Source organism: Cygnus atratus, chromosome 1 (genome assembly GCF_013377495.2).
Source record: "Cygnus atratus isolate AKBS03 ecotype Queensland, Australia chromosome 1, CAtr_DNAZoo_HiC_assembly, whole genome shotgun sequence".
In the NCBI taxonomy this organism is placed as follows: Eukaryota; Metazoa; Chordata; class Aves; order Anseriformes; family Anatidae; genus Cygnus; species Cygnus atratus.
In genome coordinates, this window is record NC_066362.1 from 180,931,384 (window position 1) to 181,074,130 (window position 142,747).

General features: G+C 43.5%; 3 protein-coding genes and 1 long non-coding RNA gene across 8 annotated transcripts in view; 1 reads left to right on the plus strand and 3 right to left on the minus strand.

The window, feature by feature from the left end:
* Positions 1 to 1,426: 1,426 nt before the first annotated feature.
* On the minus strand, positions 1,427 to 15,164 carry LOC118246046 (uncharacterized). 3 transcript variants are annotated; one of them, XR_007707754.1, is made up of 5 exons: positions 14,988 to 15,164; positions 10,652 to 10,814; positions 9,912 to 10,040; positions 4,831 to 5,060; positions 1,427 to 2,682 (listed from the first exon to the last, which is right to left on the minus strand). It is a non-coding gene; the product is annotated as an uncharacterized LOC118246046 (long non-coding RNA). The 3 variants fall into 3 exon arrangements; XR_004778062.2 differs by having other exon boundaries at positions 1,584 to 5,060; positions 14,988 to 15,162; XR_004778063.2 differs by lacking the exon at positions 4,831 to 5,060 and having other exon boundaries at positions 1,584 to 2,682; positions 14,988 to 15,156.
* Positions 15,165 to 15,182: 18 nt separating this feature from the next.
* On the plus strand, positions 15,183 to 92,382 carry WDFY2 (WD repeat and FYVE domain containing 2). Of its 3 annotated transcripts, none has more exons than XR_007707753.1 (16): positions 15,217 to 15,493; positions 56,875 to 56,942; positions 62,013 to 62,086; positions 68,145 to 68,199; positions 70,610 to 70,760; positions 72,594 to 72,706; positions 73,650 to 73,776; positions 76,504 to 76,609; positions 79,831 to 79,932; positions 81,450 to 81,580; positions 81,879 to 81,987; positions 82,679 to 82,917; positions 85,031 to 85,068; positions 86,995 to 87,161; positions 87,264 to 87,402; positions 89,931 to 92,382. XR_007707753.1 is itself a non-coding variant. In XM_035542814.2 (12 exons), exons 1-12 carry the CDS (start codon positions 15,357 to 15,359, stop codon positions 82,706 to 82,708), a joined length of 1,203 nt encoding a protein of 400 aa, XP_035398707.1. In that variant the 5' UTR covers positions 15,183 to 15,356; the 3' UTR covers positions 82,709 to 84,738. The 3 variants fall into 3 exon arrangements, 1 of the variants encoding a protein (XP_035398707.1); XR_007707752.1 differs by having other exon boundaries at positions 86,995 to 87,091; XM_035542814.2 differs by lacking the exons at positions 85,031 to 85,068; positions 86,995 to 87,161; positions 87,264 to 87,402; positions 89,931 to 92,382 and having other exon boundaries at positions 15,183 to 15,493; positions 82,679 to 84,738.
* A 145-nt stretch (positions 92,383 to 92,527) lies between these two features.
* On the minus strand, positions 92,528 to 118,132 carry DHRS12 (dehydrogenase/reductase 12). The gene is made up of 10 exons (XM_035542815.1): positions 117,779 to 118,132; positions 117,133 to 117,266; positions 113,221 to 113,303; positions 108,720 to 108,812; positions 108,260 to 108,341; positions 98,400 to 98,461; positions 97,583 to 97,687; positions 96,932 to 97,022; positions 95,486 to 95,623; positions 92,528 to 92,927 (listed from the first exon to the last, which is right to left on the minus strand). The coding sequence occupies exons 1-10, from the start codon at positions 117,832 to 117,834 to the stop codon at positions 92,800 to 92,802; spliced, it is 972 nt and encodes a 323-aa protein (XP_035398708.1). The 5' UTR covers positions 117,835 to 118,132; the 3' UTR covers positions 92,528 to 92,799.
* A 10,361-nt stretch (positions 118,133 to 128,493) lies between these two features.
* The window catches only part of TMEM272 (transmembrane protein 272), a 15,559-nt gene continuing 1,305 nt past the window's right edge, over positions 128,494 to 142,747 (minus strand). Inside the window, exons 3-5 of the mRNA XM_035542816.2 lie at positions 137,906 to 137,965; positions 131,519 to 131,601; positions 128,494 to 129,165 (exon numbers count right to left, since the gene is read on the minus strand). Coding sequence (XP_035398709.1) covers positions 128,803 to 129,165; positions 131,519 to 131,601; positions 137,906 to 137,965 — 506 coding nt within the window. The 3' untranslated portion in view covers positions 128,494 to 128,802. The remainder of the gene's footprint in view (positions 129,166 to 131,518; positions 131,602 to 137,905; positions 137,966 to 142,747) is intronic.

Sequence of the window (142,747 nt, forward strand, 5' to 3'; positions counted from 1 at the left end):
AAAAAAAAAAAGGCATTTTAGAGCACTTGCCGTACTAGGAAAATGTTGTGAAAGGCAGCCTGGGACATGGAGACTTCACGTAAATCCTGGAAGGTCATTTGGAATTTTTAATTTTTCTGTTTGTTGCCAGTAGGGGGGGCGGGAAGAGAGGGAGGAAGGCATTAACTCTTTGTGGTAGAATCAGTCATAAACCAACTTGAATTCTGGAGTGACCTTGAAAAGTGGATGCAGTAGGCACACCGTGTTTTTCTCACCAACGTGAGAGGAAGGTGGGACCGAAGCAGCTGGGCCTATCCTACTCCTAGTCCCCTCAGTCCAGGGATCATCACTGATAAAGGAATCCCACCGACAAAACTTATATGCAGCTCCAATGGGATTTATACAAGCAAAAACACTTTATGAATTCTGTACGTACTCTCTTTTTGCTATTATCTTTGAAGCCATTTGGAACATTCAGTTCTTCCTGCTCCTGTGCATGTTATATTAGATCCATATTAGATCCCCTATAGGGCAGAATCAAGGCTGGTTTTGTGTCATCTGTGGTAGGCATTAGTACTTTTCTGCTGGGAGCTGGCCAATTTGATTAATATTGAGAAAGATTCTTTCAAAGAAAGATAATCAACCCAAGCCTAAGTCTGTATCAGCCTCTTAATGCGAGAGTCATAATGGCTAGTGCTGCCATCAGAGCCACATTTATAAATCTGTACAAGGGATTTGCTATGAAGGAACAAAACCCAGTGATATTAGTGTTTATGCTCATTACTGGGAGAGCTGATGCAGCTGAGCAGGGAGAGAGCTTGAGACTATCACTGAAAACAGATGCGGTTTTGGTTTCAGCCCTTTTACATGGTGGGCAAAATTATACCCCTTGTACAGGCTAAATGAGGCAGTTCTATCTTTTCTCCTAAATCTAGATGAATTATTTCAGCATGGTTCTGTCTGAAGGAATACCTCTGCTGTATTGATAATGCAAAGGATAATTACAAAGGATTCCTGCATATATCCTGCAAAGGATTCTTTCATACACAATTTTTGTTTGTTATTTTTCATGCATCCATGAGGGAACTTGAACATAAATCTGTATCTAAGAACACCCATTTTCTGATCTTCAGAGTGGTCATTGTCCATTTGAGGACAAATAAGACAGTATTAAAAGTGCAAATTTCACTTAAAATTTAATTCTAACTCAATAAAGCAAAATATGAGGATAAAAATATGCCTGAAAAAACATCATTTTAAAAAACAACTTTGGTGTCATTTACTGTTATTATCATATTTTTTTTGTCTTGAAGATAAACAACAGCTTCTCCCAGTTGACAGCCATGAAATTATTGTTATATTATCAGATAGTGTTAGGCTTATTTTGTCCTGAACCACAGGCCTGAACTAGAATTGGCAGTTTAGCTTTGATTATTTATTTTTTTTTAATTGGCTTTCTCCTTCAGACAAAATTGTTTCACAAAGATACAAAGATCTTGGTCAGCCCAGGTTCTAGTGACACAGGTAAATTTTTCAGAGCCCCCATGAGAATGCCATTCCATAGCCTTGTAGATTGTCACCATTAAACATTTTTTTATTTTTTTCCATGCTTAAAAGTCTTAAATTTTCCATTGGTTAATTTTATTATACTGTTCATCACTAGTGTATATACATATATATACATAGCATTCTGAGTATTACTTATTATTTTTTAATACCTGTATCCTATTCCTTTTAGCCTTCCTTTAGCCAAGTTCTGTGCATTCAAGTTATTTCCTTTCTCCATAAATAAAATATTATTTTCCACTTGTTTTGGACTTGAATAAATGAGAGCTTAAATTGTGGTTTGGGGTTGTTTTTCATGAGTTTCTCTTCAGTGATTTTGACCCTACCTTTTTTTGCTCTCCCTGAAATTGTTACCAAAGGTAAACCGCTTTCATCCTGTAATTCAGGTAGCTTAGATAAATGTGTAGAACTCTTCCTAGATGAGTAATTACTGAGAAGACAGGGATCACGTAAGATGTAACCCTCAAAATTTTTCAGAAAAGTGACATTGAGAAAACTGGATCTCAAATTTTTATGTGTATTCTAGGACTTTGCCCATTTTTTCTTCTAAAATTTGCAGAGGCAGCTGTCTGCCTTTGAAACTGTCTAGCACCTTTTAGAAGTCTGTACTTTGGCTTTCCCAGCACCAGAACACAGTGAAACTACACCGCTTTGCAGAACGATGACCCCTAAAAGAAGCTGCTTTCTGGCTTCTGTTGGCCCGTCTTCAAAGACAGCCTCATTTTCATTGCCTGGAGATCGGGAAACCCAGAGGATAGCCTTTGAAGCTTCCCAGGGATTTTTGTATTCCCCACCACTGCTTCAGCCATCCAAATCCCTTGCTGTTTTCTGGCTCAGTAGTTGGAAGCACAGCGAACAGCAGTGTGCCATCCAGGGGCAGCATAGCTAATGTGGGCTTGCAAGGAAACCGGGATTATAGTAGTTTGAAGTAGTTTGTTTTCTAAATGTCCGGGCTGAATGTGGGCACTGAGAGATGAAGTTCATGAATATTTGTGAAGTACTTAAGCTCTTGGAAAGTACGTTATGATAGAAGTGCATGGTAAGACTATTTTCAGAGGAAAAACTAATCTCTTTGAGGACCATCTGTGCTGTGACAGTAGAAGTCAGTCAGTTAATGATTAAGAGATTGGAAGGCACCTGAATAGAAGAGAAAGAGAAAGATAAAAATCAAATTAAACTGTATATTTGATACACGCTTTTCCTTTGGTATTACTGGCCTTAGATTGAAAGGTCTTCTAGGCAGTGTGTTGTCTTCATATGTATTTAGGTGTTTAACAGAGCAGGACCTTTTCTACTTGGTACTGCGAGGGAATATTAAATTTAATGTGGAGATAACTGCTTAAAACAAACATTGCAAAATTACAGTTTTAATAAGGTAGTGCATATGAGAATTCAAATAGAGTTACAGTCATCATATATCCTTCCTGATGTTTTACATTGCTCCTTTCACTTAAGGTAGGATCTTGGTCAAGAACAAAAACCTGTCTCAGCTCTGAGCCTTTAAATTTATTCTGTCTCTTGAGTATTTCAGCTGGCAGTGTCAAGACCCAAAGAGAACAGAAAACGCTCTCTAGCATATAAAAGCTAATGTATTTTTACCTTTTTTTTTCCCTCCTTTCTTCTTAAACTTATTTTCCATCCCTGAGATGCTGGTAGCAGCAGGCAGCAGCAGTCCACTTGATTCCTGCTAATACCAGAGTGTCCAGGGAAATGTACAGACTTCTCATCTTCCCTCTTCTCCCCAGGCCATGAAAACAGGAGGAGGCTTCTGCATTCGCTAGAACAACAGGTCTGAGGAGACCTTTGCTTATTATGCCAGGGAAGTAAAAATCCTGTCATCAGTGTGGCCAGAGATAATAGTTACATCAGTCAGGCAGTTTGAGGGAGATTGCTTGTAGCAGTCCATCCTGGTTGTGTTTGGTTTTCTCGTCTCACTTTTGCAGTCCGGGCTGAAGGCTCCTCTGTGTATCCTAACGGGTTAATTCAGCCCTTCGCACAAATACATGCAACACACGGTGTTGCCATGTAGGCTCTCCTCAGGATGTCAGGAACAGAACTAGGATAATCTTCCCCCACAACACCATTTTTAAACAATTTTTCAGAGAGCTGTTAAATCTTCCTGGAGGAAACTTTCCCTGGGAGGTTAGTGCCCTGCCCGTACCCACCGATCTGCGTGATCCCACTTGTCACCGTTCCAGAGATTTCTTTTGTTTGTTCCTTTAAGCATTCTTTCTTGCCTTCATTGCAAAGTTTCAGTAGCCCCGGAAATCATATCCTTTCTGAAGGGTTGGACCCTCCTGCACATTTCATAGCATAGCAACGTAACTCTATTACCATGGATCCCAGACACAGGCGTGCAGAATTTATCTAACTAATCGAGTGGTTAAGGGACACCAATTCCAGCTACAGGCAGCTTGTAGCATAAAGTGGTTACAGCTAAAAGATATTCTACAAGCACTTCCCAGAGAGGCAAAACATGTATTTTTCTTATTATTATTTATTTTTAATGGCCAATGTAATGGGTATAGTCTTAGTAAACAAGAGGGCAGAGTTACTCATTCATCCCTAAAATGTTTCCCACTGAGGTAGCACACCTGCATGTGGTATTTGAGAGCTGGGAGCTCTTTCTCTAAAATATTGCCATGCTGTAGAAGTTTATTATCCAGTCTTTACTCTAAATGCGATTATTATGCCTTGCCATCTTTTGCCCAAAATCACAAAGAAAGATGTAAAAGATGCACTTGGTTGCTCTCCGCAAGGCAGCTGGCATGACTGGTGTCAAATGGAATATATACCTCTTGGTCTGTCTTTTGCCATTTAGCAATTAATGAAAGCGTATCAAATCCCAACAAGCAGATAATTGGAAGTCTGAACAAAAGCCCTCTATAAAGCACAGACATAGGTCTTCTACAGTAAAACAAACCTGATAAAAATATAAAAAGCTTCTCATCCAAGGAAGAAATCTGTTCATCTGCGTTCTCTGACTTCTAGCACCTTTGGCTAGACATTTGGGACTATGTGCTGAGCATGTTATTCAAAAGGTACAGTTGAAATGAAAGGAGAGGGGTTTTATTTCTGTTTTTACATGCATGTTGAAGCCCTGATATAAGACCTACTTGTTTAAAAGGTCCAGAGTCTTGCACAAGGAAGTCAAATGGACGCCACGGTGGGCAAATCTGCTTTGTACTGACTTGCAGAAAAAGAAGTGTCTTGTAGAAATATTTCAAATGGGAAGGAAAGACACTTAAAGCATTGCTTTGAAAAGTACAAAAGGATAATTCTTACCGAGTTGAAATCACAAACGCATTTCTCATGAGGAAAATTTTAGAACAGAGTTGAGACCAGCTTATAATGAACCTTGAATTGTAAGTGTAACCCTTCTTCATAGTAACAGTCTGCATCCAGCAGTGCTGTTTGGTCAGCAATGGGTTCTTTTGTTGTTGGAGATGGCTTTGAATTTCACGATGTTGCAATCGGAAAGCCTTGACCGTTTCAGGATCAGCTCTAATATTTTCCTGTTGGTAAGCCATTTTAAAGTCAATATACGGTTTATGGTTATTTTCCAAACACGGTTCCAAAACAAAAAGCCCAAGAAAGCCCATCCCATAATTCAGGCTGACGCTAAGCGTACCCTTCGCCAGTTTTGGCAAAGTATATTGTGTACACTGGTTGTGTGATGAATTAACGTTTCCTCTGAGATTCTTCTGTGCCTTCCCTCCCCTGAGGTATTTCTATTTTCTGCTGTTGCTCTTTTGTGCGGGCCTCGATACTGTTACAGTCATTCATGTTTGACTGGGTTATGTGAGTTGTGAACGCACAGCTAACACTGGTCAATATAACTGTGGTCTTGAAGGAACATGGAGGTTAATAATGCAATGGAGGCAAATCCAGGCTTTTAACTATTATATCCATTGCATCTATTTTCAAGGTATTGTGATTTGATTTATTTTGTTTTCCTTGATCTTTTTTTTCTTCATGTTTTCCATTTCAGATCCTCTCTATCTTACCTTTTGCTTCAGAAAAAGTTACAGTATTTTTTCTTGGTGTTTCAGCTTAGATATTCAGTATGCCTCTCCTCAGCTGGCTGAGGGAAAAAAGCCAAAACTACTAATTTGCCCTGACAAATCTTCACTCTCCTTGTTTTTGATGATTGGTTGTGCTCTGTGCTTGACTTCAACAGCAGCTAATAAGTAACTCCTGATCCAGCAAAAGCTTCCAAAGGTTGACAGATATCACTTGAGCTCTCATTTCAGAGGTAAGTGACAGCCCTTTAACCCAATTACAGTACAGTGCAGCAGAACTGGGCTCACTTGTGATCTTCTCCCAAGCAGCTGCTGCAGTTAAGTTACAGGGAAAGGGGCACTATTCCTTTCTCAAGGGGAGTTAAGATCTGTTGTGCTTTAATTATCTATCATTTGGAATGCTCCAAATTCCACCATAGTGCCATTTTTTTCTCCATTGCTGCATCTGCTTGTCATTTCCTAAGTCCATTTTTTATATTGAAATCTATTACCCGTGTACTAACGTGTTTAACAGCAGTGTTCACTAAGACATTTGCAAATTTTACTTTTGTCCAGCTAGCTTTATCACAGTGTTCCTCTAATTACTATGACCGATTTTGCCATAACATCAGTTACTTTGCTGAGAATGTAGCTGTAACTGTGACCATCATCTAAAGCTGTTCCTTATCACGGTGGTAGCAATCCAGCAGACCTCTGTCACTAGCACCAAACTTTCCTGTAATTCTGACATCATCGTGAATTCCTCCCCAACTGGCAATAAGAGGGTCTTGTATGGCTTTTTCTCCGCTTGAATTCTCTGTTTTCTGGATTGTGAAATTGCCCTCTGCATAATTCAAGAATCATTTCATGATCTATGTTTAGCAGAATTTGTTACCCAACAGATGTCTGGACAGTTAATGACCTCTGTAAATACAGCCCTGTGATTTCTTGCTATTGATGGCCCAAGAATTTTTAATCTCTTCTGCTACAAGTCAGCACTAAGGGCAGCATGTCACCTCTTACTTAAAAAAAAAAAAAAAAAGGCACAAAAAGTGTATAATTTCCCCTTCAGAATAATTATGCCTGGTCAGAAGTGGTATTTCTTCCTTATTCTCTTTTGAATTTTTATGTTCATCTATGTGTACATACAGAAATGTGCACACTTACATTTTTTTCCAGTCAAAAAAGGACATGGATAAAAAAAACCTGAAATGAATCAAAATATAATTCACAGAAAAAGTGCTGCTATAAATACAAGCCAGAACTGACACTGTCAGCCCTCAAGCTGGGGAAGGGGTAAATGCCTAGAAAAGTCCACGTCAGGAAAATCTTTGACTGTCACCTTTATGTGTCTGGCAAATGTGTTACAAGAGGATTTTGAGGCGCTGGTGCCAGATCATTAGCCCCGGGTAGTGATGTGTACACACTGTAATATTGCACTGCAGCTGCACAACCACCCCCTCTGTCCTCCTCGCCATTCGGATCAGGAGCTAGCTGTGCACAGGGAAGTTGTCCTAGCTTGTTTTTATTCTCTCCTCAATTGCCGGCACTAGGGAGCAGAAAAGTGTCAGGCAGGACCGTATCAAAGAGGAGGTAAGAGTCCCTAACATCTGGCATTCGTCTCGCAGGGGAGGGAACAGAGGAATTGAATGCTGACTGGTCAGGCATCTCTACAGAGGGACTCTGCAAGCCAGATGCTGAAGTTCCTAGAACATGAATACGCACAGCAAAGTGCTTGAGAGGACAGCCCATGCTTTGCTGTGTGCCACAGAGAAGGAGCTAACTCAAGACTACCCACAGAAGTGCTCCTGGAGCACTCAGGCTCCTGAGCAGCTGCCTAGGATTGCAAAAAAGTTTGCTAGATGTCTTGCTGGTACCCCCTCCTATGGTGGATGGGTATCTGTGGCCAAACTGCTGGGCTGGGAGGGACCAAAACTATGGAGAATTTCATCATCTAGATCTATGCTGGTAAACTGCAGAGGCCAATGCTCAAGCAGTGCTATGCAGAGCTCTTAAAATTGAACTGTGGGCACATTACCTGGCAGTTCTGGCACGTGACTTTTGGCACTCTCTCAAAAGGTATCTGGATATGGCCTGGAGAAAAACATGGGGGGCTGGAACTAGATGATCTCTGAGGTCCCTTCCAACCCAAGCCATCCTATGATTCCATGATGGAATAGGGACCATTCCCCACAGGCAGTTTTACATCATCACACTGTCTTGGGGGAAGACAAAAATTTAGTTCTGTGATGTTAGCTGGGCCACGCTGGCACAAAACCAAAAGAGCAAGGTTTGGGGGGAAAAATAAAAATAAAAAAAAAAAGGGAAAAAAAAAAGGTCTGGTTTATGAACCAATAGAACTGGACCCATCCTGGAGCAAAACTTATTGCTGCAGTTATGGCCTCAGGCTCTCTGGCCTCTGGGAAAGGTTTCTTCATTTCAATGTGTTTAGGTATGTGCATACATACATACATATGCATGGGGCTTTTCAAATGAAGAAACCTGTTTCCAAGACTGGCTCATTACAACTTGAGGGTCTTTACATGTTTGTAATTACTCTGTCCCTTATCCAAGGTCTTCGCATTTGAACACTTCAGCACTAGCATGGCCAATTTTTAGTGTTTCTTGCCATGGTTCAGTAAAAAATAACTATTGCCTTGTTCCCTCCTATTACTGCAAGCTGACCTAACACAGCAGATGAGTTCTTTTCACCTCAGAGCATCAGTTGCCCTCACATGGAATCTTTTGAGCACCTTCTTGTTGACGCTGATATCTCATTTAGAGCCTCTGTGTGTGAAAATTTTCTTGTTCTGATATTACATATGGAGGCTATTCCGGTGCCAGTTAGCCTGAACATCAGGGGCTAAACTTCTGAGAGTGTCATACTTTTTTTTCAGTTGGTACCAAATGGGCCGACTTTTTTTTTCCCCTCCATTTGGACTTTCCTTATCCACTTTCAGAGGTACAAGATGCACATGAACCACAGTCTTCACAGAGATAATTCTACTCAGTCTTCATTGAGGTAACTGTTAGATGGTATTTTTACACAAGGAAGTCACCAAGTTACAGATGAGGACATGACTGAATAATTGGTTTTCCTCTCCAAACATGTGTGGCCTCTTGTCTCTAAAGCATTTGCTATTTTAAAAATAAAAAGTATTGCTCCCACTTTCACAGATTTTCTCATTAGGTGTCTGCCCTGGAGCGGGCCAGTGCTTCCGCATCCACTCTTCTCCAAAGGACATCTCCCCAAAGCAGCTAAATTTGAGTTAGATATGGTTATCATTTCAAAATCAAAGTGCACTCTGTAGATTCTGACTACAGACATATGGGCCTACTACTGTGCAAGATGTCCAAGGCAATCAGATATTCCGGCTGTAATCTATCTAGAATAAAAAAGACGCTGATCAGGAATGGCCATGAGGTAATCAGAACCAAATGCTCCACAACACCATCTGCAACAGTGCCATCTGAAGCTAGCATCACTGGGATGTACGTACATGCTCACAGACTGAAAAACTCCTTGCTTCAGTGAGGGCCACAAATGCTGGCTTACCTGCTAGAGTGGAGGTGACTCATAACATTTACACAGAATTACACATGAAAGAGTTTGATTAGATGATCTGGGATGCTTTTTTAACTCCACAAACAGCCCTATCATACTGAGTCATACGCTGCCTCTCAGGACGTTTTTGCAGGAATCCTTTTCCACTTCAAGGATGACTTTACCCAGCCTGGTTCAGAAACCACAAGCTTTTAAATAAATCTTTTGTTACAGGTTTGAGTTGAAAAAAATTGACAGCTTTAGAGAAGGTCTACCTTTTTTTTTAAAAGACTCAGATGCTGGTTTTGTACAATTTGAAGCTTTCCATGTAACTGCAGTAAGAGGTAATCTACAAAGTGGTTCAACTTCAAGAAAACTGCTCAGCTTTATAAAACTTCCTATCAAAAACACAATAGCACTGTTGGGACCTTTTTGTACCAGAGTTCTTTGCCGTTTTTTTTGTTTTGTGGTTGTTTGGTTTTGGTTGGTCGGTTGGTGTTTTGTTTTGTTTTTGTTTTGTAAAATATTCCACCATTCTACTTCTAACTTTCAATATTAGCAATCAAAAAAAAAAAAAGTTGGTTTTCTCAAACCAGACTTTTATATGCTCAGCATCTTGCCATCTACTGTTGGGCCACATGACTGGTAGCAGAGGTAAGAAACTTGAAGAAAATAATTAAAAGACACAAGTTGTAAGAAAACGTTCTTTGATATTCCCTAGACACATTCTTAATTGTACACTTCAGGGAAAAAAAAAAGAAAAAGGAAATACTTCAAAGCTTTCATATAGTTAGTGTATTATGTAAGAGAAATTTATTTACCTTTCAAGCAAGTTACATAATTTAATCCATTTTCCAAATAGAAAATATATTTACTGATGCTATTCCATGATTCTTCAATATCACAAAGGAAAGGAAGATTTAGAAAAGCAAGTTCTGAAGTCCCGAAGCCTAGAAAAATACAAGAATAATGATCTTAGAATTAGTGATCAGAGAGTTCCACTAAAAAGACAGTGAATAAAATTAGTGAGATTTTTGACAGCAAGTTGGAAGCCCAAAATGTGAGTAATACTATAGCTGGATCAGTGAGGACAAAGGAAACAGCAATAAGACTGCATACAATGCCAGAACTGCTTATGGGGCAAAATGCATGAGCCAGGAGTTCTCATTTGCAGCCCACACACTGACACAGCATCACTTTTTTGTTCTCACATGTTCACAGTCAGTTACAAAGCCAACAGCACTTGCACAGCAGCTAGAAATTAGTGTACTTCTCAATAAGGTTCTACAGAGTGCCATGCACGGTGCCTTGCCCATATTTTAAAGCTAATCAATTTTTTTCAGAACTTCGACATACAGCAGATTGAATCTGTGCATCAGTTTTTGATAGGTCCTCATTTTCTGAATGCCAACATGAAACAAAAACTAAAGGTCCTCATTTTCTGAAGGCCACCATGAAACAAAACTAATGAAATACAGAAGAAAACTGTCATAATGAGCATGTAGGGTTTATTATCAGAAATGTGATGGGCCGTGTTATTTGTTGTGTGAATGATAAATACCTGGAGCAAAATAAGGGTGCATTTTCATAAGGTTTCGTATTTTTAAGCAAGATGGACAAGTGTATTTTCCACAGAATGCTTTGGTACTCTGTGAAGTTTGCCGTTCTATATGAAGAATGGATCTATATTTGTTTTCCACATGCTTCTAGGAATGATGTAGCATCTGAAATTAAAAATATTTTTTAGTAACTATCTCATGAAGGCTATCACTACTGACAAAACAAGGGAACTGCAAAGGAGAGTGTTTTAAGCACAAAGCTTTGCAGTTGCATAGCTCATCGAGTTTTGAAGAAATAGTAAATCCCATATACTGCAAAGTGGGAAAACATTTAATTTACCAACAAGCAGAGAAGAAAAGCACGGGAGAGGGTAAACCGCTGCTGCATTCGATGGCTATTGAGAGGTGGCTCTATTTGTTGCCAAGTGTTTTTACCTTTTTTATGTGGTTATCCTTTGTGTGTACAGGCCTTTTGGTTTTGCATGGGTAATTGAGGAAGAGGCCTCAGAAGCTGAAATCTGGCTCACTGTCAATGGAGCACTTCTGAATCTAAGCACCGACTCGGGCAATGTGCAGTTTCTCTCCCACACTGGTCCCCCTCTTGCAGAGGGAGAGCAATTGCAATCAGTTTATGTAATAGCTCAAAGGGGCACAAGTTAAATACTTCTTAAATTTTAATCACCATAAAATAGCTTTTTCTTTATGAAAGGCTTGTTCTTGGGAATATAAATATTACTCTAATTATTGTTGAGCACTTTAGAAAAGGACAGTTTTTGTTAGTACCCGCAAAGATGCCAACATATTTATTAAATTGTCCCACTCCTACTGGGTGGCCCCAGTGCTTGCCAGTTTTAGCTGAAAGGTTTGCGAGATGTCACGATGTTGCCAGATCATGTCACAATCATTGTTTTGCAGAACAGTTACCTTTATGCCAAAACAGTACCTATTGCTGTGCTTTTGGGGCTAGGGATTTCTCCTCTTGTTCTAACAAGAAGTAACAACCTTGAAGATACAAGTATCCAAAAATAGGGCTGACAGAAGAGCTGGGAGAGGTCCAGGTCCCTCCTCCCTGGGCTCCCTGCTCACCTGCATGTCCAAATCCTCTCCATGTTGCTGCAACTGTCATGTGAGAAGTGATTACCTACTTTTTAAGAGAAATTTAGTTCCTAAAACTCAGAAAAATTTCATTCTGATATACCGAAATGAGAAAACAAAACGAAAAGTCAGCAAACAAGACAAAACGGAAGATGGAGCCAGAGAGCAACTTTTAAAGCAAAGCGCCAAAGATCGGGAATTGAATTTGCTCCAGTTCACAGGACTGCAGACGAGGAACCGGAGAAAGCAACCAAGACTCTGGTGTGGTACGAGGGCATTGAAATTGGCTCCGCTGTGTGTGAACACAGTGGTCCAAAGCACCACCCCTTCCCAGAGCTATTCTGTCCTCACCCAATTCAAGAAGACATGGACCAGTCTTATTGCTAGCAGGCAGGCAGGCTCAATCCACTCCATCCAAATCAAAGGAGTGAAAGTCAACCCACACCAAGAAAAGGCTGAGGAGAATGCTTCATTTACCGTGTGGCATGCCAAAAATGCAGAGCAGGAGAAAGGACACTAAGAAACAAAGATGAGGCGATATTAATTTGATATAAAGCTGCCTTTTTCAGTGTTTTTTTTTTTTCAGCCCATGCTAATGGCAGATGTATTCTTACAAGAAAGTTCAAATAATCCAAGCATACCACAGCAGTACCTGAAAAAAAAAAAAAAAAAAAAAAAAAAAGCATAATTTTTAATCCTATGCTTTTTATGGAAGTTGAAAAAGAACTGAGTATGCTTCCTTTGCTTGGCTTCTAGTTCAGTTACAAGGAATCATCCTAGAAATATTTTCAACCCATGCAATTTTACCATAAAGCTATGATAGAAAACGAAAAAAAATATATCTGCTAATAAGTACTGGTAAGATTTATTTTCTTGATTTTTTCCCATTATATGGGGAAACACTTTTCTAAACTACCCTAATTTTGTTTCTGCAGGTAGTCATTAAAATTGATGACTACAGCTATTCTAGCTTGAAGTCTTTTTGTCCATTAGTTTATGTGGTTATAAGAAAATTGTTTCTAAAAAGTGAATCATTTTTGATTGGATTGTGTGTGAGAATAGTAGATCTGGGAAAACACTCAGATCTTGTTGGTAATTTCAATGCCTTTTCCACCATTATGACCACATTCTTTTAGCCTGTCGGGTACAATGCAGGAGTAAGCTCCAGGTTTCTGGCTTACTCTAAAATCTTATTTCTTCTCTGCTTTCCTTTCTCCTTTCCCCAGCTTTTCAAGCAATGCTCTTCTTCTCTCAGTCACAGCAAGACAATTATTTGTGTGCAATAATTTCCCAAGCATATTTCTCTACCTTATAAGGGAGATAAGAGCACTGACCCCAGATTTAGACACCTGGTAAAGTGATGTACCAGAGCTCAGGATTTCGTTTTCTATTATTTAAGTACCTTCCTGGTCTTGCTGAGGAAGTAACCATTAAAGATAAGCTTTAAAATAAGCCCTTAAGATTTTTATCTTGACTGACTATAAGCCCACTGGAGCATCTCTTGCATTGTGGGCTTTTCTTTTTTTTAAACAGGTAAATCATTACCAAAGATTAGACCTTTATGTAAAGCATAGATTTCATTTCAGAGTGTCATTATTTGGCTTTGATCCAAATGCATGCCCCTGGCAGCCGGGCTGGTTCTGCCTGTGAAACCTGCATTCAATGGGTGCACCTGAACAACCATGTCATAGCCACCAAGTGGAGTATCTTCTGCACCTTTTTAGAAACAGGAAAGTAAAATAGAATGTCCATTTAGGACTGTTTTTAGTGTTTTCCTCCAGAAGGGCAGTGTATTAGATCTTGAAGGAGTAGTGTTGTGTCCGAGAATGTTTAAAGATAAAGGAGAGGCAAGGGAAATAGAATTTCTCAATAGGCAATTGATGAAAAAAACAAACAAACAAAAACCAGCTAATTTGAGGGATGCATAGGACCAACTCTGGGTCCTGTGAACCATACCTTGTTAAGATACTCATTTCCCCCTTACTCACTTCCTTGAAGGTCTGTTGGGCAAAAAATATTCTACGTCTCCCTAGAGCCTGCAGCGTGTTGCCTCCAGCATACTTTCAGACCATGTTTATCTATGAATAGCGCATAGTGCCAAATCCTGAATGCAAACAAACTGCAAAGACAGCAGCCCTTGCCAGATTTCTTCAGACTTTAGTTTTCACAGACATTTTAAGGTATACATCCATTCTGAAAATTGTCAAGTATATCAGCATCTTCAAAGAATATTTCATACATCATGTAGCAATGCAAGCTTGTCTAGCTGTAGGTCTAGCCTAGGACTGCAAGGTCATCTGTAGCAGTAAGAGGGCTGGTTTCCATCTTTGGTTCTCTAGTAGCAGTTCCCTTCTAAGGAATGTGAGAAAGGGATGTTATCTAATGTGATCATACATCCCCTGGGAAACAGCTTGAGATTGCAGATGCATTTCCTACAAGCCATTATCTGTTGCTGACCAGACATTTCCCTCCACAGTACACTTGTGAACTTCAAATAGTTCAGTCAAGTAGAGCTTAAATGCCTTGCTGTGGTCCTGCAGGCCTCCAGACCCTGTTTGTCTAGCATAATATGTTCAGTTTACTAAACACTATCTGGAATTTAGTTTTCACTTCTATATGTGACAGTCTTGTCACAAGTTGCACAACAAATATACGCCTATCTGCTAAACTCATAAGCCTCCTCAATTTCTCTGCTGATGGGAAGGACTTTTTTTTTTTTCAGAGAACTGCTGCTCTTCATCTTACCATGGGTAAGTTTAAAGTTATACTTGAAGTAATGCTTTCCAGCCTGCAAATCACTTCTGCAATGTAGCACAACTGTTCAGATACCTAGAATTGTTTTCCAGAGTTCTCCAGATGGATTATGAAAGATTGTCTACGGCATACACTTCAAGAGAAAGCGTGTGTTAGTTTTTTGTTTGTTTGTTTTGCTGACATTAGCACAGAGCTTCGGGCAAGTTCCCTGACCTTCTTGGACCTCAATGAATCCAACAGGAAAAGTGAGCAAAAAGCAGAATCTCGCTGAAAAGCAGTTGCTGGAGCCCTATTGCATTTCCCTTAGAAATTCACCATGAGAGAGTTCGTAATCTAAATACAGACAAGCCTTGGTATTGCGAACGAGAAGCTTTACAACCAGCCGGCCACCGTGTGGCGACCAGGCAGGGAGGGCTGCCCTCAGGCACCCGGACCCACACCCCTGTTCGGGAAAGCAGCCATTTACACCCAGTTTTTAACCACCATTACCTGCTCAAGGCCTCCCTTTACCAGCCCGGCTCCTGACAGCCGCCTGCAAGACCCGACGTTAATCCTCCCCGCAGCGCTCAGGCAGGCTGGCCGCCGGGACACCCCTGGGGGCGCTGCGAGATGGCGACGCCGCCCGCCGCCATTTCCCCCCTCAGCCCCCCGCACCGCCCGGCCCGGCCCAGGGGGGCGGCCCGGCCCGGCTTGGGGGCGGTGCCGCCGCTTTCTCGGTTCCTGCTTCCCGGGGAGCCCGGGGGATGAGCGACAGAGCCCGGCACCGTGCACCGAGTCCCTCCTTCTCCTTCTCCTCCTCCTCCTCGGTGCGGCCGCCTCCCGTCGCCGCAGCCTCCCGTCGCCGCAGCGGCGGTGCCCATGGCGGCAGAGCCGCAGCCCAAGGCGCTGACCCGCAAGCCCCTCCTGCTCAACAAAGTGGAGGGCTCGCAGGAGGTGGTGAACATGGCAGCGATCGTGCCCAAGGAGGACGGGGTCATCAGCGTCTCCGAGGACAGGTACCGGGAACGGGCAGCCGGGCGCTGGCTCCCTCGGAGCAGCCGGGGTTGCAGGGCGGCGGTGGTGGTCCCACCCTGGTGGTGGTCCTGGTGGTCGTGATCCTGATGGTCCTGGTGATGGTGGTGGTCCTGGTGGTCCTGGTCCTGCTGGTGGTGGTGGAGGTGGTGGTCCAGGTCCTGTGGTGAGGGTGCTGGGGGTGCCGCGGGGATCCTTGCTGACCTTGCCTGAAGGTTTGCGGTGCTGCTGGCGAAGGCAGTTCTCGTTCCCCTTTCCCCTCTCCCAAGTGTTTCTCGGTGGTTGTTTAAAAATGCCCTATCGCGGTGATAAGATCTTGGAGTTCAGTCCCGTGTTGTAAAGCTGCCAAGGAGCAGAAGGTTTTCGGGCCCTTCAGCTGCGCAGCGTGGGGTGAACGCGTGGCTGACGCTGCTCGGAGGCGATCCGCTCTCCCCTGCAAGAGCCTGAGCTTCATGCAGCCTTCCAGCTGAAGTTTCACACTGAATTCTGAAGGTGCCTTCCTTTAAAGTCAGAGCTCAGTTTTCATGCACAATCCATACGTAATCATTTTAAACAGAATTTCTTTATAACTCAGGTGCACCTAACCTGTGTCCCCAGCTGTCTGCTTGAATGGCAAACGCGTGAATATGTCGCGATTCTCAAGGGTTTTTGGGGGGACTATTTCTCTTGGACACCCGTTATCCTGTTCAGTGTCTGTTTTTATTTCTCTGTCAGCTTTCCTGAAAACTGTATTTCTTTCATCCTGTCATTGTCCTCACTGTGCGTTAGTTTCCAGCTAGTTGTCAGACATGTGAACCGAGTAAATCCAAGGTGATTTAAGTTCATCTAAGCCATGGTCTCCAAGTGAGCTGTCATGGCTCACAGCGAGAAGAAAAGAGCTGCTTCAAACAAGTACACTGTAGAAGCGTCTTTAAACAGAGTTTTAAAGTGCTACATGGCCATGATTTAATTTTCTTTATGTTTTTTACTTACTTGTTGTGAAACTGAATAGCGCTTACTCAGCTAATTCTTTTTATCAGTAAAGACGTATTCCTGAAATTAATTTGCTCTCATATAGGTCTCTCTCAACTTCTGTTGTTCCCCCCCCCCACAGAAAACAATTAGTATCTAGCTTCTGCTATTTTAGCAGGTATGAGTAGGTGAGAATAGGTGGGTGCTGCAAGTCAGTATTTCTTGGTAGAGAAAGGAATTGGTGACATGTGTTTGCTTCACTAATAATTGAGATGTTAGGTTCAAGAAAACAGCGGTGAAGTGGAGCCCAGGGGTTTGTCACTCAGCAACTTACTAGTTTGACAGCAGCACCCTCTCTCTCCTGTCCCAGCACTAGCCCATAATGTAGGACCCTAATTTATGTCCTGCTTGCTGCTGCAGCTGGAGAAAGAAATCTGCTGCTAGGTGTCTAAAGGTGATACAGGATAGCTCAAAGGAAACAAGTAGTACTGTGTTAAGCCTGGGGGCTCCCAGGTCATTTTCTGTATACAGGCACTAACGAGGTAACCTACTTGCTCACGGGCCAGTTTGTGGTGTATTTGAGGTGCTATAAGCTATGATCTTGCCTTTTATTTCTTTAGGCATGAAGATATTGATTGATCCTTTTTCCTTTCATTTTCCATCTGCATTGGCATTTTTACTGTAATTAGAAGATTCAGAGACTAAAACTTATTTGGAAGGAATAGCAGTTTGGAATTCAAACTTGGAGGCTTCCAGATACCTGGAGTTGGAGAAAAGTTTACCAGACTCTCAATACCTGTGCCTTATGATCAGGCTTCTGCAGATCCTTCCTGTTTGGACCTGCCTCCTGGTGTTAGTGTTGAGGTTGTTGTTTAATGGCCTTGGAATGTGGAGGGCTTTTAGAGATTCCTGGAAACTGCAAAGCATGGTTATGGAGATGTTATCTGTCTCTTTACTTGGGGAAATTAAGTGAGTTTTGGCTGAGTTTACCAGCCTGTGATATGTTGGTCATATGAGAGAGATGCTCTGAAACTTTTGCAGAGGACTTTAGCTGGAAGGACTTGCTGTTCCCAGCATGTGCTTTGGACTGGGGAGGTCATCTGGAAAGAGAAGGCAATTCTCTGTTGGCTCGCTAGTTAATAGCTGAGCGTGTCGAAGTTGAAGTTGCTGGTAGTCTTTTAACATATGCAACAAGTAAGGCATCGCTTTGCAGTTTTCTTTAGTGCATTATATGGATCTATAGCTGTAAATCCTTCAAAGCAGGAGTTTGGCCTCCAGTCTGTATTTTGTGTGACACCAGTGGTTTTATCTGGTTTTAAAAGACTGCGGAAGTGGTTCCAGCTATAGCTTGCAGACATAGCCACGCATTATATAGCCCTGAATTGTTTGTGTTTATAGCACATACACGCACATATTTTCAGGAATAAAATGAAAACTAAGTAATACACCAGAGTATGGTTGTTCCTCATGAAGAAGGGCATAGATGGGAAAAGAAGGAACCTCAGGAGGGTTTATGTGTTTAATTAAGACTATCTAAATTATACATAACCTGAAGGGTTAGAGTTTGTTTTCAGCGTGCATCATCCGTATCCTCTACATATTTTTTCTTCTGAGCCCTACTCAGAATCACAGTAGTTAAACAGTATGCATCGTCTCCTAATCTTAATTGTTTTAGCTGATTCCTTGTTAGGGCAAAGTAGATTGAGCCAGTATCTCTTTGCAGGACAGCGGGCGTACATTGGGAAGGATAAGATGTAATTTTATTTTGTGTTTTCCTTCTAAGGAAAAGGGATGCAACTGTCTAGGCAGGTGAAGGTTAAAGGAGTGGCAGCATTTGTTGTCCAAGAATGTATGTATCTGATGCAGTATGGCTATAAGAAAGAGATTATTAGCTTTCATGCATGCTCTTTTCCTTGGCAGTGAATGGGTGGAATTAGCAGGCACATACATCAAACATGTAGAGTCTTGAGGGATCCATAGCTCTGAACACACTAGATTCTACATGGCGAGCTAAAATGGGATTTTCCTAATATGCACAGGTGGCCCTAGGCTATCGTTGGCTTCCTATGTTAAAAGCATGCACCACCATTTCAAAATTGCTGAGTGGACTCATCTTTTGTTGACTTCAGAGGGAGATGTGGGTGTTGGGCACTTCTGAAAAGTAGGTCACCGGCATGTCATGTTCAGGCACATCCACTCGGTGCTCCGGAGAAGATTTAGTATCACTAATCTCACCTGAGCATGGGGATACGGTGGGAGAAGTGTACTGACTCACTCAGCTTTCAGCGCAAACAAGTCTGCTTGGCGTTGACACGCTTCTGTATTTCCCACGAGCCTGCTGGTGATGCGAGTGCTGTTTCAGCTGGGTGCCCGATGTGCTGATCCAGTGACACCATGAAGAACTGGCAGGAGGCGGCTAGGTGTCACAGTGGTAATCCTGCGTTTGCCTTCTTTTTGTGGTACCACTAGCTATATTGTAGGAGAGGAAATCTTAGATATATACTGGTGTAGACAGCTTCCCTGTAAATTGCTAACTCTGGTCTGTGCCCTCCTTTAGGTGGGACGTTTGTGCTAGCTCCCATGCTACAGACCTCTAAAATGTCGGTGTTACGGTCAAGAATTGTTTCCCGTAAAGTATTCATGGCAGGCAAAAACCTTCATAGTCTGCAACTGAAAGTTGTCAAAATTCTTCTGGATTCTTTTTTTAAAAAAAAAACAAACACAAAAACCAGGCACTCTTGTCTCCTAGAAGGAGACAAAATCCAGGAGTAAATTTTATGCCCCAGGAAATAGTTCTGTATTTTTAAAAAAGGGAAGAGAAACCTTTGCCTTCTGCACTACCCTTTATCATCTGAAGTTCCTTGTGTGCTGGGATGTCTTGGCTTCTTTGTGTGGATCACTGTATAAACACAAGTGGCAGTGAGCCCAGGCTGTTTGTCATGTGCATTCATATTAGTGTCTTTGTCTCGCATGGAGAAAACGGTACAGAACTTGTATTGCTAGGTTTGTTTTACAGTTTGTGGCTTCTAAATGCAGATGCACACTTAAGCTGTTCTTCTGGACAAGCTGACCAGCATTGTTTTTAGGGTTAATAAACATGAACGACAGCTTGGAGTTACAGTTCATGCCCGGGTGAGGTGGGATTCATCACACTGTCCTGCATCCAGGCAGGAATTAAGGAACAGCAGGCTCCTGGTAAACTCTCTGGATTTCTCTTCTCCTGCACGGGAGCAATGCAGAGCAATTGCTTTGCAGAGCAGTGGTTGCAGAATGGGTTTATTGTGCTCATCTAAGCACAGGGTTATGCCACCGACAGCAGTTCTGCTTTTCTTGTGGCTGTTGGCTCACAGCAGAAGTACAGGTGGTGTGAGAAGGGATTCTGATGGGGGCTGTTTGTGTGTCTGTCAGTCCAAGCCTGTAGGTTTCACACACAGTTTATTGCAGTATGAACAGCAGTACTCAGGTTTAGATGTTCTTCACAGGTGTAAAAAGACTTGTCCCTGCTGGAGGTTCTTTAAATTTTGATTAAAATCGTCAGTCGCAAATAAAATTGTTGGGAGGAAATGGAGGAACTCTACAAAAACGGTGTCAAAGTTTGAGGCCTGTTGTTGCAGATGCAAACTTGTTTGCTCAGACATTTTTTTTCAGCTAATTGGATGCGTTGCAACTGGACGGCTGCATTTGGACTAAAGCTCAGGGTGGAGGTTAGTGCTGGCTGCTCGAGTGGATGTTGGCAAGGCGCTTAAGAGAAGACAGGAGGCCCAAAAGCTCATGGAATCCAAACTGGTTCCAGATGTTGAAGAGCGTCTGTTCCTGATTTGACTAACATGTGTCCTGTGGAGATGCCAAAACCCTGGGACTAGAACATAAAACGTTTCGCTGAGCACTTGCTGGGGATGATGAACTCTGCTTAGGAACATGTAGGGTACTGGGTGACCTTGCAACGCACTTTGTGCCACCGGCAGATAACTTGTTGGAGGTTGGCAAAGCTCGTGTATACCTTGCCTTATGATGCTCTCCACTGGGTATCATTTAGAGATTTAAAGCACAAGGATTCCGTCTTGTTTTTCTGACATGAGCTCTCCTGCTACTGCAAGCTCATGTAGGTCAGTGCACAAATTGATGCAGCTCCTGCAGCTGTATTAAGTTCATGCCTTAACTGCGAGGTGGCAGCTGCAAAAATGTGATGTGAAAGCATGGCTTGGACCACAACTCATACAAACCCAGCTTCAGCGCAGTGGTTGAGCATCAAAATACAGTGGGAGATTAGGCTCTTGAGCATTTAGAGTCGGAGATGCGGTGGTTTTTAATCCCCTTTCTGATTTAAAGATTATCCTTTATACAAAAAGTGTAGATGTGTGTTTCATATCTGAAAAGCTCTGTTTGAAATAGAGAGCTGCCTAATACACCTTCCATTTGCCTGACAGCAGCCTAATTTTCTGCCACTTGCTGCACAGTGCTCTTGAGTTGCAGCAAGTTCTGGGATGGCACATCCATCTCCCACGTTAACTGGGTTTTGTTTTTCTTTTTGTCTTCCCTGACCCCAGCTTAATTTCACTGGCATCTCTTTACACAGATCTCTCATCACCGTGTCTTGCATCCGTCAGGCTTCGCTGTGTGGCTCGGTGACCTTCCCCTGCACTTACTCCAGCTCTGCAGCCGAACAATGCCCCTTGCAGAGAGGGGACAACACAATGCCACCTCTGTGCGCCCTGAGCCCTTGGCAGAAAAACAAATGGGCGTTACGGAGTGGCTATGCAGCACAGGGCTGGCATGTAACTCCAGAAGAGATTGTTTCAGGAAACCTGTTGGTTTTTCTCCTAAAGCTGAAGATGTCTAGAGGAGACAGCAATGCCGCAGTGTTAAACAACTGCAATATCATAACATAAATGAATTGCAATGTTTTTGAAGCTACCAGGCTAGTTCGGTAAGGTTGGCTTTTCATTGAAGGTCAGTTAGCGGATAGAAGCTCTCAAATAGCATATGAAGCTGTGGCGCCGAAAAAAATATGTCAAAAGCCTGTCTGACCTGCCCTGAAGGATTTGGGTTGTTGAGGCAGACTCCTCTTTTCTTTCCCTCTCTCCAGCTGCACTGGTTTCTACAAGCTGTGTATTGCCTGTGATCTGTGCACAGCAGCTGCCATGTACATGATAATATATGCAGGAAAACTGCTGAAAAGTAGTGCAGGAGTGCTTCCAAAAACCTGCTGTCCCTTGTTTTGCAGAATGCCATTCGTAACGGTCTTAAGTCAGAATATGTTTGGTGTCTCAGAGAGCAAATGGGGAGGAGAATATGGGACAGAGTAATGCGCTGCTCCTGTGCTAGGAAGCTTTGAAAGCTTCGTACAATGGACAGTGCCCCAAGGAGAGAAGCTGGCTTTTGCACGCATACCCTCTGTACATCACTGCATTCTGTGCACCGTAGCCTCTCGGACATTGAAGGGCCATTCACATAAAAACTCTCCAGAAGCTGTGTTTAATTGCCTTGCCCATGGTTGTTCCATCACACACCTGCCAAATACGGGTGGCTTTATGTAAAACTCTGCAGCTATCTACATGATCACACAGTAATCCCTACCGTAAGCTCTTGCAAAACAGGAGTGAGGAAAAAAACAGCTGTTTCCCTTCTGCATGTGGTTCAGGGGAGTGATGGATGCAGCCCCGGTGCTGTAGGATGCAGCAGGCTGGGATGGTGGTGGGCATAGCCTTGTGTGGTGGCAGGCAGCCTGCTCAGCTGAGCTTCATCCCACGTCAGTCACTTTAGCAAAGAGAAAATACAATGACCTTCTTTATACTTTCGTGAGGTGAGGTATCAAATGCAGTAAATGTTATCCAAAGTTGGGTGAGTGGCTGGAGCAAGCCTGGAGAATGGGAAGAACAATTATGTGAAAGGAGAAGCAGGCAAGGGTGAGTTTGCCAGGCAGCCCTCCAGGGAGGGCGCTTTGCATAATCACAAAACCATATGCATCTCCTAGGACTCTTGTGTGTCATAGCCTGTGTGCCTAACGACTTGAAACTGCAAATAAATAATGGTCAAAATGAATATCTGTGCATCAGAAAGTACACAATAAGCTTTGAACGTTAGACTGTGCTGAAATTTTGTATAGTCAAAATACAGCCTTTATCCTCATTAAAGGGAGAACAGTTGTGGGGGCTGGGTTTAAAAAAAAAAGTGCTGTTTTAATTTTTCTCTTAGTCAGGCTGCAGGAAATAGTGTTGTGTAACTAACCTTGGCCAGACTTTGAACATATGGGCTTTGCTCATCATACCATGTGTATTCTCCATCTAAGTCAAGTTTTTCAGGGAACTCTTAAGGTTTTGAGCACTGAATCTAAGGCGATGCCAAAGCACAGTCCTGGGTAGAAAAGCATGGCTGTTCTGCTGCCAAGTTAACTTTAGATCAAACTTCTCGGTAGTCTTTTATTCTTCAAATCCTGCATCGTTACGTCTAACTGTGAGGTGAAAGGTCAATGATCCTAGCAGGTTTTTGAAATAACAGTAGTGGTCGATCAACCCCGCAAGGCAATGCTTTTGACCTTTACCAGCCTGTAGCAGCAGTTTCCTTCATGCCGAGTCCTGCAGAGAGAAATCTGAGAAAAGGCTGTCCTAATGTGAATTGGCCTATTTTGCCACCAGGTTGGATTCTCTGGATTCAGATGATAGAGCAAATGCGTTGCGCTGTCTCGAAGGGGCACAGAAGGAAGATCCATCCCTGTGTTTAAAATGTGATAGATAATGAGATTTTGCACCTCCAGCAGTGAGTACAAGTTTGATGAATTTACCTTCAGCTTCAAATTCACTTAAAATAGCAAATAAAGGCTTAATTGTATTTTTAAGCAGGCAGTGCATCTGCCTTGTGGAGTACTTTAGGGTCTTAAAGTAAACAGCTTTTCTGCTTTTGAAGGTCTAGTGAGGTCTCATCATGAGTTGGTGCTAAAGCTTTTACTTAGCTTTAAAGGTAATAAGGTAGAGCAAACACATAATTACATTTAGGCTAACTAATGTATGCCAGCAGATGAGTGATTAGAGAAGGCTCTGGTATGGCTTCAGAACACCAACAGCGGGGCATATCCTCTGTATGCAACGATTTCAAGATTTGGAGATATAGGTACCAACGGGCTCCTACTTCGACACTACTTAGCTTATCCATGGTTTGTAGGGTTTTTTGTTTACCAAAAAAAAAAAAAAAAGATTTGGGCAGTGATTAAGAGAAGAAATTGGTATGTTTATTGTGATACACGATAAGATGAAGCAGGAGAGCACTGAAAATTCATTTGCTATGATGCTTTCGTTTGGGTTGCTGCTCAGCCTTTCTGAAGCAGCACAGCAAAGCTTATCTTCCAGATGTCCTCTGATTTACTTGCATCTCTGAGAACGTACGCATTGACGTTTCTTTCTTTACAGATTCTGGCTGAATATATTGTCAGACTCAATAATCTGTAAGGTATTTGCCTATATGTGTTCTTTCTAGGCCTGTTTATTATTCAAGGATCTAGAAGGGATTGCCTGGTTATATCATCCAGTTGCCTCTTATCTCAGAAAACCACGTAGTCTCCTCTAATAGATGGCTCCTTATTAAGTATTTTGCCCCCTTTATGTGTGTTGGAAACCTGAGGAATTTCAGTGCTGTGAAACTGGAAATGATGGTTTACATTTCGTTTGTAACTAGTTTGCACCCATTTATTTATATGCTGAATTAACTTTAAATATTTCTTCTTGGTCCTTAGTGTTATTAAGCAGTGTCTTCTCATTTTTTTAACTCCATCCCTGCTTCTGTGTTTGACACAGGGTCAGTTTGGTTCCCCCTTCATGTTGCTAGAGCAGGTGTAGGCTACAGTGGCATCCAAAGAGTGGTTCAAATTGACATTGTGAAAGCCTCTTGTTCTACAGCAGCACATGCACAGTGTAGTTTTGCACGCACAACATAGTAAAAATCACCCGCAACATTTTGGTGGTGGTGGGGTTTCTCCTCATGGTGTCTCGGTTGGCATTACGAATCATGTTGTTCTTTCCCCAGCTATTTCAGCAGCTCCAGCACCAATAACCTCCTGTCAAAGGCTGACCGCACTTCTACAATTGCCAGATGACCAGTAGGAAATCTTGTGCTTGGACATGTAGTCTCTGGGGCCACTTTTGTCCCTCAGGTCCTGTCACTTCAGGATCCCCTCAGCAGCCAGCGGCCCCCCCGAGGCCTACTTTTGCAGGCCGGCAGCTGAGGGGGAGGTGGAAGGGCCTTTGCTGAAGAGCCCTGTGTTTGGCTTTCAGAGCCAAATGACTGCTTTTAATAAGCTGTTATGACAGTTGTTGTTTGTTTGTTTGTTTTGTTAGTTTGTTTGGTTTTAATCAGTTTCTGCTTGTGCTAAAAGCCTGGGGGAAGAGGAATAAACTGGCTCTATATTAATCGTTCTGAGGGAGAGGGATGAAAAAATAATGTATCTGTCAAGTCAGAATGGACACCTTTGGCTTTATTGTATCCTAAGCTTGGGCTGAAGTTATTTAATGACTGGAACTAAAAAGTTGATACTTTTTGCTTCCGGGAAATGATGCGTTTTATTCTCTGCCACAGAGCCCTATTTTATGTTCCATTCAGTCAGACTGTCTGAATTATAAAGCTCCAAAAGTGTGTGTTAGGTCCACCAGAGCCTTGCCCCACCTGTGCTGTGTGCTGCCTTAACAGTTAAGGCTTTTAGCGCTGTCTGAAGGGCAAAAGTCTGTCTAGTGGTACATCATTTTTCTAGGTTGCATTGCATCCGAACTCGGGAGTAATAGGGGTTTTGAAATTGTATTAGCTGCCATTACCAGCTAAGAATAGACATATGCTGGATTTCTTCAGGCAGGAGGGAGCAGGGGAAGCAGTTAGCTTCAGCATATCAGCTCTGATGCGTGGTAGACCACTATAATTGGCCCAGTATGTTATGTAGAAGGGGCTGGTTACACAACATATAGACACTAATCCATTTCCTAAGAAGAGCGCAGGCTCTTCCCTTCAGGAAATGAATCAGACTTCATAAACAAATCTCTTCTCGCTGACTTCTGCAACTGCCAGTAAATGAACGGGAATAGTTGAATCTGTTATCATGCTTCCAAAATACCAGCTAGCAAATGGTTCTGCCAGACTTCAGCAGGGACATCGACTTGGTCTCATAGAAAAACTTACTGAACTACATCCTTCAGGTTCATATTCATGTTGTCGTTACATTTATTTGTAGCCAAAAAGCAAAAGCACTGAAAAATGTGGAGAACTTGTGGTGCTTGGAGTCCTGCAGCAGCTGAAGCTGTAAAGCATGGGCAAATGAGGAGCCCTGTTGAGTGCAATGAGCCATTGCAGGCATGGTTTCTCCAGGCTGCACAGATGGGCATGTTGCTTTGGGAGGCATCAGTGGGGCTCTGACACTGATGTTTGGCACCTTATCTTTCCCTTTCTGTGCTCTTTCCTCCCTGTAGTTGCTTTTATGATGAGGGAGCACAAGACCAGCAGGAAGGTAGGAAATCCCACAGTAGCTTGTACCACTGCTTCTGTTCCAAAATCTTCATTTTGAAGTAGAGGGTTAAAAGTAAAGATAGGGGGTTTTGTTTTAACCAGAAATTCTGTGAGTACTGGTTGACCTGGTACTTCAGTTTCCAGTCATTAATTTTTTTCTCAAATGCTGTGGCTAACCCATATTAGATACCAGAGAAAGCAGTAGGGAAGGAGTAATGAATGTGCTGATTGTTTAAAAAAATACGTGCTGTAATGCTTGGAAATGCATCAACTTTATCTGAATTCTGAAAGGTCCTCTATTATTTAGGATGCTTTGACACCTCCTTTCTTTCTTTCCCAATAGGTTCTTTGGTAGATAAAAAGGCAAGCGTGGTGAGGATTTCCCTACTAAGTTTTTATTAACAGAAAATCTAAGAAGTCTCCATCCCCAACTAGTTTCACCCACAGCATCCTTTTGGTCACTGCTTGTATTTGTCCTTCTAAAGCTCTGAAGACTTGAAACCTGTTTCTGAATAATCAGGGATGAACATAGCTTTCTGCTTTTTACAGGGTGTAAACAAGTCTGAATGAATGGCCCAAGTCCTGCAAACTTGGAGATGATCAGCAGAAAGTTTGGGTAAAGCTAACAAATGGCCTGGGGTACCTAGGTCAGTGTCTCCCATCGTCTTTCTTTTGGTTTGCTCTAACGCCGAGCTTGTGTTCACGTGCGCTTTTTTACGTGAACAGACACTTTTACATGGCTTATAGAGTCAGATTCACTTAGAAACAAGTATAATTGTTATTCATCGCTTAATTACAAAAATGTGCCCATTAATATGTAGGCAAGCGTTTTTCTATAGTGGGTGTTATGGAAGAAGCAGGTAAATGACCATTTTGACCAATTAAAAAAAAATTGGATGTGGGAAAACAAATGACGTGGTTTTTTTGTGCTTAGGAGTTTTACATGCAGATTAAAAAGTGCAAAGTGTGGTTTCAAAAAGTGGTGTGTGTGCATGAATTGACACCTCAGATTCAATGGTATTCTTCCAGAAACAAGAGACATTGTCTCTGTCTGCTGGCAGGCTCCTGATTTGCAAGCCAGCTGTTGATACTCTGAAGCATTATCCTGGCAATGGTCTGCCCTTCTTTTGTTGTTGTTCTTGTCTGATTTTTCCCTTTATGGCTGCGAGTCATGACTCTTTTTAATCCGGAAATTGCTGCTTATTCAGTTGCTGGCTTATACCTTTACAGTGACCTCAGGCTAATAAAAATGAAGGAGGAAAAATGGGAAAATATGGACCACCTTGGTGTATTACTGTGGTACAATGTAACCAGAAAAGGAGGGCTGTTGTGGGTAGAGACAGTAAACCGCAGGTTGTTCCAACTTTCTAATTCTTGTAGATGAGCACAAAATTGCAAATAGTGGTATGCTTAGGAGAGGGTTCAACAAGATCAATATTGCTCCATCTTTCCAGTAACTACATGAACTAGCTGGGAGAAACAGGCAGCTGAACCCAGAGCCAGTAGCTCTAATGGCTCTATTGCTAATAAGTTTAACAGCGCCAGTGTGTTTTCAGGCAGGGGAATCTGGCTGTCCGTCCTGCATAACTGTTGGTACCAGGCAATGTTCGTGCTGTGAGCCAATTCACTTGGTCACAAACCATCCAACCATGGAAATTAGGTTGGGCCAGGGACCATTCCCAGTCCACAGCTTGGATGCAGCCACTGTTTTCTGTGTCAGATGGCCTTGCTGCCAGAGCCTTGTCCCAGGCCTTTATCATTAATTAATCTAGATGTATTTCACGCGTCCAGGGCACCCACCTCATGTGGCTGCCCCCGTTGTTGAAGTGTCAATTTGCCTATGAGATATTGGTTCTGTGATTAAAAAATAAAATAAAATTGCTGGTTTAAACAAGGCCTGGGCCTTAAAAATGGTCAATCTTTAAGCATTTCTGCTGTTTTGAGATCTGTAACCATAAGTTTGAAATGCCTGAATCTGAGACCAAAAGTAGCTTGAGATTCTTAAGATTAACTTTAACCAGATGTCTGGGGGAGGGCAGACCTTTGGAGGCTGCAGCACTGAGCAGGAGTGCAGGCACTGCCAAATTCCTGCCTGTGACATCAGCCAGTAAAGGGAATATCTCTCTGTGAGCCCTTTCCTCTGATGCAGTACCCAGAGAAGTACGTTTGACTGGTCTGAGCAGAGCATTTCTTCATTGTGTCCTGTAGATAAGGGAGAAGAGATGTGAACTCATCTTTACATACCAGCTCATGCCCTGCTTACATCATCCTCTGGTGGCATCTTCATGGCAGTGGGGCTGCTCTGAGGGCTGCCAGTAGAAGAGCCCAAGCCTCGTTTACAGCTAGGGTAACAGCCCCTCCAGCGTTTCAGACCAGATGAAAGTTTTGGTTGTGTGTTTTCAGGGCAGCTAACAGAACAGTGCCAAGCTGTAGTACAGACAAATTTTTGGAATAAAAGCCACTACTCATCCACTCCTTTGAAACAAACGTTCAGTTTGGGGTTAGGTGCTGAAGGAAGAATTCTTCTTCAGGGTGATCCAGCTGTAGAGCAAAGCTTGGAGAAGATCTAGGATGTCAGGAAACCCTATACGGGGAGGCTTTACCTGAACTTTTTGTCTTTGAAAAGACCTCTGGCCCTTAAATTGATACTTCTGCTCCTTCCAGTCCCTAAAATTTTTGAAATATGTTGGGCATGGAGTATCCACAGGCCTGACTCCAAGCATTGTTTTCACCTCAAGCATCTCTTACTGTAACTCAAAGCTTCAGTAAGATCTTTGGTTTTGCTGCCAAGTGACTGTAGAGAACTCTCCTACATAGGCTGTCCTAAAACTTCAAGATGGACAGAAGATAAAAAAACTTTCATTTCCTAGTAAAAGCCGGTAATGCCACATAGGAACCACGAAAAGGAAGCGTGCAACTTCCATGCCTTGTGAGCTTCTCTACCTGCGAAAAGCACAGGAAATTTTGAGTACAGAATTTAAATGAAGTATTTGAGAATGTGTTTGCAGTAGAAAGCACTGTCTAGGTAGAGACACGTGTTCTGTAGGTTTTTCTGCCTTGTCCAGTTTGCCTGCCACTGATAAAATTGTGAGGATAAATTCTCTTTTCTGTAGTCTTCCATAGCTTATTTTTGTACAGGCTGCTTTCCTACCCCCACACCACTCTATTTTGCTTGTTTGAATTTTGTACTATTAGAAAAGAGTCTGGGAGTTGGGGAAGACGCTATCCTGAACTGAAGCGTGCTTTACCCACCTCCCATCCCAATAACCCTGATATGTCTGCTGCTAGGAAGAACAACTAATTTGCTTTGCTTCCATATGTAAACAAACACGAGAAGTACCACGGTTGGTTTCGCCCCGCTCCGATGTCATTTGAGAGTTTTGCTGCCGACCTCGTGAGCAGGATCAGGTGAGTGCTGCTGAAGCACGGCCGGTACCTGCCTGACCGGGGGAGTGCGGCTACAGCTGCTGCACGAGGCAGTGATGGTAGGGGGTCCGTACCTGCCACTGCCACGGTGGGGTGTTCTGCTCTAGGAGCCTTTTGTGTTGATTCCTCTTCTATGGAAAGTTTCTTCGTTATTTTTTAGTATCATTTTAACTGTTCGCAGGACGGCTGATCTGAAACTATCCTCTGGTCTGGGTCTTCTAGTACCAAGGAGATTGTGTGAGATTATTTTAGCTCAGCCAGCTACAAGACTGATTGCCTTTTTAATGTCCAAGATCAGAGGATCAAGAAAACAAAAAGACTTCCTTAGAATCGTGTGTACCTTGAACACCCAGGTGATGGTGGTTTTACAGTAGTTTTTATAGCATTTGTCTACAAAATCTACCTCTTTTGCTGTACCACAAAATGGCACTTTCTCCCTCCAGATACAAATAGAAGTTCTGCTGAGGACCCATTGCATCACATCTTATGGAAACAATTTTAACCAGCTAGTAAGGGAGAGAGGAGAAGGTTTGGAGTCAAATATGCTTAACTGGTAGCTACTCATAATTTATGCATAAGTAACATGAAAATAAACAGAACAAGATGTCTAACTTGGCTCCCCTTCCTCCTATGCAACTAAACCGATATGATTTCTAGAAATCACAGATCAGAGTGACACTGGTGTTGCTGTTTGGCAAGGTTATCTACTACCTGAAAAAAAAAAAAAGCAGCTTGGGTGAAGAGGGGTGGAATCAATTGCTGAAACTGAGAGTAGAAAGTTTCTTTGCAGAGGGAGGAAAAAAGGGCAAATACATGGTTATCCCTCCTGCCCAGGAGATAAATTTAATTCTTGTTTAATGGGAGCATATCCAGTCTTGATGTTAGGCTTTTACCTGCTGTTGGTGGTAACTGCAGCAACCTTGATGAGTTTGTGTAGTGGCTAGTTGTTGTCATAAAAACTTCGCTGGCACAGGTGACCTCTGGGTCTCCTGGGCTAATGGCCATCCTGCCAGGTGACTTCGTATCAATTATTCATTTCATCTATTTTTACTCCCCCAGATTGTTTGAGCCTTGATTCCGGGGAGTGTGGTGTCAGTGCCTGCACGATGAGGAGATCTTACAGCCCTCCTGGTCCTCCCCACTAGGTGTTCTTACAGCTAAGCTGTTGTGGAGTAAAGGTGTCACGACTGTCAAGAGGAGGCAGGTTGGGATCCCTGTGCTTATGCAGTCCAAGCTACAGTTGTAGGATGTGTCAGGATCTGGGGAAAACTGTGGGATTTCACGTCTTTTAGGCATTTTGCATTGGTTGGCTTGAACTGCCCTGTTTATTGAGCCCCGTTTTTGAGAGCCTGCCTCTTTTGTTGGGACAGCGCTACCAGATCTGTGCACTTGGTTAGACCTGCTCGTGTTTGGTGTCACTGTGCTTAAGTTCTCTTGTGGAGCAGAATCCTAGTGTTCTTTTCTCTACCCACCCGGGATTGATTTAGAAGAATCTCAAATATCTATGCTTTTATTTTTTGTTTATTTTTTAAACTAATATTCATGTTTTGTAAATGTTTCCTAAACAGGACCAAGTCTGATTCCATGGTGTGTGTTTCCTTATTGTTAGCTAAGCTCTTTTGAACAACAACAAAAGTTTTTATTCTTGAGTCTCAATAGCAACTTGACTGAATCTGGGAGGGCACAAGAGGAGGAACTTCCTAACAGCCAGTGCTGAAACTCGAAACTTTCCGTGAGCCCTGCAGAGGAAGCCATTTAAACTGAAGCTTTTTCTCTCCCTGAAAAAATGCACAGTGAAAATGTTTTCTTTCAAGTACAAATTCACTGTTGGGGCAGGGGGGAACAAACCTTGAATTTGAATTTGGGTAAATAGTCTTCGTTAGACTCCCTTTTTTAAACTTTAAACTATTGCTTAATTTTCTACATGCTTATTTCACAATGGTGGATAGTGAACCTTTGTTTGCCTTAAATCCCATTCCCCCCTTCTCCCTCCCCTAAAAAAAAAATATTCTGTTAACCTGTTAACCAAAAGCTAATACAGCCTAATGTGTTTCCTGTCCCAGGTAGCAGTGTCAGAACCTCCCATTTGTGAATTACTGAGGTAAGTGCCAGTGCACCATGCGGAGAAGCCCTAGTGGAGGAAATACTTTCCATGTTACATATTTGGAGATTACATGCAGGGAAATATTCAGTTGTCGAGTGCAGCTGGAAGGGTTTTCGTTACCACGTCTGTCACCACCGGACTGCTTCATAAACACAAGTTGAGTCCTCCCTTCCTTCTGGTGTTGGGTTGACCTCACACAAAATACTTTCTTGATGCCCCAGCAATCTCAGTAACTGGGGTGCAGGGAGAGTTTTGGGTGTCTTGAAGTGTTTTGTCTGCAGCCTGTTGCCTCAGTTGGATAGGTCTGTTATTATCAGAATACTGTGCTGTTTTAGTTTCCTTGCCTAGGGGTTGCTAAATCCAATGCTCACTGCCATCCTTACTGCAGGCTGTGTGTCACTTGTAGTTTATAACCTGTTCCCTACTGCTTATTCTTCCCATTCATGTTCTATCAATAATACATCTCCTCTCACCTCGCTCTCTCCTTTTCCTCACCTTCCTGTTTATTCATTCTTTCCATGGCTCTGTCCTACCAATTTGAAATTCAGAAGAGGCAGGCTGAAAAAAAGACTTCCTGCATGAAGTCTTGGAGCAGTTGCACATCCTTGGTATTTAACAGCATTCAGCATTAGCAATATTCAGCAGTCATCTGACACGAAAGTGAGATGGGACAGCTTGGATTGGAAAAACACTGGCACCAGAAATCTGGTTTGAAAACAACACAAAAAAGCCTTGTGCATTGGTGATGTGAAAGGTATTTGGCATATTTAGCTGTTTTTATCTGCCAGATGTCGCCTTCTGAAAACCTGAAGTACTGTTGCATCTTTGTGTTCCAGCATCTCTTTTCCCACCAGCAGCCCGTAGTAATTCCCAGTTTAGCAATGGACTTTATTCAACCTATTTATTATTGAAATGCATTCAGTTGTTTTGAGTAACTGAGAGACAGCAAACGCGTGGTGCCTCTCGGGCAGTGGGGAGTGGGCTGGGATGCTGACCTGTGTTTTTCTACTGCTTTTAGATGGGAAGAGATTTTCCTTTGCAGTAAGATGAAGGGGATGGCAATATTTGCCTTTGCCTCGTAGCTTCCAAGCCATGTTTGACTTGGTGAGGAAGGGGACAGTAGCTGCTGGAGCAGGTATGGGGGCTACTGCTGCGGTTGTTTGGGGATGCACAAACGCTGAAACCTCGCTGCTGCCAAGGAGAGGGGTGACCTTGGTCGTCTGGTAGCTGCTGGTTAATGGGCGCTGCTGAACACCGGAAGGCTGGGATGCAGAGGCAGTGGTCTGCGCCTTTCCCCCACGTACACACACATCTGAAATCTACGTTCTTGCCAATAGCGTGAGTGTTTTTAAATGGCCAAGCCTAGCAGGACGTGTAAATCACTGTCAGCCCTCGCATAACCAGAGTGCTGGAGCCAAAGCTCTGGGGAGAGGAACAGCATGGCTGAAATGTGCGTGAGCATGAGGGGTGCCAGAGGAGCAGGCAGCGTGGGATGACTGGGAGAACTGATGGGAGTCCAGAAAAATGTCTCTAAGCTTTTAAGTGATTGGTTTGGAAGGGAAGGAGACTAATGGACTGTCTTTGGTGCCTATGTCTTAAATACAAGCACTGGGGAAGTCAGGATGTAAATCCCTAACAGTCAGTGCCTTCTGATTAGCATGGAGCTGCCATACCATGAGCTCCATGCTTCTTTACACTGAAGTATTTTCCTTTAAACACTTGATCAAAATAAACTTAAACTATCAAGCCAAAACAAATTTAAAAAGTGAGTGGGAAAAGCAAAGACAAACCTTGATCTTTCAGACTTACGTGAGCGAAGTAAGTATTTAAAGGTGCAGTGCGAGGAAGGGAAAGATGTGTTTGTGAAATCATCTGGTTGCTGCATTTCTAAGAGCCTTTGTTAGCTTGCATTTAATTATACTGTGCAGTGCAGATGACGAAAATCTGTGTGTATTTCCAAAACAACCCATTTGTTCACTTCAGTGTTCAAGGTCATAACTGTTTTGGGTCTTCCTTGTAAACTTGCAGTTGCTGTTTGTTGGTATAATTTAGAGCAAACTGTCCAGCTGATCTGTTTTAGGGGCCAGATCCTACCCACGGGACAAACAAAAATGTTTAGCTCCCAATGGCCTCAGAGTAAATTATAAAATACTTCCACCACCCCATGCATTCCCTCCCTCCAGATGCTGTAGTTGGGACATCGCTGAATTAAGTAAACTGCTTAATCTGCTGAAGACTGTTAATGATTTACATCTTTGATAACTGCTCATGGGTTACATGTATTCCTCCAAAGCTCTGTGTGCTCTTGATGAGACAGAATTCACTCATGTTAGTTATGAAATGTGGAAGAGGCTGACCGGACCGTCAGGTTGTTTCACCTGGATGTCTTCGGCATGACTCAAATGCCAGAGCAGAAGAGAGGGAGGAGGGACTGCTCGGTACAGCAGAACGTGCATGGATTTTGAAACCAAAAGGGTGTTGTTTAAGCTTGTGGGAAGCACATCTCCTGGCTTGAGATAACTGGCTGTATCCTCTCAGTATTTTTGCACGGTAGCTTAGCTGTCTGCAGGGAAAGCTGTTCCTCTCCCCCGTGCCCTCCACTTAAGAAGCAATCCTGTCTGATCTGTGAAGAGCTGAGCCAGAATTACAAACCTGACTTAGTTTTTCAGGCAGTGCTGAACCTGCAAGGCAGCAGAATCGTAAAGTACCCTTCCCATATTCACTGCCTTTACCTCCTCTCAGCTCATTTTTCCCCCAGCAGATGCTGTGAGCTGATTTTGTGCTTTAACTAACACCAGGATTGACTCGCCCACTGGGTGGTCTCTAGCTGGCTTCTACCTTGCATTACCACTTAAAATCTGGTGTCCTCTGGCAAGGTCAGTGATGGATCAGGTCCGCTTCAATGTGCTGCTATCCCCTGGTTTTGATGGCTCTCAAATAGCCCGTGTCATTACTTCGGGCACTTTTCTTTGCATTTCCGTGCTAACTAGCAGTCTTCTGCTGGAAGGCAACATCTCTGAGTAAAGTGGTGTGGAACAAGCTGTGTTCATCTGCATGCAACATCTCTTCATGTAATTCCAGCCACCATGAAAATATTTCTTAACCCAAAGATCTGTGTTGTGTATTTGTCTTGTTTTACGCCACGTTGCCCTTTCCTAAAAAGAAATCATACCAGTCATCCTCCAGTTGCTAGTAAAATAGCTCAGTGTCTTCAATCTCTACTTTTCTTTCAAGAGGACTGCCTAGTTTGTTAATAGCAGTAACAGGCATGGCACCACGCTGACCATGCTATGGATGATGTGCGCTGCCTCTTACAGCGTTGCACAGCTGATGATGTGCTGTGCTGCTGTTATAGGCCAGCTCCATGCCATGTGTTTTGAAGTAGTTTGCATTTGTTGTAAACTGTGTATCTGTTAGCTCTCAGTGTTTTTGTGTGAGTTCAAGAATCCTTATCTGTCTGAATTTGGACATGTTGGGAAGGGAGCTTACTGAAAGTAAGCTTTCTGGTGAGGAACCTTGTCTTTATTCAGGATGGGAAAAGTGGATCAGATTTCCCATGAAAATGTGTAATTGCTCAGGAGCTAAATCAGCAATGAAGCTGAAAGTCCTTGCTTTGAAGTGCTCTGCCTCAAATACCTGATTCCTTGCAATATATAAATATTAACACCTTTATTGTTATCCCCCCACACCCAGTAGCATGCCCTTGTAAGAACTTTTTACTTTTGAACTTCAAGATGTTGCCTTTTTTATTAGCTTGGAATAAGATTTAAATGTGAAGGGCTGCAAAACAAAGAGGAAGATTTTCAGAGCTGATTTTATCTTGAGACCTCAAATCTGTTTCTTCCAAGATAAGACCAGTACTTCCCCAGTGAATGGCAGCAATCAAGACCTGGAGAATACAAGCAGAGACAGCATCTGGACAGGAACTGCAGAGGAGTCTTCTTGTAACCCTCTAGAGAAAAACAAATCAGGAGAGTACAGTAGTAACACAGTGCAGATTACAAGGTGTAGTGATTCAAAGATCGATAGTCCAATTTCTTTAAGTGGTATATTCTTTATTGCAGCGCTGGATGCACGGGGGATCTCTCCGCCTATCGTGCATACCTGAAGTGAAAAGCCATCCCAAATTTATACAGCAGAGTGATGAATATTTTATTAACGCCTATACATATTCATTATCTAACCCCACCTACTCTCGCTTCTCATGCTAATTAGTTTTTTGTGTCCTGCGTCTGTGCAGATCCTCTCATCAATTCTGGGCAGTGGTCGTCGGGCTGTGGGTGGTGGTCTCAGAGAGGAAGGCCATAAGTCTTCCTCACAGTGTACTTTTCACCCTTGGTCAGGATTCTGCTGAGTTTGCTTTCTTCCTAACCGCAAGGACTGGTTTTTGCTAATTATTTCTTTATCTTGTGTTCCAATGTCCAGTTTGAGATATATTGTCCTCCAATGTCCTGTTTGAAATATATTGTCCATACATCTGTTTCCTGTCCTGTACATAATGGTCTGTTTTCATTTTATTCCTCCTTTATCTCAACTTCTCTAATCAATCCCCCCTTTTCTTGCCCCATGCAAATTCTTTTGCATTAAATGCCTTTATCATTAGCGGTAACGTAGTAAAGCAGGTGTCTGAATAACATACATAATAGCTTGAGATATTTTCTGTACTAGGGACAGATTAAGTTCTCATCCCAGGCCGCCCAACCTGAACCCGAGAAACATATTCCCACAATTATTAGGATCTGGAGAACTGCAACTTGACTGGCCCAGTTGGAGTAGCGGTCCGTATTTTCCCAGGTGCCTTCTTCACCCTTGAATAGTGGATCCAAGCTGCTTGCTCCTTGATCTTGATAGCAGTATGCGTTGTCAGCAGCACTCGGTAAGGTCCCGTCCACTTTTCCTCCAAAGGGTGACCTGTAAATACTTTTACATACACATAATCCCCAGGTTTAAAGGGGTGGATTGGTTGGTCCAGCCCTCTAGCCCTGGTTCCTGAGACAACTTTAGATATTTGATTCAACTGTTTTTGGAGTCCTATTAAATAATTATACAAGTATCCTGACCCCAATTGCGTCAGATCCTCCCCGCTGAACAGAAACTGATAGGGCCTTCCGTATAATATTTCAAAAGGGCTTAGATTCTCCTTTGTCCGTGGTTTCGCTCTAATTCTGAGCAAAGCTAAGGGAAGAGACTGAGGCCATGGCAAGTTAGTTTCTTGTCCAGTTTTGGCCATTTGTTGTTTAATTAAGTGATTCATTTTCTTCACTTGTCCGCTTGCCTGTGGTCTGTAAGGGGTATGGAGTTGCCAATCTACCCCTAGGACCTTACTTACTTGTTGGACTATTTGCGCACAAAAATGGGAGCCCCTGTCTGAGGACATTGCCGCCGGAATTCCAAACCGCGGTATTATCTCATTTAATAAAACCTTGACCACCTCCCTTGCCTTGTTAGTTCGACAGGGAAAAGCCTCTGGCCACCCTGAGAAAGTATCTGTTAAAACTAACAAATATCGATACCCCCGTTTTCTAGGCAGTTCTGAAAAATCAATTTGCCATTGTTGTCCGGGATAGTTTCCTTTACCAATTATTCCGAACTTTACCCTATTTTCTGTGTTAGGGTTATGATGCAAACAAATACTGCATTGTTGGGTTACTTGTTTTACCGTAGTATACAGATTTCTTCCCACTAAGACTCGACTCAGATTTTTATACAAGGTGTCTGCTCCCCAATGAGTCTTATCATGTTCCGCCATGACCGTAGGCCATATTAAATTAGAGGGTATCACAATTCTATTATCTTTCAAATATACCCATCCATCTAATCTTGCTTTCCCTTTCAAGTCCTCAATTAGCTTTTGATATTCCCATGTGTACCTAGGTTCCTGTCCTTCACCTAAAGTTTGTATTTTACCGTCTGGTATTAAAGTAAGCGCCTCCACCTCAGCCACCTCGGCCACCCTTTTCGCTTCCTGATCAGCCAATCGATTCCCTACCTCGAAGTCGGCGGTTCCTCTTTGGTGTCCCCGGCAGTGCATAACAGCCACTTTCTCCGGTTGCTTTACTGCTTCTAATAACTTCAAAATTTCTTCAGCATGCTTTATTTGTTTTCCTTGGGCAGTCAATAATCCCCGTTCCTTCCAAATAGCCCCATGCGCATGCACCACACCAAATGCATACTTAGAGTCTGTCCAGATATTTACTTTCTTTCCTGCTGCTAGTTCCAATGCTTGTGTGAGAGCGATTATTTCTGCTTTTTGAGCAGACGTCCCAAGGGGTAATGGTTTCGACTCAATTACCTGTTGAGTGGTCGTCACCGCATACCCTGCTTTGCGTTGTCCTTGTTTCACAAAGCTGCTTCCATCAGTATACCATGATTCGTCTGCATCTTCCAAGGGCTCCTCTTTGAGATCTGGTCGGCTAGAATACACAGTTTCCACAGTTTCGACACAATCGTGGACCACTGGCTCATCAGGAGCGTTGCTAAGGAAAGAAGCTGGGTTCACAATGTTAGTAACCACAATTTCTATGTCATCTTGCTCCACCAGTATCGCTTGGTATTTTAAAAATCTTTGAGGGGATAACCAGTGTGCCCCTTTCTGTTCCAAGACTGCCGAGACAGTGTGTGATACCAGCACGGTTATCTTCTGTCCCATAGTGAACTTCCGAACCTCCTGTACATTCATGATAACAGCGGCCACTGCTCGAAGACAACCGGCCAACCTTTACTTACTTCATCCAATTGTTTAGAAAAGTAGGCCACAGCTCTCCTGTAGGGGCCCAACTTCTGTGCCAGCACCCCCAGGGCCATCCCTTGTCTCTCATAGGAGTACAACCAAAAGGGTTTAGACAAGTCCGGTAAACCCAAAGCTGGTGCTCGCATTAGCTCCAATTTAAGCTTCTTAAAGGCAGCCCGTGCTTCCCCTGTCCAGACCAATTTTGACTGGTTATTCTTGATGAGGTCATATAGGGGTTTTACAATTAGTCCATAATTATTAATCCATAGACGGCACCAACCTGTCATCCCTAGAAAAGTTCATAATTCGTTGATGGTCTGTGGTTCTGGGGTACAGCAGATAGCTTCTTTCCGTTCTGTTCCTAACTCCCTTTGTCCCCCTGAAATCTCAAACCCCAAGTAAGTTACACGTGGCTGAATCAGCTGAGCCTTCTGTTGAGAGACTCGATATCCATTCAAACCCAGAAAATTAAGGAGACTTATCGTCCATTGCATGCAGCTGCTCCTATTCTCAGTGGCTATCAAAAGGTCATCAACGTATTGCAGCAGAACTCCTTCAGTGTCTGGGGCCTCCCAACCCTCAAGCTGTTTTGCTAGCTGATTCCCGAAAATCGTGGGGCTGTTTTTGAATCCCTGCGGCAATACAGTCCAGGTCAATTGAGCCCTTCGTCCCGAGTTTGGATTTTCCCACTCAAAAGCGAAAAGCTTCTGACTTTCTGGGGCTAAAGTCAGACAGAAGAAGGCATCCTTTAAATCCAGCACGGTAAACCAAACTAGATTATCCTTTAATTTAGTTAGCAGTGTATAGGGATTCGCTACCACGGGGTGTATATCTTCAGTGATCTTATTTATAGCTCTTAAATCCTGCACCAATCTATAGTTCCTCCCATCTGGCTTCTTAATTGGCAGTATAGGAGTATTATATTCAGATTCACACTCAACCAACAACCCATATTGTAAAAACTTATCTACTGTCCCTTTAATTCCTTTCCTATCTTCTATTCTTAGGGGATATTGCTTACTCTTAACTGGCTTTTCTCCTGGCTTTAGTCTAACCACTATCGGGGCCGCATTTTTGGCCCGTCCGGGAACGTCAGTGGCCCAGACTCCCGGGTAAACTTGGTCTAGAATTTCTGAAGTCACCCCACCGATAGGGTCTGCTTGTATTAGTGTTAAGCTTAGCGCGGTTATCAGCTGTTCTTCTCCCACTTTTAACCCAACCTTTCCTTTTTCAAAAACAATTTCTGCCTCCAGCTGTTCCAGCAGATCCCGCCCTAATAAAGATTTTGGAGATCCTGGTAAATATAGAAACCTATGTATTCCCATCTGTTTTCCTAATTTATATTTTAAAGGCCTCAGGAAAAAGGCTCTTTTGTGCTGGCCCGTAGCTCCTATTACAGTTACAAAATCCTTATTCTCCGGTATCAATTTCTGGTTTAACACAGAGTAGGTCGCTCCTGTGTCAATTAAAAACTCCACCTCCTGTCCTAACTTCCCTAGCTCAATTTTAACCAGTGGATCTGCTAGGGTAGAATCCCCCGGTCTACTTCATTGATCGGGAGATACACTAGCTATCCTTAGTCTGTTCTCCTCCCGTTGCTTCGGACATTCCCTCTTCCAATGACCCACTTCCCTACAATATGCACACTGATTCGGTCTCAGGGGAGGCCTTGCTGACCTTCCCCCTCCTCCATTCCCCCTTCCTTTACTTCGAAAAGGCTCTTCTTGCTTCTGTAAAGCCGCAACAGTTGCCGCGGCAATAGTCTTACCCAGCCTTTGTCTCTCATTCCCTTCTCGATTCCTAAATACCCTCCATGCCTCCTCCACTAACCTCTCTAAATCCCTCACATCTGGTTCCTTCATCTTTTGAAGTTTCCGTCTTATATCCTCTGCCGATTGTCCCAGAAATAGCGATACCAGCTGAAGCCTACCTCCTTCCGAGGAAGGATCTAACGTTGTAAATTTTTGCATTGCTGTTCTCAAACGTTCAAGAAATTCTGACGGAGTCTCTGTTTGGCTTTTTTTTTACAATATACAATCTGGACCAATTTACAGACTTAGGTATCGCATTTTCTAGAGCAATCCTTATCCATTCCTGATACCTTTTCAACAATCTATAGTCATTCTCATCATTATAATCCCAGTTCGGGTCCACCCTAGGTACATATGTTTCTACTGTCCCAGGCAGAACTCCTGACGTTACTTGTGTCTGCACCTGGGTCCGAGCAGTTTTTACTACCAGCTGTTTTTCTGTCTCCGACAGAGCTGCTAGCATTATTTCTATATCTTTCCAATCTGGGTCTAAATTTTTCACAATTAGTTCAAATCTTCGAGCCACGGCTTCCGGATCATCCCGGTATCCTTTTACAGCCTCTTTCCAAGAATCTAGTTCAGTGGTTGTAAAAGGTACTTTTATCCGGGCAGGGCCATTAGTTCCCATGGCCTGCCGTAATGGAGCCTGAATAACAGGTCCAACTTTACTTCGGGTTCGGGCCGTGATCGGGGTAAAATTCTCATTCCCCCAACTCTCATCATCCTTATCTATTTTGCCGTTTCCTGGACTTGCCTCCACACCTCGTTCTACTGTCTGGGGCGGGAGGACATAATCCTCTATTCTCTCCTCTGGTTCACTTAATTTCAAACATCTCTGCGCGATACTGCACACCGAACAACATCTCTTCATCTTTTCTGCCCCTTCCTTTCTCATGTCCTTTTCTATTGCCAGGATCAAAGGATCCTGTGGGGCTAAGTTAATTCCACACTCCCTCTGCCATTCCGGGTGGTTTCTTAAGGTGAAAAACATATCTGCATAGGACACCTCATCCCATTTTCCCTCTCTCCTTAAAAACAACATTAACTGCAGTAACATATTATAATTTATAGTTCCATTAGACGGCCACTTTTCCTCACATTCCAGCTTATAGAGTGGCCACCACTGATTACAATATTTTATTAATGTTTTCCTGTTTTCAGTCCCTCCAGGGGATCCTCCTATATCCTTCCAATGATTTAATATACAACCTAACGGGCTTTTCTTGGGGATTTCACCACTTTGCTGCCCTCCCATAGTATGAAAGAATGTCACAGAATACACACAAGTATATCCTTACAACAACACCAGAAACCCACCAAAATTCCTAACAACACTGCCGTAGCACTTATCCCGATAATCAACGTCAAATTCCACATATAACAGATTCGTTAACCCGAAATAAACAGTTCCAATTCCAAATGGACCTCAAGAACGAGCTCTTTCCTTGAGGTCCTCCCAACATATACTTATGATATTAATCACAAAAGTATATACCAAATACTGTCTTGCAGAAGATCACCTTCCGACTTACAGACAGTTCCAAATGACCGGTCTACCAAACAAACAAACCAAAATAAAGAATATACTCACTTACAATGATGGGGTCCTTGTCTGCCTCCGCAGTGATCCGGTGAGTCGAGGAGTCCCTCCGGGAAATCCCGGGGGTACCCTAGGGAGTCCTGTTCCCAGCGGGTCCTGCGGTCCGACAGAGGAGAAGTCCCATCTGGGGTGCCAGATTGATTCAAAGATCAATAGTCCAATTTCTTTAAGTGGTATATTCTTCATTGCAGCGCTGGATGCACGGGGGATCTCTCCGCCTATCGTGCATACCTGAAGTGAAAAGCCATCCCAAATTTATACAGCAGAGTGATGAATATTTTATTAACGCCTGTACATATTCATTATCTAACCCCACCTACTCTCGCTTCTCATGCTAATTAGTTTTTTGTGTCCTGCGTCTGCGCAGATCCTCTCATCAATTCTGGGCAGTGGTCGTCGGGTTGTGGGTGGTGGTCTCAGAGAGGAAGGCCATAAGTCTTCCTCACAGTGTACTTTTCACCCTTGGTCAGGATTCTGCTGTGTTTGCTTTCTTCCTAACCGCAAGGACTGGTTTTTGCTAATTATTTCTTTATCTTGTGTTCCAATGTCCAGTTTGAGATATATTGTCCTCCAATGTCCTGTTTGAAATATATTGTCCATACATCTGTTTCCTGTCCTGTACATAATGGTCTGTTTTCATTTTATTCCTCCTTTATCTCAACTTCTCTAATCAGTAGTAAGTAGTAAAAAAAAGTAACGAGGTGCAGGGAGGCTTTAATAATGTTTAATGGTTTTGCCATGAACAGGAAGCTGTCTCAGTGCAAAGCTGTAGTTACCTGTAAGGTAGCAATCGGATAAACGAACTGGAGCTGCTGCAGGCGTTATTGGTTTGGTGGAGGGGTAACAGCCGCCCAAGCAGTGGCCTCCTGTCAATAGACAGTTCCTCCAGACATCTTTACAAAGCTGCACTGTAATGCATCGCACCATTTCACATGTTTAAATGATGTATGTTTCCAGACCTGATGGTGGAGTTGGTCTTGTGTCCTCCTTATGCTTATGCAACAGACTTTGCTTTCTGGGCTCATCTTTACAAGGAGAAAACATGATGTATACCGTCAAGGTTTTCCCTGGTATGTGATTGCCTCTGCCTGTTGCTCTCATTTCTTATTTTCTTTCCACCTTTCTTGCAAGGAACATGTGGCTCTGGGATTGCCCCTTGGGGCTGTAGCTGGTGAATCCTCTGTTTCTTGCCAGCCTAATGCAGTCCGGACCAGTCATCTACCCCAAATTAGCAGATAAGCTGATTGGGACCGGGGAGTTGGGAAGAACTATGGGAGAACATAGCGAGTGGATGACAGTGTATTGCAGAGAGAATCTAATGTTGGTAAATATATCTTTCTTTTTCTTTCGTCCATATGTTGTAAGTTTTTAAATTATTCAGGTCTGAATAAAAAAACATGCGCAGCTGCTGTCAAATAAGCAAACACTGCTGGGGTACATAAGGGAGGGGGGAGATGGATAAAGAGAAGAAAGATAAAGTTCTTAAAATTCAGCAGGTTTGTCTGTGTCTGGATTGCTGTGTCTGATACAGAAGATGCCAGTTCAGACTGGATATTGCCCTGGTAGAGGGATTGGAAGACAGGTGAGGAGAACGGGACACAAGAACAGCCTTCCCAAGAGACTGGAAAGATCAATTACATTAAAGAGAAAGCATATAAGAAATTATAGGACTATACGTAGCAACTAACATATGGAGATAGTGGGGACAACAAACTTCCAATCTTGTAACCCAAGAGCAGGAGGATGTTCCGTGAACTTAGCAGTTAACTAACTTCAAAGGTGATAAAATAAAATTAGCTCACTATGAAATGGAAGACTGCAGGGTGGGAAAGCTGCAGTGTGGCTATATGAAAGAGGTGTCTGGATGTGAAGAGGCATTGCATGTTTGAAATTGATTTATTTTTTTTAAATAGTAACATCTAAAGTTTAAGGTGGGGTGTTCAGTCTTGCAGTACAGGTTTAAAAAGTTTCTGTTTACTTGTGTTGTTTTCCATTCCTGCACACAGCCCTCGTGGGAATGCTGAGGTGACAAGCTGTGACTGCCTGCTAAACCCTCAGTGTCAGATCACCTCTGAATTACGCACGCAGAGGTCTGGGCTTTGCTCACACCTCACAAGGCACTTTTCAGTCTGTATGCAAAGGAGAAATCTGAGAACACCTGGCATGGCACTTGAGGGCTGCAGTTCCTTTGCAGCTGAAGAGCAAACCCTTTAGGACTGGGTTGGGTTTGTATTGCTTCGCCTGGCTTTCTCTGTTCCTTTTTGCTGGCACTGAAGCTGCTGGGCTTGTTTCTTTCGTTCCCAGATGATCACTTGAGTCCCCAGCCAAAGCTGTGCTGCTGATCGGAGCTTCTTGCCTCCTCTGGCAGACCAAAGCAGGTAGGAGCTGGGTTTGTGCAAGGACAGTGAAAACATCTCTGAGTCAGGCTGCCCTGAGAATGAAGCAGCAACGAGCAGAAAAGCTGAGGGAACATTTTATCACCTGTGAATCATGGTTCAAGTTCAATGGTAAACTGGACAAACTGGAAATGGGGGGACTGCAGAAAGTCCTTGATGCCCCAAGGACAACATTTCCAGAGGCATCTTGGTGTGGTGCAGAGCAGGCAAACGCATTCCAAGAAGATGTGTTGGCTGTCTCTGGAAAAACAGTGCCATGATTGTTCATCACTATGTGAAAAACAGAGCCCAGCTGTTCTTACAGAGGGCATTTCAGTAAGCCTTCAGCATCTACAGCCACATAGGACAATCAGCTGATCGCATTTGTTGACTAAGGAACTTACCTGTATAGTATAGGTATAGGGGTGTTCTTTTTTGCACAGAGAACAAAACCAGAAAAAATGGTTAATTAAAGTGAAAGTTCATAAAGTGACAGAAATACATGTGTAAATTGGGAGATAACTTTAATGGGAGCTATGTGGGTGTTAGGACTAAAAGCTCCTGGATTGAAAAGGAGTTTGTTTGCGCCAGGATATGATTGATGCTGTTCTTGAAGTCTAAGAAACTCATGGAAACAGGTTTTCCCCTACAACTTCGTTGTGCTCTCCTCTTTTAGAGGCCAGACCCCTATTTCTGGTACGCTTACACTAGTATTCTCAACTGTCTGCAATAAATGGTCATACTCTGTTTAATACATAAAATATCCTTCAAGAAGTGGTGAAGTAGTTCTCAACTTAATTTACTCTTTTGCAACAGATGATGGAGATGACTTACACCCAGAAATTAAAATGCTGAGAGAGCATCATCCTGTGGAAGTGGAACTGTGGGTTCCTTCCCCCGCAGTAAATACATAATTCACCATGTGCTGCACTGTATAGTTAACCAAGGGAAACATTTATATGAAAAATAAATTGAGGCCTAAGGGTATGGCTGTTTGAGCCAGGATCTCTTGTCTTCCTCCATATCCCTTTATTACCTGCAAGCTTTGTTCTTCAGCGCTCATCTCTCCTCGCAGGTGCTGTGCTGTTTTCTCACTGATGCCGTGGTATCATTTCAGAGCAGAATGGGAATGAAGAGTAAAACTGAGGCAATTCTTTCTGCCCCATCTGTCAGTCATTTTTGTTATAAATTTCAACTAGGGACTTCACTGAGTCCTTGCGATCAAATATCAATCTTCTCCCTGTAGCCCATACACAAATACTATTTCTTAGAAACATAATGCTGATGGTGTGTATATTGAAGTGGGTATATCCAACTTTCTCTGTAAAGATTTAAAAGCATCTTATTTTAAATTTGTTGTGTAATGAATTTGTTTTTTCAGAGTGAAGCATACATAGATGACGAACTTAAAATTGATCATTAACTCAGTTGACAGCTCGTAGAAGCTCTGAAGGAAAAAAAAACCTGCTGGAGAGGTGTTCCTGCAGGGCAGTGTAGAAGCAGGCTGATCACCTGGTAGATTCTTATTCTTCACCTCTTGCTTCATGGGGAATGTAGAGGAGAGTTGGAAGCTTGCTTTCTTGCAAATCACTGATCCTCCAGGTATTTTTAGCGCGGTTCCACTGAGTCTCTTATTGCATAGCAGGCCTCTGTTCTAATGTAATGAGGATCTTTCTAATAACTTCCATTACTTAGACGTTTGAATGTGGGAAGGAGGTGAAAGTAATTGGGTTGAAATAATTAAATTATCCAATGTGATTACCTTCAAAAGGTTGTGTGTTTATGCTTCCCAAATGCAAACAGGAATCGATCAGAGCAAGAAGCACCAAAACTGCATCTGATCTGGAAGAAAATCGTTCAGTGGGATGCGGAGGGGGGAGATCTGTAGGTGAGTGAGTGATGAAATTCATTTTGTTTCCCCCAAAGACCTGTAAGGAAGATTGATGCACAGGCCTTAATGAGGGAGTTAATTCTGAAACTTTGCTGGAAAAGAATTCAAGCATGATATAAAACTTTGTGTTGAATGGTTTCCCAAGCTGTAGGCTGATGCTTACTGAGAACTTCAGCCCTGCATTTACCTGCATTAGCAGATAAAATCAGTTTCCGTACAGCATTTATGCAGGAATGTGGTGTAGTCACTGCACTGCTTCATGTGATATGTGATTTACAGTGCTTCTGTGGAGCTGCTGAAGACCTGAGGCAGCTCTGCATCCTGAACTTTGCGCTGATAACCTCAACATAACATATTACTTCTCTGTGGTTGTGACTTTGAGTCCATTTTGGTCAGTCTTTACTTGCCCATATTCTCTGCAGTGGAAACCGGTCAGAATCTGATTTTGGTCCAGTGCCTGAACAGCAGAACACACACAGCTTCCAGGCATACATGCTCCAGTAACTGGAAAAATCACTGAACTGCGCTGCTCGTTGTCCAGAAAGCTGAAAAATGGCTGGAAACACTTTCACAGCTGAGTAGAAAAACTGTCATGTTGCTATCATTTTTTTCCTGAGTAATAAAAATCCACTTCTCCTGAGATTGACTAGAAAATGAAGGAGACACTTTCCACAAAATAACAACGACAACAAAAAAAAGAACCAACAAACTTCTTTGTAAACTGAATTGTGTAAAATAAAGAGGTGTCTCTTTCTCTTAGGTCTAAGTACCGCTGATAGTCTTAATTTTTTCTGTGATACGTAATTCCATGGTTGCATATAACCTACCAAAACTCTGAAATTTTCCCTATTATGCAATATGCATTTGCATTTGGTTTACAGCAGCATGAATTAAATGGGGAAATATCTTGAAAAGCAAGCTTTGAGTTAGAATATTGTGTCATCTGAGTGTGAGTTGCAGCTGTTCTTGAAAATGGCTCGAATCCCTTCAAACAGAACATTGTGTGAAAAAATCCCACCTTTTGATACATCTGCCTGCTTGCTTGGCACGCTGTTTTGTGCAGTGTGTTTTTTCTGAAGATAGGTGGTGGATGTACAGTACTTAAAGTCTGCAGTTTTCTTCCAAGTGCACTTCAGCACAGAGCTTCATTCCAGGACTCTTCTGTTGCTTCCCTCCTGAGGGGAGAGGAACTAGCAAAGTGCTTTGCAAGGTCAATAACCTCTGAGCTTACTTTGCACAACTCTTGAGTAGTTCATTCCCCGTCTTCTCAGCAGTTGTTGGCTCAAAATGAGATTATTCATGACCAAAAGTTTCATAAAACATATGTTGTCTGATTTTTGTGGGATCCAGGGTCTTGCTGTGGTCCATGGCAAGAAATTATGCTAGTTACTCGGAATGCATGAAGCAGGAGACATTCACAGCAGGGAAAACAAAGATTTAATAATGCTATTTATATTTCATAAGGAGAATCATCAAAGGTAGAAAAAATCACATTCATTGCCACCAGCTGGTAGTCAAACCGAGTCCTTGACTAAATCCCCTCGGCCATTTCTACCCAACCCTACTCTTTGCACCAGGCTGTAGGGCTGTAGTGATGAGCCTCACCTAAAAATCACAGAATTGTAGGGGTTGGAAGGGACCTCAAGAAATCATCGGGTCCAACCCCCCTGCCAAAGCAGGTTCCCTAGAGCAGGCTGCTCAGGTAGGTGTCCAGACGGGCCTTGAATATCTCCAGAGAAGGAGACTCCACAACCTCCCTGGGCAGCCTGTTCCAGGGCTCCGTCACCCTCACCGTGAAGAAGTTCTTTCGCATCTTGGTGCGGAACTTCCTGTGCTCCATTTTGTGGCCACTGCCCCTTGTCCTGTCCCCACAGACCACTGAAAAGAGGTTGGCCAAATTCCTCTGTCTCCCACACTTCAGGTATTTGTAAACATTAATAAGATCCCCTCTCAGTCTTCTTTTCTCCAGGCTGAACAGACCCAGGTCTCTCAGCCTTTCCTCACAGGGAAGATGCTCCAGGCCCTGTATCATCATTGTGGCCCTAACAATTTCTCTGCTAGCCTGGGTATGGACAAAAATTGCGGCAGTGGGGTTTTATATCACTGCATGGGGTTCACTGTGTGCTTGAACATTGAAGGAGTCATCAGAGTCCTTTCCCTGGCAGAGCTGATCCCTGTGCTACTTCTAACAGATCCAGCTCTTCACCTCTAGGACTGTGCACAGCATTTCTTTGCTTCGGCTCCCCAGCAGTGGTTGCATTTCTTTGGTGCTGAGAACAGTTCTGTGCACAAGGATGACTGGACTGGTGGCCATGGTGGTGGGAGTTTGGATACACCAGGAGGATGTTCAAGGTGCTGGCTGTGGGGAGTTGGCCCAGGTTTTACCACTCCTACAGCTTTGTTGCGGGGTAGGAGGCACACAGAGTAATGAGTGCAATTATTGCTGCTCGAAAGTCTTTTGTTTAATAGGAAGCCTGATGACTGAGTTACAGATGGAGTTTGCAACAAAGATACTGTATCTTCTCAAAATGCATTTCTGTAGTCAGGTCTGAGAGAACCTCTCTCTAAAACCAGACCTGAAATAAAGCCAGCTTTCCAAAACTTTTATCTTTCTCCCACCCACTGTCTCCTTTTCCTGAACCAGTGTTTCTTGCACTACATTTTAGAAACCAAACCTGCCCTTTTATTATGAAAGGACCTATAACAGATCTATAGGGATGAATAGCTGTACACCATAACATACTCTTAGAAAGAGTCCAGTTAGTAAACCTTGATGAGTTCAGTTTAAATCACGTTTGTTTAACAAAACCAGTGAAAATGAATCTGAACATGAAATGTGCCCCAGTGTTGTATGGTTCCTGCAGAACCATCCATCAGAGTTGTGTGATGGTCTTCATGAGGACCAAAATGGGTGAGCCTGCGAGGGACAGTCGTGTGCTTCACTGGGATGGTGGTGGAAGTGTTGGGGGGGTTTCGTGGGGTTTGTTTTCCTTCCAGAAAGACAAGAGGATTGAGGGTCTATAAGATATACTCCTCCTGGTGCCTGAGGTTTTGGCTCTCAGCTATTGAAATTCTTTCTGTTTTCCCTGAAACACAGGCTGCTTTGGAAATCAGTTCTGGTTTTGGCTTTTGCTTTCACATCTTACAAAATCTATCAGAAATGAAACTCTCTGTTACTGGTCCCGGCAACTGGCATTGGTCCATGAGCTGCCACTAAACATGAAAGGTCTTTTTATTGTTTCAGAAAACCCCAGTAGTGGCTCGTATCATTAACTGACAGGAGCCAGAAGCTCTTCACATCTCACGCCCACAAAAGCCCCTGGAGAAGTCAGGGGGGAGGAGAGGGTTATAATGCTGCAATATCTTTAGTGCAGTGGTTAAATATTTTTCTTTATCTTGCTTCTAATGACAATGTCTGTCTGTTAAAGGCAGTAAAACTGTCAGTGCTGTGCTTGGATTTTTGAATACTACTATTATCATGTTTATTTAATGACAGCAGATAAAGTTTTGCTGTTTCCAGTCCAGATATTTTTTTTCCAGAGGTGTGGCTTTTGAATACTCCTAAATTGTCTATTATTAGATATCTAGGAACAGGTAGTATTTTTAGGTTTTTGTTTCAACACTAAAGAAAACTTAAAATACTGATGGTGGGAATATGTGCTGATACTCTACTAGGCGCACAGAAAACTTCACAGATAGCACTAACCCTGGATATAATATTATGCTAAACTCTTCTCCTGTGTTCTGCCAGTTAAATATCTAGCTACAAGTTTTAAAGAAATTTCCAGAAATTTCCAGAATAGATCCTTTCCCTGTTTGCAAACTTGTCTGTAAGTGGGTTAAATCAGCTCTGTGGTTAGGACAGCCGGCAGAAGGGGATGCCTTTATTTTTAACCATGTAATGTCATTAACACCGATGACCTTCCTCCCTTTCCAAAGAGCAGCAACAGGGCAGGCTTTGATCTCTGGATGAGCCTGACGCCTTAGAAGGTGACAGGTTAAAATTTCCTCCGCTAGGCACTCACTACAAATGGGAATATAGCTCAGTCCATACCTTGTGTTGGGTCTGATGCTTACCTCTTTCTTCTCAGCTCTTTAGTAAGACAGGAGGTTTGAAAATCACAGAATCACAGAACCATCCAGGTTGGAAGAGACCTCCAAGATCACCTAGTCCAACCTCTGACCTAACACTAACAAGTCCTCCACTAAACCATATCACTAAGATATATAATACACATATATACAATCGTGTATAGATTGTATATATTTGTATTTTATATATATATACATATATATATACACACATACATTTTATTTATATATACATATATACAATCTAATGTATAAACAATGATGAAGGGTATGTTAAAATGCTATTGAAAATGCCTTCCTGAAGCCCAGGAATACCTACAAATATTATAATAAATAGTATGGGGTAAAGGCTGCCCCTGCTCTTTTGCACAGCTGGCAGCCAGCATGTCCCTGGGGCAGGAAGGCAATGGTGCATTACACGTGTGCATCTCCGTGAACAGAGATGTTTAAAAAAGGCAGGAGCAAGGAAGAAAAATGTTCACAAAGAGGAGAGGTGGGATCTGTTAAATAAAACCAATACCTGCATTTCTGTACCCACAGCCTGTATCTGTATGGCTGGAGCCAGTGTTTCTCTGGGTATTCTGGAGAACTGGAGAGGACAGGATAACTCGTTTCTCTAGGTAATGGTGGCACTGGGTCTCCAACGTGCAAACATCCACGCACAGTGCTTAGACATGTACGATGTGGCAATACTGCTTGCAGCACCAGTATTTGTTTTTTACCTTGCCCTCACCCAAGGCAACCACTAAATGAAATCCAAGAGCCCTGCCTGGGGGTCAGTCCCAGAGGCTCAGCTCCGCAGCGCCAAGTGACAGGCAGCCTTCCAGCAGTGAGCTGACGAGCACCTCTGACCAGAATAGGGATCGAGGAGAAAGTTTTGCATCCTGACCAGTAGCATTGTGCAGAGTTTTGTGGAGGACATTGCAGCCTGAATGCACAGACTGGGCAAAATGTATTTATCCGAAAGAAGATACCATGGTACATACAAGTAATTGTATCAGTTTTTGTAGGTGATGAAGCTCAGAGCTCCTACGCTGAGGTATGCGTGTTGCTGTAGATGTAAGCACCTCCTCAGCAGCACCATGACTAGCACCAAGCAGGTAAAGCCCAACTCCTGCACATGTGCACAGCCGAGCAGGGTGTTTGAGACCTGCTAGGCCCACCACAGTAACCTGGACTCGAGACACCTGCTCTCAAGTATAACAGAGAAAAAGCAATTTTTAAAATATGCATTTTCACATCCCATTAATATACAAAGACTAAACCTGTCTTTTGCACGGTAGGATTACTTCTGCGTAGCCTGGCTCATTTAAAAATAAATCATCTCTTTTATAAAAGTGGCAGAAGAGTATCCATTGATTTGACAGGTTCAAAAAAATCTTTCCAAGCCAATTCACTGGCAACAAAATGAAGGGGCAATTCATTTCCATGGTGATGCCAATTGAATCACTCTAGAGCAGCTGAAGGATGGATCCTGACCTGGGTGGGTGCTGGGTTGCAGTCTAATAACCATGCAGCTACCAAGTACTCTTCATTCTATATATCCATAAAAAAAAAAGGATGTTTTCATTCACACATTTTTTCTTTGCATTCTTTAAAACCTTCAAAAGATCAGGCTTTCACATCTACTGGGTAGTATTTTATTGAGAGGTATACAAAAATGTGCAGAACTTGAGCTGAAAAAAAGATGCTCCCTTCTAAGGGCTTCTTCTAGCTTCAGTTGTTGGTGCTGTTTGTTCTTCAGCCTGAGCCTACTTTGCGAAAAATGTCAATTACCCAGAAAAGATTAATGAACCGAGGTCAGTTTTTCTTCTTTCAATACAAGTCTTTACCTAATCCAGTCATCTAAGAGAAGAAAGTCATGATTCATCATTTTCTGATGTGAAGATTTTTATATTTTTGTATCTGCTTATACATAGGTATTAGAAGTCTGTTATAATGCTTAACATAACTTTTAAATAGTAGTTTTGAAGCTATGAATAGTAATCATCCTTAATTTAAAAAATAAATTGTTTACAAGACCTTTTGTTTTTCTTTATTTAAAACGATTTGCTGGGAAGATGAGCATTTCTGTAATGAATTACATGAACTGACTTGCTGATTATGTTCCCTTTCAGACACCTTAGAGGAAGATAACATCTTTTCATACTCTTTGTTCTTACAATATTTTTTTCTCATTTTATATGAGCAGTCACTGAATAGAAATACATTTGACTATGTAATGGAATGAATTTGCTATGTGCCTACAGAAGAGGCATACACTAGTAAAAGCAGTTTCACTCTTAACAAGGAACCTCCACCAGTTATTGCATTTTTTAATGTAGGCAGAAAATATTTTTTGTTTCAGTATAAGTTGGTTAACAGTCTTAACCGTGACATGATTGTCAAATTAAACAGTAAGTCTACAGTGGGTACAGTTTCAAAAACAAAAACACAACCACCAAAGCATCCAAATTATTGCTATTTTTGCAAATAAATTTGATTTTTTATCTCTTGCCACTTTTTTTTTAACAAGTTAAATATTATGTAATATGTCATAGCCCCCAGATTTATTATTTGCCAGAACCTTAAAGTGGAAAGGAGAGGCAACCTTATCTAAGCCTGGGATTTTGGAAACCAGTGGCACTGAATATATGGACTGGGATGGCTGAGAAAGATGGGTCTCTCACAGGGTGTCGGTGCATTTCCTCAAGGCATTTTCAAATCGAGTTATTTCAGTTCCCTGTGATTCATCCCATTATTTTTTTGTGCGTGCATGTTCATTCTCACAATAAACTCGGTTGTGGAGGATAAACGCGTTGGTGAGAGCTCATCCATTTGTGAAACAATGGCTGATCCAATTCCTGAATCACCGGGACCTTCTCAGCAGGCTGTGCTGGACGCATCCCAAACCTGGGGCACGGCCGCAGGAGGATGGCGTGTCTAAAGCAAGGAGTGACAGGAGGATTTGGTCCTCTTGCTATCAACAGTACAATGGTATTGTTAGCAGCTGATGAAAAAGTATTGGTAGTTTTCCTTCAGACCTGCTGATGTGTTTATTTCCAAAAGGACATTGCAGTTAGGAAGCAATTACACTGAATTTTGTATGTTTTGAGCAATTGTGAGAGCTTGCTAACAATGGGGCTTGCTGACCCAGTGGAATATTATTTTTTAGGGCCACAGACAATGTTGAAGTGTACAAACAAGACATTTCTAAAATGATACAACTTGCATCGTGGCTAGATATGCAGGTCTCTGAATTATCTGCTCAAAAAGCAGTTTGGATTCAGGGCATGATGAAGAGAAAACTGACTTGGGATATATGTAATCCAGGAACAGAGAGTAATGTAGCCCTTAACTTTGTGAAGTTTGCACGCTAATTTGTTGACAGAACAAATAACTAGTTTTTGAATTGCATTATTTTATCACGTGGCATCTCTGTTCAGACATGATTTGTACACGTAACATTTCAGATCGATTTATATTATATTAAAGTATTGCTCTAAACTTTTACTGGGTAAAAAGGGATGAAATCTGTTTTTCCAGTGAAAAGAGGTTACAGTAGGAATAACAATGTAGTCCTCTCCATAACCCCCTATTTCTATGTGTTTCAATAACTGGAAAGAGCCATTCTTGATTGATATATATATATATATATATTTTAATACTATCAAGTGCAAGTTATAGATTTGCTGCTAGAGAATAAAGCTTATATTTAATAATAGTTTTTTAGATCCCTCTTGTATCTACCATTGTATCCTAACTTTGGTAGAAAAAATAAACAGGCATGGATTAAAATGCATTGTGCTACACTAACTTGATGCTGTCTTGGATAACTAAGTTGTCTAGATAAGGTTAATACATTTAGTGTAAATCAGTAAACATGGAATACAGGTTTAGATGGAGCAATCACTAGTTAAAACTAGTGAATATAAGGATCTGAAGAACAGTAAGGCAGGTAAGAGTTGCCAGAAATAGAGATGACAGTGATATGTGCAGCAACAAGCAGGAGATGACTGCTGAGATTAACTAGGGACTGACTGCCAGCTGTTTTAACTAGTGACACTATTAGTACTCCTGTTTTGACTAAATTAGCAGATGTACTAAGTTTGAGAGAGTCTCATTAAGAAAGAAGTTTTAGAGATTGGGTCAAAAGAAGTAAATGATACTGAGAGCTGAAATAATAAATCTTTAATGACCTGGAAGGTGCATCAGTTCAGTCCTTGGTTCAGGAAGCAACTAACAAACGTCTCAACTGTGCGAAGGGCATGCTGATTGAGTGACAGGGGGCTGCAAATATGATACGAGTATGAGAAACCTAAAGCCTGGGAAAGTTTTCTAGCTAAGGAAAACCACTGATGTGTTTGCGGAGAGGCTGGAGCACTTCAGTAACTCCGTATTGATGGATCAGAGGAGGGCTACCAAGCAGCCAACTGTTACGAAGCGTTCAGCTTAGTACTGCATCATGCCAAGGAATCGGCTACCCTCATCGCCATCTGAGCTTGATATATAGGCCTGCTGTAGGAGTTTGTGCATTTATTATTGGTGGTCGGAAACTGTCTTGGACAGAGTGACCACGAAATGGTAGAGTTCTCTATTCTTGGCGAGGCCAGGAAGGGGACCAGTAAAACTGCTGTATTGGACTTCCGGAGGGCTGACTTTGAGCTGCTCAGGACGCTGGTTGGCCGAGTCCCTTGGGAGGCGGTTCTGAAGGGCAGAGGAGTCCAGGAAGGCTGGGCGCTCCTCAAGAAGGAAATCTTAACGGCACAGGAGCGGTCCGTCCCCACGTGCCCAAAGACGAGCCGGCGTGGAAGAAGACCGGCCTGGCTCAACAGAGAGTTGCGGCTTGTGCTTAGCAGAAAAAAGAGGGTTTATAATCTTTGGAAAAAAGGGCGGGCCACTGAGGAGGACTACAAGGATGTAGCGAGGCTGTGCAGGGAGAAAATTAGAAAGGCCAAAGCTCATCTGGAGCTCAACCTGGCTACTGCCGTTAAAGACAACAAAAAATCCTTTTACAAATATATCAACGCGAAACGGAGGACTAAGGAGAATCTCCATCCTTTACTGGATGCGAGGGGAAACCTAGTTACTAAGGATGAGGAAAAGGCTGAGGTGCTTAATGCCGCCTTTGCCTCAGTCTTTAGCGGCAATACCGGTTGTTCTCTGGATACCCAGTGCCCTGAGCTGGTGGAAGGGGATGGGGAGCAGGATGTGGCCTTCGCTATTCATGAGGAAATGGTTGGCGACCTGCTAAGGAGCTTGGATGTGCGCAAGTCGATGGGGCTGGATGGGATGCACCCGAGGGTACTGAAAGAACTGGCGGAGGAGCTGGCCGAGCCGCTTTCCATCATTTATCGGCAGTCCTGGCTATCGGGGGAGGTCCCAGTTGACTGGCGGCTAGCCAATGTGACGCCCATCTATAAGAAGGGCCGGAGGGCAGACCCGGGGAACTATAGGCCTGTCAGTTTGACCTCAGTGCCAGGAAAGCTCATGGAGCAGATTATCTTGAGGGTCATCACGCGGCACTTGCAGGGCAAGCAGGCGATCAGGCCCAGTCAGCATGGGTTTATGAAAGGCAGGTCCTGCTTGACGAACCTGATCTCCTTCTATGACAAAGTGACGCGCTTGGTGGATGAGGGAAAGGCTGTGGATGTGGTTTACCTTGACCTCAGTAAGGCTTTTGACACCGTTCCCCACAACATTCTCCTCAAGAAACTGGCTGCTCGGGGCTTGGACTGGCGTACGCTTTGCTGGGTTAGAAACTGGCTGGATAGCCGGGCCCAGAGAGTTGTGGTGAATGGAGTCAAATCTGGTTGGAGGCTGGTCACAAGTGGTGTCCCCCAGGGCTCGGTACTGGGGCCGGTCCTCTTTAATATCTTTATCGATGATCTGGATGAGGGCGTCCAGTGCACCCTCAGTAAGTTTGCAGATGACACCAAGCTAAGTGCGTGTGTCGATCTGCTCGAGGGCAGGAAGGCTCTGCAGGAGGATCTGGATAGGCTGGAGCGATGGGCTGAGGTCAACTGTATGAAGTTCAACAAGGCCAAGTGCCGGGTCCTGCACCTGGGGCGCAACAACCCCAAGCAGAGCTACAGGCTGGGAGATGAGTGGCTGGAAAGCTGCCTGGCCGAGAAGGACCTGGGAGTATTGGTTGATAGTCGGCTGAATATGAGCCAGCAGTGTGCTCAGGTGGCCAAGAAGGCCAACAGCATCCTGGCCTGTATAAGAAGCAGTGTGGCCAGCAGGTCTAGGGAAGTGATTGTCCCCCTGTACTCGGCTCTGGTGAGGCCGCACCTCGAGTACTGTGTTCAGTTTTGGGCCCCTCGCTACAGGAAGGACATGGACGTGCTCGAGCGAGTCCAGAGAAGGGCGACGAAGCTGGTCAGGGGTCTGGAGAACAAGTCTTACGAGGAGCGGCTGAGGGAGCTGGGCTTGTTCAGCCTGGAGAAGAGGAGGCTCAGGGGCGACCTTATCGCTCTCTACAGTTACCTTAAAGGAGGCTGTAGTGAGGTGGGGGTTGGTCTGTTCTCCCACGTGCCTGGTGACAGGACGAGGGGGAATGGGCGAAAGTTGCGACAGGGGAGTTTTAGGTTGGATGTTAGGAAGTACTTCTTTACCGAAAGGGTTATTAAGCATTGGAACGGGCTGCCCAGGGAGGTGGTGGAGTCACCATCCCTGGAGGTCTTTAAAAGACGTTTAGATGTAGAGCTTAGCGATATGGTTTAGTGGAGTACTTAGTGTTAGGTCGGAGGTTGGACTCGATGATCTTGAGGTCTCTTCCAACCTAGAAATCTGTGTCTGTGTCTGTGTGTGTTCTTAGTGAAATAATTCAGTTTTGAAGATGATCTTCCACATTCATCACCACCACTTTGTTTTCTTTCATAGTTTTCCATTCTTCCTCACGTGCGTTGTTTGTTCTTTTGTAGAACTGTTCGTGTCTGGCTGAAGAGAGACAGCGGGCAGTACTGGCCCAGCATATACCATGCAATGCCATGTAAGTATAAGGAAGCATTCATTATCTACTGTGTATTTACAAAATGTCTCTTCTGATTTTGATGAAGCTTAATGTTTATGACCATTTGCAAGCTTACCAATCCATATTAAATTCAATGCTTGAACAGTCCCCTTGGTTTCTGTGAAGCCTTACCAAGTTGCATGCTAATGCTCCCAAGAGACATCAGGGATTACAGCAGCAAAAGAACACAAATACGCTAGCAAGGGATGAGCATGTAATGCAAACATAGATCAACAAATGTGGGAGTTCAAAATGTAGGCTTGCATTCTGCCTCTAATGGAGTCCATAAAGCTTTGTAAGTCTCCAGTATAAATCACTCTGCCCTTCCTATTTCATGTGCTCAGTCCATTAGAGTGCAATGGTAAATGGTTTTATTTGATAAGAACTTAATATCCTGCAGTAGCTAATATGATAGAGGGCATACTAGGCAGATTTTCCAGTGGAGGAGCAAAATCATTTTACCCCCGCAATTAGATGTGGAAAAACCAAGTCTCCCTGATGGATCCTTTCAGTATGATCTGCTGTAGGCCTCCTCTCCCAAAGAGAGTGTTCATGCTTTAAAAGAAACTGCAAATCAATGTCCATTTTTCCAGGAGGCAGTTGAGGAAAGTACTGCCCTGTCATAACCTGTGTTGAGTGCAGAGGTATAACTCCTCAGGTCACCAACAGTAGGAGTATGCTAATATTCTTCTGTCGCCTTCAAATGTGCTGGGTTAGCCCATCTTCAGAAATCAAACAGATCGAGGTGCATTTATCAAGTCCCATTGAGGTATTCTGTCTGGAGAAAGTAGTATTTTAAGCTAACATGGCTAGATTTGGAAAAGGGCATCTGCCTCCATGATGCATAAAATACTTAATAGGTATAAATGTTAAACACTTTTAGTAGCACAGCACCAGCTTGGGGCCATAGAGTGGCCCTGATGTTTGCCTGCCTGCCCTGAGAAAACATTCATTTGGTAAATAGAGAGGAACATCCCTTTCCTTTGGTGATGGGCAAACTCATAAGAATATTTGAAGCCTCAAAAGTATTTTCTGTTCAAGATTTTACTCAAAAAGGTATTGGAAAGCAACTAATGATGTGGCAGTTTGTGGATCTCTGTCAAACAGTTATGAAATGGTTCTTCTCACAGTTAGGCATTGATGCTTCTCTTTTTCCATGTGGTGTTTTTGCATATGCTTGCATTTTAAAATCTTCTTAACTCTTCCTCTGGTCTTAGAGAGGCCGCATTATTGCCAGTAATAACAGCTACATTGGAAAAGATTGAGTAGATTCAGACCCACTCAAAGGGGACTGTTTTAAAGTCCCTTCATGAATTTGAATACCTGACACTGTTCCTTCACTTAAGGCTGGTAAATTTTTGAGTCATGAGACATTTGAGTTATGCTGAATTAATCACCGGTTTTAAGAATGATCAGGTATAATTAAAGACTGGAGCAACGTCAATTACATTGTTATCAGCTGTGGCTTTAAGCTTGGAAATCATAGGAAGGGCTGCAAGTCAGCCTCTGCGCATGTTTCCACTTGACTGGCAATGATTGTTTTGATTGTTTCTGCATGGATCACCTTTTTGATGGTCCTCCACTTTAGGTTCACATTGGTTTTTGTTGTCTAGAGAACAACAACTGCCCAGAGGTTCTCTATGGAGAAAAAAATGAATAAGTAGTAGCCATGGTGGTGTCTTTGTGCTGCTTGGCAAGCTGTGAGAGTGGCGGTCCCACCTACAGATACCCCATTAACATGATTCGTGACTTTGGTTACAATGGCACATGACCCGCACACCCTTTTATAATTTTTATAAACTGAGTTTGTAGCCTGGGTACTCTGGAAGGTGAAAAGGATGAGGTGTTGGGCTGAGCCAGCCACGTGCTTTGGTCAAGCTCTGCACCCTAATGGGGCCATCAGTGTGTTCTAACTGAAACCCATTAAATAGCTGCAAGAAAGATCAGGCTTGCAGATTGCTTCTGACTAGGGACATTTTCTTCTGTTTAGAAGTGGGCTTCCCCAATTACAGTGTCATGCCCTGCCTGTGGGTGTTTCTCTGATCGGAAAACTGTGGACAACAAATTGGCCACATTTTTGATCATTTCCTCCAGCCCTCGAGAAAGAGTAAGCTGTGGGTGTTCAAACCAGATCGCTGCACAGCCAAGCCTTTACAAAGAGAAAGGGTAATGGAAACACCCTGCGGTGGATATAGTTTCTGTGGTCTTTTGCTGGCTTTCTCAGCCAGTGTCACAGAAGTGTCGAGCACCAAAAGGCCTTTTGGGAGCATTGCACAGAGCATGGTCACGGAGACCGGTGGCTGGAGTGGGTTGTATTCAGCCATGCTGAACCACTGGTTGAACTCGGTCTGCTTTCAAAAACCACCACAGGCAGAACCCCTATTTAAAAATACACACTGAATATTGTCAGTATGGCAAACTAGCTGAACTGGAAGTCTGACTAATCTTCTCCTTCATGTCAGAGTTGTCTCAACATCTGTATTAACAATGGACCTCTGATGAGCAAGTTAATCCTCCTCATGGATATATGTGTAACCTTTAAATTTTTGGGTGGTATCTGCACAGGAGGGAAAAAAAAAACATTGCTTTTCACAAAATTACAAAAGAGCATTGTAGTCTGTAGATATAAGCTTTGCATAAAAATAAAACACACAGAAAGACCAAAACCCAACTAGACAAACTCTCTCAGATGGAGAACTGACTGCAGGTTTTATTGAGGGACAGTAGAGGACCTAGGGTTTGAGTCAGATAATATCTTATGATGTCTGTCTTACAATGGTTTTCATAGTTAACACTTTGTTTTGAAGAGGAAGGTCAAAAACTGTGCAAAGCAAAACATGCTTCTTAAACTATGCCACTTCTGGCAATTCATGGGGGTGTCCCTGAAACTGCAGACACACAGTTTGTATTTCTCTTCTACTTCTGTCAGCCTCTAATCGAGGTGACGCACTCTTGGGTGCATGAAGGACATCATTTTTTCTTTTCCCTGCATAATTCAGTTTCCAAATACAAAAATCTGAGCATCAGTCTGTATTTGCCCTGTATTTAAGGTAAAGAATACAACCAGACCTCTGTGTCAGGAATATCCCACCCATCCTCTGTCATAGTTCACATCAATCTTTTTCTGGTCTGAAATCCAAATCATAGCTAGGCATTAAAGTCGAGAGCCTTCAAAGTGCTATTATTTTTCATGGTTATTATTTTGAAAGGCTCTTAAACATTTTGGAAGCTTAGGGTTTTTTACATTTTACCCCTCCTTTTAATGAGCCTACATGCTTAAGTATCTGAATGTCATTGTCTAATTTTCATCTAAAGCATAAGCTGCAGCATTCTGGTCACAACTGGTATCACTTTAACCACATTAGTGTAGCTAGTGTGGACATAAGCTTAGTGCTGACATGTTATTTTTTCAAAGGGTAAATGTTACTGAAGAATTCCCTTAGGAAAACGATTATAGCAAAATCTCTTTATGCTGCTATGACTATGTACACGTGGGTTTGGAACTCAGAAGTGACTTCTTTTTTAGCAGCCTATCTCTACAACCCTAGAAGTCTGACTATATAACAGTAATGCACCACCATCTGAAGGGAGGCTTTGAATTTGCCTTTTCTGAGGAAGGGGTATAGAAAGGAGCAATTTCATCACTGTTAGTAGCCATAATATACTGTTTCCATCCTGGCAAGTTCCTTGAATTGAAGCCTTTTCTTTGGTTTAATTCAGTCAGTCTGGATGTGAATCTGGTAGGCTTTGTGCTTGCAGTTAGTTGTCCTTTAGGAAATGTACAAGGGGGATAGAAGGGGAACAATAATGAAAGTAGAAGATAGATAGATAGATTTTATTTTTTTTTAAACAGTCAACATAGACTGTCCTCTTCTTGATATAGCTCTGTTGTGAACTAATGAGGATGAACAGCTGACTTATGAAGTGTTTAATCCTAGGTGAGACATTGCTCAAATGGAGAATATACCAAGTACAGGTTACTGGGAAGAAAGAACTCCAAACTTGTTAGTAACTGAAACACTGCAAGTAATCATAATGGAGAATAGAAAACAAGGGGTGCAGGGAGCAGAACTAAAAGCACACCTGACTGTACTCTATATTTATCACAAGAATACGGTTTAGAAAACACTCTTATCACTACAGAAAGGGCAAGAATGCCTGCCCCTAGCTACCTGTGGCAACTGATGCTGAAAAATTATTTCTGAAGGTTTTGTTGGGACAGCAGGACCCCCAGCTGCATGTTGCTGTGCTGAGCAGTAAAAACAGTCCCTGCCTTCTGAAAGCAGCTTCACAGTTTCTCAGTTAAGCCAAGCATAGCTCTTGAGTTTTTACAAGAAAAGTCTGTTATACCCTTGATACATACCTTTCCAGGTCCTCGAGGGACTGATGACTTACGTGCAATTTAAGAGTGTATCCTGATGTTTATTAGAGTAGTACTGATGTAAGAAACAATGGCTAGTTTTCAATAGAGTCTTGGCCATAGTATGTGCTACTTTCATAGTGTTGTTTGTGGTCAAACTAGAGTAGGGGGCAGCTGGACTCACAGTCCGTATCAGATATTGGCTGATGGCTGATTTCTGTTAACGTTGATTCAAGTCAACTTTCTTACCGCAGGTATAGGATGGGAGCCTCTGACATATTACAGTGCTTTCTTTTATTGTTAGCAAAGTAAAACAAAAACAACAATAACAAATTACCTACCTAAATTATTCTACTAAGTAACTCTAAGATTTGTACAGAAATGCCAGGTACTGCTTATATCAAGACATCAGCACTGTTCTTGTATGACATACCTCATGACTGTTTTCAGATAACTTTAGTAAGGAAAAATGAAAGAGCTGGAGCAAGAAGTAATAGTTATTCCATGTCCTGATAGGATAGGACTGACTGAATTGCACGAACACTGTTTTTTTTAAATGCTTGTCTATTGGAAGGGGGCAAAATGATGAAGCATCATGAAGCATGCTAGCTACTTTTAGGCTTTCCAGAGCTTCAAGAAAATGAGAATCGCAGTTTTGTTAACTTCATCATCATGTTCATTTTTTTCAGCTCCATGTTCATGCATGTCTTTTAACCCGGAAACCAGAAGGCTGTCCATAGGTCTAGACAATGGTACAATCTCAGTAAGTACATACAAAGATTTCTAGTTGAAATGCTTCCCATGTGTGCTGTGGTGAGGATATTTTTGCTAGTGTTTGGGAAAGATAATTTTTACTGCTAGTGGAACTGAAGCTGTAGTGTGGAAAATGGTAGATTATTGCAAATTTTGTTCCAACCCTCACATAGAGACTGAGTGGAGTTTGCAATAAGTTTGCAACATTTATTAGGCAACTAAATAAACTGTCTTAATTTGCATATATCTTAAAAAAAAACACACAACAACAGAAAACAGCTGTTGTTTTATTAAATGAGTGCCTTGTTAATCATGTCATACCAAAGTTTTCTGAAAGCAGCAATTAAGAGAGGAAAAATCATCTTCTGAGAGGCAGAAGGTGGTTTTCTGCTCCATATTTAGCTGCTTTTCCAAATTTCAGGGTTCAGATTTTGTTTTCATCTCATTTCCTTCATAGGAGTTGGCAGTGCTGTTGCTGAAAGATTTGGTTCATTAGCATCTAAGAAAGATCTGTGTACATGGAAAGGAAGCAGGATATTAAAACAAGAGTCTGTCTTTTAGATATGGGACAGAGAGTAACAGTTGATCTTAATCAGTGGATTTTTCTTGTGGAATGGTTGGTGAAGTGCTGTGTCACCTTGTAGAAGGGAGCTATGGGTCAGAGAGGGTCTCACCTATGCCTCATCAATAGACTCCTCCTTCAGTTTAAGAACATTTTATCCTCATTTCAGACTCAGTCTACTGTTGTCTCTGCCTTATGGGCTTTATAACTGAATGAATGTTTGCAGGTTGACATAAAGGCAGCTGTCGGCACTAAAGCCAAAATGGCATTTGGGAATAGATGTGTGACCCTTTTAGCTGTTGCCTGTGAGCTGTATCAAAGATGTGAAGGTTTTAACCCATAAAAATATTAATGGCTCAGCACCAGAGATTTTGGGTGCCTGTAGGAGATTTCTCCATTTGTATCTAGGAGGTGGGACAGCTGCCAGAGAATTCCCTGAACTTCTGAAATTCCCTCCTTCCCACTCTCTGAAATAGCTTTAATTTTCCAGTCCTACTGGAGACATTTGTTTTTACCAGGCCTTTGAGGAATGTGAATGTGACTGTAAAGAAAGCATTTAAGTACTCCAGTTCGATGGAAGACATGTGTCCTTTGTCTTTGGGGCATTTTGCTCTGAAGAGTCAGAGAGTCTGAATGGAGTCAAGTATTTTCCATTCTAAAACTAAAGAATGTGAATGAGATATGCAGATGGTAAACCAACATGTTACTTAGGGTACTTATACTGGCATATCTGAGACAGATTGTATTTGTTGTCATGCTGCACTTTTCTTTTCCCCTCTTCTGGATACAAGTACATAAGATGGGGAAGGGCTGGTCTGTGTTGCTTCATTTAGTCCCTCCTAGCTTTAGGCAGTTGTGTGGTGGAGGTTTTTGCAGAAAATATTCTCCACAAATTTCCACAAGCAATTAAAAGTTTCCCTCTGTAGCAAACCTAAGGCTTATAAGAAAAGCCACAACTGTAATATGCTATAAGAAGTGCTGAAGCTGGTGATGGAAGCAGAACAAGGAACAAAGGACTCCTGGTAAGGTCTGTATAAGCTAACATAGTTCACATATTGTCAAATGAATCTTTTTGCAGTGAGAGGGAGTCCTGATATTACTTTCAGATGTAAATAGGGATAAGAAAGTGAAACTGCCTTTTACATGAAACTTTTGAAAGTTATATGGCTTTTGGTTAAGTCTGGTGCTCCAGAAATGTTGATGATGCCTTTCAAGATTGATGGGCAGTACTGCTATTGTCAGAGAGATGTTCCAGCATTGGCACCGTGGAGTGAGCTTTTATGCCCTGCTTTTCCTTGTGAAGCAGGGTGACAATTTTTGCTCCTACGAAGATGAAGAGATTGTTTTCAACCTTTTAACTTCTCAGCATGAAGGCTGCACAAACATTTGTGCAGCACAATGTACTGTTCTCTTGAGTGAAAGTTTGTCGGGCATCTTACTTGAAAAGCACTGGTACCTAAAGCAAAACCAACCAACAAACAAAAAATCTCTTGTGATCTTCATATATATATACATATATATATGTAATGTACCTTGCAATCCCTTTTTGAGGAGAAATGGCACTCTGTTACTTTATGTCTTTGGGACTGTCTCTTTTTGGAAGCCAAAAGATGCTACAGTGGTCATAAATTCCTTGCTCTGAATGGGAGGAAAAATACTTTAATGGGTGCAAAGTCTCTCAAGAAATCACAATGAAAAGCAACAGAGGAAAAGTCTATCGCTTGGAATAAACAGGAGACTTCCATAGCCACGATGTAACTCCTCGCCTAATTTCATCCAAAAGTCAGCTTCCTAGACAAAGTCAATCACTAGGCTCTGCTGCTGGTAGAGAGGTGAACTGCCCTCAGACATACCCATGTTATTTACCCTTGAAACTGTCATAGAATGGCATAAATCTCCCTTCGTATTTCTGGGAAGATTTAACTGAGGCATTTAGGTTTCAGATAGACGGAGCTGAATGAAAATGGTCTTTCTGTCCCTGCTTATGTCCAGCTGAAACTATTACACACTTTGAGAAGGACCACAAGGAAAACAGGGCATCAGAACAGCCCCCTCAGAATTCTTCCTTGGGGGTGGCACTTAAGATAGATTCATTGTCCACATCATTTGATCTTGCAGGTGTCCACAGGTTTGCTGTAAACAGCACTTGAATACCTAGGCTCTACCTGCTGGTATACACCTCTGCCACAGTGGGAAGTTTTGTATTTTTTCCCCTCAAGAAAACTACATAATAGTTTCTATCCTCTTCCACTTCTTGCACTTTATAAAGTGAAAACCCTGTAATCGTTTTTTAGAGCTTTCTTTTCAACAGATGTAGACATGGGCTCTGGCAGCAGATTTAAGGGTCTTCATTCTCCTCCATTTATGAAGCCAGTTTGCTGTTCTCTGGCAGACGTGGTGAGAGCGCTGTCAGTCACTTGTGTTAATAGGATGAAGTCAAACCTCTAAGGAGATCCACACTGTGCTGTCGAAATGGCATCATTTATCAGAGCACAGGCTGTAAATTCCCTGGGGTGGAAACTCAGTTGTGAATGGGTAACACACGGCTAATATATAAACATTATTGACTTTCAGAGGGATTCAGTTGCCTGTGCAGAAGTCTCTAGTGCTGTTTTGTGATACATCACTTGATATCCACCTGCAGCTTTGGAAGGGCATGGCTCTTCTTTAGACCTTGGGTCATATCAGTCAGCCCCGTGGCCAAGCACTCTGAAAGGCATACGCCCGAGAATGGGTTTTGTTTACCCTAACAGGAATAATTAATGTTAAAAAGATGTAGTCAGTGTTTTTGTAGTGTGGACAACAATGTATGTGCAACAGGGCATGAATTTCTGGAGCAAGGTGCCCCGTGTTAAAATACCTGTCTGTTGACGTAACTAAAACATTTGGCCTTGAGAGGGATCGGGGAATGAGGGCAGTGAAGAACATGTGACAGCGTACAGGGGAGCAAGAAGGAAAAGAACTGGAGGAAGATTAGAAAATGCAAAAACAAGGAGATGCCTCTCAAAGTAACATGTGCTTTCAGGGGAGAAAAGGAGAAGCAAGGAGTCTTTGGGGTCATAAAAAAGAACACGTGATATCCAGTACTCATGTTATTGGGACTGTGTTCATCTCTTTGTAAGGAGTGGTGTATCAATAGTATGGAACCATGGTTTGCATTACAGCAGACATAGCTAGTCAATACTCGGGTAAACCTTGCTAATTGCACTTGTGTTTTGATTCACTGCATTGCAATGGAGAGTTTCAAACACCTTTTTCAGTCTTCCACTGCAGGTAGCTGAACAGACTGGCCACATCAAGTTTGTCAAAGGCAAAATGCCAAAATAAAGTGAGAATGCAAACCACATTCTTCCTCTCCTCTGACGCTCTGGTCACCAGCATCCGTGCGTCACCACAGTGAAATCCAGGGGCAGTACCAGTACAGGCACATCAGTGGGGAAGGCAGACATAATCTCCCACCACACATTGCAGCAATTAAAGCTGTTGTTCTTCAGGCGACGACAGCAGACAGTTAATGTTCGTAGCAAAGCGTGTTGCTTCAATCGGGCTTTGTAGCGAAGCATTTCATGTGGTGGCTTAGCATTCTGCAGGCGGTGGTTAATGAAAACCACTTCCCCCATAAGGAGGCAGGGAGGTGCAGCAGATTTTTAACGCTCTGTAGTTTGTAGAGTTAAGGTGACCCTGCTATACAAACCCAGCTGACTTAATTGATTTGTTGCTGCTCTTTAAATAATGCTCCCCATTGTAGGCCTCGTCTGCTGGAGGAAAGCTGAAGGGAGGTAGATCAGAATAAAGGAGGGGAAGATGAAATAGCGCAATTCAACAGGACGTATTTATAACTAATTTACAAGCAGAAACCTAGTAACAGTAAAATACATAAATGCCTCAACCCACTCACAGTTGTTTTCCTGGAAGCTGGGCTCTGTAGCTTTTCAAAAGATGGCTATGGTAGCCTCTCCACATTGATGGCAAGCATTAGGTATTATGTGTTAGGGATAATCCTGGTGCTGGAAAGCCATGCTAATCACCTAGCGACCCCACAGGAAACACAGAGTGACCGTTTTTGTTCCAGTTTAGAAAATGTGGGTGAATACCAGCTTTTCAGTGGTTAAAATGTCTTCTCATACTCTTCTGCACGAAGCATTTGGTTTGCTATAATAATAGTCTGTAGGCTCATGAAGCCCAGTCCTCTCTACCTGTCTGCTGCACAGTGCTTTTGGCAGTGCTTATACATGAATATTTCACAATTGTGTGCTTTAAAATTTAGTTTGTCTTCTGTTTAATGATGTTCGTCTTGTTTTCACTCTCTTTCTAGATTAAACAAATTAGGTTTTACTTCTGTCCCCTAGGGAGATTAGCCCAGGGAGTTTCTGTATAGATTGTTTATAAATAATTAATACGATGTGTTTTCAAGCTCCTTGTTTTTTCTTGTGTTTCTCTGAATACGTGGTGTGTGCACACAGATACCTGAGAGTGGTCTGAAAGCTAATTCATGTGGTGGTGCCGCAGAGCCTACCCTTTACCTGGGTTTTTCCTTCAGAGTGATGTTGCAGGAGTTGTATTGTGGCACTGTTTCCACTGCTCTGAGCAACTCCCCTCCCCAAAACAAGTGGCAGAAACACCCAGGTGCTCCTTCAGTGTAACCATATGGGATTTTTCCAGGAGCTGAGACTGCCATACAGACTCTTTACTGCTGGTTCTCATCATTCCCTCCTCTGAAAGCAGGATCAGTGGTTAAACCAAGGCAGCAGGAGGGCAGACCATCTCCCGTTAGGCGTGCTCTTCCCTGGCAGCCGGGGAGCAGGATGGGTCACCCCAGGCATGTGTCCCCAGGCAGCTGAAGTCTGTGCTAAGCCACCCTCCCTGCCCGTGCACAGTTAGCCACAGTGGAGCAGTAGCAAAGCAAGAAGGTCTGCTTCTGAGATACCAGAGTAAATATTAACCAACAGTGGGGTAAAATCAAGGAGGAAAAGGTCTGGGTTTATTGGCCTGAAGTACTGAGAGACTTCTGAACAGAAATCTGAACTGCAACCCCCTCCCAGATTATTGGTATGTAGTTTGGAATGAGCAACTTCAGGGGGAACTCACACATACTTAAACTGATTTTCCTGTGTGTACAGGTGGGGGCGTGCATGCACATGTGCACACACATGCATTTATAGCTGGATGCACATACAGATGTCTGCCCAAGTAATCCTGAGCCAGGGGGTGTTTGCTCTGTGCCAGCCACTTTGGCCAGCTTTTAGAACTTCTTTTCGTTAGTTCCCCTCGTATCTCCACCATTCTGTTCAGAAGCACTCATGAAGCTTTCTTAGGCAGTTTTAAAAAGTGAAATAACTTGTGGGGTTTCTTTTAGATTGAGTTATCCCATATTAGCAAAAGTGTAGATAGTACTATGGTTACAAAGGGAGAGCTTACATTGGTAACAAATTCAAGTGAAAAAATTCCCAAACACTTCACATAGCTAAGCACTGTTTCTTTGTTTTTTGTTTTTCTCTTCCTTCAGGAATTCATTTTATCAGAAGATTACAACAAGATGACACTAGTGAAAAGTTACCAGGGTAAGAACTCAGATCCATATTAATTAGTCTGTATTGTCATTAATTTTTATTAATGTGCTCTGAAGGTCTATGAATTGAAAGAAGTCTTCTTTACTGTGATTTTGTTTTTAAACTAATATAAATGCTGTTTTTACCAGTGGATCAATAATATGCTTTGTTCTGAGATTGCAAGACTTTTAAAGAGCTATTTCATGTTCCGTGTTTCATTTTAAATGTTCTTTAGGAATATTATTCTAGACAGCAAACTGTCCAAAATCCAGGCTGTGTGGAGGGAAAGGGAGCATTAATTTTTAATGTTTAGTAATATAGTGTATCTAATGAAGCAATTTAGAAGACTAACCATCTTTTAGGACTGAAGCATTTAAGACTGTAGCTTTTGGGGTCAGTCTGGTTATATTTCAATAAATGTTTGCTTCAGTAATCTCAAGATTGGATACCTGTCATAGTAAAAGGCCAAGAAATATTAATCCATAACTTCTCTGATTGCATTCTCATATTCATTAATGTGATGCTTTAAGAAGCCTGGCTATTTATCCTTGTTAAACTTCTAAAGGATGCTGCACTTGGGGTAGGTATTCTTATAAAAGTAACAAATACATGCTACAATTTTATCTTTATCTTTTATCTCCTTTGCTGTTAGACTTGGGTGATATATGATGAGCATTATGCTTCTGTATGAAAGTCTCTGTATGAAAATCATAAGATTGCTGCAGTATTGCTCTACAAGTCTTTAGTATCTGAGTTTATGGTTTGCTCCACAGTCACCAGAGTTTGACCCAGCTGGGTTTCATGTTCGAATTGTTGCAATGCAGAGTCCTATTACCAGTTCTGCAACTCCTTTTGCAATTAGCTTATCCACTTGCATGCTTGGATTCAATCCTGCAGGCTAATCACACCCTAGGAAGGGTGAGCTGAAGTGAATTTTTCTGTGTATCCCCTTCACACTGGAAACTGGCAGTCCATCCCTTTTATTTATTACTACTAAATTCCACCTCTCTGTTGTTGCTTGGTGCTGCTCTTCATTTCTGCAGCTTTCCCCCAGCAAAACCTCTTGCCCTGCACTGTGCATGGCTACGTGCTGGCTGTGTTTGTTGGCTTTTTTCCTTAACATACAGTGCAGAACCTCGTGCCTATTTTCTCCAGGCATGGCTCTTCCCCTTTCCATCTTCTCTCCAGCCTGCTCCTTGCATGGTGCTTGCTGCCGCTTTCTCTTAGAAGCACAATTCAAATCATTTTTTTTCTGCACACCAACAGTGGTCAAACCTGCGAATGAAGGACCAGCTTTCTATTTTTGCTGCTTCATGTTCCTGAGCCTTTACTAATCCTAGGGCTCAGACTTTTTCCTTGCTCTGCTATCAACTTCCAACCATCTGAAATTTTACTTCTTTAAGCCTTGCATGGGCCAAATTCCTTCAATTTCTGCACCCAAATTCCTATAGCGTAGACAGCAATCTTTCCATATTGTTCCGAGGAACTTCTCTGCATTTCAAATGGAGAGTTTGGGGTGGTTTTTATGCTTCCAAAGACGTTCAATCTTCCCAGAGTGTCAGCTTTTACACAAACAAATGTAAGCAGCCTTCTTTGTGCAACACATGTTGCTGGGTCCCAGAACAGTAATAAACCAGTAGGCCTGTGGATTGAGGAGCATGGCAGTCACTGTTCATTTACAGCTGGGAATAATTCAGCACATCTTTCAAGCCACTTGTTTTATTAAAACGTCAGCTCAATCAGCACTTCACAACCAAACCCACTGGTCATTCATACAAAAAGCCCTCTCTGTACAAGCCTGGGTTCCATTGCTTTAATGAAAAGCTTTTGAGGGCTTTATTTAGGTAGCAGCAGCAATTTATTCATTCAGCTGGTTTATTCATCTTGCCCAGCTGTGATCTTTTCCTTTTTTATTTGTTATTTTTCCCATTTTCTTTTTAGCTGATTCCCATGCAATGCTAAAGCTTCCCTCTGGTGTCGGGTTGTGCCTGCACGTAACTCCTTATGCTGCTGGGGTATGGAGGAGCAGCAGCATGCTGCCACATGGGCATCTGCTGTCATAAAACCAGCTCAAGACAGGATTAAATAGAGCCTTTTCCACAATGGCTGTTTTGTCGGTGATGGTACAAGAATGGAAGAGAGACTTGGGCTACCTTAAAAGATAGATGGCTAATGTAGGCGTGGAAGGAATTAAGTTTTGCTTCTTCTCTTCCTCATGCAAACACTGAATGTGCAAGGGAGGAGTCTTACAGGCTTTCTTGGTATCTCATGTCAACAGGGTTATTGAACAGGAGCTTCTTCTATAGGGAAGGGCGAGGAGATGGGCAGGGAATGGCAGAGCTGCATGCAAGGGGTGCTGTTTCCAGTGGTCTTCTACCTGCGTGTTCTTTGCGGTGCAATTATATGTCTGCTTAATTTTCAGCTCATCAAAGCAGGGTGATAATGATTCTGTTCGTCCTGGAGATGGAGTGGGTGCTGAGCACCGGACAAGACAAGCACTTCACGTGGCACTGTTCAGAGAGCGGCCAGCGCCTGGGAGGGTACCGCACCAGCGCGGGGGCCTGTGGCCTGCAGTATCCTTTGCTGAGCTCTTTGGCACTTAAACAGCCTTTTTGTTTGTTAGCTTTCTTTTTTATATTTCTCTAATTGTCCTCCAACTTTTGTGCCCTGTGTACGTTCAGTGTTTTGTAAGAGAAACCGTTATCTAAAGCCGATTAAAAAAAAAAACAACAACCCAACACTAACTGTTCTTGCTTTGTCTCCTTAATACATGGTGGCATATTTAGGTCTTAGCATTTCTGAGCAAAACAATGGGCAATCTGCAACCTGTTGTGGTCTGCTATCGTAATAAATAAGGACAGGGCCTTCGTTCAAACATGCAGTGTATTCTTTTTTTCTAAAAATTAATGGTAGCAAAGTAGGTCGGCGATCAGGTCAGTGTGTGTGTGTCTATGCATGGTAAGAATTAAATGACTTTAATATGAAATAATGAGTACTTGTCCTTCACTCTGGAACAGCCCACTGTGCATTGGGAATTTGGGCCAACTAAAGAATAAATGGCTCCAGAAACGGCACTCAAGTGGCTTATTCACCTAGAGCTGCCCCAGCTGCCTGACAATAAAAGAAATATTAATTCAGCTTTATTGCAAACGAAAAGGGAAGTAGAAAAGTATGAGCTCTTAGGCTGAAATCAGGGGTTAGCATAAACAGACCTTTTAGTGCCCCGTAGCATGTGCTAGAGATGATGTGTGTTTCGCTAGTTCATGGGAAATGAGACTGACTCAAAATTACACCCTGAACAAGGGAAATACTTGCACTTGCTTTATATCTTCTGGTTGAATGAAGGGCAAACTAATCTAAATGGCATAGTGTGTGAACTCCATTTTTAATTAATTAATAAATATTTTAGAAAGTGTGATATAGAAATTTGTTCTGTATTTCCTAAAGCTCTCTAGAGAGCAGACTGGTTCAAGTGATTGCAAATTTTGGAGGACACTTTAATTTGGGTCGTTGGGTCATGCTGGTGGAGGGCCAGGGAAATGACAACCATTGACAAATACTGAGAAACCTTGGCAGAATCAGGAATGTTTGGGTTTGGTTGTTTTTGTTGTTTTTGTTGTTGTTGTTTTCCCCAGTGTCCTGACTGCATTTGATCAATGTGAAGGAATTGATCCTTTAATATGCAATATGGAATCTAACTGTGGAATTAAATCAGATGAAGAGGTCAGAATCTGTTGAGATAGATGGCTCCAGTAAGTGGCTGAATGGGTCTGGATTTTATTCAGTTAAGAATATGGTGTGTGATACACCTGATGTAACTGACACTTCCCCAGATATGTTATAAAACATACACTGGCTCTTGCAACATGAGCATTGCTACCAAATTGCTATTAAAAACCGTTTAAGGAGATAATCTTCTGGAGGACTTCTATGACACTGGCCAGTGGTCTGGAAAGAAGATGAGAGTTTTATTTGTATACCTAAATATAACAAAGAAGCAGGAAACAAGTAACAGTTATTTTAAACAATTTTATGGAAGGAAAGAGGAATAATAAACACCATGAGACTCTAGCACCTAAGCTAGAGAGCCTGGGAAGATGAGACTCCTCTGTTTGTGGCAAAGGGCTACTTCCAAGGCATTTCATAATTTGTGTTTTTATTATATTATTATATCTTCAGGAAGTCTCTTTTTTCTTGCTATTTGGTTTACTCAGACTGCTTTATTAAAAATGAACAGCTATGAGTTTGATATCTAAAAGTACACCCTGAATACCTCCTTGAAACTGGAACACTATTCATGAGGTTGCAGTATACTCATGTTAAAAGCATTAACAAGTCATGAAAAGCAGTGCATAAAACAAAAATTGTGTGCAAACAATGTATATTCCTCAGCATTTGTCCATCAGATTTGATGTGGAAACTCGGCACGTGTTTGTTGGTGATCATTCTGGGCAAGTAACCATACTCAAACTAGAGCAAGAGTCCTGCAGCCTTGTTACAACATTTAAGGGACACACAGGTAAGGCTTGAGGAGGAGACCCTATTTGGTTCTTCATCTGTGCTCAGCATCATGGCAATGTAACTCTCCTGTGAAACAGTAAATAGCATGGAAGGGAGCTCAAACTGTCCCTATAGCTCAGGGAAGTTTGTTCTTTATTGCTGAAAAGAAGAGAGGGATTAGACTTCTGAAAAGTGCAGAAAATACCCCTATCAGTTACTGCTAATTAAAGTAGAGTGAGGACAAAAGTTGCAGTAACTCTGGGGGTGGAAAAGATGCTTCCTGGGGAAAGACCCATATTGGTAGACATTATTGCCCAGGTGGGATATGCACACCCAGGATGTGCTTATTGGAGGAGCTGAGTGGTGGTTTTGCTACTGGGGCTTGTGCTCCATCATGCTTTAAAAACAGCAGCCCTTGGATGTGGACTTGCTGTCTAACAGAAGAAACGATCATTCCTCAGCACCTTCCCTTCGTATCCCTCCTCTGTGACTGAATGCTAATAACTCGAGCACAAGGCAGTTCAATCCTCATACTAAGATACTGTGAAGATTTCTATAGATTTCCCACTTCCTTCTGTTTTACTGTAAAATCTGTCACCTGGGAGTGGTGGAGATGAAAAGCTGTGCAGTTACACTGTGACCATCATATGGTGGCTTTCCTTCTGCTGCGCTATGCTGCTCAGTGGGTTCATCCACACAAGCAAGCAGCAGCTGAGCCCTCTGGCTGCAGAAGAGCAGGGTTAGGGCTTCAGTAACATTTCCAGGTTGCTGCTTATCAGATGGCCAGTACAGTGGCTGCATGGCCCTTGCTAAAGAGACCACTTTTAATCACTCTCTCTTTGGTTTTGGTGATATATTTAAATATGTATCTGTATATTTGGTGATATCTTTAAATATGTACCTATATATTTAGTTACATTCTTCTGTAATAAAATGACTGTTCTGTGCATCTCTTATTTCAGGCGGTGTCACTGCTCTCTGTTGGGACCCAATACAGAGAGTTTTATTCTCAGGCAGTTCTGATCATTCCATTATAATGTGGGATATTGGAGGAAGAAAAGGAACAGCCATCGAGCTGCAAGGACATAAGTACGTTCAAAGCGCTTCCTCCTGTTTTTATGAGAGAAAAGCTGAAGGCAGAAGCCACATCTGGAAACAGAAACAGCCCAGAGGTTACAGTTTTCACATGCCTCAAGCTTGTATGTGTGACTCCCTGTGGTCCATATACAACCAGAGTAAATTGTTTAAAGTGAGTTTTTCAGTTTGGGGCCCACAGGCTGCTTTAAAAGTCTGCAAAGGGTAGTGAAAGAAAGCACAATTATCTGCAGTCCTGAATGTGTTATGTGAGAGTACACCTCTGCTGGAAAGGAAGGGTCCTCAAATGAAAACAGCTGCAGGGAAATTCTTGCTTTTTAGGTGTCAGGTTCTTTCGTTCCCCTAGAGGGAGCATCAGGCTTGGACAATTAGTTATGCTTTACTCCATGCTAACCAGGTGTTTTCCATCTCACTTTACCTCCAGCCTGAATTACAAGTAATATGCTTTACCCATATGGGCTTTCAACATCTCTGTAATGCAAAGAGGCTTCATCTCTGCACGTACAGACCTCACACTTGCATTGTACAGTAGATGTCTTTGAAGAAGAGTAAGCCTGTGCTGGGCGTTCATTAGGCTAGAAGTAGAATGGCTGTTGTTGCAATGACTTCTGAACCTTTTAAATGCTGGCATACATGTGGGACTGGCATGCCAGGCTTAGGTATGGAGAGGCAAAATCCCATGGTGGTTTTGGTCTGGCAGTATTTACAGCTTCTCACATATTCATACATTTCCCTTGAGTGATGCTGTGCTCTGCTGAGTGGTTTGGTTGGGCCACTGGGATTTCGGAGCACTGCGGAGTTCTTGTGGGAATTCCCAGATCACTCCTGAACCCTAACGCTGGCACTTGCTAATGCCCTTCTGCTATATTTATTGCTGTGGAAACAAGTTCTTCTGATACGAAGTTAGCCTCTGGATCTTAATGGGTAGCATGGCTGTTGGCAGGCTCCATGCAGTATAGAGACCTGGTCCTAATGACAATGGGGATCAGGAAACATTTCACTTAATGCAGGTCAGCACTGTGAAGGTAGACTGAAGGAAGAAAGAATCAAAAAATTCTTTGTGGGTTTAAACTGTATTGTTTCTTAAATGCTGCTTTTTCTTCAAAGAAGAAGCAAAAGCACCTAAATCATCCACCTTAGCTTGGGAAGGCTTAGAAACAGTTTAGCAATTCCTATATTATTTTTGAAACTCTCCGTGCTTGTTAGTGCTAAAAGAAAATCTTCAGCAGTTCTTCAGTGTTTTGTTTCTAGATGTTGCAGAGTGTTATCAAAACACAGAATCACGGAGTGGTTGAGGCTGGAAAGGACCTCTGGGGATCATCTGGTCCAACCCCCCTGCCAAGCATGGTCATGTAGAGCACACGCACAGGATGACATCCAGGCAGGGTTTGAATATCTCCAGAGAAGAAGACCCCACAACCTCTCTGGGCAACCTGTTCCAGTGCTCTGTCACCCTCACAGTAAAGAAGTGTTTTCTCCCATTCAGCTGGAACTTGCTGTGTTTCAGTTTGTGCCCCTTGCCTCTTGTTCCATCTCTGGCACCACTGCAGACAGTCTGGCCCCATCCTCTTGACACCCTTCAGGTATTTATAGACATTGATAAGATCCTCTCTCAGCCTTCTCTTTTCCAGGCTAAACAGGCCCAGCTCTCTCAGCCTGTCCCCATAAGACAGGTGTTCCAGTCCCCTCATCACCTAAGCAGCCCTCCTCTGAACTCGCTCCAGTAGCTCCATGTCCCTCTTGCACTGGGGAGCCCAGAACTGGACACAACACTCCAGGTGTGGCCTCACCAGGGCTGAGCAGAGGAAGAGGATCACCTCCCTTGACCTGCTGGCAACACTTCCGAATGCCGCCCAGGACACCGTTGGTCTTCTTGGCCACGAGGGCACATTGCTGGCTCATGGTCAGCCTGCTGTCCACCAGGACTCCCAGGTCCTCTCCAGCAGGTCACCCCCCAGCCTGTGCTGGTGATTGGGGTTATTCCTCCCTAGGGGCAGGACCCTGCTCTTGCCTTTGTTGAACTTCATGAGGTTCCTCTCCAGCCTGTTGAGGTCCCTCTGAATGGCAGCACAGCCCTCTGGGGTATCGGCCACTCCTTCCAGATCTGTGTCATCAGCAAACTTGCTGAGGGTGTGCTTGGTTCCATCGTCCAGGCCATTGATGAAGAAGTTGAAGAAGACTGGCCCCAGTACTGTCCCCTGGGGCAACCACTATGTAGAGACCTTCAACTAGACTGCACCACTGAGCACAACCGTCTGAGCTCTGCCATCCAGCCAGTTCTCAGCCCACCTCACTGTCCATTCATCTGTCCCACACTTCCTGAGCTTGCTTATGAGGATGCTGTGGGAGACATCTAGTAACCTGAAGAGAAGCTGCCTTACCAGGGCACTCAGATGTGAGCGGGAGAGACCCTGCAGTTGCAGCCCTGTTCTGGCTTCCCAGCTCAGCTCCCAGTCTCAGGAGCAATGAAACCAGTTATCAGGACAGGCCCTTGCTTTTGTGGATGCTGCCCAGGTGAGCAATGTTCTGGCTCTGGTCCCACCTGGACAGCAAAGACTCCAATTTGCATCCAAAGAATACCAAGAAAATTAAAAACAGGGAAACAAAAACCACACAACATACAGGCAAACGAGTGATTTATATTGCTTTATTGTACGTTTTGTGCTTACTTTTGTGCTAGCCTTAAATTGTTGATTAGTAACTGTCTTGTTTCTTTTCCAGCGACCGAGTTCAGTCTCTCTCGTATGCTCACCACACTCGGCAGCTCATCTCGTGTGGTGCCGATGGGGGAATCGTTGTATGGAACATGGATGTTGAGAGACAGGAGGTAGGGACCTGTTCTTGCTGATTCTGTCTGAAACAGCCTTGGGAAGAAGGGGTCTTTCTAAGGTGTGCAGCTTTCCATTCGAACAAGATCTTTCCAGGCATTAAAAATGTTGTTGGATATGCTCCAGTTATTATACAGCAATTATGCCATGCCTTTGATAATATGGTGCAGGGGAAATTATCCGGCAGAAAATGTGTATTAAGTACGCTGCTAAATGGTTTCCGTCCTTTACTGCTCTGAAAGACATCCTCTGAGATGTTCTGCTTTGTTTTTCGGGACATCATGAGAAATATTTCAGAGGTAAATGGATAGATTGATTTTTTTTTTTTTAAGGAAACAGGATAAGAAAGCTCTTTGTCATCTCTGAAAACCTGCAACCCATGTATTTTTTTTTCTTTTCCCCTTATTCTTGCTAAAAAGGTGTTTAGTTATGGCTTCAGTCTCGCCTGCTACCAGGTCTTGCTCCCTTCTGGTATAAGCACATATAACTGGACAAATGATGACTTTGGTGATCCAGACAGTAAGATTTCACCCACGCACTCCCAATTCCTTTCATGCTGTGTGCCCAGCAAATGCAGACAGGTGCAGAAATGTACCCTGGGTCTTCTGTGCTGTGGGAGCTGCCTCCGCTCGGCAGCTTCGAAGACCTGACTCAGCGGGGTGAGCGAGCAAGTCAGGCTTCAGCCCTAGTGGTGAATGTGGCACATTCTGGCAAAATGAGTCACGGCAAGCCTCTGCTCTTTCCTGCACGGAGGCAGCAGCCGTGCTTAGTGCTGTGCCCTATTCCCACAGGTGGGCAAGGCTGTGGGTGGGCACAGGCACCACGAATACTCCGAATGCCCGCGGTAGGCAGGTTGGGGTAAGGAGAGGTTACTCCCAGCCAGCGTGGGGCCGTGGCTGCAAGGGATTCAGCTGAAAACACACTTCTGGGTGCATTCCTTCACCTCATCCTTTTAGCACGTGGGGAAGACCGCTGTAATTAGAGAAAAGCGAGGAGGGATAAGGGTGGTGAGTTTCTCCCAGAGCAGCCTGTGCTTGTAGCAGCACCGTCTGTAATCAGCTTTGCTGCTTCTCCACGAGGGTTTTGGTCTCCCCGGGCTGTGCGTGTCTCCCTTGAGCAAGGAGGAACGATAAGTGGAAAATTGGATTTTAAAACCGACTGAAATAGGCCTAGGCAGGAACCGAGCTACTCCTGCTCCCTTTTTTTTACGTGAATTAGCATTCCAGTTGGCTCTGTTTAATTGCTAATCTAATGGCCAATTATGTCATCAGCTCCAAAAGTGAAACGAAAGCAAAGCAGGTTCCTCCCTCCCACCAGATGTTTCCTTTTTGCTGCAGCCTGAACATCCAGAAATGAAAACCTTACTTCATCCAGAAATAAAAACCTTACTCATCCGCCGCCTTCGAAAGGCTGCAGGAAGGGGTTAAGATTGGTTTGTTGCAAAACAGACAGAAGTGATGTGAGAAGACTGGTTAAAAAGTGGAGGAGAAATATAATTAGCTAAATGAGGGCTTAGCAGCAGGTGCTAATGGGTGTGCTGCTTTCCCTGACTATAGCTATTTGGACTTCTTCTTGTTACCCCGTAGCGCAATAGGGTGTCCATTGTGCTAAAACGCCTCCAAAACGTAAACCTTTGAGATCTTAGCACCAGTTCTTGTTTGGGGGGTCCTACAGCACTTTGTTTTTTCTTTTGGATTTTGGCTTTGGTATTTTTCCCCTGATTTTTTTTTTCACTTGACGTTTGCTCAGCATTCACTTTGTTACCAGGTTTTCCCACATCTCTGAGATTGCATTAGAGTGAATTAAGCCATTTTATCCCTCGATTCCTTATTTTAATCTCTATTTTTAAAAAGCAGTGAGAAGAGAACATCTGAAAAATGCTAGCAGTGTGTCTCTGTTTGATTACAAAGCAATTCCTCGTCATGAGCAAAACATCTTTTTCATGTTTAATGTTCAGATGCTGAAGAGATGAAAACTTTATTCATGCAGATCTGTAGGCATTAATCTAAAATGCTGTTGTGGGTAGAAAAGACAGATTTGCCCTTGCAGAGTGAACAGCCTTCAAAGCAACTGACAGAAGAAGCTGAAGCAGGCAAGTTGCTTCATTGCTGGAGGTCAAACCTATTGTGGGAGTTGAGGGTCTCCATCAGCCTTACCTTATCTTTGCCTGGCTGTCATAGTATTTAGGAATATGGAAATACTTTCATAGTATTTAGGAATATTAGTACTAAATACTAATATTTAGGAATATTCCTATAATAACAATTTAGGAATATTAATACTAAACACCATGGGGAGAAGGGTTGCATGTCCACCATCAGCTTAATGCACGACACGTGTTAGGGGGTCCACGTGTTAGGGGAGGAGGTCGTTTGCTCCCTCCATGAGCCCCCCTCTGCCATTTCAGGCATTTCCTGACATCTTCCAGGATCTGACAAGTCTTGCTTCCCTATGGGGAGTCTGTTCCTTGCTGCTCTTCACAGCAAAGCCTGGCTGCAGGAAAGAGAAAGGCCTTTGACGTTTTCTTTCTTTTTCTTTAAATCTTTTTACCCTCTTTAGCCACAGCATGAGTGCCAATCTATGCATTGCATTAGGAAATGGAAGGCTTTCCTTTCATCATCTTTGTGTGAAAGCAGGGAAAAAAGCTGTTTTGGGTTTTAGGCTTGTTCAGGAGACCCTCATTTTGCCTGCCTTGTGTGATTTGCAGCACAGATACCTCTGACAGCAGGAACGCCTCTTACAGCATAAAAAGAAAGAAAAGGAAAGAAAGAGAGGGAGAGGTGGAGGGGGAAGCCAAATTTCAGATACCTCCCCCTTCCCTCCAGATAAGTAGCTTGACTATTGGAAGTACTCATTGCCTCCAGTTCCTACCAGAGGCATCAGCAGATGGTAAATGCTGTCCAGACAGGACATTCATTTTTAAAAGCCTAATTCCAAAACTGAAGAGGTGGGGGGACGTTTGTTTCTTCCTGGGTTACTTTTAGGGTCTTATAATCAAACTCTGCTTCACGTGGTGGTTGAGAAGTGTTCCTCCTGCATCCTTCAAGGCTCAGAGCTGAGCCCAAATAGACGCCCCCACGAATAGGTAAAATGGCTTCTTGTGAAAATGGTTTTTAATCCAGTTCAGTTGACAACATTACTGCATCCCAACACGTCTTTCTTGCCCTGTCTCTGGGCTCTTATGGAAGTTTGTTGCTCATTCCTTCTGTTTGTGTTGCAGACCCCTGAGTGGCTGGACAGCGACTCCTGTCAAAAATGTGACCAGCCTTTCTTCTGGAACTTCAAGCAAATGTGGGACAGTAAGAAAATAGGCCTCAGGCAGGTTTGTATGGGTCCTTTGGTGCGTTAATGTGATGCAGTTAGGCTTCTTCTCTCTCATTATGTATTTTGGTATTTTTTTTAGTCCCTAACAGCTTGAGAACTTGCACTTTGTTCTTCTGCTGAGTGCTCAGTAGTGAGCTGCCCTCAGTGATCAGGCTTGGATTTCTGGTTGGGAGGAACACACTGAGAGCCAAAAACCTGGCCTGTCAGAAGCAGAAGCTTTTTCTCCTTTTTTCCTTTTTGCAGCCAGTTCCAACAGCAAATGCACATAATAGAGCCTGGGCTGAATAAATTGTTTGGGGGCTGTCTGTAGCTTTAGCCATGTGGGATTTTGCTTATTGTCAGTTGAGTCTGTTGTAGAAAGAAATTTGCAGATGATTTTGGGAGATTGTGCTGGAAGCAAAGCTGTTTTCAATGGGCTTGGGTAAACATCTGTAACTGCTCAGGCTGTGGTGGAAATGGCTTACTGGTCTGCTTGGAACACGCTGCTGCAATTCCCTGCCCAGCAGGAGGGGGCCGTGGATCCCAAATTTTTAGGAGGAGCGGGGCGTAAAAAAGCTGGAAGAGATGCTCTTGTGGAGCTTGAAAAGTCTCGAAAAGTTTAGAAAGTCTCAAAACGTGTCTGAGCCACAGCTGAGCTGCCTTTTCCTCTTTCTTTTTGCAATGCTCATCACTACAGAGCCTGTCCCTCTTATGGCAGGCAAGGCAGCCCTGCAGTCCTACACAGCCCATGTGTGAGAAAACCCAAGGCAGGTGGTAACAAAATGCAGAAACACCAGGGCTTCTGGGGCTGAAAGAGGCCAAGGGCTTGACTGGGATGATTAGGTGATACGTGTTAGGGGAGAGGCTGGGATGAGGCTCTAGAATGACGCTGCAGCACCGTAGCCCTGTCCTGCTTTGACCTGGACATCCTTTAACATGGCATGCGTTGCTCAGTGGTGGTGTAGTCCCCTACAGCCCCAAAGCAAGACTCAAAAGATGGGCATACCTAGGGCAGGATGGACATGCTCCTTGTCCTGTCTTCCCATCTCTCTCTCTCCTAAGAAAAAGAGGACAGCTTGGACAAGTTTTTTCACCTTCCACTCTGTTAAAAAATCCTGTAATACTGGTCACTCGGTGAAGAAATTGTGACCCACAGATGCCAAGCACCTACTGGGGAGGAAGCAGTGATTCCCTGGGCGGTGTGTGGTGTCACCATGGAGCAAGGGGGAGAGAAACAGGGCCCCCCTGGCCTGTGCAGTGCTTTATCTGCCAGTTCCCGGTGTCCAAGCTGATGATCAGCTGCTGCTTGCCCCAGGTAGAGGAAAAAAAAGGTTTTTTTGGTTGGTTGGTTTTGACCTATTTATTCTGAAGCCCTTGCCTGTTTTCTTTCATCTTTCCTGGAAAAGTAGCTTTTCTGTTTGCTGCAGCCTCAGCTGTGTCCTGCTGAAGTGAGATGGCAGAGCCGGCGGGGCACGAGCAGTGCTCTGTCTCTGGGCTTGTGGCTGAAGAAGTCTTTTTGCCTGTTGTCTCCTACAGCACCACTGCCGCAAGTGCGGGAAGGCCGTCTGCGGCAAGTGCAGCTCCAAGCGCTCCTCCATCCCGCTGATGGGCTTCGAGTTTGAAGTGAGGGTCTGCGATAGCTGCCACGAGTCCATCACGGATGAAGAGTAAGTGTGGACAGCCTGGAGCAGGACAAAACTCCCCATCTGGGAGGGCCTGTGGGGCTGTGGGAGGGAGCAGCCGGTGGGGTGGTCCCTGAAGGAGGGGCAAGAGAAGCCCCTGAAGTCCCTCACAGTCGGGGGAGGGGACAGGGGGACGTACACCCCTGCTCTTGTCATGCTGGAAAGGTCTCAAATTGCAGTTTACAGAGAGGTTGCTGAGTCGGTGGCTTACAGAAGCACTCAAATGCTTATTTGAAAAATCCTGCAGACACAGTTTTTGCTGATTTGGTACCTCTTTCTTCAGGCGGGCGCCCACAGCTACTTTCCATGACAGCAAGCACAACATAGTTCACGTACACTTTGATGCCACCAGAGGATGGCTCTTGACCTCGGGGACAGACAAGGTTATTAAGGTAGGAGTGAGGAGATTGCTCTAGCTCCTCTATTTCATTTCCCCTTTCTCTCCCATGTGGATTCATGTGCGTCCTACCTGCCTTCTTCCACCCAGAGCTCTCTCTCACTAATTGATGCAATTCTGCCCGGTAAAGAGCAAAGAGGTCCTGGTCTATGAAGTTACTGCCTGAAGGGACAGGGACGACACTACAGCAAAGTCAGTGCTCACAGTGACTTCTCTTCAAGGAAGACAGACTGCTTTTTGATGTGGCTAATTAGTTTGTGTGGCCAGGTAAAGAAAGGCCCCACAGACATCAAATCTCCATATGGAGAAATAGTTAAAATGATAAGCTTATAGCAAAGCTCTAGCAATTAAAAACAAAAACAAAACAAACAAACAAACAACACAACCTCATAATCGTAGTATGACTGCTTATCATTCAAGTTAGCAATACAGTGTGGGTTTTTGTTAGTTTCTCTTAAAGCCAGCTATGAACTCAGCTTATTAGAATAAAGTGTAAAGTGACATGAGTGTTAGAAAATGAAATTAAACTTTGTTGGACCATTGGACCTGGTGCATCCAGCTCTGGCCAAGTAGCCTCCCGTAAGCAAAAATAAAAAAGTGCAAATTCCTTAGATATGACATTACATACTGTATTTTATTGTATTTGCCACTATTCACTATGTTATTGTATGTTGTTATATCAACAGTTGTGGGATATGACACCAGTAGTGTCTTGATGATGCACCAGTGGAACTTGAAGGGTGATATTTACAGAAGAAACAGATTTCCTAACCCTAATCACACTGCAGAAGATAGATAACGCTGGGCGCATACGGCAGATGAGAAAGGAACTAATGTGTTTACAACAATTTTATGTCCTCTGCTTGATCAAGGCTGAACATTTGCACGAAGACTTTTTCCACTTATTCTCAAAATATCCAAGAAGGTATTTTTTTAACTAATGGTTTGTACGATCTGACTTCAGTTGTCTTGAGTTTGTTCGGAAAATCCGTGTGCGGTGCAATTTTTAGTTTTTGTATTTCCTTGTGTCAGGATACTTGCTGCTTTGTACAGAGGGTTCTGGGTTTGTGTCTTACCATGTACGTTTTCGGTATCGACAGACTGCATAAAGGCAATCAGCTCTCCCCACAGCGAGCACCTCTCTATTTGGGATGTTCCTGCTGACGATGCTCTCTTCCGTGGAGGAACTCCAGGCACGGTGCTGCACGTTCTTTGCGTTTGATGGACTTGCAGTTCCTAAAAAGGGCTCTGCCATCCACTTGTCCTCGCAGACATCAGCCAGAGAGCGCTGGATTGTTTTGCAGGAGCTGAAGTACAGCTTCCAGCTGCTCTCCTTGCTGCACAAGTTGCAAAACCAGGGGGCCAGGTTGCATAGCAACTAATTTCTACAAAAGCTGAAATAGTTTTCCAGCTCAGAGCATTGCAAGGAGCACACAGACCTGCTTTGATGAGGCTGCAGGCTGATTCTAATGAAATTATTGACAACTGTGAGCAGCTTTTGGGAGGGTGTGCGTGGGGGCATGGGGAGCAGATCTAAAGCTGGTCTGGGTCTGAAAAGTCTGTTTTACCTCTACCTCTACCTTGCGCAGCAACATTTCAGCGTTTATATCTGTCTGTGTTGTTGAACATGAATTTGTTTTTCCCATTTTCCATACGGTTAGTCATATTTATTTTTTAAAATGCTGATGGTTTTTATTAATTTCCTCTCTAGATCAGAAACTGATATTGCTGAATGACACCCATTGTCCTGTTGTCATATTTGACAGTTTCTTTTAAAAAATAAAAAGTATTTAAAAACCTGGATTACTAACTTACCTTTTTAAAAGGAAATTGTGAAGATGAATAAAAAGAACAAAAACCCACAGCTTTTTTGTTCCAGAGGGATGTTATCTGAGGAGTCATATTTGAGTTCCTCTACATCCATTTCAGTGTTTAACACACTATTGTCAATGCTCTTGGAAGAAACTGGCACGGAACAGCAGGCTGGGAGTTTCCTGTGTCTCCTCTTTAAGCAGGGTTGTTGGTCCCTACCTGCCGTGACACAGCAGGTCAGTGGTGCTCAATCTTGCCCCATTTTGTACTTTACTTTTCCCTGCGAAATGGGAGGTCATGGTGTCTAGGACTACAATGCACATTGCTACATAGAGAAGATCTTTATGCTTTCGCAAAAGAAAACAAACCTTCTCCTTTGCTTGCCTGGCAGTAATTCACTTTCGAGGAAACAAAAAGGTAAACACAATCCATGGCATTAATGTCAGACTGATGAGCTGCCTCAGTAAAGAGTGCATGGACTTTCACATGTGCGTGGTATGACAGATGCATATTTTCAGGGGCAATTCTCTATTTATACAACCTATAAACGGGGCTTAAGCATTCTGCAGTTGTCTGAAATGATGCCACCCTGGCTTTCCTGGTCATACAGCCTGGTGTCAGTTCCCCTCTAGGCAGCATTTTTAAAGCATATTTTCAAACATAATTCACATAGCACTAAAAAGACTTTCTTTCCTACTTAAATGTTAATATTTTTGTAAGCCCGTATATATTTTTGTAAGCCCGTATACTTTCTTTCCTGGTGACTGGACTTAGGAGCAAGGTTTCTTTGAATTCCTGCAGTAAACTCTTGTCCCTATCTTCTCTTCCCATGCAGTTGTGGTTTTAGTGTTGCTTGTGGGTGGATGTTGGGTACACGAGCCCATTTTGCAAAATTTCCTCTGTTATTCTTTCCAAATAAACTATCTGGAGGGTTATTTGAATTTAACATGAATGCTCTGTTACCTTGCAATCTCAGGTCGGACTGGTCGCGACTTATAAAATGATATAAGCTGAAAGTGAAGCTGGAGAGGAAAGCAGAATGTTTTCCTTTGCTCTGACCTTTAGAGCTATAATGTAGTGATATGAAGGGAAAATAGGTCTGCTTAACAATAATTCCTCTACATCCCAAATGAAAAAAGGAGAGTTTGACAGTGGGAGAGGTAAAAATACCTACCTCCCTGTCTTGCACTGTTTGCGTAACCATACTGATTTCTTTTGTCTTCTAGATCAGCACAAGAAGACCAGCACAAAAAACTGTTGCCTGGTACTTTTCTTTTTAATTTAATTTTAATTGCCAAATAATGACTCTGAGCTGTTTTTCAAGAATTACATTATTTTGGGGTGTTGGGGGGGGGAGAGAACGGAGGGACGGAGGGTGCAGTGTCTTTTGGTACAGATGTAAGCCATGCAATACACCCACACACACTCAAGCAAAACAAAGTCTCTCATCCCCAGGGCTGCTGAATTACAGCAGCAAGCTTTTAGTGTCATCTCCTGCTGTGCCAAAGGGCACACAAACAATGCTGGCTTTCCTCTGCTCTTCATTTTTATAAAATTGGGTTTTCATTTCTCTCTTAGCTGGTATTTCTTTGGGGCAAAAAGCAGTGTTCTTCAGAGAATCTACCTGCCCTTCCTGCTCTTAAAGTGAGCGGTATCTGTCGTGGTCGTGCAGGTGATGGGGCAAGACTGGGCCACGCACACAGTGCTTGAATGGCTGATTTGAGCCCCGTGCGTTCTGTCTGGCTGAAGGGAGATGGACCTGAGCTTGATTCTCTCCCCAGCCCCCAGCTTCAGTCCTTTTAAGCTGAAAATACTTAAGGGAAGGGACTGTATGTGGGCAGCGCAAGGATGGCACTGATGGTCCTTCTAAGACTAACGCCATGGTTAGACGTTTTAAAACAGGGTAATGCACGGGGCTGAAAGTCTGACGGTGTTGGAACAGTCCTGAATGGTGCCAGTAGTGTCCTCATCTGTTAACACTTGTTTACTTACTCATTACAGTGAAGCCCAATTGACCTCCCCACCTCATCCTCTTGATCTTGAGGATATCCTATTGATGAGGATATCACTGTCAGAAAGGAATAAACAATGTTTTCCCCAGCTCTCCAGTTCTGGGCATACTGGAGACAGTACATAGTAGGGCCACCCAGGTGAGGAAGGGCCTGGAGCACCTCTCCTGTGAGCAGAGGCCGGGAGAGCTGGGACTGCTCAGCCTGGAGAAGAGGAGGCTCAGGGGGATCTCACCCAGGGCTGTGAATCCCCGCAGGCAGGGGGCAAAGAGGCCGCAGCCAGGCTCTTGTCAGGGGTGCCCAGCGCCAGGCCAGGGGCAGTGGGCACCAAGGGGCAGGCAGGAGGCTCCCTCTGAGCACCAGGCAGCACTTGTGTGCTGGGCGGGCGGCTGAGCACTGGCCCAGGCTGCCCAGAGAGGCTGTGGGGTCTCCTCCTGGGAGAGCGGCACAAGGCGCCTGGACGGGGTCCTGGGCACCCTGCGCTGGGGGGCCCTGCTGGAGCGGGGCTTGGGGCCGGGGTCCTCCAGAGCTCCCTGACAGCATCAGCCATTCTGGGAGTCTATGAATAAAAGTCCATGTCTACATCTACTGCATGACTTAGAAAATTAAAAAAGAAAAAAAAAAGTATCTTGAAATATAAAATACTAAGTCTACTAACAAATCTGGAAGTGCTACATGTGCATGTCCTTGCTGTTCACAAAACAGTTTGGGTAAGAACAACCAAAATTCTGTTTAGTAGCACGTAGCGAGTAGTTCTACAATGAGTGGTTTTGCAGGGCTGTGTCCTTACCAGGAAGCCCCATTGAGCAAATAGGATGTTTTAAATTAGGACCTAAAAGACTTTGTTTCTATAGTAGTATGCAACAGGAAGAACAAATCTGATCCCTTTTCAAGATGGATTAATGTGCTGAGTCCCTTCAATGTTGACCTCTTGTTTAATAATGAGGAATTTCTCAGATTCTCTCTTTAAAATCAAATATGAAATTTTGCAGGAAATCTTTGCCCCTCAGAAGAAGGAAAAAAAAAAAGTTCCCTAGTCTGACAGTAACCTGAAGTTCTGGAATTTCAGTTTCAGAGATTAACCCTGTGTGGTTACATGTGATTTTTCATTACATTTTCCCAGTTTGTGGGGATTTTCCATTGTGACTTTTTGGCCATATCTGAAATTGTGTTTGCTGCAGGACAAGAGGTTGAACTCAAAGACATTGAAATTTCTGCCACATGTGGACATCGAACTCAAGACAAAATGAAAACAAGAGAGACCAGTCTACCAGCAAAGTATTTGTACAGAACTCTACAAAGCTGAACCATCCCCTGTCCTAGTGTTATGAGCTGACCAGCAGTCCTGGTCAGGATCCTTAAGTCAGGAGGAGTATGCAGTTGTTCTGGTGATGGGGTGGCAGATGGAGTCTCTGAAGATCTAACTTCAATTTCTCGTTCTTTCTTTTAGTTGCCCAGTAGTAGTGTTTATCTACCTCAAGCAGAGCAGTAAGAAATGCAGTAGATGTGGAAGCACTTTGATATTTCAGCGATGGCAGAGAGCCCCATCACTGCTGAGATGGTGCTGAGAGGTGTCAGGCCTTACGGAGGTATTCGTTTTGCCCTTCTCCAGCTGCTTGTTCCCTATCCGTTAAGTAATCTGAACTTATTAAAGGCTTTATCACTTTTGAACTTTCCAGGCTTCTTTGCACAATTTTTTCATCCCTGTTAACTGAACTTGGCATTTTTGCAGATGCTAACTAAATACAAACATTTTATAGTGGGTCGGGGCTTCCTTCAGATGTGAAAGACCCATTGCCACCTCAGCTGTGTCCTGTCCCAAGAAAATTCTGTGGCGTTGCCACCACCAAGTAACTCATAAAGTTTCAGCAAAAGCGAGTGCATGAACTTGATTTATCTTTAGCAATTAACACCAGTTACAAATTAGTTTCTTGAAGCTTTCACCACTGTTCTTGATACTGAGTAAATGCTGTTTCTTCTCCCACCCTGCCTGGAGCCCATACCATAGTTCCCTGGCTTACAGCCTGGGGCAAACCCTGCTGTCTCTGCTTTGGGCACTGAGGTTCCCTGCGCCATGCCCAGACAGTGCTGTAGCAATGGGGATGTACAGGATGAATTTTTCATCTTGACTACCTGGAAGTGGGCCAACAGCCAAGGGAAGCAGGATGTCTGGGCAGTGAACTAGTAACTCAGCTTTCTGCACTGCTCCAGAGCTTCCTTTTTCCATTTCCAATTCCTGATTGTGGATTCTCAACTCTTACTGTACCTGGAAAGCAAAGGGGAAACAACCAAGAGGATTTTTAACTGGCAAGGCAAACCTCACTTCCCAGCAGCTCCCTGAAGTTTGTACTTGTTCTGGTTCTGCCACTCTTCTGTTCGTCCGAAATTTTATCTGTGCAGTGCCACTGACATTGCTGGCACAGCAAACACGGCTGTTTCTCTCAACAGAAGGCTGAAAAGCTGTCTGGCTGAAGACCTTTGGCCAGGCTGACGCCATGTCTCTCTGTAGGCTGTGCATTAGATTCTAGCTTGGTAGAGAACAAGTTTTCTTCATAAGAATACACCATTTTCCTAACATTTATCTGATGGCTCCCTCTAGGGAGAGAGGAACACAAATACTGACCTACTTCACAAATTGGAGCTCTTGGATTCAGTCACTTTTAGTCCCAGAAATGCTTTTGTTACACTCCTCTCCATTCGATTTCTTGCCTGTTCAATGCCTTCTTTCTCTTTCTCATTGTCTAGCTCAGAGCTAGGATGAGTGCTGCTGGAATACAGATTTTTTTCAAGTTATCTTCTTTGCATTTCAAAATTGTCTTCTGTAACCAACCACTGGGTCTGCCCATATGCACCTAAACCACCTGTCCCAGCAAAACATGAAGTGTTAAGACTGACAAACAGAAAAGCAAAAACCAAAAAGCAAGAAAGGAAAGGAAAGGAAAGGAAAGGAAAGGAAAGGAAAGGAAAGGAAAGGAAAGGAAAGGAAAGGAAAGGAAAGGAAAGGAAAGGAAAGGAAAGGAAAAAAAGGAAAAGAAAAAAGAAAAGAAAAGAAAAGAAAAGAAAAGAAAAGAAAAGAAAAGAAAAGAAAAGAAAAGAAAAGAAAAGAAAAGAAAAAAGAAAAGAAAAAAAGAAAAGAAAAAAAAGAAAAAAGAAAAGAAAAGAAAAAAAAGAAAAGAAAAGAAAAGAAAAGAAAAGAAAAGAAAAAAAAGAAAAAAGAAAAGAAAAGAAAAGAAAAAAAAAGAAAAGAAAAGAAAAGAAAAGAAAAGAAAAGAAAAGAAAAGAAAAGAAAAGAAAAGAAAAGAAAAGAAAAGAAAAGAAAAGAAAAGGGAACTATTCTGAGCCAAGAGAGAGATTTGAAGCTTCCTGCTTCCATTCAGTGTCAACAGCCCATTGAAAAAGCTGCTGGGTGAATGTTGACCAGCGCTAACTTTACAAGTAGGATCTGGTATCATCAGAAGGAGACCTTTAGTTTTGCAGGGAACGTGAGATTTAAGAGTATGACTCTTAATATTGTGTCTTAAAAATGCTCTGTCATTCCAAAAATACAGTAGTTGACTGAATTGAAAATTGACATGTCTGGCCCAGGACTGTGTTCCACCAAATAAATAGTTTACGTTGAGTTTTTCAGCACTGACTTAGCTGTTCACATTAAAGTCTACAGAAAAACTCCCATCAATGGGCTGCCCAGGGAAGTGGTCCAGTCACCATCCCCGGAGGTCTTTAAAAGACGTTTAGATGTAGAGCTTAGTGATATGGTTTAGTGGAGGACTTGTTAGTGTTAGGTCAGAGGTTGGACTGGGTGATCTTGGAGGTCTCTTCCAACCTAGATGATTCTGTGAGCTTTGGGCCCAAGCACAGCATGGTCAACATCATGCTTGAATCCTGTTTAACAGGAAGGGCTGGCCCTGCTTGAACCTTTTTTACCAGCGAGTGGAAACAATGCGAGTGTGCACAGCTAGGACAGCACAAAAGCTGGTGAATACGTTGGTGCAAATGCAACCTGCAGTTTACTCCAAAAAAAGAGATAGATAGATATGGGCATGTCCTGGCATTCAAAGACAGACTACAAACAATTGTTTATACCTTTAACCAAACATAAATTTGTTTTGTTTTTAAGAATGAATAAACATGGCCCAGCAATGAAACTTTAGGAAAAGAGGAAATGCCATGTACGTGATCATCTGTTGCACGGACCTCCTAAAATTTTCACTGATGACTGAGAAACGTTTCAGTGGCAACTGCATCACTGCGGTCAGTCCTGCTGCACTGCTGACGGGGCAACGTGGGGAAACGACTCTACGTGTGGTCTGTGCACTCTGGCTTGAGCAAAACCCCCAAGAGCAAAAACCTTCTGAGCTGGTGACATTAAAAAATGAAGAAAAATGAGAAAGCCTTCAGAATGTGAATAATTAAAGAACTGAGGTCAGAGTCATATAAGCTCGAAAGCTGATACAAGAAGTGTTGGGCTGAGCATAGAAAGGGAAGGAAGAACAACTGTTATGCTTCTGTTTCAGCTCCTATAAAGCAGGTGTGTAACAAAGTCCTTAATGTGCACTGCTTAGCAAGAGTCTGTGCTACCTTGCATTTCTGATGTCGTCACCAGATGCCACTTCTCTCTTGCCCCTAAAAATTTTACAGGTGACACCAGATGTATTTGCTTAAACAAAAATTTATTCTGAATTGCATTAACACAAAGCATCTGGCTGGCTTTATAGCTACATACCTCATTTGCTCTTGTGGAAAGGGGTGAAATAAAGCAACACTGTGAATATAACAGCAGTACTGCGGGAGATTCCAGGTTTTGTTTCTAACTGCTGTCCCGTATTTAACTTTATTTAAAATCACAAGTGCTCTTAAAAACACAATAGCTGGCTATTTTTAATGCTGTGACCAAACTTTGATTAAAGCCGTTTTCTTACTGTTGGCCTTATTTCCAACTTAAGGCGTGACTAAAATGACAAATATAGGATATTTAAATACATTGGTAAAGAATGTGGATTTAATATATGTTAAGGTGCACTTTTGATTATTTTTATGAGCCTTATAAATATCATTGTCATTGAACTTTTCTTCTGCTCTGCAGCAAAGCAACTTGGCTTAGACACGCAAGTAGACAAACATTGTCTTTATTAGCTTTGCAGCTACTAGATTGAGAAGTGCAGTTACTAAATCCTTTTTCAGCTGTGCTTTTGTTTTCAGTAGCTGTATTTAGTTTGAATAATCTAAAAGTTTGTTAATTTAAGACTTTTGGAAAATAAATGTCCAAGCCTTGCCACTATTATCTTCCAGTGCAGTGTACAAAGGAGTTAAGTTTCTAAAATAAAGCAACAGTGTGAATGATGTTCCAGCCTCTGCAGGAAGAGCTGTGACAGCCTGAAGTATTTCAGTGCTGCTTATCATGGGAAAACTTATTTCAGTGCCTCTCTGACAGTAAAGCCATTTTTCTGAGGAGACTGACAGAACGCTGAAAAGGGAAGTTTTTTCTAAACTGATAATAGAATGTCTCTGAATAATGAGTGAACGCAGAACTCTGTGGCATTGGCCAGGAGGATATCTTTTGTAAAACTAAATTATGTAAAGCGGACATAATGAGTTCTTTGTCTATCAGCATGGTCTTTAGCTACCAGTCATTGTAGAGAGCCCCAAAGAAAACCCGTGGGTTTTTTAATGTCTAGTCCTTTTGCACTACCACATTGGTCTACAGTCACGTATAGAAACAGTTCTACAACTTTACTGGGTTTTTATTGTTTGTTTGTTTGTTTTTGCCATCAAACACACTTGGTTCAGGAGAAAAACGTTACCACTACTGCTATTAACAATCATGGCTTTGCAGTATATTTGAAATATATAAGATAACATACTACAAATGTCTTTGTCTGAGCTAGTTGTCTTTACAGTAAGCAGAAAGATGTAGGAATGTAGGGTTGTTTCTTAAAACAGATCCAATAAATCACAGTGAAAGAGCCTGTTTTCTCTCTAATGATTTACGGTGAGAATCCCAATGAGTTATTCAAATGTCCGCAGGTCAGGTAAGACAAATCCGATCCTCTGTGTCTGGAAATAGAACCGTTCCAGGCAAAATACAACCCCCTTATCAGGAGGTGGATTTCGCCTCTAAAGGCTGTGCCTCCCAGCGTTCCCTTCCCTTTCATATTCCATTCACAATGACAAAGCAATTCCCTGATCTTTCACAGAAATGACAAGTGCATACAGCTTAGCACCTTATTTCTTTTCATGTGCAGAGTCTTTCAGCCATTTCTCTGCTTCCTGAAAGGGAGGGATCCAGCCATGACTGGGTGCAGTATATATCGAAGCTTCCTACTTCATGGTGTCTTGACATTAACGGGGTAACGCTCAGCCCTGGCTCCATAAAGTAATGTGGAAGGCATTTGGCAGCGTTCCTAAATTCCTGCTGTTTAAACATGAGGAAGCAGATCACTGTTGCATACCAGCATTGATTTATAGAAACTGAAGGCTGTGAAGAATCCTTCCATTTAAACTAAGCAGGCGACGCAGGAGTTTTTGCGTTCCCAGTTACATGTTTGAGCCTAGTCACCCACACCCACCGAAGGAGGCCACCAACCTGTCAAATATAGTGTTTAAACATTGTTTAAAACATTAACCACTTCTTTGCTAAGTCCTTCATGAAGGTATATTCCTTTGCATTTGTGCATGTGCTGAATGCTTTAAAGATTTTGGATAACTCCACAAAGCTTAAGAGTTAGCACTTGGGTTTTATTTTGATGCCTCCACATTTTCCTTCCAATTCAAAGACCACAACCTTACTGAGTCTTGAGACAGCAGCTGCACATTGACAATGGTCGATTCTCTCAGAAAGAAAACAGATTTGCAGGCACCACTACTCCCCACGATAAGCACACCTGAATACAATTTACTTTAACAGGCCTACAGCATCCTACTTCTCCTCTACAGCACTGTTACTCTGTAATTAGAAGCTTTGTGGTTATGTTGTGTCACCGATGCTGCTAAGTTCCTGAAGAAGGGGATTTAAACTTCTGGGAGAATTCTTCCAGCAGCTCCATTAGCTTCTCCTCGTCTCCTGGTGGACTGTGGGTGCTTGCTAACGGTAAGTGTGTAGGGACTGGTTGCCTGTCTGGAAGACAGAAAAAACAAAATCCTTATGAATCTATTTAACTACCTCTTCTAGCATCACACAGGAGATTTTTCTGCTAGACTTTATATTTTCCAAACATACTTTATGGCCTTGAAGCCAGAAAATTTACCTTCTAGGTTTCTGTAAACAATGTTAGTTATGTATACCTTCCAAACCAGAAATTGAACTACTTTCTTTTGTATTAGGGAACTAGAATTACTGTCCTTTTGCACAATATGGCCCAAGAGTGGGAAGTGAGATCTCTTTTGCAGCTGGGACAAGATAAAGGAATGTCTTGTGGGGTTTACACCTGCTCTCTGTCACTAGTTGAACTCCTGTAAGACCAGTAACTTGAGATTACTGTTGCAGGAAGAGGTTGCTTTTTCAACATCAGACAAGAATTTTCCTAGTCTCCTGCATAGAGCTTCTAGTGCTACACAAATTCCCCAGCTGGGACGTTGTAGCTTAGATTATTTTCAGTCTTAAAATGCTTATTTTCATCCTTAATAATAAATGCTTAAATTCTAAATGCTAAAGAACCGCTAATTACTCAACTGCCAGAAGTAACATATATCCAACATAAAGGTGCGTGACTAAACTCAGGCTGTTACTTCGATTGGTCTTCCAAATCTTGTTCTTCTCATTCACTCGGTGTAAATATATCACTGCCCACAGGAAGGGATTTTTCTCTCCAAAAGCACAGTATCTAGAGCCTAGGAGCCTAGTGGCAATGCTCTTAGATGTCTATGAAGCAACTGTCAGGGCACTGGTGCAGGACTGTTACTCTGTTTAACAAGTCCAAGGTCTGCAGTAGCCAGCTGAGACTAGAAGAAGAAGCTGTTCCAGCACTGGGCAGCAGATTTCTCTGAAAACCTATCGGGCTTCCCAGGGGAGCAGAGACGTTTGCTCTCTTAAGAGCAAATGTTATAACTGGCTGCACACACCACACAGCCTCTGCTCGTGGAAACCTGAGGAGAGAGAAACATGCAGGGGAACGTCCCCTTTTCCACCACCAAATATGAATTGCTTCCTACCTGAGTGGAGTGTTTCAAATATCTGGTGCTAAACTTTGGGAACTGTGTGTGAAACCCAAACTCAGCATCACGGGAAGGATGCTTCCGGGCTTTGGAAAGCAGGGCTCCATCAAACATTTTTTTATTTATTTTGGCAGATGCAGAGAATTCTGCTTGTACAACCAGTGCTTCTCACTTCCCATACTGATTCGTCAGGAAAAAAAAAATGCTGGTTTGCACTCAAAGGGAACAGAATAAAAGGGAACAGAGGAAACGGAGAAAAGGTGTTACTGATTCAGGAAACAGCCGTCTAGGACCAGAAAAGCAGGGTCTGTGCTCAAGTGCTCCAGCATGCAAAGCCCTTTACTGAAGGGGCCCAGAGATCCTGCACTCTGAGCTGGGGCTTCCATAGGGCAGCTGGAGACAGAAGAAAAAGTCTGACTTCACCCCTATTCAGTAAGCACGTAACAAGAAACTTCTCTTCCAACCTTAAAAGCCGTCACGCAAGGACTGAAGCTCTCAAAATCACTACGTACAGCTGAAGAGCCAAGGTGTGCTCCCTGTTAACTAAAGCTGGAGCTAAACAAAGGCCGAAGACAGGAGCCCAGTGGGATTCCAGAGCGGGATGAGCTGAGCAGAAGCGTTAGGTCCAGAAGGAGGCAACAGGAGTAGAAAAAAGGCAACACCTGGTTCTACAAAGCAGAATGACCAGCTAGGAGGTGCGGTTTCTGCACGCACTACAGGATGACATGAAAAAGGTCTGGTTAAGCATGCTGGGAAGGAGACAGAAAGGATGAGGTCAACCCAACTCAGAAAACCCAGACCTCCTGCATGCTCTGACCAGAAATCCCAGTGAATCAGGATTTCACATCCAACAGCAGTACTGGGCTCCTGTGAGCAATTACCCCGAGCTCTGCCTTTCTCCCACTGGACTGACCTGCAGCACCATCGAGACAGCTCTGCTTCCAGCAAGATGCCTGCAATCTGCCTGGGAGAAAAGGGGCTCTGGCCTATTTTTTTCCATTTATGCCCCATATTCTAGCAATGCCAAAAAAGCCACTGTGTTCAAGCCTCTGCCCAGCTTCGGGGAAAGGGAGCTGGCAGTTTCACACCAGCGTGGAGAGGCAGGCAGAAGAGCCTGTTAAAACAAAAGCAACCCTCCGTGCTCTGTGAGAAGGCTGCTAGTTTCCCAGCATCGTGACAGATGCTGTTTGACTGCTGTGATTTACCTTCCCTTGGCACAGTCCTGCATGCAGCCATCTTCATTTAAAAAAAAACCCAACTCCCTAAAGAAATGCTCTGAAGCCTGTATCAGATGATTTAGAGGACAAAAGCAGGAACATAACAGTTTAATACAGTCTTTCTCTGGTTGCACAGCGCTCACTTAAACCTTTAGTCTTGGAACGACTTTCAGAAACACTTTATCCTTTGACAAACTGTTACCAGGCCAAGCCTTCATCCCCTTCCAGGCCAGATGGGGATCCTACAGTTCCAGGCAGCTTAGCTGTCTCCACTGATACGCAAAGGAAGACACTGCTGCCTCACCTTGGAAGAACAAGCCGCTCGGTAGCTTTGTTGCCTCAGATGATACTGCCAGCCACACAACGGTGTCAGCTCCCTGGGCCTCTGTGCGCAAGCTGTTCTTCATCTTCTGATAGAAATCTGGCATCGAGGTCCTCACAGCTAGAAAGAAGAACAATGGGATGGTGGTCTGCCATGCAAGGCTTTTATGATTTAAAAGAAAATGCTAAAAAGTGCCATTGTGAGTTTACAATGAAGAGAAGGCATCTCGAAGCTTATGAAAAAGTATTTCCACATAGCTAGGGGTATAACGGTGGTGGTGTAACAGTGCTACGCTGCCAGGTGATCAAACAGTTGTTTGTTTGGGTCAAGTGGCAGGGAGAAAGCTACAAGGAGGTGAGAACAGGATCGGCCAGAGGTTTCTGATCCCCTTCCATTCTAAATCCCAAAGAAGTTAAACACGGGGGAAACAGAAATACCACAACACAGGTATTCTGACAGGATTTTTAGCTCTTATTTTCACACCAGTTTTAGGAAACCAATTGCAGCATAGTATTTCAAAATCTTATGCTGAGCGGTACCAACTACATTATCCATGTTTAAGCACTGGCTTCTTTTTATTTTGTCCAACAGGTGATGATTGAGGGCCTATCCCCTGCAGCTGTTTATTTTGGGGGGCTGGAGCGGCCTTGAACTTTAAGGTGGCGTAACTTTAAAGCTCATTAGGTTTGGAAATACATGAACGATGTGCAAGAATAAAGAGATTTTAAAGAAAAGGCAACGCTAAGGTATTTATTTTGAAAGCATAGCTTTCAAGCCTGAGTAGAGGGGTTTAAATGCTTCTATTATCAGAAACAACTCTGGCAAACTGTGTCTCCAAAAAAGACCTAGATATTGGTCCACATCCCAAGCTTGGGTGTTAGGGGCTGGGAACACGTTGTGGTACACAACATGCATACCAGATAACTCACGCTGGCCCTCCTGCTGAGACACAGTCAGCAAAGAACAGCTGCAGCTCAGACAAAGGGCTGTCCAGCCAAACGCACCGCTTCGCGAGGGCCATAAATGTTTAGAGGAAGAGCAGGGGAACAAGGCATGCACATCTCCTTTTGCACTGCCCTTCCAAATTCCCAACATATGCCTGTTGGTACTCACAGAGGCAGAATCTGTGTATCCCACTGCAGAACTTAAAAGTTAGCTTAAAGCACTCTGGCTTTGCTGTGCGTTTGCGTGGGGCTGCCATCGTTCACAGCCCTTTATTATTCTCCAGCTATACACAGAGGGCAGATGCTGTGCCCTCTGAGAGGGAACAGGGTTACCAAGTGGTACCAAACTACTGTAAGCACCAGTTTAGAGCCAAGAAATCGCTGCACCTGCTAGAGAAATTTACCAGAAAGTCTCATTTCTCTTTGCTTTTAGATTGATCTGGAAAGAAAAAAAAAAAACAACAGAGTGTCACGCAGATGATACCTGGAGTGTCTGCCCAGCCGGGGTGCATAACAGAGAAATGGACGTTTCTGTGAGTTTTTGCCCATTGTTCTGTCAGGACAACTTGCTGTCTCTAGGATAGAGCAAGAACAGCCAGACTAGCATCAAGTTCAGTAGCCCGTCCCCGAGTTTGTTCCCAGGGAAATAAACTACATCAAATGTGCTGTGAACATCAGAGCATTTACGTATAGCAGAGGTATACCCTCACTCACCCTGACTGGGATTAGTGGGTGATTCTGTCAGAGACCATCACGATCATTGCAACCCATATCCTAGCTGCAAGCTTATTTTTAAAGCGGTTTCACTGCTTTTGCTCACCAAGTCCACTTGCTGCAGACTGCAGGGAAGAGCTGAGCAAGCAGAAAGGGCTTTTCAGCAAAAGACAGTTCTCTCCTTTGAGACTTAAATCAAATGAAAGCCACGCTCCCCAGGCAAGATGATATGTGCTCATAGTAAGCGCATGACATCCACTGAAGATTATTGCCCGTGCATCTCTGTACAGGTTGGATGCAGTGGAAAAGCCACAATGATTTCTTTTTTTATTATTTTTGCAAAGCTTTATGCAAAGCAGACGGTATACAAGCCACCTAGCAAACAGGTTGCGGGCTTTGTTTCCAAAACCATGGACTGTACCTTGTTCTGGGCGTACACCATCGTCCCATCAAACGTCCCACTTCCTGACTGCAAATCAGATACGTCCAGTTTTTGAACTAGCATGCCCCCAGAAGAGACAGTTATCTGTAATCAAATGAATGGTAAACGAATGAACGAAAACCCCAAATCAACAACTCCCCAGCATGATTACTCATGCATGCAATGTGATCTTCAGGACATATTTTTAAGTTCCTCGGGGCAGGAACCCTCTGCATACTCTTTGCACTGTGCTTGTACTCATACAGGGAGCTTACCTGCAGATGAGGTGGAAGAAATATTTTTTTTAAAAAAAAAACAACATTGGTTTTCATTCAAAATGGTGTCAACCCTGTCAGGGATCAATTTGTCCTTTTCCTTTTTGAAAAGCAACGGGGAGAAAGAAAATAGCAGAATATATAAGCTAATTAGAAAACAGGAGATACTATATAAAACTTGGGAAATTTCATTTTAACAATGTACTTGCTGGCCTGTTTTACACCAAGCCTTACGAAATTCTCTTAAGCCTATACTCCTGCTATAAGTGCTTTGCACTACTGCAGGAGACAACTTGCCCCAGGGAAAGGAAAAGTTTCCAGAAGAAGTGTTTTACTCTGCTTTCTAATGAAGAGCTCAGGGCGGCAGGCAGGACCTTTGCCTGGGAGAAGGAGCTTGTTGTTGGCAAAATCCAAGAGGATTCTAGAGATGCTTATAGCATTATAAATAATCCTGCATTGCTAACATAGTCAAAGGGATGCTGTCACAAACCACAAGGAAAGAACCGTAAAATAATCGCTTTTCAACAGCACCACAAACTCACCACTCTGGCGTCAGCTTCTTTTTCCAGGAGGGGCAGCAGGGCCGTTGTCAGAACGTACGTACCTACAAGACAGACAGACATGAACATGAATTTATCTTTTTAAAAAAGCTTTCTTTTCTCCCTGCCCCCTACAACAAAAATACAAAGTCTATTTCTGAAACTTCAGTGGGGTTTAACGATTTTGGTGCTGCTTTACTTGCAACGTGCCTATTCAACTCGTAGCTGTCCGTGTTGCTTCATACTTCTCCAAAGGCACATCTGTTACTTTACAGACTTTTGTGCGTCTCGTACCTACAGAACAAACTGCTGGGTACATTCCAGCCCGGCCTTCGAAGGCAAATATGGATTTCCTTGGGGAGGGGAGGCGACACCAGGGAAGAAACAGGGAAGGTATTTCCCCTCTGTGCATGCCACATACACAGGTCTACGCTGCACAGCGAACAAGAGAAGCAAACCACGCTTCTCGTATGCACTGGAGACTCATCCATCACACCAAGCCTCTTCACGGTGAGAAGGCAAAAACATCACAGAGAACCCCAACACTTCAGGATCCTGCTGCACATAAAAACCGCCTCGTAAATCCCCAGCATGACAGAAGATCAGGAGCCCTTGGGGGGAAAAAATATTCATATTGTCTGTCCGAGGCTGAGCTAGGTTTACTTGGGGAAACTTAACTGTATCCTTCCCCACATGTCCATGTAGCACAAGTTGTACGCACAGCACAGATATATTCCATCACAGCTGTTACCATGACCAGCAGTTTGTTATTCACAACACTGTTCATCTGCTCATGTGTTTGGTTCAGACACACCTAGTGCTGTTTCACCCACTCAGTTGCAATACAGGGATTTTTGCTCGTTTTTATCTCTTACGAGCGATTCTTTCTTTTTTTTTCCCCACTTAAAACTGTACTTAAAAAGTTCTGTTTAATTGAAAATGAACCCAGCCTCACTTAGTCTAGCATTTCTGTGTCGAGTACAACACTTCTCCCCTGTCTCTCCAGAAATGGCCCGAGTTCAACAACTCTCTGTCAGCGACAAACGTATTTTTTTCCATGAGCCACCGAGGCCGTGTTTTTCACTAGACATGAAGACTTCAGCATGTGTCTTTATAACCTCTCTTCCACAGAGGCAATGAGATCACCCAGTTGAAATACAGCATGTTTATAAATATGCTAGTGAAGTTAAATGCTTGGTGAACAAACTCCTTGGTTCCCCTGTCAGTCACAACAGTCCTCATTTTCTCTGTATCATCAGCAGGACATCCATATTCACACGATATATTTAAAAAGCAAGCAAATGAAGCAAAATGAAGGCACAGCAGATGAGTAAAGGCAGCTTGTCTTCAGCAGAAGATGCAAGCAAAGGCATTTATTTGCCAGTGAACAGAGAGCGCCCACGTGCATCCCCTGGGAGCGGCGGGGAGACCGTGCCCGACACTACCACGAGGACGAGGACTACCGCCGATTGCCATGGGGACTGCCGCGGTGTAAAAAAAATAAAACGGCAGCACTCCAGCACAAGCCAAGAGCCCGGATTAAATTTTGATTCGCCGTGGCTTCTTCAAATGCAAAGCGCCATCACGTCCTGCTTAAACCCGCTGCCTTTCCCGAAGGCTGAGCTGCAATGCAGCAGCCACGCCGATGCTCGGTTTTACAGTCCCACGGATTAATTTACACTTCCGAGGGACTTCAGTTTTGTTTGGTAATCCTAAAGGGATGCAAAGACAGACGCATTAACACTGCCTCATTAATGGTCGGGCTTCGTTTTGTTTTCCAGATGGATGGGAGAAACGCTCAATGCCAAAAAATCCTGCTTATAGCATCCACAGCTTGTCAAAAGTTTGTGTGTTTATTTAAAACCACAAACGAACTGCAAAGCCGTCCTCTCTCCCTCAAAATTATTAGGAATTCAGTAAATCCCACGTAGCCAAAATATTCGGACTTTGCCCTGCAAAACCAGTCACTCATCTGCTTTGAGACAGCGTGAAAAGACTGGTTTTGATCCCAGCCTCCTATGGCAGGCATTAGGGTTTCAAAGTACTCACAGATGTGAAGCATCAGGCACTACGACTGAAGTGTTTCATTCCTCCTCCTCCTGCCCCAGTCTTAGGCGTCCAGACACAAATTCCTTAGTATTTTAAGAAAATACTTTCAGATGTTATATATTCATATTCGCATGGGCTGGCCTGTCAGGCAAAACAGCCTGGACAAGAAACTTAGTGGCATGAGATTAATAAAGCATATTAGTGGTCGGAATACATCATTCTCAGTTTAAACCTCTGCATTTTTACCCACGTAAAAGCTGGCGTGTAGCTTGACTGTCGTGTTCAAGTCGGTAAGAGCAATGCTAAATCCAGCCGGCCCTGTACCTCGCGGCACACATTTTGCCAAGCACGGCTGTATTGCGGCATGCAGCAATACAGGAATGAATTTCTGAGTAAAAGGGCACGCCGAAAATGAATGATTCGCCTGCCACAGTCCTTATAAAAATATGAATTGCACTGACAGTATAGAAATTAAAAAGGAAAATGTTATTTTTAGTTGTTCGTTTTTTTTTTTTTTGTCAGGAAAACCAAGGTACTGATTTGGTAGAAGAGATGACAGTTCCCCTCCTCCAACCCCTCTTCAGGAAATCAAGGCAAGATCCAAATTATTTATATTTTTGCTAACAACTGATTATTAATATCAATGTACTGGACATCTGCCTTCACACCTGCCTTCACATCTGCCTGCATTCTAGGATGTGTCCTCGACACAAAAATTTTTGTCTGTTAAACCTCCTCCCCCAGAGATTAGTTAAAATAACTGTTTCAAATATGATTAATCCTTAATTATCACTGTGTCCAAACTGTACAGATTTTTTTAGGTTTCTTTTTCTTTGTTGTTTAAAAAGACCAAGAGAGAACACAGAGGGGTATGGAGGGAAAGCTGATGACCACCACTAGAAAAGCAACGAGCATTGGGCAGCCTGGCAATCCTGCCCCTCCACTGACGACCTGGGTGATTCTGCCAGAAACAAAGGAAGACTTTCTTTTTTTGGAAAGACAAAAAGTTTCAATAATATTGGGGCTATTCTGGTGAAAACATGCCCTTGTCTCAAGCAGATACACAATAAATGGAGCTGCCTGCCTAGGACACAGAGCAACCAGGAGCAGGACGTTTATGCCTGAACAGCTCACCTGGACCATGACCCGTTTCTTGCACTGGTCTGAGGAGTGCCCGTGGAGAAGAATTACTTTGAATTACTCAAGCAGGAGCCTGTCTCCGTCACACAGCTCAGACCCGGCAGGCAGGGAGCTATGAGTACACCCACTACACGGTGCTGGACACCCGTCTGCGCTGCCTGCATCGATGCACGTGTGACAGAGGCCAGACTTTTCCCACCTTTTGAAGGTATATTGCCTGCGTTGGTCTGAAAGCTTGGCTCCCACTGGTGTAAAGGTAAAAAAAAAAAAAAAGCACATTTTTGCAGTAAAACGGTACATAACACTTCCCTTTGAAAACGAGCATTTGCTGTGCCACAAAGGAGCTCAGCAAGACGAATGGAGGAGCAGCAGGAATGCGGAAGCGGGTAAGTAAGCGTCCGGTCTGTCACCCACATGTCCAGGATTTCTTCTTCTTGCCCTCGCTGAACTCTGCTGAGGTGAAGAAGCTAGAGAAGCCTACTGGACAAGCGACAGCCCTGTTCCCTGTAATGAGGCTTGACACAGTCCTCGCTGGCCACGTTTTCTCGAGTTAAAGAGGCTCCTGGGATCGTTGCACAATTCCTTGTAAAGATAAACATCCTCTCCGCATTTGCTTTTCTTTGTAAAAATTCCTGTAAGTTTTATGTCTCGAAGCTGAGCTCACATCATAGGAAATCATGTACAAACCAGTGTAATTCAAGTCTTTCCTGTAAGGATACGGTTACTCCACTATTACAAGCCATTCAACCAACTCTATCACACGATAGATTAGACAGAGTGGGTTGTCAGCCTGTGCATTACACGTGGCGATTCCAGTAAAAATGTTGTGTGGCACTTCATCAGAACACACTTTGTTCACACACACTCCCTCCCAAGTGCTGATCACGGTAATGTTTATTTAGGTTTCATATTTAGTTGGACCAAAAAAAAAAAACCCACAAAAAAAACAAATTGAATCACTGTGCATTCCCTTGTGTCTTGTGTAAATGTTCCATTTGCTTTGACATCTTCTCAATTTAGTTGAGCAATCAGATACCGTGCTCTAATTAGCAAGACCCATTTTTAACTCCATACAGTGAACCCCTCTGTCTACGTGTATGAGCAGCAATTTTGCGTTTCACAATCACAAGGAGAAACCTCAATGGTGGAAGTGTAGAAAATGAGGAGCTGTTATGGAAATAAACATCCAACTCATATACAAGTTGTTTAAAAAATATATTCTAAAATCAGCTGGGCTGCTTCATAAAGCCCTCAGTAAAATTAGGCTGCCTTTCACAAGACCTGGAATAGAAGTTGAGGAACTGTGGAAAACTCAGGTCTTGCTGGAAGGTAGCTCTGCTTGTTCTTGTAACAGATAACTCGCCACGGACCTCGTCCTCTCCACAACAGCATAACCAAAGCGAAATCCATCCCCCTGCAATGGACAGAAGCCTACAGTGTATCAGACACGGGTCTTTCCATGCAAGGCTACACGTCTGTCTGTATTAGAATACGAAACTAAGCACAACACAGAATAGCAAATATAAACTAAGACCGTGAAGGCAGACTTCCAAAATGCTGGTGTTGTAACTCATCTGTAGCCTGCTAAAATCTGGAAGAGTCCTTACGATTCATATGCTGACATGCTTTACATGCTACATATGCTTTAAAGATTTAAAGTGACCCCCAAACCTGTACTTTAAATTGATTTATAGTGAAAAATATTGTTTCAGCAGAACTAATACTGTAAAGCCCTTACCTGTTTATAGCATCAAATTAATTGATGATGCAAATTACTGCAGACCCAAGTGTCTTGGTGGAGTCTAGAATAGTATTTGCTTCATGTTCTATCTGGCAATTAGTGGCAAATTGGTGGTGAGGTTTTTAATCTGCTAACATTCAGATAAGGGCAGGCAGCCAGCACCACACTCAGTGGAGTTTTCCATCTGCCTGAGCTTTGCATTATTATTAGGAACAGAGCTATTTCAACTGTGAAAAAAGGGGGAACAGAAAAAAGTTGTATTGTGCATATTTTAATGGCTCATTCATCTGGTAAAAATCAGTCAAATAAATTGGCTTGCTTTTCTTATGTCCGAGTCTTAAAAAAAAAAAAAAAAGAACAATCTGACATTTTCCCTTGACCTGGTTATCTTTTCAAGCCTTCAATTTATGCAGTTTCAAGTAAGAGACATCCCTGAGCCTGTTTCCTGAGTACGAGATCAGGAATGAAGATTTTAGTGTGCTGTCTCTGAGGGCCAATTCCACCACACTACCAACGACTGAGAGAGGATGGGAAGAGCTAATGAACATGAAAGACAAAACTAAGGCCTACATTTCCCCTGAATTACAAAGCTCAGCTCAGTAAGGGCTCCCCTGTGTCCCGGGAATCTAGAATTCAGTACTGTTACTAGTTTTACAACTATATTCAACTTCATTCCTCTGTGTAGCACCTCTCATCAATAAGTTTCAAAGCTCTTCAAAAAGAAAACTGGTATCACAGTCTCCTTTTCACAGGTAAGGCTGTCTGCAGAGATCAAGCACGGACCCTATGGCAGATCCAAGCTGCCTGACTCCAAGTAGCTCGGATCACAATCTGCTAGGCAGCACTGGCTTGGGTGAGACACCAGTTAGTTATGGTTTATGTGGAGGGAAGAGACTGAAAGATACCCATACAGGTTAGGCAATTTGCCATCGATGAGCTGTACAGCTATTATGGGAGAGAAGCATTTATTTCCTCCGTCCCTACCCCTCCTTGCGCACAGAGCAAACACATGCAGCTATATCATTAAAACAAGGGAGCAGAGGAGGTTTCATTAGACTGAGAAAAAGGTGCATACTGGGAGCATCATTTATTTATCTCTGAGCGTGTTTTAGCATCCCTTTTGCTGGAAAGTAGCAATAAAATGTAACATATATGCCACTTCTCCACGTCAAGCAAGAAGATGAGCTGAGTAAAAGTAATGCGAGGCAGGCCCCAAAATAGAGAAACAAGGATCGTTTCAGCTAAATTTCCAGTGTTTCAACAGGAACGCACTTCTGTTGCAACCAACGCTGATGGTTTTTTCTAAGATGACCCAATACTGTTGGTTCGAATAGTCTTTGTTTGGGTTTTACTAAAACAAAATAAAATACGGCAAGTCTCAACAGAAGAAATGATTGCTTGCCGTTGCCCTGCTCCTGGATGCTGCCCTGAGTACAAGGCCAACCCACGGGAGGAGACGCAAGGGTAACAACACACAGAACAGAAGGACAAAGCACAAATACAACCTGCCCATCAGCAGCTGCAGCTCCCCAAGAAATCAGCCTGCGTTACCCCAAGGCGCTCACTCAATTTCATGCTGAAGGTGTGATTCAGTCCACAATGTGCTGTTACAGACTTGTGCCTGGCCAGCACTCCCACATTACAGCCCGAGTGCTCCACAGCTTATTCTGCTCGCTACACCTTCATCGAGCTCTGGTAATGACAGCAACAATCCCTGTGGATCTAGCAGGGAAAAAAGGCAAGGTATTTTGACAGCATCAACAGAAGCACAACGAGCCACGCAGAGTTTGTGCCTGAGCCCCATTTTAAGGATGCCAGGCATCAGCACAGACCTGTGGTGGGTCAGCACAGACACCGTTGGCTCAAAGCAGTTTACGATTTGGACTCGGATACTAAACAAACCCTACAAAGGCTGGGCCGTCGACCCATATTTCACGTTTTTGTGACCTTCACCCACCTGCATATTCCACCAGAGAGGACTCTGCACCTCTCAGTTCAGCAAGCTGTCCTCAATTAGCCAGTGGCGTTTCGCGTTGATGGGGGTTTACTTTCTATTTTAACCAGCACTATTTTTGTGCATAATTCATCTTAGCTATCAGAGGACTTTTACATTCATTTTTGCCCACTACGTCCAACAAAAGGTCAGGCTATAAGGTATGTTTCACGAGTCAGGTGATCAATTAGGACTGAACCCTACCACCCATTTTGCAAAATATCTGAAAGCAGACTAACAAGGCAGTCAGGAGGAAAATACCCCTAGCCTGGATTTAAAAGTTTCAGAGCATTTTAGACCCCCAAATGAGCAATTCTACAGCTTATGTAAACGTTAATCAGGTATCAGCTGCAGAATTCACAGACTGTGCTCTGTAATTAAAGCATTTTATACTTCAGAGTCTTGCACTCTTAGATAGTTACAACCTACACACTCCTTTATTAGGCCAGAGCTAAGAGTCAGGGTAAAAACAAATGGTCAAAGAAAGATGAAAAGAATGCCTGCATGTGAAAACCCGAAAAAAAGCTTAATAACATTTCATCTTATTTTTGGAGAAATCAGGCAATCACAAGTTATTGTTTCTATGCTGCTGACAAGAGGGGGAAAGCTGCAGATTTTCAAAACATGGGCCAGACTTTAGCTTTTCTGGGGAGAAAGGCAGGGAGAGGAATTCAGTTTGTTCTCTCAGACCACATCCTGGTTTGCAGCCAACCTATATACCAGGCATGCCTAATTTAGCCGAGGTTTTCTCTAGGAACCTATAACCACAGCTAGTTACTGATCCAGAAGTAACTTCTCCAAAGTAAAGCATGCCCAAACGGTACACGGTGCTTAGGGAAATGACTTGACACAGCATCTACTCTGACACGCATTTTTCCATAAAACTTTCTCCTACCGTGACTCCGACAGGCATGATTTATTACCCCACCTCTGGCTTTGAAGGAAAAAACCTGTGCTGTTTATAGAACTGGTCCTCCAACGTGTTTGACTTACAGGCACAGAAGTTTAGCACAGAAGCCTTCCCTTGCACAATCTCTTCCAGCTCAACGAAGTCTCACTCTATTCTTTAGCTTCGAAAGTTACTTCTTCTTGTTGACAAGAGAGAACCAGCCCAAGCAAACAACTCACTCCTTGTTCAAGCTCTGCAGAAGGTGGACAAGAGGGTGACTTACCTGATTTACCTCATCTGCTCAAATGTGCAGTCACCTCCTTGACCTTCTTATACACTCAGGCATTAAGTGGTACACCAACGAATAAAGATCTGTACATAACCTACCCAGGAGACAGTACAAGCACTTTCCTAATTCACAACAATCATAATTCAGCTTCCTCTACCACGTTCCTGCAGCTTGATTCTGCTGTATACTCCTAGTGAGGCTGATTTACAGCCAGGAAAGCAGAACTTGCTGCTTCTACTTGTGTGATAAAATCTGATTCAAGTGATGCACCAGCACAGTACCTCAGCAATCAATTTCCTCAGTGTTTAAAACGACACGAAACCGTGCTTTCATGTTCAAACTGTGGCACTTGTTCCACTCTGCTTCTCTCTGCGAGAACTACAGCTTTGCACGCTGCTGAATTTTTGTCTGACAGACCACCGGGGGGTTAAACTAATTTAAGGGGAATACATTTTCGCGAGGTAGAAGTTGCGGTATTTCTATAGCCAGGGGAAAATCAATGGCAAAATAAAACTCATTTTGAATTCTGACCACAAGAAACAGCAGAATGTTAGTGAAAGATTAATTTGAAGAAAATGAAAACTGTGCTTTTACGCTTGAATTTTTAATTGCCAGCTTAATGTACTCGGACTTGCAGAAAAACAAGCTGCGTGTGCCGTATCAGCTAAGCACAAGATATTTATACCCAAAATGTTGGTTTTCAGAAGTAAATAGGAGTTAAGAAAGCTACGCAGGAACAAAGCTACGAATAAATGAAACCCAACAAGGGTTTCCAGCCGCTGAATGCTTAGCTCTGTAAATGTCCAATCTCTACAGCCCAAGCTTCTCCCCTTCCTCATCGCAGATACTGATGAACAGGAGGAAAACACAGAAACACAGCACAGCTCCTCCTTCACGTGTCACTTCTTTATATACTAAAGCCAGTCTCTTGGGAAAACCACATACCTGCGTGGAAGCAAAGGGAAACGAGAGTGACAGGACTGCTGTTCGATGCACACACCGCACCTCTCTTTGCAAAAAGGGCAGCTTTCAACCTTCCAGATATCAATGGCAGCAGGCAGCTTTTCTCCCTGCTGGCTGCCTGGCTGCTTGCGTCTTGCCATGTTTTTAGGGGGGAACTCGCCACTTTGCTCGGCATTCCCTGCTCAGCCACACCTCCCTCTACTTGTTCTCCTTAATTTGTCCCTCTTACACCTCCACCACACAGCCCATGGGATACACCCCTTATATACGGAGTGCTTAAAACTTACCCAGTACTGCTCAGTCAGTTGGCTGGGTGTTGTGTCTGTCTGAGGGTGCCCAGGACACTACAGAAGGCAGAGCCTTCCTACACAGTGCCTCCATCATATGAATGGGGCTGTTCAGGACTACCAAAACATACGAGTGTCTCTTTAAGGATCTGAATGTGCTCTGAGCTCTCTCCAAGCCACAGGAGCACTCTGGATTACATAGACTGCCTTTACCAGCACTGCTTGGAACAGTTTTCTATCAAATTTCAGAATCAATTGAATTAAATCTTATCTGTATTTGTCCACTGCTGCTATGATAAAGGCATTGATACGAGAAAAACTGAAAAATGGAGAAATTCAACAGTGACACTCCACACAAGCTGAAATACTTCTTTTCTTTCTCCTTCCCTGACAGAGCAACAATATGAACCCTCGTTGAGCAGGAATACACACCTCATGAACCCAGCTGTAAACACACGCTTTTGTGACCAAAAATAAGTACCATTTTTCAGAACTAAGCCTCCAACACTCACCCAAGGTGTTTGTTGCAAAGTTTTTCTCAAGTCCATCTTCAGTTAATTCTCTGTTGTTCACCATACATCCTGCATTGTTGATCTGGAAGACAACTCCTGTAAACAAAAGCAATCTACACAAGCAATACTAAACATACAAGCAGCCCATGCTAGTTAGCTGGGTTTTGACACTACGACACAAAGCTACAGATTGTTTCTATAAACCACGAAACAGAAAACATGTGAGAAACTCAAAAGATGCAGCTGAAAAATTACTGCTTTTATCACTCTCTCTTTTATAGTTAGATCTGTGCATGTGAACTGAGAATGGACAAGAGCAAACAGACCGTGGAGACTTCTGCAGCAGCATTTAGGGCAGAGAATTGCAGTACTGATTGTGAAATCTGGACAGTACTTGCTGGATAAGTTCAGAGGACAGGCACTCCAAAAACAGACACACGACTTAAGTATGCAAACTCACCAACACGTTTAATTTATGTTCATTTTTGAATTGTTCAGCAAACTTCCAGATTTCCTTGGGATTAGATATATCCACAATATGCAGGAAGACATTCTAAATGGAAAAAAAAAAAAAAGTAAGTTACAGTCAGCGTCAGCAGTGAATAGGCCCTGTTCACCATTAAGGCCCGTCAAGGTGAAAAGCATTTTAAGTCATACGCAAAAATATATATAGTCTCTCCAGAACAGATCTAAAACACTTCTGGTTAACGTGCAAAACTGGGAAATCTAATTCTTGTCCATAAAACACGTTTAACGACTTCCATTCAGTTGCTGCTAAGCCATGGCTTTTTAATGTTGAATGCCTGGCTGAAGAAACCCCAGCTTTTATTTCTGCCTGGCAATCCTGCACGGGTACCCCACCCGACCCACGTGCTGCACGGCACAGCACAGATTCACCCTAAGGTAAAGCCCAGGAAACAGTGAAGCTCACAAGCCACGTGCAAATAGCATACTCAGACAGCCCTGCTTAGTTAAATGTATGTGATGGACAGCCAAGCAGAGCAGAGAACTAGAGAAGTGTTGCACAGCTTGCAAAACCTGCGTTTAAGGGATTCATATAGCAACTTCTTTAGCTGAAAGCAACCTTCCGAAGCAATGCTCGAGGTCACAGCATTTGAAAAAAAATAGGTTGGAAGGGACCTCTGGAGGCCCCCTGGTCCCACCCCTGTTTCAAGGCAGGTCACTGGGATCAGGTTGTCCAGGGACATTCTCTTTATCTCCTAAGAAGGAGATTTGCCAGCCTCTCTAGGCAACCTGCTCCAGTGTTTGACCACCCCCAGGGCGAGAAAACAAAAATCCCTGCTATCTAATCAGAACTTTTCCCTGTGTTGCAATCTACATCTGCTGCCTCTTGTCCTTTCCCTGCACACCTGCCAGGAGAGCACGGCACTGCCTCTCTGCACCCTCCCATCGCGTGGCAGCAGACCACAGTAAGACCCATCTCAGCCTTCTCTTCTTAATACTGAACAAAACCAACCCTCTCAGCCTCTCACGCGCCACATGTCCCATCTCCCTTGTCACTTTGGCAGCCCTCCACTGGCCCTGCTCCAGCACATCAATGACTCCCTTGTCCTGGGGAGCCCCACACTGGACACAGGACTCTTGCTGTGGTCTCACAAAGGCTCAGTAGAGCAGGGGATGTACTTCCCTCAACCTGCTGGCTATAGCCTGGCTCATACAGCCCAGGGTGTCCTTGGCCTTCCTTCCCCTGGGCACACTGCTCCCTCAGGGTCATCTTGTCACCCCCAGGGCCAGAGATCACATTGTTTGTTTCTCAGAGTCAGAGAGATCATAAAGGCCAAAGACAAAGCGGCACCAGCTGCGTGTCCAGGTGCTGACCTGCAGGGTGTGTATGCTCCTACCCATGTCCTTGCCTTTCACTGGAAGGATTTAGGAGTACTGCTTGGGTCCCTACATCCCTCACCCTCTGTAACTGCTCTCCATTCAGCTTGAGAGGATGTCACTCCTTTACAACGTCACCGTGCAACAAGAGGCGTTAGTCTGAGGGCCACACAAACCTCAGCAGCCTCCCCACAACACCCTAGATTTGAGTCCCCAGCAAGTGACAAACCTCTCAGGACATCAAGCTGAGATGGCAGACCGGTGTCTCCATCCCCCGCAGGAGGGAGCCTCCAGCCATTATCACCACCTCCTCCTGGTGCGGACAAGGGTTGAGGCTCTGCCAGCTCCAGTGCCCCCCCGACAGAGCTGCTTCCTCCCCCGTTACCATGGCACTGCCCCTATCCTGCAAATGCACATCTGCAGGCTGACAACAAGCCTGCCTTCTCTTGCCAGCAGCCACAAACCTCCAGTCTTCCCCACCTCAGGAGTCTCCAACCATTGCTTCGTTGAGCACAGCCCCAGCTGTCCCTCTTCCACGCAACGTGGGGTTTGTGCCCTCCTTCGACTCGCTGCCAAGACCCCGTCCATCTCTCCCTGCAGTCCAACATCTGCCACATCCTCCCTCTGGAGCGGCGAATCACTGTGCCCGCTCCGTCAGCCTCGAGCAGCGTCGGGTGCCTTCTGCAGCACCTTTCCACCCTAAGTGGATCGCTAAGTCCCCGTTTAGCCACCCTACATTTTGAAATACTGTGGGCAGGGATGTGGATGCAATAAAAAAAAAAAAAAAAAAAGGAAGTTTGACATGAGAGCAAAGTTATAATTTTCCAACCCACTAAAGCCAGAAGTATTTTCTCTCTCCAAAACATCTAACAGCTTTTACTTCTTGTTAAAGGCAATTCTTTTGTTTTCTGTAAATTTCTGTCACCTAATAGAAGCACAGTAACATTTATCAGCATGCAAAAGGGATGTCAAATCCTACCCCTCTCCTGCATAGCACTTAATCTCAAAGACATACCACAGATAGTCTTATGGCGTGTCCCTGGAAAAGGCAGCTCGAAGATAATTATGCAGAGAATACGTTCTCACTGAAAACAACAAATAATCATTAAAGGACCTCCTCTTTTCCCAAACTGTTTCTTTAAATACTCATTATACAAGCAGAAGAGATAAGTAAAGAAGCTGGGAAAATTATAAGGCATCGCTCCCAGCCTGTAACTCTGCTTCCCTGAAGATAAAAACACTCGGCTTTTTCTCTTCAGCCATTGTATTTTAGCTCCTTATTTGAATTAGCTCAGAGTTTTCTCATTGTAATGCTCATTTTTGACCAAAAACTTGACTCTGTTCTCCACACCCGATACCTCTCTAAAAGCTTTCTACTTTTAGAGCTACTACAACTAACTGCTGGAACAGAGGAGTAGGAGATTTGGGGGCAGATGTTCAATACTACAAGTGATTTCAGAGACTGAAAAAGATCTAAAACAACACTTATCTGCTGAAGCCTGTCGTGTTGACTCAGAAAAAGGACCCACAGATCCGTTCCCTATAAAAGTCCTTGATGGCAGCAAAGTCATTCTCAAGGTGAAACCTAATCTCCATGAGTTGATCGAAATTAATAGATCAGGAGACCTTCCTAGTTCCCAGGTCAAGGTGCAGGTGCCTGCCAAATAGTAACTCCTTCCCAGCACTGAACTTTGGCATGTGTTGCTGTGGAAGCTGAAAAAAAATTCTGGTGTACATTACAACAGGATCTCTGTCCGGGTGACCAGGAAGAGTAAATTAGGTCTGGATGTGGCTTGTCAAGTTGCAGACAAGGCATTTTCTTAACTCCCTGGACTATTTCTGAATGGGTACTTGTAAAGAAGGATGTTCTTGTGAACAAATTATTAAACTGACTCTTCCCAGTGCAGTCCCATGCCCTACAGGTTCCTCTTGTACAGCTCATCTAACGCTTCACTGAATGCTCCTTTCCACACAAGTGCCCAGTCCCCAGGGTCACACACGAGTTCTGCAGTGTCCTCATACTCTTCCCCCACTAGAGAAACTACAGGCTTGCATCCTGCCAAAGCTGGGTGTGCAGTAGATGTGCTGCTTTCAGAGGAAGAACCCTTTTTGTCTCGAGTTGTGTTTCACCAAACGGTAGAGCACAGCATGTGAAGGAACCTTCAGAGGTCATCGAACTCACCCCTCTTCCCAGGCTGTCTGACTGCAGTTAGAAAAGGAAGTAACACGGATAAGCACCAGTGCTTCCACAACTACAGCCAAGGGATTATGCTTTCATAGACAGCCGGAGAGTACGTATTTCTACAGAAGGACTGATCTAATTCACCTCCATTAAAGAACTGAAGTGTAATGCTGGTTGTGTCACGCTAGGGAGCTGAAACCAAAGAGCAGAAATTTAGTCAATATGTTATCCCTAACCATAAAAAGTCTTCACGATTTTTGATCCATATTAAAAACTATTACTGGAATCAAAATGCTGTGTTCGAGAGCCAAAGCACCACTTAAAATGAAAACAGCTCTCCACCCAAGGTAGAAAGTCACTGACTGCTCTTCTCCACAAGCACACCCTCCTGAATAATTAGCAAAGCAACACTGACAGCTACAGGGGGCTACTGCAGAGTGATATATGCAGAGGCAAAAAGAATCTCTAACAGACGGCAGGAGACAAGGAAGAGATCCTACAAAGAGCATGGGGCTAGGACCACATACAGGAGTTCATAAAACAGGAAAGCCAGCCTTAGCAAATCAAGAACATGTTACTCATACACAGAAAACCTCCAACTCTGCAAACTCATAAATGTTGTTGCAAGAGTATTGCAATGAATTAACTTTCAAAAGCCTCGGCCACATAGCCAGGAATAGTAAGTAGGGCATGACCAAGCATAATGACAAAAAACATTAAGTAACACATGCTGCTGCTGCTGTCATTAACCACAGAAAACTGAAAACATCGCCCAGTGAAATTAAATTACTTCAGACCATGTCAGTGATAAGCTACCGTACGTTTCCATGTCTGTAGGAAAATACTATTAAAAGCACAGCAGCAAAACAGTGAAACAGAGTATCTCAAGACCCCCGTGGTAGTAAAAAAGTAAACTAAAGACTGAGTAGCAACTCACCTGATTGCCCGTTTCCGTCACTATTTCTCCTTTGGCATCCTCAGCTCGTCCCTTATTCCGGCAAACCAGGTGAACCGTGCCACCTGGTGGATTTCAACGAGAAACACATTTGACAATTAATTACTAAATACGTCATCAGCGAAAAAGAAAGGGCCAGAAAGCGATTTCCAGTTTGGAGTTCTTGATTAGGCTTAGCTTTTGGTACAAGTAAGAAAAAATGAGAAACCTTTTGTGGCTGCTTCCAGTCTGTGGGAAGCCTGTAGCTTTCCAGTAGCAGCGGCATTCCTGGCAAGGACCACGGGCTGTTAAGGGTGTTTCAACAAAACATTCAGGACACAATGAGTGGATGTACAAAGAAATGTAACAGGGTCCCAAAGTAAGGCTGTACATACAGAGAAGGCCACTGCAGCCTAGGCACTATCAGCTCAAACTATTTTCTGTTACGTTTGCACAGCATTTTTAGCGTTGATGAAATACCAGGGCTGCACTGGAAATTAAAGCTAAGACATCTGTATCATAAATGCTTGCTTTCGCACATGTCTTAGGAGGTTTAATAAAGGGCTTGAAGAGCACAAGTGACTGGAATTGTTCTGTGAAAAGGGAACACAAAACACCAGGTATCAAAATTCTACTCAGCAGTGGAAGATGAAATGACAAGGACCACGGACACAAATTGCAGCTTGGAAGGCTCAGCGCAGGCATTAAGAAAAAAGTTTTCACAAGGAGACAGATAATGCGGTCCTGAAAGGTGGTGGAATTTCCTTCCTTGTTATGTTTCAAGCTCCAGCTAGACAAAGCAATGGCCAATTTGATCTAGCGGCTCAAATGGGATGCTGGATAAGATGACCTCTAGTAGTCCCTCTTCCGAATAATTTTTCCATGAAAAGAATACAAAAGACAAGGGTGTTCTCAAGGGCCTGGATACGTATCATGCCCTGATAGCTGAGCCAGATTAAAGAGAGCCTACAAAATCAGTACAGGTAGGCATCACTCTTTTTAATCTTTATGCTTTGATTCCCTGATCATTACAGGAAATTTCTCAATCTCAGTCACAAGGACACACGAACTCTTTACTTTTATCTGTTGTTGAAGGTGTTTTAAGGTTTGCTAGCAGCCCACTGCTAAAAGGCTTAAGCAATGCAATCCCAAAGGAGTGATGACTAAAACAACCAGAACTCAAACGCAAGACACCAAGCCTATCCTAGGCATAGAGCAGCCATGTAGTGCACACCCATGTAGTGCACGGCCCAGTGTGGGCTCTGAAAGTGCAATTGTCAGCCTGTGAGAGATGTTTTTCCATGGACCACGATTACAGCAAGCATACTTGGCACACAGCTGATGCTTTGAGGCTCTTGTGAAAATTTCTAACAGGGTGCAATTCCTCTACCACCCTGCCAGAGTTGGTCGCACTGCTTTTTCTGAGTGCACAACTGCAGGCAGCAGTAGGAAACTCCTGAATCCAGGATAATGTTACGAACGATACTAACCAATGTTTAAGACACTTTTCATCTTCACCCTGCTTGTGCTACACAGACGCTGTGCCTGGAGAGTACCCTTCACAGCGAAGGGCTGAATACAGGCAGATCAGAACGAAAGACAGACTGTGCCCCAGTGAGATTAGATTTCACCAGTGAGAGGAAAGACAAACGTCAGAAGAGGCAGTGTACAACGCTCATCTGTTTGGCCACTCAGCCACTGTAGGCTTCACTGCAAAGGAGGGCTTTAGTGAGAGATCTCGAGGCAGTTAAGGATGTGCATTTGCAAGTGTTTAAAGAGCTCTTCCTGAAGCACAAAGGAGAGGACAAGTAATGTGCACTTGTATAAATTAAACACAAGGAAGAGATGGCTGCCCTTCCAGCTGATCATGAACATTCTTACAGCCCATGGTACAGTCCCAGTGGTGGGTTTGCAGGGCTCTGGATATGGACATTTTCTTGCTGCCAAGGAGAGGGAGTTGTTTCGGTATGATTCATGGACTACAAAAAGCATTTAAATGTATTTTCCATGGTAAAGGTCTAAAATTATCCAAATTTAAACAACAGTGGGAACTGTCAACATGGCTGGGACAAGACCACATCAAACCAGAAGTGTTCATAAGTCACACAGGAAAGCCCAACTCCGCAACACCCATATGTACTGGGTCTGGCTGGGATGGAGTTAATCTTCTTCATAGTGGCTCATACAATGCCGTGTTTTAGATTTGTGACTAAAACACTGCTGGTAACACACTAATGCTTTATCTGGTGCTGAACAATGCACAGTGCCAACGCTTTCCATTTCTCACTTTGCCCCTCCAGTGAATAGACTGGAGGGTGCAGATGAGGTTGGGTGGGGACATGGTCAGGCAGCTGATCCCAGCTAAACAGAGAGAGTCTGTGCTGTATATCATCATGCTCAACGGTAGAGGGAATACAGGGGGTTCAGGGGTTGCCATCTTTTGCTTGGGAACTGTCTGCGCATTGGTCTACCCATGGGAGGTGGAAAATGATTGCTTTTGCATCACTTGTTTTATTTTCTTTATCTCTTCTTTCACTTTTTCACTTAATAAACTCTTTTTTTTTTCCCTCTTCTTTTAAAACTGGTCTCACAAGTTCTCACTTCTGTTCTTCCTTTCCTCTTCCTCCATCCTACCAGGGGTGGAGGGGGAAGTGAGCAAGCAGATGTGTGGTACTTCGCTGCCTACTGGGGTTAACTCACTATGCCATATGACACAGATTCAGAGAAGAAATGAAATCAGGCTAGAGAAGGTGTCATCTCAAGACTGCCATTATTTACAAAGGTATGATGTGCATGAACATAAAGCCAATATAGCTTGTTTTTTCTTCTGCTAAGTCTGAACTCCCTAATTTCTTGTCTTGGTGCACTTGAAGAGATTCAACTAGAAGCCAGAGTCCCAACAGCTGACATGGAGTTTCAGAGCAACACATGCAAGGATGGCATCAGGAAGACACTGATAAAAACATTTCAACTTCACATTCACAGCCGTAGCCTAGAAGGGTATCAGACCAGAAGTCTGAGTCCAACGTTATTATCTGGGTTCCAAATTCAAGACATGACCAAATCCTATGAGTATCAGGTCAGCCTGACAGCATGCAACACCTGGCAGGCAGCTCCATTTGTGAGCAGAACAGTCACCAGGCAAAGCAATAAGGCTATTATGCATAATGGCAGTAGTGGGAACCTGAGATCAATCATATATTGGCACTGATGGGGATCTTTAACCCAAAGGCTCTTTGATGCCAATAATTTTGAGTTAGTTTAATTTAACTAAGTCCCCGCTCTCCTTTATATGACAGCTGCTAGAGCCTAAGCAGGCAAAGAAAGCAATGAGCTCTTCCATTTTATTATATATGCCCAAACTCCTGTCACTCTTGCACAAGGAGAACTATTTTATCAACTCCAAAAGGGATTCGTTTTTTCCTTAAACAGTAGCTAGCTTCAGTTCATATCATCTCCTTGCTTACAGATAGCAACAGAAAAAAATAAATAAAAGGTCTGTATGTAATCAGTTATGGGGCACAAACCCCAGGTTATTATCGTCAAGATCAAGTACAATACTTTACTCTCCCATCTCCAGCTTGGCAAAGTCAATTTGCTTTCTTTCATCATATGACACATTTGTAAGTTGTTCAAATAGTTCAAATTCTGCCAGGCTGCTACTTGTACTTAAAAAGACCTTGGTAAGTCACTGACATATTCAGATGACATTATAACATAGGCAATATTGGTAAAGATGCACTTGAGAAACTTTGTAGGTTTTCTCCACTTATTTTTTTGTTCCACTATTTCAGTTTTCTCACACTCAGTCCTTTAACCCATACTAATAGCACTGTAAAATAAACTGCCTGGCCTTTTTAAAAATGCTTTTTCTGTAAGGATCTCCTGGGGTTCCTCATTTCTGCCTTGGCTCACCTCTCTTTGCTATCTCTTTGGCCGTGGCCTTGCCGATGCCACTGTTTGATCCGGTGATCAGAAAGGATTTTCCAGCCACATTCACCTCGAGATCTGCTGGGTTGAAATGCTTGGAAGCAGATTCATAGCCACTCCTAGACAGACCAGAGACCACTGTGAGGAACTGGAAAAGAGCACAGCCAGCTAACCGCAGGGAAGGTTGAGGAGCGCGTTCCCTGCACAGCTCAGATACTTTTTTCCCCAGCAGATGCAATGCAGGCTTAACTTCCCCCTCTCCCCATTGCTCCCTGTGCTCTTTGGACAAGAAACACACAGTGCCAGGGACTGTTCCAGTTATGTGGCAAAAACTGGAAGCGTTTTGCACGGCACAAACCGCACTAGGGACCTGGGGCGGCTCCGAATGGGCTCAGGCGTGCTCCCCCCCATCCTCAGGCAGCTCCCAGAGATAAGGGATCGAAATTCGCCTGCCCTGCTGGAGAAGTTTCGGTTTCAAAGTGAAAATAAACGCGGAAAGCCTTCAAATAGTTAACATCTTCCCCCACCAACACCGCCCCGAGAAACGCCACAGCGCGGGGCCCGCCCCGGGCAGAGCGCCGCCGCCGCCGCCGTCCCCCGGCCCCGCTGAAGGGTCTGCGGCCGTCGGTACCTCGTGTACTCCCGCAGCCCCTTCACGAACCACACGGTGTTGCGGTACCAGGACATAGTGGCAGTGCTGCTGCCGCCGCCACCACGGTGCCGGCCCCGCCTCTGCCCTTACATAAGGGCGTCCAGTGCAGCCCTGCCCGCCCGCCGTTAGGTGACGGCCCGCCCGGCCCGGCCCCGCCGCGCCGCCATTACGGGGAGAGGGGTGCGAGGGAAGGGGGAGCCACCTCGGCGGTCTGGGGCTTCTTCTTCCTTATGCTTTCATATTTTCTGTCCCTTCTTAATCAGTCAACAAGCAAAGGGATCTGCTGTGAGCCTCTGGCATGTTGTGCTGGAGGCTGCTACAGAGATGAGGCTACGTCTGTCAGTGGCTGCGTTGGCTGGCAGGGGTGGTAGCAGTGAGAGGAGGGAAGGAAGGAAGGAAAGATGGAAAGAAAGAAAAAGAAAGAAAAAAAAAAGGTTTGCTGAGGCATCTGCTCGGGACAAGTGCTGCTGTCAACATTGCTGGGGTTGGATATGTCAGGTTTTACTAATAGAGGCTGGGACCTGCATCCTGTGAACCCATTGCTCTGCGAAAAATGTTAAAAGGAAGCTCTTGCAAAACCATAAACAACCATATTGCACCACAACAAAGAGTATTTTAGGTGACAGATAAGCCCATGAAGCTCCCTGCCTCTACTAATGGGGTAAAGCATGGCTGTAGGAAAGGGTATGAAAGTAGCCATTACAGCGAGCGAGTGAAGTTAAAAGATATTTTCAGTTCCTGTGGTATGTGTGTTAATGATGTTAAGCCCAAGACAATCATCTGTAGTGGCACGTCTGGACAAACTATGTTAGCCATAAGGAAATTGTCATTATAAGTATAGTTTTTAAGCAAGTTAAGGACTATGCATTTACAAAGTTCAGTGTACAAGTTTAGCTGAGTTCACATTTTCCTATGTAGCTTGCAGGGCCACACACACAAGCTGCTTTGGGAACACACTGTTTTCAGCAGCTTAAGTTACCTGGTTTCAATAGGAGAGACAGGGAGAAATGTTCCATCTTTTTTGACCGTATCAGTAGCCTTATACTTTCTTTTCTAAATCTCTTCACATTTGTAAAGAGCTCCTACTCAAGTACTCAACTTTCTCAGCATGTTGTGTAAGTATTAGGCTCTCACACAAAAGGTACTTCCCACCATGAAGTTAAAACTTTTGAACTCACCACTGTGCTTGTACTAGGTATCGTGCATGGAATAAGATTTTTCAGAGGGCAAAAAGACACATTTTCACAGAGATATCTTCTTATTATCTTCTGGATGGTCCCTATAGAGACCATCCAGGTAAATATCCTACCTTTGCACCAAATCTGAAAATGCATGTTCTTACAAAACAGTTGAAAGAATGTATTTAAAACCAGCAGAGTGAGTCAGTTTTAACTGTTTTTGTTCTTGGAAATGTCTAGGACTTTTTGACTGAAGTGTTCCTAAACAATTCATCCTGATTCTGATGCTCAAAATGGAGACTTCTGGCCCAGAAAGGAACAGCTTGGCAGTGGTGTAATTGGCAGCACATTATTTCCTATAATAAAAAGTGAATGGCAGCCTGAACTATAGTTATGTACTTTGTAAATGTAAATATATAATTGTGAGCTATATGGAAATAGTTTTGTGATCGTCACCTACAGCCTGCAATTAGCAACCAGAACTGTACAGCCTAGACTGCTATAATGATGTTAGATAATCACATTCACTGTGAACAGAGCAGATGTTAGGCTTGTGAGAGTCCTGCGTACAGTCTGACATAATGTTCCCTCTTCCTGCTTTGAATCCCTGGCCCTGCTAGCCCTCCAGCTTTCCCCTTTCCCTCACAGCCTATACAAATCTGCCTGGTTACTCTCCTTGAATGATGGTTCTGGGAAAATACACAGCACAGGAAAACCAGAGAATTATGTGGGCGAGCCTGCCATTAGGAACATCCAGTGTTGCCCCACATTTTTATGCTAGTTGGAGAATGTCTCACCTTGGGCTTTGTAACCCTTGGTGTGTCTCAGTATGCTGTTACAAGAACAGTAATGTTCCACGGTCGCTTACCCTGCAGAATTAGCTGCATTCTTTACAGGAAATATGGTTTCAGTTTGAAAAACATTAGTAAATCCCAAACGAAACAGAAACCTTGTGGAAATTCATGTGAGTAAATAAAATAAGCAAGGTTGTGCTTCATTCCCTTATCATTTCTTTTTGCCCTATGTATTTGTTAAGCACTCAGACTATGGCTTAATACAAAGCAAAAGTGGCTCTGATACATTTTGTTTGTAGTTTCAGCCTATGCTCTCAAAAATAGGTGGTGCATTTCTGCAATCTGCAGACCTCTCTAAAAGTAAATGGGGAGTATGCAGATACCCAACATTCTGCCTTTCTTCCAGGCTAAACCGTTTGAACTGTAATCAACAAGATGCTGGGTGATGCAGCACTGAGGTACTAACCACTGTGAGTATGCATGGCAGAAGCTGTCCACTAGTCAAGCACAATAATATATTGAGACGGCTAGACAGTGAGAGTAACTTATAATATTTTGGGGTTTAAGTGGTGATGGCAAATGACAGCATGTTGCTTCTGTTACTTAACATTAGGGCCTTGGAGAAGATATGATTGTTAGGAAGAGATTTGAATGTAGAGATGGGAACCGGTGTTGCCCTGGTACATACACAAGATTCTCTGAGGATATTATGTAAATACAGTAGCACCACTATGGTAATGTTAGGCATACCCTTTTAACAAATACCACTTTCAGCAGATTCTGTAAACATAAAGAAATGGTGCCCTGGTCATTGAAGTGTTAGTGCAACAATCCCCAGTTCCCTTAGAATCACTTGCTTTTTTACATAGTGAGGGCCTAAGGTAGCACCAAGAAAGGAATTGTGACAGTACTGTGTTGATACATCTGTGCATGAGAATTTCAGCCGCGAAACTTCTCTCTCATATCTGTCTGAACAGCTTCATTTCAGAAGCGAGCTCTTGCACTGCCCTAACGCCTAGATGTTTCTGTTACCTCATTTCACCTCCCCTGATGTTTTTGCTTTTGTACTCTTGTTCCAGAGGCAGGAGACTAGAGACTGAACGAGTGCTCTCAGCTAACCCAGCCGTAACAGTGGTAACGCCACAGGGGTTGTGTGAAGGAGAAAGCTGAGACAGTTTTGCCAAGAGTTGCCTGGTGCCAGTGAAGTGCCTGCCCGGCAGTACTCTCACAAGCAAACTTTCCACCCATATCAAGACTTCTGGCTGCATGTTGCCTTTCATACTGAATTCTAGGTCGATACACTTTGTTAGCTGACTCAGAATACATTCTGGAGTTTGGGAAATATGGGAATTTACAGCTTTTGGTTTCTTTCAGGGTTACCGCTAGCTTAGCATTAAACTGAGATAGGAGACTAATCGGGATGGGAGGGACTTTTTGGACAAGGAATTCTTCTTTCGGATTGGCAGCCAACATCTGAGATAGTTACGACAGCCATCAACTGTGATGGAGAGGGAAGGATCAAGAAAGGCACAAGTCTGTTGAGCTCCTGGCATTTCCCTCATTTGAGCACAAAACAAGATGACTTCACCCTGTCAGTGCTTAGTCCTGATATAACGTACTCATATTAACTGTTTCCCTTGAGGACTATAACACTTCAGGCATGTCTACGCTGTCAGATAACTCATGGCTTATTCCCAGGTCCTGATCCTTGTATTGCCCACGCTACACAAATACTTGATGATGCCCAGGTTCTCTTTAGATATTAATTGTAATATATGTCCAAAACAAACTCAGAAAATATTAGACTCGATCCATCATTATATCTGTGAAAGAGCAAGGAATTTTAAGCAAGTTTTTAATTGCCTCACAACTCAAAAGAAGAGTTGAAAATACTGATTACTGTTAAGGGCTCTGTGTTTCAGCATGTTTCATATTTTCTTCCCAGGGGACAGATCTAAAAGGCAGATAGAGTGCTCAAGAGCTGAAGAGCAATTATGTATTATGCAAGATGTTTAAGAGCAGCTTCAAGGCCATCCTGCCAGTCTCTTCTATCATCTTTTTTTTTTTTTTTTTGGAGAGGCTGAAATCTCTGTCATAAGCACAACTGACTCCTTTGCTTGCTTCTTACAGGAGATCCAGCAGGCTATTGTGCATCCCCTCCTTGCATTGCAGCTACCAATTTTCTAATTAAGTTGCTGTGCCTGCCTCCATTAAATCAATCAGAGCCTTGCCACTGATTGCAACGGGAATGGGAGCAGGCTTTTGCAGCAAGGCTCAGCATCTGCTGGAGCCAGGTTTTCCAAGTGGCACCATGTGCAAGTCACCGTCCCTGGGGGAGCCACCCACGAGTGAGCGTTTGCCATGCTGGCCTCAGCTCCGGATGCGGAGCACTTGAAAACAACTTGAGCAACCAGCAGTGCCCCAGTGAGTGTAACAGCAATTAGGAGCTGTCAGCAGCTCCGGGAGAGGCAGTCAGCACACTTCCCCTTGCCTGGCTGAAGCTGAGGGTTTGGTGAGTGGTTGAAGAGGAACATGCAGGCCCCGAGGTCCCAGGGACACGTCTGAAGTACTTATGCTATTAACAGGGAGGGAGAAGCAAAAGCTGCTCATCCTGATCGCAGGGAGGGGTCGAAGTTCTGACGGGTGGTGTTTTTAGGAACAAGAGTGTATTTTCTTTGTTGTGTGCTCTTATACCCAAGCCATTGCTAAGTTTGCTAGCAGCTGTCATCAGCAGGGTTGTTTTCAATGAACAGTCAGGCTTTCCCCGGACCATATAGCCTTCTGTTCTCAAAAAAAAAATGCCAATATGTCATCATCTCCTCTCAGTGGCCAGTAAAAGGAATCTCTTACTCTGCCTTATCAGAAGTATAGATTTTGCCATCAGCTGCTGAGGGCTCTGGTCTCCAAGAGCCTGTGGGGTCCACCAGGGACAGGCATGTCCTGGCAAAGGAGAGGAACTGCTGAGTGACCTCCCAAAGTGGACAGAACTGTTGGGGTGCAGCAGGTTTAGTTAATTAATCTCCTGGATATCATATAGTTTATAAACGCTTTAGTATATAACTGTTTTAAGAAATAATAGGAACTTTATAATTGATTTTCATCTTAGAAAATCTTTTTTTTTTTTTTTTTAGTCAGTAAAATATCAATTTTGTGATTCTCCTGATTGAAAAATGATCTTGAAAAGTGTGTCCTTACAGTACACAACATACTCAAACACATACATGTCTGTTGCTCTGCTGTGGCAGTAATGCAGTTATCTGCACTAATATTTTTTTCAGCTACCTGCTTCTCTTCTTACTACTCTTCTACTGGATCTTACTGTTCTTACTGCTGGCTCTTGGACATGGGCTTATTGACTGTACTCATGGGCTTATTGACTTGGGTGAGTTCTGCCATACTCCATTTTTTTCTCTTATTTTTATTCTGCAAATCTGACAGCTTATTAGGGTTGATTATCCTACTTACGCATTTATATCCATGCAGCCAACCCCTCCCCTGCAATTAGCCACTAGACCCATTTATTCCTTTTTATTTCACCAGTTGTTGGAGGAATTTTTTGAATGTCCATTAAATATAATAAAGAAACACTTTTTTTTCTGATATATTCTGAAAATAAATAAGAAGTATGAAACAGTAATGTGTACTGAAGTTTCCCTCCTTGGAGATCTTCAAAAGCCGGGACGTGGTCCTGGGCAACCTGCTCTGGGTGCCCCTGATTGAGCAGGGGTTGGATGATGGCCTCCAGGGGGCATTTCCGACCCTAACCATGTGTGATTCTGTGATTTTTTTTATGTTTATTTTTATTTTCTGAAGGACTGAGAGTCAAATCCATAAGATATCCAGGTAACTGACTGACATGGAAATCAAGAAGACCTTTTTACAAAAAAAAGCTTTCATACACGTCGGCCTACCAGCCCACGGTTTGTATCTCAGGGCACCTCTCACATTTAGCTGTTAGATTGCAGCGTGGGGAAAGGTATCACAGATTTCCCCTTTGCCTGAGTATTAGTGGTCATACAGAAGAGTCAGTATGGCTAAGATTCAAATCTGTGGGGCAAATCAGCCTCTGAAATAATTACTCATCTCAGTGAAATTGCAGCAGGGTTGATTATATCTAGTATGACTAGTAAATGTAGCATTCCTTAGTTTTTAACCTCCAACTGCATATGCTCATGTGTTTTCTTTGGTCAATATCTTCCTCCCTGTATTTTTATTCAAATGAGACATTTGATAGGCATTCACTCTTACGAACATGTATGTGTGATTTCTCAGCATTTCATGCAGTTTTCTCTGAAACCTGTTCTAGCAATATAACATTGTACTTTTCAGCAGTTTTCTTGTACTTTTTCTTGTACTATGCAATGTAAGATTGTACTTGTCAGCATTTTTTATTCCCCCTCTAAATATGTTTTCTAAAAATGTTTTGGTTTTCCCCTTATGGTTAACATCTGTGGGACTTTCATGTACTCCAGTAGTGATCAGGAAACATAAGCCAAGAAGCAACAATTTCAGATCGCATTCCCTTGTAACAATCCTGTCTCTGTTATAGGTAGAACACACATGGGTCTTCATCGTGAGGCAAAGCCTGTATCAACTAGAATTCAGGGAAGATGAATAATCAGAATCAGAGATAAAAATCAAATAACTTACAGAAACTAATCTGTTAAAATGCTGTGCAAAGTATAGGAGTTGTCACTGGTTTAAGATTTGTAGCCCTTTGACTGTAAAGCCCAAGCATTTAGGTTCATTTACACCGACTGCTCACATTTCGGGATCTGAGACATGTAAAAGAGCTCTTGAAATAACCTAGAATAGCTTCTGCTTTTCTTTTTTTTCTTTTTTTTTTTCCTGCACAGTCACCTTGTCGTTTTAAAGTCTGGTGTCTTGGGACCTCATAAAGCTCAGAGAGCAAGTGCTGTGTGAGAACGATCTCCTGCTTCCCCAGCAGTACAGAGCTCCTGTTTCTACTCCAGAGGAGACAAAGTCTGTGATATGGCTGATGTCCATCTTTCCCTTCTTCTTTGGGTCAGCAGGTAGGACTCTAGAGCTGTCTGTGTTCAGCATTTGAAATGAAGGACTGAAATGTTTACTTGTCTGGCTGTGGCTTTTAGAAAAGCTACGGGCAGCTGCTCCCCAGAGCTTTGGAATATTATGCCTATTGCCAAAGAAGGTGGAGTAGAGGGAGGAGAAATATTATGTGGGCAATAAAATGTAGCAAGCATAATGTGTTTCATGGCTGCTGCCTTTGCATTTGTGGTACGTATATGTCTATAGTCTGTATGTGCAAGCAGAAACGTCTTTGCGTCTTTATATTACCTGATACTAGCAGTGCACAGGCTATCTAATCCATTGAAATCATGGTTATTTTTTCCTTTAAGAGCTAGAAAGAGTGCTTTGTTTCTCAAAGGGAGGTGATTTAACTAGAACAGTTGCAGGTGACTTCCTCCATTGTAATCAGTACATTTCTGAGTTCACAGTGATAGGTTTAAGGGTGTATTTTGTTCAATTTTCCCAAAGACATTTGTATTACTGTAGAAAAAAAAAGGGTATTTTTCAATTTGTAGTTCTAGTCTAGTGGCAAAATGTTAAACAATTTCATACCGAGGTGTATATTGTATTTTCAGCCATTCAACACTTGGACTGTAATGACTTAGTTCCCCCACAGCAGTTTGCTGAGGGAATGTGTTTATTCCTCCAGGGACTGAGCATATATATGCCTGGGACACCGTCAGTCTGTGGCAATTTAAGAAGTTGCTGTTTGCAAGATAAGGTGCTGTGGACCATGCAAATATTCCTAGTTTACCCCAAAGTGAGATAAAATTCCTTCAATTAAACTACCTTCCTTTGGGTTTAAGCTGCGTGCTTTATTTAACCATTGGAGCAACCCAAGAGAACTTATTCTGCTGATGGTAGTGGGTCAGAGAAATAGTGAAAACTTACTAAGCCACTATAACTCAGTTGTGTTTAATCATATGCCCAAAACCAGGTGTCCCAGCTCCACACCTGCATCATTCCACCCTGCTGAAGAAGGCAGTGGCAGTGAAAATGCAGAAGGCGTACTCAGATCCGTCCGGATACAGAGTGGATGGCTCCAGCAGTTTTGAAGGTGTTACTCATGTACACAAGTAAAGGTAAATACTGTCAATTCAGAATTTTCCTCTCTGGATCTTAACAAAGCTTTCTGTTTACTATATAGAACTTTAAAGTATCTTACAGCTGCCATTACGTTCCGTAATACCTCCTCCATCATTTTCCACTTGAATCAACTGTGTGCTGAACACTAACAACGTGATTTGGCAGCAGTTTCCCAAGAAGTCAGCTAATACACTGGATTCTCATACCTAAAATATTAAATCTCCAAAGTAGACTGCAGAGAATTATTCAGTCTTAGTCTTCCTTGAAAGAGACACGGGCCTCAGACTCACTGTTGTATCAGTGGGGTTTCATAAATCATTGCTAGTCTGCTGAGCTGCTGTAACTGTCCTCACACAGGCGCACATAGCTTAAATCTCTTCTCTTGTGCACTGAACTGAAATCCGCTCATCTTTGCACGGGTAGGAGCACACGCATCATCACTTGCTGCAAGATTGCTGGGTGCACAGTGGCATGGTGATCAGTTCTGACTTGCTCAGGAGCTTGAGCCCTTAATTCTTTGTGAACAAGAACGATCCTAGCAGCATATTGCAAGAACAGGGACATTTTTACTGGGAGTCCCATGGAAGGAATGTGTGTAGCTACTTTCTTGAAAAATTTCCTTTGCATTATCAACTGAGTATAATTTTCTTTTTTATGGTTTTGGGTGAAGTTCCTGTGTAATGTTAAACAGCTGCTTTGTTACATTCAAGTGATGGATGGAGTTATTCCTGCTGAGATGCAATTTCTTAAACACTTTGGCATCTTAATGAATGAAAGATGCTCTCCACTGAAGGTAAAATCACTTAGATCACTTCAGAACTGAGCTCTGAATATATGACTATGCTGAAGTCCTGAAGCCCAAGTGCTGAGCCACTGAAATATTTGGGGTGGGAAGGAGGAATTCTAGCATTCCACCATTAGCTAAAGTTATGTTTCCGAAATGTGTAGTGCCTTCAGAAATGTGTAGTGCTTTTAGAGAGGCAGTAGAGAGCGTGGGGTGGAGCAGCTCATGGAAAAACACAGCCTGTGATTTCTTCCAGACACTATCTGCAGCCCAAAGCTAAAAGGAAGGGCTGCTGTTGGTCCTGTACCCCCAACACACAACCATGGCAGTGATAGCGATTCCCATTCCTTGCATTTTTGGGCAGGGACAGCCTTAACTGTGACTCTTTCTGAGTGGCTGCTACAGAGCTGGGGAATGCTACACTGCTGCTTCCCTCTTGGCAGATTATTCCACCCTTTATCCTATCTTCTTTCTGAGGTTAGCTTTCTGGAAATAAATAATTCTTAAAGTCAGGACGTGCATTAAAATCTGTATGGACCAAATGCACCCTTAGTTGTCTATGCAATAGCCCCTGAGATAAATGTTCATGGCTGATGACACGTGATTCCCACAGGTGTTGTACTGTTTAGCCTCAGTGCCAGGGTGGATGGTTGAGCAAAGCCTGTTCAGCTATGGCATTTTGTTGTTCTTGAACAGATCTTGCCCTTCCACAGGTGTCCTATAACTCAGGATTCTCTAAAACACAGGCTGTGTGGTTTGTAACAGAAAAGATACCCCAAACAGACATCTGCTTCCTCCGTCTGGGGCCATCCTCATGCTCATGTAGAGGGGAGCCCCTCCACTTTGACCGTATCAACAGAAATGCATAAAAGCACAAGCAGAAAGCGCACTTTTACACTGCATTCGTCAACACATTAAAAAAAAACAATCTACCAGGACCGGTTATGGGCTTGTTCCATTGCATGTCACAAAACAATTGTCTCTGTGCATGCTGGTGCTTTTAAAGCTGACACTGCTGTTGACTTAAAAGCTGTTTTCATTACATCTGCCCATTGAGTATAGATTTCTAAGTACAGCACCACGGTGAACAAATCAAACGTACACTCACATCACAACCAGAGAACTGCTGTAGTAAGCACGTCCACCTGAACTTCTCACATCCCTGCCCATGTCTCATCATTTTCTATATTTAAAATACCAACATAATGTCATCCATTTTTCTATGAACTTAATCACAAAGGTTTGACAAGCGTCTTTGTGTTGGTGTGGTACTGATGGATTACTGTTATACAAAAAGTGGAGAAAGAGGAGTCTCCCCAAAGTGGGGAACACTGAGCTGGTACTCGGTAGCTCAGTTCCTCATTCTGCCAAAGACTCGCACCGTGGCCTTGGCTCCATTTCGATGTATTGGATATGTATGGATATATTCAGACCACTTGTTTTAGCACCAAATATAGATACAGATGCTTTCTAGTCCGGGTTCAGGAGAGACCTTGGGGCCATATTCAGGCTGCCTTTTATATGTGCTCATATTGCTATCACAGCTACTCCTTGGCTGGTCTAACAGTGGCCCAAGAAGCTCTCTGATGGCCATCTAAGTTCCTGTCACAGTCCATGTGCCATGCAAGGCAGTCTGAACACAGCCCTTTATCTTTTGTGCCTCAGCCCCTTCATCTGTAATGCAGGGACAGTAACAGCAAGGCTACGGAGGTGTTCAGGTCCCAGGAAAGAGGACACCACGGCTACTTTAACAGGCAAAGATGTACTATGCTGAAATAACATAAGGGGACCTGGTTTTAGAGGAGCTTGTCATCTGCAAGGGCTTACTGCAGAACTTGACACTACAAATAGAAAACCCAAGAGTTAAAAAAGAGATATAGAAGTTAGCAAGAGTGCACCCTGGCATCTGTAGCAGCAATTTTACATCGAATGTGCTGTGTTCCAGCTTAGCTATTTCCAGATGGCACTGGAATGTATTTTACATTTTCCTCTTGCAGTTGACTGCTAACATACATATCTATAGTACAACAAAGATACACACGAGGGTGAATTATTGCCTTTTCTTCATTGTACACCCTTTCCCAAACATCTGGAGCTTAATTTCTGTGGCCTTTAGTCTTCCTCAGGAGAGTATCTTTGCCTGGAAAAACAGTATATGCAGCAGCTACAAAAGATAAGGAGAAAGAGAACGGTATGGCTAATAATGAGAACACCAACAGCAAAAATGTACAGGGTTTTGTCACAGTAATCCTGAGGCTGGTGGAAGGGTGGGATGAAATTTGGCAGATACACGGAGAAAACCCAGTAGTTCCCAAGAATGAACCAGAGGAAGAGGAAGAGGCTGAGGGTTAGATGGATGTAGTATTTGTGAGCGTTCTGCCTCCAGGGATATTCGTCGTCGTCATCATCATCAATCACAACAGACTTGGAAAGCAGCTGCCTCATCCTGGTTGAGTCGTACAGCAGAAGGGTCACCTGGAGACATTGGGGGAGAAAAGGCAATAAGTAAATTGGTTGTGGAAAATCTGAATACCTTCTGACCGCTGCCATCTTTTCAGCCAAATTAAAATTGAGTGTGGGAACATGACGTAAGAGAAATCAGAGGAGCCACAAATGAGGCAGATTCTGCTGGAAAATAATAAGTTTTTCCATACAGTTGATTCACCAATGAGATTTAGGGCAGACATTGGAAAAAAACTTGCCAATGGTGAGGATAGAAAGGCATGGGAACAGACTATGTGGGGAAATGGCAGCAGCTCCCTCACTGGAGATTTTAAAGAACAGATTATAGTAACTGCTAGATTTATCGAGGAGAGTAGTTCCTGCCTTGTAGTGGGTGGATTTGTCTCTCCTAGCTCCATTTACCATTGCCATACAGGTGAATCAGGTGGGCATCCTGGGAACAGGATTCTCTTGCTCTTCCCTGTAAAACTGATTGCTCCATGCAGCTCTTTAGCTTTGAGGTGAGCTCAGTACATAGGCAGGTTGCTCAAGCCTCATCATGCTCGGTGATGGAAATGGGGTTGACTGGCAGATGAGCTTCAGTTTGGAGGAAGTCAGAAAGCCCTCCCAGCTGGATTTATAGATCTCAACTGCATCTGACAAGTTTTGGGAAAATGCATTTAAATCTTACATACATTGCCTTGCCAAGCTGTGATTGAAGCACATTCTGGCTGTTGCTCACATTGTTAATAACTGCAGAATATCTGCTTATGGAGCATGACGACACGAATCCAGCAGGGCTCTCCAGACACTGTAGGATGGCTCAATTGCCTTGGTGAACACCTACAGGTTACCACTGCCTTTAAAAGACTGGAGGTCCTAAAGAAACAGATGAGAAACCTACCGATCTGTCCAGATCCTTACAGCCAGAATGACTTGTCATTAAATTATGTCCATCACGGGACAGCGTTATTTCAAGACCTCAGCCTACAACCATTCGCTGACCTTTTCGGTCTCTGATTTCAAGCTAGCCAAATGTACTGCTCAGGCACAGCTCCCATAACCCAGTACCAGTCAGTGCAGGCTCATGAGTTTAACAAGGTAGAATTTAGGCAGTGGAATTTATCTGGAGATCAAGTGCTATGAGATGACATTAGTTAGGCAAATCAAATTCTGATTTTTGATATTGAAATTGATATTGCCAGGCTGCAAAATACACAGTCCTGCTGTCAGCTGAAACCAAATTCAAGCCATCATTTGATGTCAGCAGGAATATTAACCGACCCACGTATTTTGGTTGAGAAAAACTGGATTCAAATCAGCAATAGCTAAGAAATAGTCAACGTTTTTGATGAATGCTTCAATTCATTAGCCTGAAAATTTCCTTTCAACTCTGATCTAATCTTTTCTAAACCATTATTAAATGAATCTTTGATTATACAAATAGGCCCAATGCTGTGATTGAATGACTAAGCATTTGCCAGGAGAACTCACAGCATAGCAAATTCATATAGCAAGATTAAGCACTTTCTTTGTTCTCCATTTACTTATTTACTGACCAAAGGTCCTCAGAGTGATGATTCATTTCCCAGTGAGGTACTACAGTTTGGTTACCACTGCAAAAGAGCGCAGGGGATGTAGACACCTGCAGGGGAATATTCTTTCCCCCTTTTTTCAATCCTGGCAAAGAAAAGGAACCAGAAACATTATCAAAGGGGCATGGCACAGTGGGGCCATCCTTCGTCCTGGAGTTTATGTAGAGCTAAAGCTTTGTTATAGTGCCCAGGGTGTGACAGATATGGGGGTACCTGGACTTGTCAAGCTGCCAGGCTCTGGCTCAGCACAGATAAAAGTGAGCACAGTCCACTAGAAAATGGGTAGCTGTGGTTAGAAAATCCTGTGCCTAGATTAATAAACCCTGCTGGGAGGCAAGGATGCAGTTATTTTGGGAGGAAGCCGTGCTACTGCGTAGTCATCGCTTCTAGCCAGGCCGAAGTGTAAGTTGAACTTGTGAAGCACGATGTGCAAACACCCGTGAAAGTGCAGGAGAAAGGTCTGGCAGGCTTGGAGGGCTGCTCGAGGAAAGAGGACCCCATTTGCCACAGCCAGCCACGTTCTTTAGGCATTTCCACCGGCAGGGATGGTAGCACAGATGCTGTGATGTAGGAGAAAGTCACACCACACTGTGTGGGACAATGCTGAAGAAAACTCATTAGCATCTCACTTGACTGATGGGAGCTTTAGGTGCTGGAAGAAGCACGGTTCAATCCAGATAGCTGCCTTCAGTGCTGCGTGCACATAGCTGTCTGGAGCCATAATTATGTCTTAACTAGCAAGTCAAAGTCTAGTCACACAAGATATTTTTCACACATACGAGGCACATTACCTTTAAGCTGCCAATCACGCCACCCACCAGCAGATATAATGGAATTAGTGGCTGAACTGGGCAGTCTTCCAAAAACTTCATTCCTGAACGGCAAAAATTGATAGTATTTGTTATCTCGAGTGATCAAATAGTGCAATGAGCTATACAGTGGAAATTAAAGGTGCTGCAAGAGAAGCACAGTTCTTAGACCCGAGACACGTACCCAGCATCTATTGAAATGGGTGCTGAATTAAATGGGGTTTGCCTCTCCCACTACAGGACTGAGGGCCATGAGCCAACAAAAGGCAGGAGGAGAGCAAAGGGAACAACGCTGGCTTCCAGCATTACTAATCCGAGCCAGGTACGCTGCTCGTTAGCATCAGCCACCTCATTTTTGTTGAGTGAACAGTTGACTGAGCTGGGTCAGGAAATTTTCATCGGAAGTAGAAAACTGAAAATTAAAACCATTTGTGAAAAAAGGAATTCTGATAAGCTTCTCCCAGGTCTCTCCTGCTCATTAGCTCCATGTGTGCGGCATGTTCCCGAGTCAGATGCCTCAAAGCTTGGGTGCCAGCACCCATGGGAGCTCCTGAAGCCATTTTAGCTACCCATACAGCTAATGGGGAACCAGAGAAGCTCAAGTTTCCAGGCTGTTTGGGTTGCTGGAGACTAAAAGCACTGGTTGTTATGGAGCCAGGGATCCTGGCAACCCTCAAATCTACTGCTAGAAAGCTGAGTAGGATTTAGGGAAGGGAATATATGGCAGCACAAGGATGATGTTGGCATTAGACACTGAAGCTTGTGATACAGGTCTGTGGCAGTGAGACTCATCTGTCCAAATTTAGATGTCTGCAATGCAGGCATCTATATCTGAACTAGTTTCCTAGACTCTCTTTATAGTCAATAGGGAGAAATAGACACTTCTAAAATTCAATTCCTCTCGTCCTAAGATAGGCGTTTAAAATAGGTCAGATGAATTGTGCCCTGAAAGTGCCTCTTTCTCTCTATAACTATACAAGGAATCTAGACAGCCAGCTGTAAATACCTAAAGTTAGCAGAGATGAATCATTTGCCCAAGTCTCCTACACACTGGCATCTTTAGTCAATTTTAAACTGTTCATTACACTATAATTTTATTGTCATTGATCCCATATTTCAGGGCTTCTGCTGATCAGTTGCAGAGGCCAGAAGAGATTTTCTGTTTTCTTCTTGGTGTATAACTTGTTTTCTAGGAGCATTTTTGACTTCCCTCTTAACAATTGGGGTTCTCTAGATGCAGGACACTGAAAGCAATATGCTGGTCTTAGTGCTAAACGTCTCTCAGGTAGAACATCTTGCCTCCATGTTCAGAACTATACCGAAAAGGAGGATTAGGATAAGAAAGGAGGTACCGGTGTTTTCTAGTTTTTGTTTATTTGTTTTGCCTGATTCTGTAGCTGTGGCCCTCTTCAGCTTTTCAATTTGCCCACCAAATCCACTCCCATTGCTGGTCCAGAATATTGCTGATGCTGTGAACGTCTCCCACACATCTTTCATAGCATAATATAGGTGTTCTGCATTGTGGTTGCTTGCTAATCTTAGGTTAGTCGTAGGATGCAGTGATCTGCTGTGTCTCTGGGCTGCGGAGTCCAGTAGATTCTTCTAGACTAAATATTTATTACCAGGCTTCTTGAAATTGAAAAGGGCTGGACTTGGATGGACTTGGACTCTCTCCCTTTTTGTCTGCTATTCTCAAAGCTGCAATTTTTTGTCCATTTTGCCACTATCTAACACCGAGGTCTGCTCAGACTTCCAAATGTAAAGAGGTGGGCAGCAGGGACGTCATTGAAAATTACATCTTTTTCAGAAAGCAGCTGCCAGTGTTTCCAGAGTCCTTGGGCCTGTAATAGCCTGCCTCAAAAGCAGCTGGGCAGGGAACTTGGGGAATATCTTTCAGTTTAGGAACCTAGGCAGTTGCTATTTCCAGTGTATTACTGAGATTTTGATTTGAGGGGGAAAAAAAAAAAAGGAAGAAAGAAATCAAGAAAACATGCCAATACTTTTCATGGAGCTAAGATTCTGTTTCCCAGACCAATCTGTTATGGGGTCCTTTCATATATGTAGCATAACAGCGGTCAGTCTTGGAAACGATTTGAATGACAGGCAGTGGTACAGTAGTTTTGGGGAGAATATTCCAGGCAGATATGACAGGAAAAGAGGAGGTGAAAGGAAGTAATGCAGCTGTAACTTCAAAAATACAGCACCGTGGGTGAATAGGAAATATGGACCTACTGTTGGCAGATGGGCAGTGCCGCATGTTACAGTGAAATCTAGGTGCATGCACCTTGTGCCAGCCAATTCACACACAGCATATGTGTGATTTATTTGGGAACACCAAGGTGAGCAGGAGCTTGTTTTGGCTCTTAATGATGGGGTAGATGGACCGTGAGAGATCAAAGCTCTGCTGCAACTTGCCCTGACACTGAGCATTGCCCTCATTTTAATTGCCTTACTCTTCTCAGGCAACTGAAAATGGCTGAAATGCACCTCGTAGCAAAGGAGGGTGGCTTAGTGGCACTGAGGGACATGATTTAGTGATGGCACTCAATAGGTCAAGCTGATGGTTGGTCTTGATGGCCTTGAAGATCTTTTCCAACCCAAATGATTCTCTGATTCTAAAGTAAGATCAATCTGATGTCTGCTGTCTGCTCCCCACCTTCTCACCAGGCCATTTTCTCTTGTTCCTAGAGGATGGCTGCAGCCACCATCATGTAGCCCAGCTCTCTGGCAGGCCCTGGACTGGGGGCCTTACCCTAGGATCTAAGTGCTGCAGTGGATTTATTGCAAAGTGAGTACTCTGGGCACCATTTTATCAGAAAACCTATCAGCAATTCAGAGGAAACTCACACAATCGGTAAGTGGCTGAAGGAATGAGATGCAAGGAAAGGTTATGTTAACAACAGCCATTAAACAACAAGACTGGCTAAACACTGTACAGAGTATCGGAGCAGTCTTCAGACAGCTACTGGGAGCACTTGAGGGTTGAGGAATTATGTAATTTGGTATAGACATGAGCACAAGGAGTAGTACTGTGTTAAATTTGAACAGGGGAAAACTTAGACTGGCTACTGAGACAGTGATGTCATCAGCCTTCAGATGTGATTTAGCTACCCCTGGGGAACACTGCACATAAAGGCAGCCTGGACAACGCACAAGAATGTGTTAATGGGAGCAATCTTTCACTGTCCGAAAAACTAGAAAAAATCCCCCAGAAGAAAAGTCTAGGAGGTCTCCATCACCGTCATTATTTTTGGAGTGTTTAGTGAAAAATGTATCATCCCTACTGGTAAAAGTTAGAAATTTGCTAAACAATCCATGGCTTAAATGATGTCACAAGTCTGGAGCTTGGAGAATTTTGAGACTCTTTTTCATGTATCATGACTTACACTGTGATTTACAGTACTACCAAAATTTTAAAATGTGTCGTTCGTGTATAATTATTACCAGAGCTACCAGTTATTCATCTCTGTTTTTTAACTAATATTATTATAATTTATTTGTTAACATCTGATAATATCTCACAGTTTTCCTCTGCAGAAAGCAAGAGCCAAAATGACTGGTGACACATCAGCAAGTTATTCTCTGAGATCATGGTAACAGACTGTTATAAAAAAATCAGAGGCTTTTGCTCAGATAATAAATATCTGCATTTTCCTTGACATTTAATTTTCCTAAAAATGCCTTTGCAGATATGTAGCTGCTGGAAACCAATATCCTCTGACAACACTATATTACGGTGACATTATCTCTTAATTTCAGTAAGTTGTGAAAAAAAGGGATCTGTATCTGATGGAGGAGATATCCACAGCTCCAGGCTAATGTCTTACTTTACGCTTTCCAATTCTCTCCGATCTTAAAGATATAATGAAATATTCCTAAGAAATGATATTTAAAAGTCGTCAGATTCCAGCCACGTATTCATTTCCAGAAGGCTAGCTGTCAACATGCATGCAAGCTGTACAGCACTTGAAATTATACCTTCCCACCCCTATTCCACAGCTCAGGCGTATTCAGCCTAGGGAAAAGCTAAAGCTGAAATCCTCTTATGGGATAAATAGCAATTTTAAGTCATGGATAAGCAGAAGAGCCTGTGTGTTGAGATGTAACAGTTCAGCCCGTCTCCCTAGTTCCTAATTGCTCCTTAATCCCTAATTAGAACTCCCTAATTCTTAATTAGGACTCCCAAATCAGAGTCCTGCCACAGTTGTCACTGGTACTCAGAAGGCCCCAGCTAAAGGAAGCAGTGCCAGCCTTTAGCTGAACACATTTTTACAGTTCTGGCCAAATTATGGATGCCTACAGTTAGGCTGGTTGTCCAGCTCCCTTGAAAGCCAACTCATCCCAGCGCAGACATCTTAAAAGGGGGCTGTGGGACTTTCACTGTCTGAAATGCCCATCTCTCTTAACTGGCTGCAAGGGAAACAGGCAGCACTGAGCTTGGCTACAGATGTGTACAGCCCAGAGCTAGGTGGGATGCATCCCGCCCACAGCATCTGCATGTAGAGCTTGTTTGCACCATGCCATCATTAATAATTAGGCAGAAGGTGGACAGGTTCTCAAGGACACCGAGCTGGAATGGTTGTTAGGGCTTCTGAGGACAAGACTTAAAATTTAAAGTGATCTGGATGCTCTGGAAAAAGACATCCAAAATCTATGAGATGACATCTGATAAAGTCAAGCACTACATCTAGGAGAGAAAACTTAAATGTAAGTAAAAAAAAATGAGAAATGTCTGATAGGGAGCAGCACTGCCAGAAAACATCTGGGCTTGCAATGCACCATAAACTAAATCAGAGCCAATGAGTTGGTACGGAGAGCGTCCTTCATTCTGAGGCGCATTTACAGGAATCCCGCATGCTAAACAGACGAGGTAATTATCCTGCGCCACTCGTTCCTCAGGTCTCAGCTGAGTCTTGTGTTCTGTCATATTTTTTTTTTGAGGGGGAAAAAAATAAGTTACTTTGGCCAGAGGCCAAAGGAGGGAGGCGAAAGAGCAAAAGAGCTCCAGAAAAAGTGACCTGTGAGGTCAGGCTGAAAGAATTGGGTTTTTGAGATCTCTGGGGAAAAGAAAGATGGAGTGGGGTTATAATAGGAACCTTCAAATACTTCCAAGCTTCTCGTGGGTAGGACAGCGACCAATCTATCTTTGTGATCATGGTGCGTAGGACAGGCTGTAATCTGTTTCATTCGCCATGGGGAAGATTTAGATTAGATAAGGGGGGAAATATGTTGTCTGTGAGAGCAATAAAATGCTGAAATAATCTCCTTGGGAAGCTGTGGCATTTCCTTGAGTAAGGACAAGTCCGACGTCTGCTGGGGTGCCCTGAGCCTGTCTGAAAGAGGAGGGGGCTGCTGCCTCCACCGACGTGTCTCAAGGGTGGGTCACAGCCCCTGGGGAGGAGGTGGAAGGCCCAAAGGAAGCAGTGAAGGGTTAGAAAATGCATTATTTTAAAATCTATATTGATGATAAGGAAAAACTGATGCTTAGGGAAGAAAAGAGCCTCATGCAGTTTAACAATGTATAAAATTATGCAGCTCAAAGTATTTTTCTTTCCTTTCTTAAATATTTGATCTTTAATGCTGCTTGCAAATCCAGCCTTCGGGAGGTTATAAAGAGACAGATGGGCCAAAAAAACAGGTCGCGCTTTCAAAAAGGCGGAGAAATAGCAGACTAGATGATCTTTTCTTCCCTTCCAGCCCTATGCTTCTAGGATTTTTGCAGCGCAGTTAATACAGAGGGATCCTGATTAATGAAATCTTCTCGTGTCTCGGATGCTGAGCTTCCTCCCACAGACAGAGCCAAAACACCCACAGCCCTTTGCCAGGTGCTGGTAGCCTAAGCAGCAATTGAGCTGAAGTAAATACACCAGTATCAAAGTGAATTAAAATAGGTCTGAGGCTCAGAACATGTCAGCAACTTCATGGTAAAAAGAAATTGCAGAGCGGTTTAGGTTGGAGGGGGCCTCTGGAGGTCACCTGGTCCAACCCAATAACGGGAAGTGTTTCAGATGCCCCCGAAATAATCAACGTGCAGCCAGAAAATTCAGAGTTATGGGTAAATATAGAGAAACTGAAACCTTGTTAGACTCCAACATTTATCAGTAAGGCCTCCAAATGTCCTGACCCCTGCCCTGTGCCGACGTGGCTCACACTGGAGATGTATTTAAGACAAACAGGATCAGCATTCAAGAGCTGCTTGCTCCCTGCCATACAGTGTGGGCTGTGCTTCTCTGTCTGAAGCTTAAATACCAACACACGGGTCTAACAGTTGGAAGCTTTAAGGTTGCCTACTCATTTCTTCCCACGAGATAACCTGCTTTGCAGTGCCAGGAAATTCATACTATTAAGTTGCTTTAATAGTCGACTTACCTGTAAAAGTCATGGACAACGGTAATGCCAGGAAAGCAAGGAGCCCAAATATAAAGCATGCTGTGAATGAAGAAAAAAAAAAAAGAAAAAAAAGACTGTTATTGGGGCTAGTTGAAGTTTAAAGATCAGAAGTCCCATCCAGTGCTTTATGGATGCTGTTTATCCATAAAGATGTGTAGCAAGAAAAGCAGTGCAGTGGGGGGATGTCATGTTTATTGTGCAGTGACCGAGAAGATGACACCAGCCAGCAGTTTGGTGCCCTCCCGGAGCTCAAGCTTCCATCTTTTAACTAATACTTTTTAGTCCTTACATCAGTAATAGAACAAGGAGAGACACAAAGTGCTTTTGTTGCTGCTGCTTCCAGATGTCTCCTTGCTAAGGCAAGGACCCAACCACTGCCTTTAGCCCACATCAGCTCCCGACACCGCCAGGTGACTGTGCACTAACAAGTAACTTTGCGTGAGCTAACCCATGGCAACTGATGAGCCGTAGCTGTTTGCTAAGCAAACAGCAGCTTTAATGCCATTACACTCACTTTTCCTTGATAGCGATGGTCCTTGTTGCAGATGTGAAGAGTTTTTGACTGGTCTAACTCCCCGGAGCAGCTCAGTGCATGCAGCCCTGCTGCTAGGAGGGGGACTTGTCACGGGGATAGAGCAGCTCAGGCTTCACGGAGGGATGCTCTTGGGGCTGCACATAAACCCTTCCCTTGAATAATTCGATCTGAGCTGCTTAGTTACTCCTCAGAGAGCCGCTGGTGTGTCTGAGCCCTGGTACTTTCCCAGTACAGTCTGCTGCTGCAGAGGATGAGTGCTTACCTTTGCAGAAAGCCAGAAATAATAGCGTCAATAACAGTGCGAGCAGCCTGTCTTTTACAAGAGCTGTCACCTCTGTGCCTAATCACAAGCACTTCGCAATATTAAAGTGAGCTGCTGCTCCAAAAAATAGGGAGGAAGCATAATGAGGAAATTCTGTGGCGAGCATCCCTGCAGAGCACTTCTGTGTGTGGCTCAATCTGCAGGTAGCTGCCCAAGGAGGCAAAAGAGCAGTACATGGAGGTAGGCACAGATTGCACAGGGGCTGAAAAAAAAAACAAAAACAAAAAAAAAGCAGAGTAGGATGTCTCCTCGGAAGCTTATGAAAAAAAATCCGAACTCAAGCCCCAGAACTGCAGCCTCTGCAAAACAATTTGCTCCCTTCGTGCCGCGCAGGGGTGGATGCACTGCCTGCACCCTGCCACGCAGGGTGGATCTGCAGAGCTGCCACAGCACTGCCGTCAGGGTGCCAGCATTGCCTCCATTTTACAGGAGGAGAAACTGAGGCAGGGGACACAGGGGCACCGTCAAAATTCAGGTTCTCCACCTTGTGGCCACTTTTCATGGGAACACCCCCCCCCTACACACTGCTTGTGTTTTCTCAGCAGGGAACTAGGAGCTCCTACTGGTGCCCTTGAGAGACACCTTTCTTTGTCAGAAGCAGCACATTTATTATCTCTATGAATTGGTGGAGAATGAAGATCTTTTGAGCTGAAGAAAGCACTTCTGCTCCTTTGTGCCACCCCCTCCTCCACTCGCTGTTCGCCCGTCTCTCTCACATACGCATTGCTCTGGCTCTCCTGTCTCCTAAATTCTGCACGGAGCAGAAATCCCTCCTCTGCTTGAGTGCTATCCTACACTTGACTAAGCTCCTTCAAACACTGACAGCCTGGAGCCTCCCTTTTCACCAAACGTCCCATTTCATGCTAGGTCCTCTTGCTGTTACATTATCTGGGCTGTTATTTTCATAGCCGGCAGCAGTGTTACTGCCGCTGCATCAGCCTCCAAGCACACCCGTGCACATCCCAGCTCACGTCCCTGTAGCACCCAAACGAAAGCAGCTGAGCGGGGCAGGAGTTGCATCAATTACTTGGTGTTGCCCTAAGTCCTGTGATCATGGAGTGGCGTCACCCATATTTTTGAGGCCTCATCTCCTCCTCCTGTTTCCGCAGGGGCAAGTCGGAGGAGGCACCCTGCCATTTCTTCATCGTGTGGTGTGTGGTGTGCTCGGTCAGCGGGGCGGGATGCTGTGGGGAGCTTTGTAAAAGGCTCGGCAGGACCCACATTTATGTGGGACTGTGCATCTGGCTCACAGGTGGCCGGGTTTGCGTCTACCCGAAAGCTGGATTTTGGAGGAGAAATGGGAGGCAGGGACCACTCGCTGCTGCTCGGGAGAAAAAGATAATGGTTCATTAATTCTCCTCCCAGAGCAGTTGCCGGGAATGTATTTACTCATTATCTCCCCATTCAGCTCCAGCCTCTTAGGTCTGGAATTGGAGGGGCAGATGCGTAGTCTGGGAAGGCTTCCAGCTCCGTGTTCAACAAAGTGAGACGCAATTGACTACACAACTGGCAGGGCTCTGCGTCGCTCTGAATGCTGCTAGCAGCACTAAAAAGCGTTTCCCCCAAAATGTGTGCGTGTAGGGGCGGTTCGCAGAAATGCTCCTCAGGCAGGACACACGCGCTTTGCCTCGATTTGCCTGGGTTGTGCTGCCCCAGTCTGGTCTGAAGACAAATTGCTCAAGAAAATTATATTTGCCACAAGGTAGCGAGGGCAGCCCAGTTCTGCAGAGAGGGAGCTGCTGTCTGGGCAGCTTCACACATGTGGCTGGTGATGGTTTTAAATTGGGGGTACCACCGCACCGGCTGGGCAGAGATGCCCCTGGACCTATTCCAAGAAGAAGTAGCAAGAAAGAAAGGAAGAAAGGAAGAAAGGAAGAAAGGAAGAAGGAAAGAAAGAAAGAAAGGGATAGTAGAAGCCAGTAGCCACTAAAACCACAGGTGGGTGAGGGAAACGGTGTTAGACATGAGCAAGGTCCTGCTTTGAGAGGCATCAGTGAGCCAGTCCCAATGTGCAATCACAGCAGAGAAAGAGGAGAGGAGATAGCTTTATATCTTGCACATTCCTTGAAATCTGTGGGTAGGAAAATCAGCAGGGCGGGTGCAGACTGCCTTCTGCCCAGCAGGACATTTCGCTGCCATAAATCCACTGTTCAGTGGAGCTTTCAACCTCCTGCCAAAGCTCCCCATGCTCTTCCACTGCAAGAAGTAAATGAACTTGAAATCACCATCGACACCATGGCTGTGTCACACTCTCTCTTCCAATCTGGAGTGATTTATGAGTATAAATCCTAACCTACCCTCTTCTTCGATGGCATGCTAATATGGCAGTAGGGCAGCCTACCCAGTAGAGTGTGTGACAAGCTCTCTGACACCAAACACAGTAATAAATGAGGTGTTGGGTTCTTTAGCCATCACTCTCAAATGCCGTTTGTTCCATGTCCTGCCAGGTTTTTGCCATGAGTCTATGTCCTGATAAAAAATTAATTATTATTATTATTTATTTATTTTTAATGAGCTGCTACCAGCTTCCAACCAAATTTTGCATTTACCCCTGGGTTTGTCTTCATGGGCAAGCTGAGGAGCAGAAGCCTGGGTGTAAATTCACATTACTCCCTTCTGACACCCCACGGGGACTCTGCTCTGAAGGGGGTTGACTCACAGCAGTGCAGATGGCAGCAAATTCGGGTCCTGGGACCTGGGATGGATCATGCCTTGAGGCAGATGCACGTGGCAGTGTGGGTGCAGCCTTAGAGATGACTGGAAATGAGCAGGAAGCTGGCAGCGTAACAGCGTGCTTACATGCAGCAGGTATCTTCATCCCCATTTTATTCCTTCGTGGTGTCTGCAGAAATCCCCTACAGTATTGAGAGGGGCTTGGGAAGGACTCCAGCCCCAGTGCAAAGCCACCACTGGAAGCAGAGAGGTGTGACAAAGCTGACTTGCAGACCAATTTCAGCCTCAGTGTCCACAGGTGTTTGCTGCATGCCATCACCATCTGCTTAGAAAAGCTTGTTTTGCTGTGAAATAGCACCTTGGCATCCAGGTAAGCAATGCCAGCACCACAACACCTAAAATTTAAGTTGCTGGCTCCAGCACTGACACCAGCAGTGCTGCTCTCACCTGCAGTGGTGTAGAAGAAGGAGGTGCCGATAACCTGGGACCCTTCAAGCTGATGGGGAGGGTGACTATGGGTTGTAGGTGCTTTGGGGGTTAGGCAATGCTGCAGAGCAGCTTGTCTGAGTTTTATGGCAGGTCTCTAGCTACTGAAGTAGAGCTATATCACATTTTCAGTTCTTTATTTGGACCCTTGTGATTAATTTCCAGATGTAATTTTTGAACCAGATGTACTTTTTAAACACAATACAGGCATTACATAAAGAGCCATTGGTTTGCTTTGCAATAGACCCAGCATAGTGAATTAGCCTTTTTTTTTTTTTCTTTCGGTCAGTTAATTAAAACTGCCCTGATGTTCTGAACTTAAATTGCTGTGCCAACAATGAAAAGAATTTAAATGATGCTGCACAAGTAGGTTGTCTCTTCAGAGTCGTTTAAATATCAGGAGACCATAGGTACAATATGGGGCTGTGCTGAAAGGCAATCTGAAAAATATACCCAGGATGATGAGAAAATGTGAAATTAAGCATCAGTGCACTTCAGAAGGGCTTGCATTTTAATGAACAGAAAATCAATTTGGGATGCACTGGCTGATCCGTAGCTAAAGCTGAGCTGATTTCAGACTTAAACGTAAATAAAAGCTTAAAGGTGATGGATTTCTTGGGATGGTATTTTCCTTATGCATGGGTGACCGTGTGTATCCAGGAGGGTGCTCCTGATGTAAAGGAGCACAGATGAGATGAGCTAATCCCTTTCTTTCAAAAAACTTTCATAAAGATCATTTGTTTTCTCAGCCATCCTTAAAATCCCAGTGGCAATATAGTACCAGCAGGGAGCAATGACATTTTAC

Excerpts from the sequence above, each read along its gene's own strand:
- WDFY2 (XM_035542814.2), top strand. The coding sequence starts at position 15,357 with ATGGCGGCAGAGCCGCAGCCCAAGGCGCTGACCCGCAAGCCCCTCCTG. Across the intron at positions 68,200-70,609 it reads ACTAGTGAAAAGTTACCAGG|CTCATCAAAGCAGGGTGATA; the intron begins GTAAGAACTCAG and ends CTTAATTTTCAG. Across the intron at positions 70,761-72,593 it reads GCGGGGGCCTGTGGCCTGCA|ATTTGATGTGGAAACTCGGC; the intron begins GTATCCTTTGCT and ends TTTGTCCATCAG.
- DHRS12 (XM_035542815.1), bottom strand. The coding sequence starts at position 117,834 with ATGTCCTGGTACCGCAACACCGTGTGGTTCGTGAAGGGGCTGCGGGAG. Across the intron at positions 97,688-98,399 it reads AAGAAGCTGACGCCAGAGTG|ATAACTGTCTCTTCTGGGGG; the intron begins GTGAGTTTGTGG and ends ATTTGATTACAG. Across the intron at positions 97,023-97,582 it reads TGGTGTACGCCCAGAACAAG|AGACAGCAAGTTGTCCTGAC; the intron begins GTACAGTCCATG and ends GCTCTATCCTAG.